General features: G+C 36.1%; 12 protein-coding genes across 21 annotated transcripts in view; 5 read left to right on the forward strand and 7 right to left on the reverse strand.

Moving 5' to 3' along the window:
• Window positions 1-875: 875 nt before the first annotated feature.
• Window positions 876-14,382, forward strand: LOC128681875 (uncharacterized protein). Of its 2 annotated transcripts, none has more exons than XM_053766153.2 (14): window positions 876-1,078; window positions 1,762-1,850; window positions 2,673-2,789; window positions 3,591-3,673; window positions 4,144-4,307; window positions 5,320-5,471; window positions 6,789-6,911; window positions 7,665-7,863; window positions 8,213-8,413; window positions 8,788-8,897; window positions 9,469-9,649; window positions 10,266-10,456; window positions 10,856-10,997; window positions 12,277-14,382. In XM_053766153.2, the coding sequence occupies exons 3-14, from the start codon at window positions 2,752-2,754 to the stop codon at window positions 12,370-12,372; spliced, it is 1,680 nt and encodes a 559-aa protein (XP_053622128.1). In that variant the 5' UTR covers window positions 876-1,078; window positions 1,762-1,850; window positions 2,673-2,751; the 3' UTR covers window positions 12,373-14,382. The 2 variants fall into 2 exon arrangements, with proteins under 2 accessions (XP_053622128.1, XP_053622129.1); XM_053766154.2 differs by having other exon boundaries at window positions 7,665-7,848; window positions 12,277-14,381.
• A 992-nt stretch (window positions 14,383-15,374) lies between these two features.
• LOC128681876 (uncharacterized protein) lies at window positions 15,375-25,524 on the forward strand. Its single transcript, XM_053766155.1, has 8 exons — window positions 15,375-15,505; window positions 15,641-15,812; window positions 16,886-17,017; window positions 17,374-17,455; window positions 18,039-18,162; window positions 19,075-19,238; window positions 19,819-19,948; window positions 20,348-25,524. The coding sequence occupies exons 2-8, from the start codon at window positions 15,647-15,649 to the stop codon at window positions 20,408-20,410; spliced, it is 861 nt and encodes a 286-aa protein (XP_053622130.1). The 5' UTR covers window positions 15,375-15,505; window positions 15,641-15,646; the 3' UTR covers window positions 20,411-25,524.
• A 1,670-nt stretch (window positions 25,525-27,194) lies between these two features.
• On the reverse strand, window positions 27,195-31,753 carry Idh3g (Isocitrate dehydrogenase (NAD(+)) 3 non-catalytic subunit gamma). Its single transcript, XM_053766159.1, has 7 exons — window positions 31,402-31,753; window positions 30,633-30,747; window positions 30,183-30,334; window positions 29,706-29,850; window positions 29,219-29,361; window positions 28,398-28,549; window positions 27,195-28,099 (listed from the first exon to the last, which is right to left on the reverse strand). The coding sequence occupies exons 1-7, from the start codon at window positions 31,632-31,634 to the stop codon at window positions 27,879-27,881; spliced, it is 1,161 nt and encodes a 386-aa protein (XP_053622134.1). The 5' UTR covers window positions 31,635-31,753; the 3' UTR covers window positions 27,195-27,878.
• Window positions 31,754-32,178: 425 nt separating this feature from the next.
• Window positions 32,179-43,909, forward strand: LOC128681877 (transcriptional repressor protein YY1-like). Of its 3 annotated transcripts, none has more exons than XM_053766156.2 (12): window positions 32,179-32,408; window positions 34,306-34,416; window positions 34,932-35,031; window positions 35,279-35,399; window positions 35,873-35,937; window positions 36,471-36,605; window positions 37,053-37,139; window positions 37,751-37,852; window positions 38,650-38,751; window positions 39,261-39,381; window positions 39,897-40,016; window positions 40,273-43,909. In XM_053766156.2, exons 2-12 carry the CDS (start codon window positions 34,330-34,332, stop codon window positions 40,400-40,402), a joined length of 1,170 nt encoding a protein of 389 aa, XP_053622131.1. In that variant the 5' UTR covers window positions 32,179-32,408; window positions 34,306-34,329; the 3' UTR covers window positions 40,403-43,909. The 3 variants fall into 3 exon arrangements, with proteins under 3 accessions (XP_053622131.1, XP_053622133.1, XP_053622132.1); XM_053766158.2 differs by having other exon boundaries at window positions 35,294-35,399; window positions 40,273-40,931; XM_053766157.2 differs by having other exon boundaries at window positions 34,932-35,026; window positions 35,277-35,399; window positions 40,273-40,549.
• Window positions 43,910-44,904: 995 nt separating this feature from the next.
• On the forward strand, window positions 44,905-49,194 carry LOC128681880 (coatomer subunit gamma-like). The gene is made up of 2 exons (XM_053766165.1): window positions 44,905-45,529; window positions 46,499-49,194. The coding sequence occupies exons 1-2, from the start codon at window positions 44,984-44,986 to the stop codon at window positions 48,542-48,544; spliced, it is 2,592 nt and encodes an 863-aa protein (XP_053622140.1). The 5' UTR covers window positions 44,905-44,983; the 3' UTR covers window positions 48,545-49,194.
• Window positions 49,195-50,287: 1,093 nt separating this feature from the next.
• On the reverse strand, window positions 50,288-69,079 carry LOC128681879 (uncharacterized). 4 transcript variants are annotated; one of them, XM_053766163.1, is made up of 15 exons: window positions 68,676-69,079; window positions 67,234-68,188; window positions 66,714-66,814; window positions 65,875-66,001; window positions 65,238-65,378; window positions 64,696-64,796; window positions 63,098-63,916; window positions 62,076-62,232; window positions 61,339-61,418; window positions 60,477-60,624; window positions 59,862-59,950; window positions 58,159-58,925; window positions 52,976-53,095; window positions 52,437-52,535; window positions 50,288-51,610 (listed from the first exon to the last, which is right to left on the reverse strand). In XM_053766163.1, the coding sequence occupies exons 1-15, from the start codon at window positions 68,796-68,798 to the stop codon at window positions 51,475-51,477; spliced, it is 3,963 nt and encodes a 1,320-aa protein (XP_053622138.1). In that variant the 5' UTR covers window positions 68,799-69,079; the 3' UTR covers window positions 50,288-51,474. The 4 variants fall into 4 exon arrangements, with proteins under 4 accessions (XP_053622138.1, XP_053622137.1, XP_053622136.1 ...); XM_053766162.1 differs by having other exon boundaries at window positions 62,076-62,235; XM_053766161.1 differs by having other exon boundaries at window positions 62,076-62,247.
• On the reverse strand, window positions 53,406-56,306 carry LOC128681881 (uncharacterized). The gene has a single exon (XM_053766166.2). The coding sequence runs from the start codon at window positions 56,304-56,306 to the stop codon at window positions 53,514-53,516; it is 2,793 nt and encodes a 930-aa protein (XP_053622141.2). The 3' UTR covers window positions 53,406-53,513.
• Window positions 55,105-57,687, reverse strand: LOC135309689 (uncharacterized). The gene has a single exon (XM_064436891.1). The coding sequence runs from the start codon at window positions 57,623-57,625 to the stop codon at window positions 56,321-56,323; it is 1,305 nt and encodes a 434-aa protein (XP_064292961.1). The 5' UTR covers window positions 57,626-57,687; the 3' UTR covers window positions 55,105-56,320.
• Window positions 69,080-69,297: 218 nt separating the features above from the next.
• Window positions 69,298-116,468, reverse strand: LOC128681882 (scavenger receptor class B member 1-like). The gene is made up of 12 exons (XM_053766167.2): window positions 116,421-116,468; window positions 104,957-105,200; window positions 94,670-94,780; window positions 91,419-91,563; window positions 85,546-85,687; window positions 83,052-83,252; window positions 82,120-82,239; window positions 81,829-81,952; window positions 71,706-71,849; window positions 71,268-71,386; window positions 70,790-70,918; window positions 69,298-70,162 (listed from the first exon to the last, which is right to left on the reverse strand). The coding sequence occupies exons 1-12, from the start codon at window positions 116,424-116,426 to the stop codon at window positions 69,908-69,910; spliced, it is 1,740 nt and encodes a 579-aa protein (XP_053622142.1). The 5' UTR covers window positions 116,427-116,468; the 3' UTR covers window positions 69,298-69,907.
• A 12,450-nt stretch (window positions 116,469-128,918) lies between these two features.
• On the reverse strand, window positions 128,919-135,992 carry LOC128681884 (mitochondrial potassium channel-like). Its single transcript, XM_053766173.2, has 6 exons — window positions 135,634-135,992; window positions 134,138-134,287; window positions 133,183-133,345; window positions 132,195-132,376; window positions 130,480-130,555; window positions 128,919-130,162 (listed from the first exon to the last, which is right to left on the reverse strand). The coding sequence occupies exons 1-6, from the start codon at window positions 135,886-135,888 to the stop codon at window positions 129,891-129,893; spliced, it is 1,098 nt and encodes a 365-aa protein (XP_053622148.1). The 5' UTR covers window positions 135,889-135,992; the 3' UTR covers window positions 128,919-129,890.
• A 142-nt stretch (window positions 135,993-136,134) lies between these two features.
• LOC128681885 (uncharacterized protein) lies at window positions 136,135-141,804 on the forward strand. 2 transcript variants are annotated; one of them, XM_053766174.2, is made up of 8 exons: window positions 136,135-136,306; window positions 136,379-136,637; window positions 137,113-137,261; window positions 137,614-137,735; window positions 138,659-138,761; window positions 139,766-139,863; window positions 140,679-140,822; window positions 141,557-141,804. In XM_053766174.2, the coding sequence occupies exons 1-8, from the start codon at window positions 136,297-136,299 to the stop codon at window positions 141,719-141,721; spliced, it is 1,050 nt and encodes a 349-aa protein (XP_053622149.1). In that variant the 5' UTR covers window positions 136,135-136,296; the 3' UTR covers window positions 141,722-141,804. The 2 variants fall into 2 exon arrangements, with proteins under 2 accessions (XP_053622149.1, XP_053622150.1); XM_053766175.2 differs by having other exon boundaries at window positions 136,144-136,306; window positions 139,778-139,863.
• A 1,762-nt stretch (window positions 141,805-143,566) lies between these two features.
• egg (eggless) overlaps window positions 143,567-144,179 on the reverse strand; it is a 38,817-nt gene continuing 38,204 nt past the window's right edge. For all 3 annotated transcript variants that reach the window (XM_053766171.1, XM_053766172.1, XM_053766170.1), the window contains one exon: window positions 143,567-144,179. This exon is cut by the window's right edge. The gene's annotated coding sequence lies outside the window, so the exon portion shown is untranslated.

The following is a 144,179-nucleotide window of genomic DNA, read 5'->3' on the forward strand; positions in this document are numbered from 1 at the left end:
CAACCGGCGATTAAATTATGTAACTATACCTGCCTAGGTATAGTTACATATTTTAATCGCCGGTAATAATACATACCTATGTATTAAATATATATGTAGATTGAATGAATAGTTCCTTTTACGTACTATATAGAATGTGCTGCTTATTTTCCGTAAAAATTTAGACAAAGGACGCAAAATTTCTGCAAAAAAAAAAACGCAAAGAAAATTTCTGGAAAAAAGCAATTTAAAAAAAAGTTTTTTTTTAAATTAAAAGAGACATATCCACATCTAGAAATTTAAATCTCGAATGCTTCTCTACACACACTTTGACACAACACCCACATAGAAGCTATGACGACAGTCGACCGCGCATGCGCCTTGGAGTACCAGTGGCGAAGGGATGCTGGCTGGAACAGAGGTGCCGAGGAGTAGATTTCTATATTGTTTGATAATTTTATAACATAGTGTGAACACATAAGTGTGAGATCTGTGAATGATGAGTGTTAATGAAGCGAGCGAAGGATCTTAACAGTTGGAAGTCTATCTCTTGAGTACGGGCGCATGCTGATGCGGAATACCATTTAGTAACACACGATTTTAATCCCTGAATTTTGACAATCCCAATAATATCGTATGATTTTTTCATTTAATTGATACTCACACAATCGTTATAATTTATAATTTTGAGAAGTAATTTAAACATTTGATAAAAATTGTATCCGAATGAAAATATCTGGTCGATTCCTTATAAAGCCGCGTTAATACTTAAAAATACTATACTCGCAATATAAAATACTTATATATTTTTAAAACAAAGTTTACATTCATACCACATGAACTCATTGAGCTTTAAAATATCGAATAAACCAACACTACTCGACAGATTTCCCTATCCTTTAGCACAACATCCCCGTCGACTGGGGTGTGATCCGCAGGCAAGGACATCTGCGCCATTAAATTAACAATATAACACGATAGTGCAAAACAAAACCATTAGATAATACACTAAAAATACGACCATCTACATAGTATCAGTAGGAACGAAGCCTCCAAGAAAATCCTACAGGAACCCAGTCTCCCGATGTGCAAGTGTTAGGTGAGTTAACGATTTTTCATCTTATTTTTATCAAGTCTATTTTTAAATCGAGTGCATATATTTTTACAAAATCTATAAAAATACAAGTGCGGAATTTCTATGATTTTATTGTTTCATTTTTATTTTACGGGAAAATTATTAAATGTCACTGGCATACGAGAAAAAATGGATTAGCTATCAGGCAGGGCAGAACAGAACTGATGAGTTCGATTTTCAAAAATAAATTTTGTTTTTTAATATTAAGTACAAAAGAAATATATTACATAATGCCACGTTCGTATATAAGCGTAAGTTTATTTAGCTAAGAGGTTATATTGACCTATTTTCGAAAGATGTCGCGTACCTAGCTAACTGGATGACCTAGGTCACAACTCAAGCGAAGAGGTGGATTCGTGAGGCAACGTTCTGTGAAATTATTTTATGACACACAAAAATAAATTGGTTTTGTTTTCTATGGTACCTATTAGAAATACAATATTAATAAATGATAACCTTATTAATTGTTTCAATTTCTGATTGACTGGTTTCTGATATTTAATGTGTGAAATTATTTTAATGTAAGTAGAGAATATATTTGATTGTGAAATATTAATAATTAAATTAAGTTTTATTACTACTAATTTGAATTTTAAATTTAACGATCATAATTACTAGATACTACACGTTTGAATATTTTTGTTCAGGTGATGGTCTTATAGATGGATCGCAATGAAGACACTATGAGGACGGGTTCCGAGCTGATCTTGTGTCCCCCCGACGCGGCCTGATTCAGGTGACTATACAGATACACCATGCTGATATGCAACGATTGCATTCTCGAGGAGGATCGACGTCAGGCAGGTCGTAAAATTATTGCCACATCAATTATGGGGAGTTCCACGGAATTTCCGATACTCCTTAACTATGCTATTATTATAAAGTGGTAAGCGTTTGTGAGTTTGTATGTTTGAGGCGGGTAATCTCCGAAACTACTTCGGTAGTTTTCAAAAATTCTTTCACCATTTGAAAGGTACATTATCCAAGATTGCTATAGGCTATATTTTATCTCAAAATTCCCACGGAATCGAAGCCTCGGGCAACATCTAGTTCATAATATTTTTACACCAATTAAATTAAGAGGACCCTGAGCTTCGACGCTCATGAAAGAGAGACCTCCAAAGATGTGAGTTTACCTTCAGCATTTCTCCAATTTTCTTACCAAAAATTCCCATTAAAACCCAACTAAGTAATGAAAACAACCAAAAATATTTACGTAGCCGACTTATTGGATAGAAACAAGGAAAATTTAGACAGAAAACTGAAGGATGTTCAATACAAGATCACGGCTTTATTTCTCTTTCTTGTATGAGCGACAAGAAAGTCTATAGTTCTCTGCTGCTTCCATTTGAAACGGTAGTTTAAATCCTATTCGTGCCAATCTGACTCATGTATAGTAGATTTCATAGACCACCACTTGCTTCCGGTGAAGGGAAACATTGTGAGGAAACCTGCACACTGGTTGACAGTTTAGTTTCCTAGTATGTATGCGACTGTTTGTCACTAGTGTTAGCAATAACACTCGATATATTAATGAATGTCTACTATTTGTCCGCAGGGCAGCTGCGCGGTGCGCGAGAGAGCCGGACGCTATGCACCCCCCGCCCAGGTGACGCTGTCGCCTCCACCCGCGGAACATGTCATGGGACTCCCTGGAGTCACGCGACTTCCTCGGGTAAAAAACAGTTTTTTCGAAAATCATGTTGGTTCTAGGTTTGAGCCCTATGGAACTCCCATTCATGATACTCTTGCGAGCTTTGCTCATAGAAAACCCCATTCCATAATCAACTCGATCATTTTGATTATCGTTTTAAAATTGGAACGAACATAACTAACAAGAATTTGATAAGTAGGTACTTGTATCAATAGTACCTACTTACCAAATTATTTCCCCTTTCAAATTCAGAACTCATCATTTGATTTTCAAATATGGAACAGTATCTTCTAGGACATTCATTATCAAAAATAGAACTAAAAATACGAACCGATTGTTCGACAAAAAAGAAAATGTTTTTTGTAGGAAGTTTTGTATTCGTTTCGCGGTCTTTTATTTTTAATCTGAGATTTGTAAAACTTACTTACTCATCCAGCAACTTATCCAAACTTGGAAGGTTATGAATTATGAATTTTTAATTTTAATAATTTTGGATAGCAACCGTCTGTTCAAGCCCAATAATATAATACTGCCCGATAGATGAATAATTTTGCATCTGACATTTTGTTTAATAAATAACTTTTGTTTAATAAACCATACAAATATTCGTAATCAGCAAAGAAAGATTCCAAATATGTGTTGGTGGCAAAATAACACTGGCCACAGTGGCCACACCCACACAGATCACAGTCTGTAACGGCGGTCTGTAATGTGATAACGGTGGGTTCGTTACGGTAAGTTTCTGTGACGTTATTGTAGTTAGTACTAAACTCCGTCGAAGTACTTACTAAATCCATGGTACTAAAACAGCTTTTGTTTCAGCGGGGTGCCGGCGCACCAGCTGTCGGCCACGCGACTGCTCAGCTCCCCTGATACTTCGCGACACCACCTCGATGAACAGCCGGGTATGAACGGTCACTAATTAAACAAGTATTTGCAAATATGTAATTTGTTATTGTCGTCAGAGAGTTAAACGCAACGATACATTAAGAGCGTAATAAAAAGTAATGTCCGCGCAGTGAGTAACCTTTAATGGGAGATGATCCTGGATGCACATTATAATAATGCGTTGTCATGGAATCTGAAGCGACGTGGGAAATTTCGACTTTGTAGGACATGCCGATGATGAAAGATGAAATTTAACTTGCAACACGATTACAGACAGACAAACATCGGGACAGATGAAACTAAACAAATGGTTGTAAAAAGAGTAACTACATACTCGTAATAATAACTTAGAAAATTAAAGAAAAATTGATTAATTTAGAACACCATAATACCGGCCAGATAAAAGATTTGTATAGTTAGTACAGATATACAGACAAGGTGACATGCATGTTTGTCAGATATTGCATTATTCACACTTCCTTTCCAGAGGTGTACCCATTCTCGGAAGACTATAACGGCGGCGACGCCCGCAACGGGGCGCTCCGCTGGGGCTCCCGGTTCGGGCCGGCGCTCCGCCCCCCCACCGCGGGGCTGCTCGACTGCTTCCGCGTGTGCCGCTCCCGGCTGGACCAGTACTTGGCTAGGAGGAAGGTGGGATTTAGGGATAAATAACTACAATGCACGGCACATAAGTTGAAACAAAATGGCGGCCGTCAGCGCAGGTTTAATTAGAAAAATGTTATTTATGGGATTTCTCGTGGTTACCCGCGTAATTCTAATACTTTCATCTCTTATTAAACGTGCGCTGAATAGCTGCACACTGCTGTGCTACCCGCGTACGTAGTTATTTATTTAATTTTAGGAACACTTACAGTGTTTACATATATAATATAAAGTAAATAGTAGTAAGTAAATTGTACTTGCAGTTTAATGCGATACATAAACACCAGTTAACAGCGAGCACAACATTTGACAACAATATAATTAGCTACTGTAGAAAAAAGTTTGAGATACAACAGTTAAAGATATGATTGAACACAAAATTATGTATACGTGAAATTATACAAAATGAAAATTAATGAATTGAAAAAAATACATTTTCAATGATTATAAAAAATAAAAATCAAATCTAAGAATGTTTATCTGAAAGTAAATGAAGTGAACTTATACAAGTTAGTTTAAGTTAGTTTTAGTTATAAAAGAAATACCTACTTATGTTTTTATGCACAATACGTTATCTATCTCTATACATATAGATAATAACACTGTAAGTGGACTATGTCTGTACACCTAGGATATATTAAAGAACAATACTTATGGCGGTCTTTATGGGACTAATGGAAGCAATACAACAAGAGGCCAAAACATTTTTTTAGAATTCTTGTCTGTCTGTATGTTTGTTCGTGTATATCGCGAAAACTACTGTATGAAATTTGATGTGGTTTCCACAGTTGTATAGCGGATGGTCTAACTTAAAATCTGGTATAGGGTTCATCGCGACACGTTGCTTAGAAGCTGAGATATTGACAATAATAATATAATGAGCGGACGCAAGAAACGAACCGCATAATTTCGCGATTCAAAATTTTTCATTCAACGATTGCTCACGTGAGTTTTTCTCAAAACTATAATGGTTGAAGTAGTAACGACAAATTTTGTTCAGATTGAACGCGGCGTCCGCCTCTACGGGCAGAACGAACAGCGACTTGCGGTCAAAGTATGGCTCTCGGCGTTGCGTGGCGTGCGACACCGCACCGACAAGTTCGCGCTGCTGGGACACTTGTATCAAGCTTACATGGATTTTGGAAAATACAGGTACAATAACTACTTAATTATTATAAAGAGCTACCGAAACGATTTCAAAAATTCTTTTAACATTAGAAAGGTTACATTATTCAAGATTGTTATAGGCTACGTTTTATCTTTAAATTCCCAAGGGAGCGAAGCCCCGGGCAATATCTAGTATTGTTATAAAGAGGTAAGCGTTTGTGAGTTTATATGTTTGAGGCGGGTGATCGACGTCAACGAAGCTACCAAGCCGATATCAAAAATTCATTCACCATTTGAATGGTACATTATTTAAGATTGGCTACATTTTATCTCAGGGCAACATCTAGTAAATTACATTAACGGGACTTGGTACGACCCTTGTTTTTATTTAATGTTGCTTGTAGAAAAATGAACACTAAACACAGGTACGTTCCAAAATCCGCTTTTGTACAGTTAACAGCACATCAATCTACGTAATTGCATATTCGCCGCTATTACCGCGCCATACAGGTTCAATGCAAAGTAACATGATGCGCTGTTAACTGTACATAATAATTGCAGATATTTATGGGATTTTTCGTGGTTATCCGTGGTTCCATGGGATCCTGGGCTCCGATGCTCTATAGCTGAATAAACTATCAGGATAACGCTCCATATATGCCAAATGGCGCAGCATACAGCACTATTTTACCACACATTACGCTATGTGAAACCTATGTCTAACGAAATAAATAAATCCCATCAAACACATTTTCATGTAAAAACTGTCAGATCTCATGTAGAGCCAAGATTCTTGATATATGCGCCCTAACTTTACAATATCTAACTTCACATACTCTACATTCTAGTTAAAACGCCCTGGCCGTGTCTGGCCAAAAATGCTTTCAGCCACGTGATACCTCGACCAGCATTTAAGAAATGTAATTAAAAAGCTGATGAGCTGATGGACGCCATGGACCTAGCATTTCCACACCAAAAATTTAGCTATTACATATTTGCACCTTTTGAGGCTTTCTGTTGAAGTTGATGCAGCACCCGCCCTGACTTGAATAAATGACTGATGATTGAATAATATCAAATAACTGAAAAAGCAAAAATTACTTCATAATAATGGTTGGTTCTAAATATAGTCCTTGTAGCACACCATTATGTATGTCATTAGATTCCCAACTGAATTCTTGTAGTAAGTATATATACTATTATGAAATATTATTATCGGGACAAATAATATTATAAATGTAGGTCAAATAAAATATACATTTGCAAAATAATGTTTTTAAGTAGACAGATAGGTGCTGGAATGTGATGAATGCTTAATAAAAATCTCAAATATCGGTTAGCTAACAAAATGATTAATTTCAGGGAATCTCTGGAGTTTGCCAATCGGCAACTGGGCATATCCGAAGAACTGGACTCGGCTCCGATGCGCGCAGAGGCTTATTTGAACTTGGCTCGTGCACATCAGACTTTAGGGGGCCTCGATAGGTATCGGAATTGTAGATAGAGAAAACTATACTTCCTCATATTTTTCATTTCGTTCATATTAGAAAAAGAAAAGCGCGTTAGAAATACACGAGGATAGTCCAATATGTAGTAGTATCCAATTTGGACCAGTTCGTGAATCTAGATTTCTATATTTTATCTATTCTTTTAATTAGTGTCCATCTATTAGTATCATCATCTGTTATAATTACAATCCCTAAAATTTATTATTCCAATTTAATTTAAGTACTTGATGTATACTAATATTCTGAAATAATTGATGATTTTTTGACGCAATAAATGTAATTCAATTAACTACGGATCAAAACAATTGAACTATGTAATTGCTCTCGTTCGCACTTTCTTGTGGGTGCCAGCTGAAAGTCAGCAGTTGCTCGGAAACCGAGTGACATAGTGCTGAGCTGTAGCCCTTTTGTGCTGATGTGGCACACAGATGCATGTTTAGTTTTAGGCAAAGTCTAACATATTTTTTTCTAAATTATGTCACTGTAATGTATATGTGTGGTACAGATGAACAAATAAATATATTTATCATATCATCTATCATCTAATCTATTAGTTTCCCGCAATTTCATCGATCAATTTTCTTTATAGAGCTCTGTCCAGCAGCTCTGTCCTATACACGCATGCTTTGTACAACGACATTCTTGCATTACTGTCTAGATCTTTCTTTCTCCTATTTCTTAGATGTTAAATTATATTTTTCTGAATTTAACCAACGAATTTACCTTCCAGAGCCTTGTCCTATGCCCGCCATGCTCTGTACAATGATTGCGGCGGGGGTTCCACCGCGGGCTGCGTGCACCTCACGGTGGCGGCCGTCAGCCTCGAGTTGGGCGCCTTCTCCAAGGCCATGGACGGTTTCCAGAAGGCCCTGGCTGTTGCGCAGGCGCAGAACGACAACACTCTACTGTTGCAGGTTAATTTTGTCAAGGTCTCTTGTAATTTGTACCTCTAAGATGTTTCCATCCATCTCAGATCCATCTTTCTACCTAGCATTTACCATCATCTAGCTACCCAGAGAAGTTTAGGTTTTAAATTATCGACTGATATCTAGCTACATGATCCGTGCCGTGCATGCGGCAAATGTCGCCAACTCGGGTTCAAGATGGCGAGATGGCCTAGAATAATGTCAGCGTGGTTGGCAACTAACGACCCAAGACTGGAATCTATGGAAGACAAAAGCATAGGTCTTCGCCCAGCAGTGGGACTTACGCGGATTGCATAAGAATGTAGCTCCTTAAAAATGATGCAAAATCCTATATTATCCAATGCATGATCAGGTATACGTGGGTCTATCAGAGTTGTGGCGTCGCCTGCGCGACGCAGAGCGCGCGGTGGCGTGCGCAGCGCGCGCGTGCGACCTCGGGCGCGGCCCGCGCGCCGCGGACCTCAACACGCGCCACCACCGCACCGCGCTGCTGCAGATGGCGGCGGCGCTGCGCGCGCGCGGGGAGCTGGGGGACGCACATGACTATTGTAATGTGAGTGCTGATTCTACCATCAACTTTTACGGAATAATTCAAACGCAACTCAGTTCAATTTAGGAACCTAAAATTAATCGCATTCATACCAAAAATTAAGTCGATGGTACAAATGCGATGCAGATCAGTTTAGGTCCTGAACTAGATCGCATTAAGAGATGATAGACTAGATCGCATGAAGCCCCCTGTTCATACTTTTGTGTTTGATTCTAGTGTGAATTAAGACATAACATAGGTTCACGCGGTTCTATCAGAACCTTACTGCACTGCTGAAGTCAGCGATCGCGTGTTGGATCAGCTGGGAGTTAGTAGATGCTGATCTTTGTTCTGGGGGACGAGTAACATGAAACAAATGTCAACCGTCGTGTTTGCAGGAGGCACTGAGACTGGCAGCAGTGGCTGGAGACCAGGGTTGTTATGCCAGGGCGGTCAGAATTGCCGGAGACGTTTACAGGAGAAAATGTGACGTGGGGAAAGCTCTCAGGTTTGAATTTAAATATTCATTGATGTATAAGAATTTTTTTACCCGACGAACAAGCACTACGATTATTAAAATACCTAATAATAATATTGAAATGGATTTGTTATACATGTCACACGTGCTTTTTAACTTATTTTTGAAAATAATAATGAGATGAGGAATCGAGCGGGAATTGAACCCGCGCCCCGCGTATATCCGGGACAGTGCTCTTCTTCCCGCACGATTCCAGATTTTTTTCATCACATTATTATTTTCAAAAATAATATTGTTGTCATTTTCGCACTCGCATGAAACACATGAAACACAAAGAACATATATACACGTCGACCTCGACAGTAAGGTGTGGTCCGTCGACAGACAACGCAGTAATTATATGAAGTTTCGACGTACGTCAACTTACGTCAGTACATGGTAGTATAGAAAACTACAAAACCGCGACATACTGCGTCGACGCAACGGAGCATGACTGAAGATTTAGGCATTGTTCTTATGTGACATTTCACTTTAGATCCTGTCTAAAATGCTCCGCTATACTATCTTGGTGTAAAATCCAATATTTTATTTTAACTTGCAGGCATTACGAAGTGGCGATGGGCGCGGGGCAAGCGCTCGGCGACCGCCTGGCCCAGATGGAGGCCATGGACGGCGCCGCGCGCTGCCTGGAGGCGCTGCGCCTGCAGGGCCGGATCTGCAACTGTCGCCCGCTGGAGTTCAACACGAGGCTGCTGGAAGTCGCTACTTCTGTCGGGGCTAAGGTATCATAGAACAGAATATTCATCCATCTCAGTGGAGGATTACTTTCCCTTATCTGATGTAACCGGACCTGTTGTACCCTGGAGTTCAACATCAGGCTGTTTCAAGTCGCTACTTTTATCGGGGCTAAGGTATCATAGAATAGAAGTGGTACTGTCCATAACTGCTGTCCCATTGGGTTAAAATGTCCTTTAAAAATTATAGGTTCGGGGCTTTGACAAAGATACGTCACTTCCTAGCGAAACGATGTCAAAGATATGACGAAAACTGTATATAACTGTGTAAAACTATCGACTCAGATATGACGAAAACTGTACCTACCTATACGCTTCTTCTCATATTTGACTATCGGAGTAATAGGTACTTTTCTTTTGCGTGCGAGGAACAGTTTTTACAATGTTGTTGGGGATTTTAGTATCGATATGTTTAACACTAGTGTGTCAGTTATTTAGTATCATGGACTGGGCATGTGAACAAAAAATCCTCTCCGATCAAAAAGTCACCATCAAAAGCTACAAAAACTTTGTAGTATACGTATACATACACACGTTACCGTTTGTAACACCGTTTCACATTTTGTGACCGCTGTGTGAACGTTGGTGAATTGGACGTATGCAGATGCTGGTGCGGCGCGTGCGCTTGCGCCTGGCGGAGATCTACGCGGCGCTGGGGGACGCGGCGGCGGCGGCGCGACAGCGGCGCGCGGCGGCGGCGTGGGCCGCGCCCGCGTGCGCGCGCTGCCGCGAGCCGCTCGCCGACCAGCCCGAGTCGCTCGCCTCGCTGCCCTGCGCCCACATCGTGCACCACGCGTCAGTATACCTACTACCTACTAACTACAATGAAAACGGTTCAGCCGTTTGGACACCATCTGCTCTTCTAGCAGCTATCCGAATGTCGACACCTTAAATTTTTATGTATTAATCAGTTTCAGCAATAACGCAATCTGTACTTACCTACCTATCTTTTGAAAAGATCTTTCCGATAGGTCAATGTCTACGGAACTTCGCAGCAATGTTGTCACAAACATTTCAACCGTGCGTTCAAGTCTTGTCGACCACAGCGCCACCTGCCCGTAGATGAAATCGTTTGTCTTAGTTAGTTAGTCGATATCCGCTTAAATTTCATATTTTTCTCACATCTTATACGGTCGCAATAAATAAGATGTTATGTTTTATATGGAATTAAGATAAGTACTTATTTCCATACAGTTGCATGCCGGAATCCTGGTCGCGCCGCTCGACGCGCAGCCAGAGCGGCGCGGCGGGCGCGGAGTGCGCGGAGTGCGCGTCGCCGCGCGCGCCCCGCGCGCCGCCGCCCGCGCCGCCCGCGCCCCGCACGCTGCCCTCGCAGGTGAGTGACACTCAAATAGGTATTACTATTATCATAGTAATACAAAGCATTTTTATTAGATTACAGAATGATGTACGTGTAAACTTACTGTACAAAAGACGGGCTACGTAACGAGAAATGGGATGGGACACCTAAAGGGAATCGGGACTGGACACGGATCGGAAAACCACGACGCGGGAAACGAAACGGGACACGGTGGAACGGAAAATTCGAAATCACGCGCACTAAACCGCAGGCCAAAGCTAATAAATAAATCTAGTTTATATCATGTAATTAGTAGGTGCTCCGTACAACGAAGCACTAAATCCATGGTTTATGTACATTCTTAATTGGCAACTTTTATCAAATCACACTATAAATTAAAGCACACTACCAAGTGTAATTTCATTCGATTTTCCCATATTTGTTAGCATAACATGAATGACACAATTCATGACATTTATATTTTTCTTTTTATAACATTTCTTCAAACACTCGGTAATCTAAGAGCCAAGTTTGAAAAAAAAAACTTAAATTTTTATTTTCATTATTTTCAATTAATAGGTAACAAAAAACAATATTTTTTTAGAATTACTATTATATTATATTATAGAAAATCAATTATTACCCGTGATAATTAACAAGAGCAATAATTAATTTTCTTTTCTTTCTTTTCTTGCACTGTCAAGCAACTTCGACCCATGTCATAGCATAAAAATCTATCAACATTGCTTGTAATTTTCATTATTATTTTCTTCATCATAGCGCCATCTGAATATGTGTCAAGGTCCACAGCAAACCACAGAAATCGGCTTTGACTCAAAATTATTGTTTGGACCACCGCTGTGACACAACGCCGACGTGAGTGACGATACCCGTGTGATGTGTCTTGTCTACATCCAAAAACCTTCAATCATTGTAACGAAAAATGGGACGCACAACCTCCAAGCATGAATTGAAAGCCCTCAATGAAGTGTTTTCACCAACAATACTTTGTGCCAATGAATTCCTTTTTGGCTAAGTATCTTGACGATACTTATTTTTCTAACATTAAATCCAGAAATTATGCTAACAGAGGTAACCTAGCCTAGAGAGGATAAAACTTGCATTAAACTATTAGATAACTTAGAGACCTACTTACTTATTTTAATTACGCAATCTATACCTACCATGTTCATAACATCTCTAAAATCTTGTTATGATATGAACTGCTGTAAATGGTATGGTACAAAATATTGTCTCATTATATTGTTATCGTTGTTTACAATGCGTGATAAAGGTTTATTTTTTATATTTTCAGGACTTTCCGTTTGGCACCCCGCCCACGATGCGAGATTCTGACTTGAACTCTGTTGTGTCAGACCGCAGCAGCCAGCAAGCGACATCAAGTGTTTAAACAAAATATTTACTTTTATATATATTATGTTGTTAATTTGCTATTAATTTTTTGAGAAACTTCGTAATAATTAATTGTTATTTATAATGTGGACAGACTTAAATTTACATGGCACGATTTGCCCACATGTAGAAAACCTACCAATGATAATAAAACATATTGCTTCTTTACATTTGTGTCAAAAATGTAGATAGATATCGAATGTAATTATATATTTTTCATCACCACTCCTTAAAATGCTATGAGTATCAATTTGAACCTAACTCGTTTCATATTTTACTGAAAATTTAATTAATATTGAGTGGAAAAGGGGCATATAAATTGATCGAAAATATATGATTTTATTTAGAACGTAGGTACTCATTTGTTTAACAAGGGATTATGAAATAAGGTGAACGAAAAGTTTAAATGTACGAAAGAAATATGTGGTAAAGCCGAAGGATCCTAAGGAATTGCTGTAAACGATTGAAAAGGAACGAATTGTCCATATCCTTTTAAATTAATATAATTATCTAACTTTAGGATATGATTCCTTTAACATACGCTTTATTAACCAAAATAAACCTTTGTTTTGTACGAATTATTGATGTGAATTAATTATTATTATATACATTAATAGTATTGACGTATATTACATAATATCATATAATTATACATCACAACATCCTTTAAATAAAGTAGGGTATAATTAATGATTTTTGAAAAATATATACGCTTATAAACTCATTACATTTGTTGCTATGAAGTTTTTATTTATTACTTATGTTTTAGTATTTAATATTCATAGCTATTAGTTAAGAGTAAATATATAATGCTTAAATATCGAAATGTTCCGAATAAACACATTTATAAAATATATAGATCCATAAGAACGATTTCTCAACTGCCAAATAGGTGTGGTCAATTAAGTAAAACAAGACATAAATTAAACTATAAAAAATATTTACTCAAAATTACCTGCACTGGTTTCATAAAATGGCACATCCATAATTAAGGTATTTATCGTAAGATACTCTCGACGACATCATTATAATTTGTCGAATATTTTTACGTGCTTAAATTCAAATTAATATGATGTCTTAAACAAAAAAATATATATGTACATCTGTTGTCATAAAAAGATATGACAAAGAAAAAGTAATAAATTATCACTTATTTGAAACATAAAGTAAATATATATATATATAAAGTTAAAACCATATAACTATTATGATTATCAATTGATCACTTAATAAAATGTCTAAATAGAGTTGTTAAGCAAAAACTGTGAGATACTGACGTTTTAAAAACGTCCTATTATAGATATTACAAATGTTATATTGACATTCTACTGTGTCCTTCAATAATGTACGTACCTGCACTAGAATATAAATAAGTATATCTTCTATCTATGTATTAAATTATTATAAGTATATATATTTCAATATAATTAATTTGATTTACTATACTTCTAGAAAAAAATATTGTTAATTTTATTTTGAGATACTTTATGTTCGTGTGAAAATGTATAACAACTTGTTAAACTAATTTACCAAAGTCTTAATCACACTATAATACTAACTAGCTATCGTAGTGAATGCACAGTATGGTGTTATAATTTATTTTATTATTATATTATTGTGTCGTAGAACTCTTAGTAAGTATTTGTGTTCCAGTGCAATAATATCTATCTATTGTGTGTGTAACGAACGATGTATGTCTAATAAAAGATCGTTAATATACAATTATAAAATTTACTCGTACCTATACTAACTTGGCGCTTGCACAACCGTGCACTCCATCTGTTCTATGAATGAATAAGTAATTAACGGTCTTTTATTTTATATAAGTTATTTAAAGGTATTTAAAAAAATATATTATTAACCACGTCAAAATATATGTCATTCTGAACAAAACAAATTATAAAAATTGTTATTTAAAAAAAAATGAACATGTAGTTGTGAAATTGGCGTTGTGTTAATCGGTCATTTAGATAAAGTTGAAATATGATTGTTCGTTATATTTTAAAATTTTAATTCAATATATTGATTTAAAAATAAATTCATATTGTTTGAATTATAATTGAATGATCATGCCCTTACTATATTTTTTTATCCGTTTATGTCGAAAACACCTTAACATTAAAACCCAAACCGCATTAATCACAATCACTACATAGTAAAATACCCTGAAGATCTTTAAAATGTACACAACGGTTTTGATGCGTTTTTTAAAAATAAATAGCGTTATTCAAGAAGAAGGTAAATCTATAAGAATTTAATACACCTAAACAGGTGTATTAAATTCTTATAGATTTACCTGAGCGCAGCCGGGACGGGCCGCTAGTGTAAGTATAAAGCCCGCTCGAGACATTCAATACTCCTCTAGATTAATTAAATGTTTGTGAATACGACATATTCACTTGAAGTTTGATTTGACATAGTGGATTCGATCCCTGGGGGCTAACCATGGTAGGTCGGTCAAGTCGGAATTAAATTATTTTTATCAGTTTGACACGTGGGCCTGCATCTGACTATTGTATATATTAAAACGCATCGATGGGTGAGTCCCTCAATCTGTGCGTAATTTACATCACGGGCTTTGCGGTCTTCGTTAATACAAAAAAGATAGTGTAGGTAGCATGGACGTATAAAAAAAGATCTTCTGAGAAGAACCTTTTTTATACCTATAAAATATAAACTACCTACCATGGACGTACGTACCTACGTACGTCCATGGTAGGTAGTTTATATTGTTGATCTATGAATTAATGCGTTCAAAACTTCCCGCCTTCAGCGTACAGTCTTGGACGACTTTCCGGTACGTTCCATTTCAAACAATAATATTGTTTAAAACTGTTTTATTATTTAGTAAAATTAAGATATTATTAGACACTTAAAATTTGTGAATTATCTAAATTAATGAAATCTAATGATAATATTATTATATTGTTGCAAATCTCTCTAAATTGTAGAAAAACATAATTAACCGGTAGGCTGTATGGCCTACCGTCGGTGCTCTATCAAAAAACAACAAGAAGTTGTTTATAAAAAAACTTCACTGCATGTATTGATTTTCGTCGCCGTATCCAGAAATTCCTGAGAAAATCCCTGATTTTCATCCAAGTGAACTAATTCGAGCTCCACCAATCCAGGTAATATAAAACTGCTTTAAAACACTTTCTAAACCGCAATATAGCTAACTATTTACGTTGTGAAGCGACCCGTAACGAGAAAAGTGAATTCATTTGAATTAAAAGTGTGGTTCATTGTTATATACCTTGTTTTAGCTGAAAATGAATGCCATAGCGAAACAAGAGTCCTTCGTCAAGAAGAGTTTATTTCAGTTTATTACTCGAAACATCCCATCAGCTAACTTGAACGTAATAGATGACATAGTACTCTCCTATGTAATATCTATTTTGGAGGAGGCTTCCCAGGACCCCTGCTTCGATGTAGAAGGTAAGGAACATTTCATTTTACGACGTCCATTATCCCATTTACTTTTTTCATACTCATGAATAAAAGCAGCAGCATTTTCGTCACATTTTGTGTATAAATTATAGAAACATAAGATGTATTAATTTCAGTAGTTCTCCTTGTAATGACGCGACCTTTTTCATTGTTCACTAAAAGGAACAAGCGGAAATAGGTCATGGAACCCGCTTCTCATGAAATCAACTTGATTTACATCATATTATTCTAATTTCATGTTAAATAGGTAACTGGAGTCCAATGGGACTGTTCGGTAAATAATATTTTATTCATCAACAAAAACTTGAATTTTGTTTGTGAAATAGGTACCCTTTATATTCATAATGATATCATTCAGTAATCAAAATAGGTAATTTCTTTTGTATTTAAAGTGACCTAATTCACAATTTTTTTATGAAAGTGACATACTCATTGTAGTAATCTTAATAATTTATGATTGGAACACAAACAATACTACAATTGTTACTTCTTTTACGGATTTATTTCCACAGGTTGTCTCTCATGTCTGGACAATGTCCTTTTTCTGAAAATTTTGGGTGTGGTCCTGACAATACATGTTCTTGTATTTTATTTACATGTTCTAATTATTGATGATCTTGCTTCACCTGCTATAATGTCCCTGGGGAACAGTTCTTTTTGCAGGAATTAAATATTAGATACATTTAATAACTGTTAACCTTCTCAATAATTCAATTATTATGTTGTCTCAAGGAATTTATTTCTTCAGCAGCCTTTGGGGCTTGCATGGGGTCCCCACCCCATGATCTCACTTGTGCCCACTGTCATTCTAGTCTCATATATATCTTTGGTTTTTGACACATGGAAAAAGTATCAAATTTAACATGATGGCAACTATCCTATTGCCAAGAGATTTCTTCCAAACAACAGATCGAATGTTTACAAATCAATCTTCTGCCTCTGTGGCGTGAGAGTAGCCAACCTTAGCTGTATAACAATTTTAATCGCTGTCTCTTAACCTTATCTTATTAAACCTGGATTTTGTTGCCCCTAAATAAAAGATTTATATTTATTTTACCCAGGGTTGATAGAGATGATGGCTGGGTACATCCCGGAGTTTGGGCGCATCGATCCCGGGCAGGTGCTGTCCTGGGTGCTCCAGCTCGAGTCGGACCTCTCCCGCGGGAACGAGAGTGACTCCTCGTCCAACAATGGTCAGTGGTTTTATTTTATAACACTCGCATCTAAGTTGATATGTATTTGTCCTAAAGCTAATGGGTGTGTTCTTTTTTGTTATTAAAAATTTTAATGTGTTTAACCATAATTTAGCCTAATGGAAAGTATCGATTTGCAAGCTGCAAAAACTGGACTCATGCCCTCATCCTGGCCGCACCATCAGATCATGCTTATCATAATAATTCATTGTCATCCAAACTAAAAGTGTACAAAATATCAGTTCTATCGGTTGAAGATAACTTGGCGGTGACACAGCCATGCCAGGCCAAGATTCCATACATATAGGGACATTACTTGTAAAAATGGCTGTGAATTACAATTTGTATGATTTTAGACGATTCGTCCGCGAGTGACAAGATCAGCCTGACTCTCCAAAGCCTGAGCGACATGCTGCCTTCCATCACTAAAACCAGCCGGTAAGTTCATATTACATACCTAGTTCATTTATTAAATCAATACACTGGTGGGCGCGGCCGCAGCGGTCGAAACGCTCTGAGAACCACCCACGTAGTATAAAACAAAGTCTCATCCCGCTGTCTCTGTGTCTGTCCCTATGTGATCTTTAACTTTTGATGTGGGTTATTATTGATAGTACACAAAACTGATGATAACAATTTTATAATATACTTTAAAGGTTGTTATTTATTATTTTTCTCACTTTTATCTAGTAATAAAATTTCATAAAATCGTGCAGTATGCGAAAATTAAATTAAATATTTATAAAACCACCGTGACATTATCTCGTCTGTATCAAAAGAACTGACGGTTTCCAAATAACAAGAACACTCGCGATTAAATTCTTTTTCAAATAAAACAATAGATCGAAATCGGTTCAACAGTTTGGCTGCTACGTTGCCACGGACAGACACACATACACATCAAACTTTTATAAGTTTAGTAACTTAACTGTAAAAGTTTTAACTGTAGTCAAGCGTTAAAAATATGAATTATGAAGTCAAAGTTTTCCAAATAAATAAAATAACGTCTCCCCCCCCTCAGCTCCCACTCCAACTCTGAGAGCTCTGAGGGCGAAACCCGCCGCCCGGCCGTGGTCGGCGAGACCGACTTGTCTGTGGAGTGCGACATACTCCATGAGATGTTCCCTAACACTTGTGCTATGGAGGTATGTACTTAATTAATATCCAAGGACTGTATGCGTTCCAAGCGTTTTGGTATTTGAGTTAAGGATGTATTCAACTAGTGAAATAGTTGGTCGATCATCTATTATTATAAAGACGTAAGCGTTTGTGACTTTGTGAGTTTGTATGTTTGAGGCGGGTAATCTCCGAAACAACCGAACCGATTTCAAAAATTCTTTCACCATTAGAAAGCTTATCCAAGATATAGGCTATATTTTTTATCTCAAAATTCCCACCGAAGCGAAGACAACGTCTAGTATGGAATAAAAAAAACAATTAACTTTGTTCACATTTATTGGAAAAAAAATCAAAGTTCACACTTACAAAGATCAAATTATTGGGAAACAGACAATGAAAGTTTATTTTTCATTTATTAAGAAAACCAACAGCGTTACAATTCTATAGGTACTTATGTTAAATATAACTAAAAGTAAAGCCAACAATAGGTTCCCATGTACTCGTACATATCAAAAGTACAGTAAAATAAAATATACAATAAAGTATACCTAAATAATCTCAAAGGAGACAAGTGAGTAAATGAGCCAAGACCAACACATATACATTTTTAAACTTTAATAAAAAAATATATTTTTTTTAAAGATAAACAAACTGTGAGGCAATGATTTGCAATGAGTTGCTTAGAGATAATACTTTGGGTGGTAAGTTTAAACTGTTATTGATTTTGATTTTGAAATCAATTAAAATCGCAAAATGCCAATTTCATTAAAAAAAATCTTAAATATCTCGGAAACTAGAATCTGCCCAGATACCCTTTTTGCTTTCAACGTCACACATTGGCATTATTTTTCAGTCCATGATACTGAACAACTTTTCTTATGGGAGCATTCCCATCTGTCGCAATAATGTTAACGACGGTAATAAAATATATTACTCAGATCAAGCATTGCCTCTCGATCGCCTTCGGGGACATAACCCAAGCGGCCGCCATCATACTGCACCGCCGCGAGACTGGCCAGTCTCTGTCCATCGCCGCACTGCATTCCACTGTGAAACAACCCTTGTGCGACGACCACGAGCTGAAGAGCCGCATCATAGCTCGGTGAGTCAGTAGTTAGTATGGTGGGACATTAATGATATGGTTGTGGCGTACAGTCATGTGCGAGGATGGGGCACGTAACCTTGCCATAAATTACTAGTAATTTATGGCAAGGTTACGTGCCCCATATATGCCCTCAATAACCTTACAATAACCATACCTTCACGTGAACACTAGTGTTCACGTGAAGGTAAGGTTATTGAGTGTTATTGAGAAAACTACAGTCAGTGATATTTGTTAGCGCGCTGGGAACTAACTCATGAGCCAACTAAACATTTTATGGCGAGGAAATAAAATTAATAATGGTACATATTACATAGTCCAATCTTCTGACTGAATATGCAATATTGCGATGCACAGTTATATCTTCAATAAAAATATTTAAATACTATCTTTTTGCACATAATCATAAAACGATAAAACGAATATGTGAAACTAAATTCAACTTAAAGCAATAACTTTAATAAAATGTTAATAATCATATTAAAATTGACCCTAAATCGCCGTCGTCGTGCGGTAGAGTTCCCAAAAGGCTGGCGACATTTCCTCTTTGGATCTTCTGACTTAATTTCCCATTTCGCAGTTATTCGTACGTGGACAAAAACTCACTGAGCAAGGAGCATAAGCCACTGGCTCCCAAGATCTCGCCCAAGAAGCTGGTCCGCTACCGCGATAACAAGATCGTTTCGCTCAAGGGGGAGCGTTACACTGAGGTATTTATATCATTCACTCATTCCTTCTATCATTCAGGGATTCGTTGATTCTCTTTAATTTATTCTTTCATTCGATATATCACTCTCATTCATTTAGTACGAAAAAGATTAAGAGTGGTAATTATATTGAATTATCTTTCTATCATTGAAGCGTTATTGTCCAATAAGTAGACCGCTACCTTCTACGTCATCTAAGAGAATATTATATAGAGGTGTAGCGCGCAGACTCATTTCCTTTCGTGTGTGTTCGGAAAGAAACGTAACTAGGATACTGTCTTGTTTATTGTTTTATTTATCATTTTCACCGTTCTAGAATGGAATAACACGCAACAGCGTATTGTAATTTCTCTCATCTGAGTGTTTCAGCCGCTGATAGCTTATTTATTGTTTATAATATAGGTGCCGAAATCCGGAGCCGACGAGGAACATTTAAAGAAGCCCAAAAAACAGCATTGCCCTTAACCATTAAAATCACGTCAGTACGGTGGAAAAGCGGACTTCTCCGCACTCTATGTGTCCTGTACCTTAGTAGTTCTATTAGATGTTGTCTTGAACCCCGCACGCCCCCGTTCCAATCGAGCTAAGTCAGTGACTTCGAATAAGCGAAGCACTTCAATCCACAAACGAAACAATTTTAAAATGTTAAACATAACTACATTGGTCATAATTTTACTTGTTTTCAACCGAAATTCGAACGAAGTCGCCTATAAGCAGCCGACTTCGAATTATAAGCGGAAGACTTCAACTTCTAAGTGGGAGACTTCATTGATCGTCACAACTGTGAATTCATTTTTGGGAATGAATGTAATCGATTTTAATCGAGTGAGTTTCAACAGTTGCAAGTTAACATCGGTGAGGTATAAAAAGAAGGGCGAATTGGTCCGCGACAAAAATGAAATTCGCACGACGAATATGCCGTACGACGAACGTTCGTATCAAAAACGTGTAACGGTTATTTATTTCTGTATTACAAACGTACATTTAATGTTCGTTGCGATCATATCGCCAGAACAAAATATTGCTAGTCAAAAGTACGGACGACCGTACGAATCCTATGTCATGTTGACAAAATCCCTTTACGGCGCTTTGACACTGACATTTAATCCTGTAGCTTACGGGCTCGGGCGTGCGTTAGTATGTGTGTTTAGTGTCATAGATACCGCGCGTGAATCGCATTTTTCTGTAGCGATTTTCATTTCGCCGCTTTTTACCTGTACTGATTTATTTCAATGTGTTCAGTTATGGCGCCCCCAACTTAATATGGACTGTAATTTTAAGTTTACGTATTTAATTCGCGTATTTATTATTATTATTATTAAGCTCACGAGGCAGCTGAAATACAGTATTACGGTATCTGCGGCATCATTCGATGTTTTAGCGTCAGAATGTGTTCAATTTAGTCGGTTTTTAACTATTTGTGAGTCGAATGAGTGGTGGGATGCTGCAGATAGGTACGTGACGTACAGCGCGGCGCTAAGACGGCGCTCTCCGTCGGGATCCGCCGTCAGCAAGCGCCGTTTTAGCCCACGGGCTGTTATATTCGGATTCGCCCTAGTTTTAAGTGAAAAGATCTGTGTGTTACCTGTGATTTTGAATTGTTATTATTATTTTATTATTAACAATGTGATTCCTATTGTAGTTTTATCGTTTTTATACACATCTGTGATTGCGATGCCATTTCATTATATTATAGTTTACTCTTTAAGTGGTTTTTATAATTTTAGTTTAGACTTTTTCTTTTCTAATTCCGAGGACGTTTTGTTGTGATGTATAGTTTTTTTAGTGTGGTGTTCGTGATTCATATCAATTTATACAAGGTATGTAGTGTTCAAATACGAATTTTCGAAATCGCCGTAATTTAATGAAAGTTAACGGCGTTCATATCTTATAAGTTATTTATTCGAGTTTAGCAAAATAAGTATCAATTTCTACATTAGAAATATTTTTAAATAATTTAATTTGTACGCGGCACATCAACTAGTAAGTTTTTATTGAATAATAATAATAATAATAAACCAATTGAAATAGCAAAATTTATTAATGAAATTTTTACTCAATTTGTGATCGATTAAAATACTGACTTTTACAATAACAGTCTTGTAGTCAAAGTGTAAATTATGTGAATCACTGACGCTTATTTCGTATTGCGAAAGTCACATATTATATAACCAAAAAATACCTCCCATCCTAGCTGTCGCTGTCCAAACCTCAAAGAGGTATGATTAAGCAATTTTTATATATATTTTACGATTAATTTTACATGATAGACACACCAAAATAGATACCGTAAACTTTTACCGCACCGCTCCCACTCGACAAAATAACGTTCATTAAAAAATGAACTTTAAAGCGTAGTCTGTAGACATAGTTTACACGATTGATTCTGGTCGTAGCTGTGTCGTATAAGGCCGTCCGCACACTAAACATCGACGTAGTCGTATATATTTACAACGCATAGGACTCGTGTGCGAAGGGGCTATAAAAAGTGGTCAACGGTTTTAATCAATCTCCTCCATTCCTTTAAATTTGAAAATATATCGCGGGCTTCAAGCCACAGTGGCTTATAAGCAATACTCTTGCATATCACGCCCATTGGATATTGGTTGACGACCGCGATATTATAATAGACTTCAAATTTATTAAGTTGCCGACTTTCATTTTTACAGTGACTTTATCTATATTATTATTATAAAGAGGTAAGCGTTTGTGAGTTGGTATATTTGAGGCGGGTAATATCCGAAACTACCGAACCGATTTCAAAAATTATTTTACCGTTAGAAAGATACATTATCCAAGATTGCTATAGGCTACATTTCATCTCAAAATTCCCACAGGAGCCGAAGTCCCGGGCAACATCTAGTTAATATATAAATATAATCTACCTATCACAATCGACTTCACTACTTAATATGTGACTTTTGTAATTTTATTTTAACTCTTTTAATAGACTGACTTTACGCGATCTCATTTGATGAGGATGTTTATCTTCTTAATCTTATATATTTGTACAGTCAGCAGAAAAAGTACATAAATCTTATAGAAATATCATCATAATATCTGAATTTGATATTATTATTATTATGGTAGATAGTTCTAATTGGCTTGGTAACAAAAAAATATTATATAATTTAGTAGTTATGTCGTATTTAATTGCCTCTTTATTTAGCTTTAATAAATAGATAACTATGAATGTGATAACTATTTTTTCTGCTGACCGTGTGTTTACTCGGCTTGGCCGAATATTTCTATCTCTTTCTTTTGAATCTGTCAACGAAACGTGTTGTATTGAAGGGTAGTGTTGTTGTCCTTTTCTCGACATTTTATTTTCGTGTGTAGGAAAAGATTAAAGTTAAATGATGCGGGATGAAAGGTTGATATAAGAATGATAAGAATATTAGATCCAGCGGCCAAAATTGGAAACTTTAATCTCATCAAAGTTTGACAAGAAAATATTAAAGTGACTTCACTTTAATATTTTCTTGTCAAATTTTGATAGCTACGACGCCTCGACCAGACCGAAATAATGTACACAAAACCGTAAAAATTAGTTAAAAAGTACATTAACTGATAAACTAAATGTTAGAAAGAGACGGCAACATTACAAGAAAACGCGCGTTTGTTAATTTGGCATTATATTGGAGCGTGCACACAATGGCCCAAAGTTGTCGAGGGTAGATATTTTTCCATTCCATATCGAAAGATTTCAAAGGAAGATTCGCAGAGCGTTTCGACCGCTGCGGTCGCGCTGTCATTACAATTTTTCATATTTTAACAAAGAAAAGAATGAGTTTTACTATATGACTTTACATTAGTTACTCTGTACTACAGTAATGTCAATTTTATGAATGATTGATTTTGGAAATGATTCCTTCTTCAAGAAAATTGACGGATTGTAATGACCGCGCAGTCGCAGCAGTCGAAACGCTCTGCGAACCACCCCGAAATCAGATTCTGCTAACCAATCACATTGCGGTGTGGTGTCGTCGCGTCAAAACACAATACTAAATTGTGATAGGTTCGTCTGTGTCTCGTTTCGATATCAAAGTCGCACAACTGTGGTAGTAATTTATTTTTAGCTTGATCTGTCCCTGATTTTATATATTATTATATATTTTACATTGCTTAGATATTCAAACTAACTAATGGACTTCCATTTTGGACCAACGTGTACACGCAACTTATTCCTTGTTGATTAGTGTATTGGGCTGTTGCGGTGAACGTGAGAATGATATTGAAAGAAATATCCCCAAATTCCCCCCCAAAAGATCTTAACATGAACTTTTGAAGCGTTGTAATGGGTATTTAAAATAAAAAAAATAATCCTCCTTCGATTTCACATTATCCGTTGTTAGAATTCCACAAAAAAGGAAAAAAAAAAAAAAACATTTTTAAAATTCATTCTCACAACATCCTCTTCGGCCGACACAGCAATTTAGCCAAAATTTTGGTGCTAAATTAAAATAATAAAATTTAAAAAAATAGCCAAACGCGTAAGTAGTTAAAATGTTTTGAAAAAAAAATTGCCAACGGTGAAATTTTGAAATTGTATCTTTGAATATGTATGACGCATTTATTTTTTACTTTTGTTACAATTTTTTAAATAAATTTTGACTAGAAACCTGCTCTTTTTAAATTTTCCAAAATAATTTTCAAAATAATATTTGGCATCTTATAATATCATCAAGTAAAATTACGACGAAAATAGACTGTTTAAGCATTAATCAAACAAAAAATTTAACAAATTGGTAATAAGTATGTTAAAAAAAGCAGGTTTCTTTCTATATTGATAATTTTTTTTAAATATCCCATAGTTAATTCAGACAATTTTCAACATTCGAGTCGAAATTAAATACCTACTTCCTTTTGTAAAATCGTAATATTATATAAAACTTTAAATTTTCGTAATATATCCAGCTGCATTGTTACAGTCTATGAATTATCATAATGATCCTAAATATAACTAATTCATCTAGATTATACATATTTTTTATAAATATCTGACCTTGTCAACTACCCTATTGCGAATATGTAATAGGTAGGCATTTTTTTTTAATGTTTGAATTCAATATCGTCTCGTAATGGTGAAATTGGCATCATGGCCTAGTTCACATGAACTCAATAATTTCAACCAATAATACAATAGCAATTCCGATCAGCTGATCAGTCAATTTGAATGAGAAAGCAAACAATATTGTCATATTTCCCTATAGATTTCTTTATATCGAAAACTGTTCAAAATTTTAAGGTTATAAATGCGTTGCAACATATAACTATATATCAATGTATTATTAAAATTTCAATTGTCATAGTGAAAGAATAAGTTTTCAAAAACACGTCCACGTGAACTAGGCATAAAAATAGGCATCAAAATCACAGATTGTATGAAAATTGTAAAACTTAAATCGTCGCATTTATTTTCTACACTTGTATTATTGGATTACATTTTTTTAAATTATTATTATAATTATAATTGTAAGGACCACATGCGATGAGCGCGCACCTTTGTCATATCTCAAGTCGAGGTCTGATTCTTAATGTATTCATTCAATATATCGAAATATCCCTTGAAAATTGTGGTTTTATTTACAACGACCTTTTTTCCTGTACCTCATCTGTATCCATACTTCCTTACATATTATAAAAGAAAGACCACTAACGCATCAGTCTGTCTGTTCGCGATAAACTCACATCTATACTATTATATTATTATAAAGAGGTAAACGTTTGAGTTTGTATGTTTGAGGCAGGTATTCTCCGAAACTAACGAACCGATTTCTTTCCTCCCGTGGGAATTTTGAGATAAAATATAACCTATAGTAAAAAACTACGGATTTTCCTGCGGTTTTCACCAATAGATAGTGTGATTCCTGAGGAAGGTTTAGGAGTATAATGTATCGCCTACTATAGTATAAATGGGAATGTCTTTCACGTCTAGAACATTGAACTTAATTAAGAACGAATAATTATAGCGAGGACACATAATTTTCAACCCCTTAGGGCATACCACGGGGGTGAATTGGAGTACCTAGCGGACAACTGTATTATAATAAAACGATACAAAAAAATAAACTACTGGAAAAATAATATTTTTTAAGAATTAAACAAGGTATCATAATTAATGCTTTACTAAGTTTTTATTTTGAGCGCAAATTCACTTTCTCAATGTAACAACTGTACAGCGTATTGTATCTATGTAAATCCAGTAGACACTTATGTAAACTTACGAGTGTCAATTTTGCATTAAAAAAAACTATTTACAAAAACTATTTATAGGTATGGAACCTATATATTTGCAAAAGAAGTTCACGGAAGTAAAACTGACGTTATATACGTAACAACTCTACTTTTTAAAACTCACTCTCATAACTTCAAACTAAAGAACACAGGTATTTGCTCGACTATAGAAATATATCTACATTACAATACCCCCTACGATAGGAGGGAGAACAAAGATTTTTCAACAAAAAACATAATAAAAATAGTAACTAAACGCGCTTGTCTCTCACGGGCAAATCCACGCAGTCTGAAAGAAAACATTGATATTACGAAATACCATCCCAAATAATATTATAAATGCGAAAGTAAGGTTGTTACCTCTTCACGCATTGGCTATTGGATCGTTATGGTGTGCGTTACTCCAGCTAAAAAATATCTCCTACAGAAATGAAATTGGTACACGGGTAGAAAATAACCTGGAATAACACATAGGGTACTTTTTATCCCGAAATTCCCATGAGGGCGAAGCCACGGGCCGCAGCTAGTGATATACATTTTGAGGAAGGGATATTTTGGGAAAAGTTTATAATCAACCTGAATGATACGAAGATATCAAGATATGGTAGCTTGTACTGGAATATATAATCTGTGCCTTGGGTAATCCATTAGGCGAAAATTTTTCAAGTCGCGTCGCGTCCACTGTTGTACTCACGAACCGCGGCTTCGCATGTGTATCGCGCGTGAGTGTGGAGGGTTAACGACAAATGTACCTAACCTAGTGTGTTACTGTAGTAGATTGAGTTGCGGGTTGACCTCTAATTTTATTATCGGATTTAAACTTGAAATATACGGTTGGCTTTCGACTCTTTAGCTCATCAGCTGTCTCTCACCCTTTTGTCTCTTCATGTCATGTCTTGTCCTCTTCATCCACGTGAGGATATAGAGTGGTCCTATTTCAGGGCGGGAACATCACGGGGTATAAACTATATTCAAGCTGATTCTACACAATAAAAATGAAACTACAGCGAAATTAACAATACGGCACTTTATTTCGAGGTTTTAACACTAAAAATAATAAATAAAAATTCCTAATACAACACTAATGGTAACTAAATTACAAAATTGTACACAAAAATGCTTTTGAAGCTAATGTTCATACGTAAAAAGATCTCTTTATTACATACGATAAATACAAAATGTGAATACTGTGTTCTATGGTCTATTATACAATGATCAATAAAAAATTCTATAATGCCGTTGTCCAGTCAACAAATAAAGGCAGATTTTGCCGACAGGAGGAACACATTAAGAATTATTTTTCTTTTTGCCGACTGTACAAAGTATAAAGTAAATAATAATTTATAAATATTGAATAATGTGTTGTGTTTATACAGAAACTTGGGCTAAATTGGCTAAACTACTAGCGCCAATGATGTTGTTCTTAAAAATATTTATGCATATTTCTAATTTCATACATTATTTCTTACAATTCGAATGTACCATCTTGAATGGACGTCCTTGAAATATAACGTTTCATTTCAATTCAAATTCTCATTCCGATTTTGAATCAGTTTATTTTTCAGAACTGTTTCAGAATTTATTTTTACCATAGATTCATTCTTATTTCAAATTCATCGAAATCCTAAACATTTTTCTTAATTATTTTGTGGCAGTAGCAAATTAGAAATACGCATAACTAACCTCACTACCTAATTTATTCATGTCCAATGTTACCTATAATGGCGTTGACGACGTCAGTAGAACTAGCGGTGCCGCCGACGTCGGGCGTCAGTATACGGTCGACGTTGATAGTCTTGTTGACAGCGTTACGGATCAGGCCCGCGTGGAAATGATGGCCCAGATGTTCCAGCATGTCGATCGAGGCGTTGATCATCGCGATAGGGTTCGCTACGTTTTTGCCTGCGATTGCGGTGCCTGGGAATCGTAGAAAATAAAATTAACCCAGATAATCAAGAAAAGAATCTTGCGTTTGTCTCTTGCGCGGTGCCTCTTTTTTAATCCAAAATTATCAGAGTAATCCCCTACATACCTTAATCATAATAAGCTGTAATAATATTTTCATTCTGTATCTGTGTTTCTGGTAAGTAGATAGATTTTCTAATACGAAATTAATCAAGCGATCCCTGGTAATTTTGATCTGTATTTTGGAACATGAGCTACAAACCTTTATCACAGGCTACACATATTATTTTTATTACGTCTCTATATATACCTGTGTTCCTGGTGCCTGGTTCGAAGACAGCGTAGTGGTCTCCGTAGTTCCTGCCCGAGAGGAGCCCCGCGCCGCCCAGGATGCCGCAGACCACGTTTGAGACGATGGAGCCGTAGAGGTTCGTCATTAGCATCACATCAAATTGGTGGGGTCTAAGGAGATGAGAGAATTACATTCAAATCTCGTTGAGTATTTCACGCCATACATTGGTTAGGTAAAGTTTTTGATGATTAAAGAGATATATATATAAATAACGCGAATCGAAAAGAAAACGGCAACAGTATAAGATTTTGAAAATGGAATTTTCAGATCCTTCAGATCGATCATGGCGGATTTTTTAACAAAACTGTTAGGGGATCCTGAGCTCAACGGCTGAGGAAGAAACCGGAAAGACGTCATATTTTCCATTTCGCAAATAAAAAACACATGAGATGATACGAGCGAGAGAGAGCGCTGACATCTGTTGTAAGAAATTAGAGAAGTTGTATATAGAAATCTACTATCTATTCCATTACACTCGTCCGTCATCTACACAGTTTTGTTGGTCTTTAGATAAATTGATTTTATATATATTTGACGACCTCGGTGGCGCAGTGGTAAAGTGCTTGCCTCTGAACCGAGAGGTCCCGGGTTCGATCCCCGGTTGGGTCATGATGGAAAATTTTCTGATTGGCCTGGGTCTTGAATGTTTATCTATATATGTATATGTTATAAAATATAGTATCGTTGAGTTAGTATCCCATAACACAAGTTACTTTGGGGCTAGCTCAATCTCTATGTAATTTGTCCTAATATATTTATTTAAGTCAAAAGCTACTCACTTGGCCACCAGTTGCATACAGCAGTTGTCTATGATCATGTCGTTGTGCTCAATGTCCGGGTACTCCTTGGCCATGCGTCGAGACGTCTCCAGAAAGAGACCGTCAGATATCTTCATTATGTTCGCTTTGTGTACCGTTGTGACCTGGAAATACAAAAATATATATATTTTTTTACAAAAATGTCACATCTGCCACCAGCTTTTATTGTTATCAGAAAGATGTTGCATTCAACGCGTGACATAAGACCCACGTCCGTGCAGTAAACCGTTGAGGAGTTCCCTCGTCGGGACTAGATCCCGAGCGCCATCAGGTTATGCTTATCATATACTAGTGACGCAAAGGGGCGGAGCCATGGCGGTCGCTTACTCCACTCGTCTGCCTCAGCCTTGCGTATCACACAACTTTATTTACAGAAATGGCAAAACGTGGCAAAGCAAATCTTTGCTTCAAACTACACAAATCTTTTCCTCCCTTATCCCTTACCCACCTTCTTCCTGCCGTTCCTTTTGGCGAATTCGAACGCGAACCTTGCGACCCGTTCGGAGTTGCTCGCGGTGACCACCTTCATCGACTCTATGACTCCGCGAACTGATTCGTGTTCCAACATCGCATATTCACCTTCGGTGTTTTGTCTGCAATGTGTTTCATTTATTTTATTGGGGTAGACAGACAGGGAATTGCAATAAATACGTTTAATTTGGATAAAATAAATTTACGACTAGCTTTTGTCCGTGGCATTGCCCGCGTGAGTTTCTCTGCGAAAGTGGAGCGAACATGTTTTCATACAAACTTTCACCCCAAATAATAATCATTTGGGGGGTTGATTCAATAAAAAGTTGCCTATGTTTGACATGCATACCAAATTTAATCAGTCAGTCCAGCAGTTGAGCCTGAAAGTGGAACAAAAAGACACTACAGGCTTTCAATATAATAAGTTTTTTTTTATAATTTAATGGACTCTCACCTGATAATAACCACATCAATATCCTTATGCCTAGAGACAATTCCGGGATACGACTTGCAGTTGAGGATGTAAGCATACATGTCCAGCTCGTTGCGGAGCGCGACGTTGCGTGATGTGACGTAAGCTGCTTCGCTCTTGGTCTCAATGTTACCCTTTAAAATAATATCAATCATGAGTTATTATTATTTCTCTGCACAAGCACACGTCCTCCCATTCTTTGACTTAAGTTAGCTGGTAACCCTATGTTATGATAATTAAAAATTGTTAATGTATTGACTTTGAATTGTAATGCTTATCTATCACATTGGTTTATCTGTAATGATAAGATCTAATTTAACATTTAAATAAAACAAAAAAAATACCTGTACTGTAATTTTCTCTCTCATCTGAGCATCTTTCTTTGTTGCATTCAAAATCAATCTCTTCTAGTAGATATGTGAGACAAAATACCTTGATGCCAACACCATTCCTCTTGATAGTGGTGATGGCGTACTGTACGTCGTCATCATTGTCCATTGTAGGATCAATGTCCACAATCTCAAAGTCAACTGGTGCTCCGATATATCTAAACAACACCATTTGTTAATGTTACTACATTTAATTCTTAGGTGAGTTGATTTGAAGTGAGACACAGAGAACCAATCACAGTACGCCTTTGTGATGCAACAACAACCACACCGCAATGTCACTGTTTCACTGCATCTCACTTCAAATAATGGATGATGAGATGCAATGAATGGCATGACCGATAATCTATCTGGTGCTTGTGCTAGTGTCCCAAACCAGGAAATTAATAAGAAACAGATTAGAGTCCAGCAGTAAGGGTTAATAGGCATTCCTAAAGAGGCAAGTGGCTGGTCATAAAATTACATCCAATTCATCAGATGTCAAGTTTTAAATCATCTTGGCAGGCAAAGAAACCAGAAAGACAAAGAATGAGAGAGTAAACTTCTTGGAGCTAACTTTTAACAGCAGCTCAGCTCTAGAGCTCAGGGTCAAGTGCAGTTCATATTTGAAGTCTTACACAATCTGTACTGATTAGTGCGAGTCCCAAGCATTTCTACCATACAGATCAACAAAAAAGTAAATATTAATCTGCACTAAACTCGCACATACACTAATCAAAATGCGAGAAGAGCTTTTTGCTAATAATGTTCTGTTTGTATTAAAATCAAATGGTCACAAGGTGTCATGTTGCAGAGAGCTAAATAACACTTACTTGAAAATTTCCCTGACATAGCCCATACATTCCTGGCCAATGCCACCACCAGGGAGCATTGTTACGGCATGTCGTCCACCGTATTGCGCCTTCGGAATGAGCTTCTGTTTCCTGATCACTGGAGTTTTGTGCTGCAAGTCGAAATCCGAAAGGGCAGGAGCAGCCGCACTGGAATAGGTTACCCCTTTAATCTCAGGGAGGACCCTCAATTTGGAAAATAATCTTACTGCCATGCTGTTGTTTTATTCAATAAAATCCAGGAAAATTTACAACTTCAGCTGACAGTTGTTAAATAATCACAGGAAAAGGAAAGACGAAAATCGCCTTTCCGTGTTCACTCGGTAGATGGCGCGTTACAACAAAGTTATCACATTAAATGACAAAATATAGAACTACTAATTCAAAACCATATTGTTTTAACTGTTTTACAAAGAATATAGCGCCACTACAAAATGAACAAAGAATTTTGCGAAAAACTGGATGGCGCTGTATTTAGTATATTGACATTGACATTAGGCTTTGCACACATGAATACTCGCCGATAAACAAAATGAGAAACTTTGGAAAGATTTTAGCACGCTTGAAAATTATATCTGTACTAGTTTTTTCATAATTATTCTTCATTTTCTCTAAATGGATGGTCTAAAATTAAAAAATAATATAAACTATTCAAGTATGGCAACATTGACAATTGTATTTTTTTCTCAATTTGACGTGTATAGTTGCCCTATCTTTCTTGCAGAGTTCTTGAGGGCGAGCGGGCGTCCATTTTGCTTCGCCATATTGAATTTGGTCGGACATCTTGGGACGCCATGTTTAGGCAGACATATTTTATAAACATTTTCGCGTAATTTTCAAATATTTTTCAGCCTAAATAGCGAACTTTTTTTCACTGAAGTCTGTGGCATTTATCGCGGTAAATATTGTGTGAAAATATTCTGTGCCTACGCAGCAGTCCATATATGTCTCCAGGGGGCCGTGCAGCTTTTGTTACAAGATAAATAGAGGTAAATAATTTCCACCAAAAACATCGTACTTTTTGACATATCATAACAAGTGTTTCGTATTTTCTATGAATTTACGCTTCTCATCAGGATTTCCTAGGGGAATAAATGAAGGTCATAATGTGAGGGCTTTGTCTGAGTAATGTGTGGCGTGGTTGTTTTATATTTATCTAGAAAATCTTTAGGAGCGGCTCTGCTCCGGCCGGTCCGGTTAGTTGAGTCGCACCTGCTGTGAGCTGCGGTGGTTTTACATAGTAACTGCAGTTAATGCAGTAAAATGTTTCGTAATCTCCGCAGAAGGAAACAAAAGGATTGATGCATATCATTAGAACGCTGTAATATGATATCCGCGTATCATCAAACCGAATGATTGCTATGAAAGCGCAATTGTACATAATTAAACACATTAGCCACTGTTTATGCTCAACTGAGTATTTAAATTACCGTATTTGTGTAATTCAACAGCATTACAGTCCGAAAATAACTTTAGATAAGGAGTAAACTGCGTCTCAGGAGTTATTTACATCAAATAATTTGACCTATTGTTATCAAAATACTTGTTTGGTAACTTTTTTTTTTACTGTAGACAATGAAATTTTGACATGTACAGCCAATATAACTTGTAAAAAGTCATGTGAAGCATGGTTTTTCAGTAATGATGTTATATTCAGGAAAATTATAGTATGGTGACCTAGTTCACAGGTAAATTTACTGAATAAATTATTGGTCACTGATTTCAATTGAACTTATTGTTGAATAGCTTAGTCACTGTATTGTGTAAATGAAATTGTTTATTTATGAAAGGAAACTACCTGTTTCTGTTTTTTTAGTTTTAAGTTTTCGTAAAAACAACTCTTTAGAGTAAAATTATGATGTCACCCTTAAAACAAGTATACCTTATAACTATGAGTTTTGATAATGTCTTAGATTTCATGCTACTGAGTAATCAAACAAATGTGTGGGTCACCTGATGATAACTGGCTACCACAGCCTAATTCCTGCAAAATTACTTTAAATTTTCCAAAAAAACCCTATTTATCAATACAGAAGGCATTTGTTCTTCTAGGGAATTTTCAAGGTTTTTTAAGAATGTAATTGATGGCTGAGGATAGACACGGAACTGACTCCACTAAAAAGAACAATGTTCTTAAATTAATTGATTAGTTAAATGTATTGCCAACTTCCAACTTGTGAATAAAACATACTTCAAACCAAATTGAAAAAACAAATTTCACCACCGTCTTGAACTGAAAATATGAAGAATCCATAGTAATAGAAAGATTTCTGATAGTAAGAATTTTTAATTTTTTAAAATTTAATTTGCTATACTCAAACTATAGTCAAATCAGATACTTTTTTCTAATGTCAAAAACATGTTTTAAATGGAGCTTGTACAACAGTGATGTATTGGGATGTCACAGATTTTGGAGTCAAAAAGCATTTATTTATTACTGGGATATATAATGAAATTGAAAAAATTGTAAATTTTGTAATTAATAAAACTGATCAATTAAAATAATAATAAATGACACAGATTGAGCTAGCCCCAAAGTAAGTTTGAGATTTGTGTCATGGGATACTAACTCAACGATACTATATTTTATAACAAATACATATATAGATAAACATCCAAGACCCCCGGGTCTTCATGAAAACGGAAAAAGATCATTTTCCATCATGACCCGACCGGGAATCGAACCTGAGACCTCACGGTTCAGTGGCAAGAACTTTACCACTACGCCACCGAGGTCGACGAAAATACCATTAAATTGTTGTGTTTGATTATTTAAATACCTGTTATACATACATGTTATTTTTTTACCTAGTTGAATAGTTTAATGTTATAATAAAATAAAAATTTTGTTGAAAGAATTACTTACATATGCTATTTTTGTTACAGTTGTAAGGCGCGGTCTTCTTCAAGATGATGAACCAGGAGATCATGTGTGAGGTGGAGATTGGAACCCATGGCGGCATGGAGATGGATGGCGAGGATCAGGTCGGAGTCAAGGTACTATATCAGATTAAGGCCAAAATGACCTTGTTAGTATAGCTATACTAACCCAGATTTGAGTTTTATCCTATCACTGATCATACATACTAAAAATTCGATTCTATACTAAAATGGAGAAAAATAAATTCTCTAATAGAGCCATTATTGCGCGTCATTTCAACCTAAAAAAAATTGGTGGTTTTTATTAAAATGATTTAGAATAGAGATCTGTGCTCTCTATTCTAAATTGTATTGTTTTGTAAAATATTGGATGTTACTGTAACAAATGCTTGACCTGGGTGTGGCATTTGACATGCTTGACCATATATTGGCCTGATGAAAATAATATTGTGTACACTGTGTATTAAAGGCAAATCTTAGAAATTTTAAAACACATTCTAAGTAATTGACAATTATTTGTAAATATAAGATATGAAAGTAAATAAAACCCTAGGTGTTTGAACGAAACAATAGGTGTTCCTCAGGGCTCAATTTTAGGTCCCACATAACTTATTATTTAATATTTTTTTCAGTATGAAGAAATAGAGGCTGGCCAGTATGAGGAGTATATAACAGATGACCAATATGAAGAGGTGGAGGAGCAGGTCATAGGCATGCAGCATCTAGAAGAAGGTATGAGGATATCTTTTACTCACATTTTATGTGGGGTGTAACAATCACTATTATCATCAACTGAGCATAAGCCCACTGTTGGATATGTCCTATTGACATTTAGTTCCAGTTTTAAAAAGACCACTTAATCTCTATAATGTGCATGGTTGTCATGGAAGCCCAATTACGATTTGACTTGACAAACATTTCTGTGTCTATCACAAATTGCCATCAAATTCACACAACAAATGTCGGCTACCGCTGACAGACTATAAAATTTCAGTTGGCAGCGAGGAAGTGATCCTCCCTGGCATCTCCGGGGAGGAGGTGCTTCATTCTGCTAGTGATAATGTCTATGACTCCGTCTACCAGCCTCCCTCTACGAGCAGGTGTGTGAAAATTATCCTACTCTATCTCTTTACAAGGTTTTGTGTGACATAGGCTATGTGACGTCATTCAATATGGCGGATTTATCAAAATCAAATAATTTATTCGGAAATTAGGCCTTCACAGGCACTTTTTCACGTCATATTCTAAATTAAATTATATTTACCTAAGCTACAAACTACTGGCATTTCGGAACGACCACTGCTGAGAAGAAATGCCGAAAGAAACTCATTTGCACAGTGTTGGTATCATGCCAGATCGGCTTACTATTTTTTTAATATAAATCCTAATATTATGAATGAAAAGTAAAAAATTTGTTTGTTACCTCTTTACGCACAATCTACGCGACCAATCTTCTTGAAAGTTTGAATACCCAGTAATCGCAATGGAACCTTACTACGCCATGGACGTCATATGTGTATAAAACTCGAAGTCGACTTTAAATTTTTATAAAATCTGTTATTATATTTTTCAGAGGTCGCGGGCGGCCCCGGGTCGGAACGGCTAACAACACAAACATGACACATTTGATGCCTATTGGTGAGTACCGTACGTTTTTCATCACCTGACTATAATAATTAGCCTTCTGTTACTGAGCTTAGATCAAGTTTCGATTGAAAAAAGAAATCCTATACAATATCTCCGAGCTCAGTGTGCCTTTTGGCAAAGCCTTCATCCAACTACCTCCACTGGTCTCGGTTTTTCAACACCTGACTATGGACATTATTAAAAAGTTGTAATTTTGTTGAACTAGTCAGTTTGGTAATGCATTCTCCACATTATAAATAAATAACGGACAAATAACACAGATTGAGTTAGCCCAAAGTAAGTTCGAAACTTGTGTTATGGGATATTAACTCGACAATACTATATTCCATAACATATATAGATGAACATCCAAGACCCAGGTTAATAAGAAAAAGAATTTCCCATGTTGATCTGACCGGAGATCGAACCCGGGACCTCTTTTTAACTATATTTTGGATCTAACCTAATTCATCTGATTTGTCCCTATATATATATATATATATAATATATATATATATATATATATATATATTTTAATGTTCCAGGCGAGGTGCCGATGGGCATAATGGAGACGGGCGGCGGCCGCGGGGCAACTCGCCGATGGGAACAGAAGCAAGTGCAGATCAAAACCATGGAGGGGGAGTTTAGTGTTACCATGTGGGCCACAGGGGAGGATGACGGTTGGTACCAAACCTACTTATATTATACACTAGCTGCGCCCCGCGGCTTCGCTCCCGTGGGAATTTCGGGATAAAAGTATATTTAGTTAATCCAGGTTATATTCTACCCGTGTACCAAATTTCATAACAACCAGTCCAGTAAATTTTGCGTGAAATATTAACAAACATACATCCTCACAAACTTTCACATTTATAATATTAGCAGGATAGGACGCGAAAGTGTTGTTATCATTCCGGCTAGATCAGAGGATAGGAGTACAAGCCGAAGCAAGCAGGCTACACCTAGTGGAACACCAATTTAGACCGTCTGCACCTACCATTCGACCGTCTGCGCAATTCTGAGTTTAGCTGTAACATGTATACGCCAAATCATGTTATTTAATTTTCGTGCGTCAGTGTGTAAAAATCGCACTTGACCGCTTTTTTCAAAACTGTTTATTTTCTCAGATGACGGATCAAATCCGGAACCGGACCCCGACTACACAGAGTACATGACCGGCAAGAAGAATATACTGGGCGGGGAGCCTATGCCAGGTACTTGTAACTTGACACTTTATGTATAGATTTTCTAGATTTTCCTGACGACATCGGTGGCGAAGTGGTAAAGTGCTTGCCTCTAAACCGAGATGTCCCGAGTTCGATCCCCAGGGTCATCAGGGTGGAAAATTATATTTTTCTCATTGGGCCGAGTCTTGGATGTTTATTTATATGTATATACACCATAAATTTAACTTACTGACACTTACGCCATTATTGCCGTTGTTTTGTATTGGAACAACGGCAATAAAGACCAAGTGCCAGCCGCCATAAGGTCCCTTTTGATTTGGACGGCCATATTTAATAAAATCCTTTATCTATTATAACATTCCCTCCTGTATTCTATTTTTAAAATTTTCATTTTTAAATGTAATGCTAGTGTTACACCCTCTTATGTTTATTAAAAGCTTTTATGTAACTTGCAATGTATGTATGTATGTTTATGATCATATAAATTGTGTATAATGAGGTTATAAGTTGAAATTTTAAAGGAAAATTTTATTTTCTTCTTTTTGGAGTATTTAAATAAAAGCTTCTTTTTTTAGTTTATGTAATTTTTTTTTTTCAATTGATTATAAAAAACTAATATGATCAATTAATGTTTTTAGGTTTAGATCTATCGGATCCCAAACAGTTAGCAGAGTTCGCGAGGCCCGGACACAAGATCAGGTTAAAGAAACCTTCTCCTGAATCATCAGACAGGACTATAGGTAATATTAACAACTTGCTTTTGCCTGCGGCTTCGCCCGCGTAGTTTTCCAATAGGAACAGTTATTTTTCTGCCAAAAGTTATTTATGTGCTTGCACAGCTTGTGCACTTTCGTTAATGGTGGCGTTAAAATAACAATAGTGTCACTACAAGACGATATTTCGGTATGCGTTATTGCAGTTAGAAAGTATCTCTTACAGAAATATGAATAGAACCTCTAATTAGTGCCTAATAAGTGCCCGGAATAAAACATTTGTGTCTGTGTGAATATTCGGAGAGAGAAATATTGTTCATGGTCAGGTAGCTTATGTGTTTTGAAGTATGTGCGGTGAAAATATATTTGTAGGTTATGCGATACTGAGTTTTTTGCTGGAGTAACATTTGCAAAATCGTGTTTCTCTTAAACTATTACAAGTACGCATGTAGACTGAATATACACAAGTAGCTCTTGATTTGTGTTCATGGCATATAGAATTAAATATAAATAAATATATAAGGACAAATTAGACAGATTGTGCTAGCCTCAAATCAAGGGCCAATCAAAAAAAGATAATTTTCCATCAAGATCCGACCGGGAATCGAACCCGGGACTTCTCGGTTCAGAGGCAAGCATTTTACCACTGCGCCACCGAGGTCGTTAGATTAATTTAATTTGTGAGAAATAAAAAAAAAATTAAAGTGACCAGCTATGGAATTCGCATTCAACCAGCAACAAATCTAAATTCAAATATGGAATATGATCGTTGGTGTTGTATAGAAAGTGTAACCGATGTCGTGTTGTGTTGTGTTGTGTCGCAGCGTGCCCGCACAAGGGCTGCAGCAAGATGTTCCGCGACAACTCCGCCATGCGCAAGCATCTGCACACCCACGGCCCGCGCGTGCACGTCTGCGCCGAGTGCGGTGAGGCCTCTCGTTATACTTTATTACTAGCTGTGTTATTCTAGGTCATATTCTCACATGTCTACCAAATTTCATAAGTATCGCTCCTGTAGATAATGCGTGAAGAGGTAACAAACAAACTTACTTTCGCATTTATAATATTAGTTGGGATTACTACTGCGCTCCGGGGATTCGCTCCCGTGGGAATTTCTGGACAAAAAGCTCCCTATGTGTTATTCCAGGTTATATTCTACATGTGTGTCAAATTTCACAACAATCGGTCCATTAGGTTTTGTGTGAAAGAGTAACAAATAACATATATCCTCACAAACTTTACATAGCTTTACTAGCTGCTGCCAGCGGCTTTACCCGCGGTAATTTTTCACGGGAACAGTTTTTTTCCGGGTTGAACCCTATGTCTTTCTCCATACTTCAAACTACATGTATGCAAAATTTCCAAAAAATCGGTTGATTAGATAGAGCGTGAAGAACCGTGTTTCTCAACTAAAGCTCACTTATCTATGTTACAGGCAAAGCATTTGTGGAAAGTTCGAAGCTGAAAAGACACCAGTTAGTCCATACCGGGGAAAAACCCTTTCAGTGTACTTTTGAAGGGTGCGGAAAGAGATTTTCGCTGGACTTCAACCTCAGGTAACTCTAAGGACTTTGCTGCAGAAATACTAGATCCATATCATTGGACATTTTAATGTGGAAACATTAACATGGCTACGGCACTACACTCTCGAATCAATATTTTGGGTGAAAATCTGGCTTTAATTTTTTGCAAAAAAATTCTTCCTTTTCAAGTCAATTTCTGATACCTTCATATGAATTATAATTTTTATTCAAGTCGCCTAAAGGTATCAGAGATGACTTTTACGGCTACCTACCGTGACTAGTAATTTGGACTAAATATATATATAATATATATATTATATATATATATATATATATATATATATATATATATATATATATATATATATATATATATATATATAAAAAATCGTAATAAATTACACACTTAAACCTCCCTTAGGTATTACATTATCTATCATGAATATAATATATGTATTTTTTTAATTCATCGCGTTCACACCAACAGACACAGGCAGACATACAGGGGGACTCCTAAATATGTAAGGATATTGTTTGTAATGTTACAGAACGCACGTCCGCATCCACACGGGCGACCGGCCGTACGTGTGTCCGTTCGACAGCTGCAACAAGAAGTTCGCGCAGAGCACCAACCTCAAATCGCACATACTCACGCACGCCAAAGCTAAGTAAGTATAAACCGATTTTTACCCTACTGCAAGGGAAGGGTTTCGTGTTTCGCGCGTGTCGTGTCGCGTAGCTTCCAAATGTCTGGATGGATTTCCATATATATATATTTTTTTATTCACACGTGGCTATGTATGAATTCGAATTCACATATACAATTGTGACATGTAAGGTACTGAGAGATTACTCTGAACTGAGAGAATACTTATGAATGATTTGAATAAATATTTTTACATTAACTAATAAATTTATTTTCAGATCAAGAAACTCATTGTCCCGCAATGGAGGCAACTCATACGAGTCAGCTCGCACCACACCGCAGTTCGTCCAACTGGAGATGTCCCCTGACGACTCTAACCACCAGCTGATATTCTACACGCACGAATGAAGCCCGGCCTCCAGCGGGGACGAAGGCCCATAACCGCACGTAGTCGAGGGTCCGTAACCGCAGGAGACCCATATTGTTCACGAAATCCTTTCCTCGATCAGTGAATTGTGTTTCATGTGTTGACAAAGTTGATAATTACTTGAGTGACAAAGTGAATCTTGTGTAAACTGACCCATAACCACACAGGATTGGGGAGGCCATTTTGTTCCTGAAATATAAGTTTCTTCGGATCAGTGACAAAATGAATCTGTGTTTCATGACATTGTAGATAAAAGTGGATTAAAAGTCTGTGATTACATAGGCTAAATAATGTGAAAGTGTACACTTTAAAGAGTTACACAAACTTTTAGTGTCACTAAGTCTATAATGGATTATGACAATGGTGATTTTGTTGTGGTGATACCTGTGTTCCACTTTGAAACATGAGCAGCGCCCTAATTGCGTTAATAATTATCACTGGATCGCAATTGAACCTGACTAAAAAATGGAAGAACTATCTGTTTTATTAAAGAAAGAAGAAAACATAAAACCAGATGCGAAAATCTGAAACAGACTTTTGTATCAACACAGAACTGTAAAACTGAAAACGTGCAGCAAAGAGAAACTTGTAATTAAAAATGTCAGAATGTAGGAGATACAAGAGGTACAATTGTAATGCAGTTAGTTATTGCTAAGGTGGCAGATTAGCTGAAATTTAAGTTATGCCAATGGTTTTTAATGCATAATTTATATCATGTTGAAAAAAAAAGACTATTGACTACTGGTTAGAAAAATATAGTGAGAAGTGTACAGACATTTTTATAGATGAATTAAGAAGTAAATGTTCTATTGAATGAGATGTGAAGTGGCAACTAGAATTCCTAAGGAGAACTTGGCCAAGAATATAGATTAAAAAAAATTGTATAGCAATATTGACAGACTGTTTTTAATTGATTGTCGGTTAAGGCAGGTGCAGACCTAACGCGTAAGATACTAGTGACGTTGATTGTATGCATGCATACAAACCCTACACAGTCAGTGTGGCATGTCTAATATAGTTTCATACAAACTCACAGGGACTTGAATGCTTGTGTCCTGTATTTTAGGTCTGAATCTGCCTTTCAGTGTGAATAGAAAATGCTATTTAAAATTATTTTTATTTATGCTATTTCACTGTTGCCTAAAAATTGCTATACCCTCTTATTTCATAAAAAAGTTAAAGCATTTTTATTTTAAGCTAAAATATGTTTTGTCTCACTCTGTCAATGTTTAAAGTTTAAGTAGCTTTGTAACTTTTTTATAAATAAGGGTAAAACCCTTTTTCTATATCTAAATTAACAACAGCGGTGCTACAGTCACTGACAACAATAACATGGCAATCAGTTATTCATAATTCCACATATTGCAGCAGGCTTCTTTTGTAGCTTAGTCTCCTGCTTCTGTTGTAGTAGTCAATGGAAATCAATAAAATATTTGAGTAAAATTGAGCGTTGGAAGATAATTTAAAAAGAAATTATAATAAAAAGCATTGTAATTATAATCAAATGCAACTGTCGTTTATCAAAATTTGAACACATTTTTACAAAATGAAATTAAATCTTCACAAAGTCGTGTATCCAATACAGGATTACAAGTTTTGACTATTTTATGAAGTTGTTCCTCTCTTTTAACACTGGTGGACACAATACTGCTATAGCAGTATATATGTTGTATTTCGTCGAGTGTCCACTAAAGTGATTGGTCAGTGGGATTGGTTTAATTCCAATAATGCCAAGATTTATTTGTATTATATTTTCAATACTTGTATCGGATAATGGTGCATAAGAATGGTTCAGTTATATCATTCACCAACTTAACAATAGTTAAGGCTGATTCTGACTGCATGCGAATTTTTTGTGTGCAATTGTTGGCTGCGTAGGCGCGTTCGTTACAATTCCATATGAAAAAATGCATGCATATGCGTGACACAGTCATTGTATTCTCAATCATAATGCCAAACTAACGGTAAAGACATAGAAAACTGTAGACAACCTATCATAACCAAATGAGATCAAGAGATTATTTCCGTACTACTTCACAGCCCATCTCATAGAAAGCAGCAATGAAGGTGTTGTAAAATCCCGGCACATGAAGGGACAAAAAGTATCTGCGCTGTCCTGTTTCGTCTTGTGTATTTCTAATATGCATTTCTCTTATATGAGCGAAAGAAAAGATATGACCATGTTTATAGCTTTCTCTGTCTGTGTACTAAACTATGTTGAACAGTTTCCATGATTTTGGCTACATCAATTGTAAACCAGACATTGTCCACAAATGCATAATTAAATTAGCTACTAGAATCTTGTATAAATTGATGCATTGCTATGTAGTAGGAAGTTTATGTTAAAATATTAAGAGCAACATAGTAAAGCATCAATGATAGGGAAAATTACCAGATTGATTTTTGGGTCATAAAAATCTTTTTTTTTTTGGAAGAGGAAAATTTACTTACAAAACTGATTTAGTTGAGATTTTTCACTTGATTTTGTGAATAAATTGCACAAAGTGTAAATAATAAATTGATAGTAAAAAATAAGTTTTTCCGTTTGTATGTTTTCTTCTTTCGAAAGTGTATTACGCTTGAATAACTTGTATATTTGTACTATATCATAGATATGCCAAAAATAACTTTTTGTAATATAGATTTTATGATTTTTGAAGGAGAATGCATATGGCGTTTTGTATGTAATTTTGCGTTAAAATGATCTTATTAAAGTTTAATTTAGTTAATTGAGCAAAGTTATGTACAAAGGCATAATTTTTATTAGAATTAAATTAACATATCCTCTATATATGGCCAGGTCTCAGAAGTCTAATACTACTTTGAATTCTAATGCTAAGGCATTGAAGTTCAAAGTAGCATTAACTGTGACTTGACTGCTTTTAAAGATTCTTCACAAAACGTAACGCCGGCTACACTAGCACTCGGGTAGATGCCGACGCGAATGCACAATATATAGCATAGCTATGAGAGCTTTTATTTATGAAAAACCAGCAGTGTGTGCCGAATTCGCCAAAGTTTTGGTGAACTGTTTGCCAATAGTGTATAAACATTGTATAAATTAATATTCAATGTCGTAACGACTAACAATTTATATTTATTTGATGTTTCTTGGTTGTTTGTTCTCGTATTATAAATGTCCAAAATTGTATGCGTTCTCCTTGATTTGAAACAAAATCACGAAATCCATCCGGAAGACGACATCTCCATCATAATTCTATAATTATTTACTCTCCCAACTCGCTCTAGAGGCTATGATTCTAATTTTCATTGTTTCCAGTGCTTATTTTGAAATATTAAATTTATTTTTTCCTGAGAACTGGAACAGAGAAGTGTAAATTACTATATATGTCATTATTTTTATTTAAAAAATTCTAAATGTTTCTTAAATAGGTAAATGATGTCTGTTTTGTTGATTTATGTAACAAATTAAACTTGTGACATTAAATAAACGTCTGAATCTGTCTCCTCGAGAGTCAGTAGTCCGATGAATGTGATTTTGTTTCATATACATTTTGTAATCTAAGTAATAATTTGGCGATAGTCACACTAGAATAAGTTTTTGTAACGACTGATGTATATATTTTATGTTTCTTTTTCGTTAAATTTCACAGCCATATTGAACTTGTTTCCATAAAGCTGTAACAAAAAATAATAATAGACTATTCCTGTGTAGACTCAATTTCGGTGAATATGTTAATATGGCTGTAGAATTTAGTTTGGATGCAAGGTGAGAAGCGAAATAAAATGTAAATATTTATATAAATTGGGTTTTATTTTCATAAGTGCCATGAAAGTATTGTCAGCTGGCAGCTGTTGACTGAATGTAGGCGGGAAGGTGTGTAATATCTTCACAAATCTCTCTCGCCAAGGGCGTGAAGGGCAATGGATCACACACCAACCCAATAAATATAGGTTGTGTGATGAGTTTTTGTGACTATCTCTTGAAGCCAAAAGCTACTTTTTACTAGATTTTTCGAAACTTCATAGCCGCGGAAAAAGCAGTTCTACAGTGTGTCGTAGAGACGAAAATGCAGGAAAGCGGACTCTAGGCTCCGACGTTCAATGGCTGCGGAAGAACCAGGGAATATGCTCATATGAGAGTCTGTCAAAAAAGTGGAGATTAAAAAAGGGCGTCTCGACTTAATAATTCCATGACCAATACTAATCTTGACTATTCTATTTCTATTCATAGATATAGGACCTGATTCAGACTCATTGTCCCACTATTTCTATTGCTGTCGGCCTGCATTATACCTCTTATGACGGCGTGCATATTTATTTACTTCCTCTTTAGATAAAACCTCTCGTAGGCATGTAATCAAAAATCTGTTTTCTGAACTTCTCTTTCTTATGACTGGAATATTCGCTGATCCACGGTCGGTATGAAAAAATCTTGCCGGTGGATTGCGAAAAGCCACAGATGGAGCGAAATGAATAACAAAACGCAAAAGTCCTCATGACAGGCACCTGACATTGACATGCCTATCTAATAAGTGACGTGTAAAGTGTATTCGTCGGCGCCCCACAATTTCATAATTTCCCAAAAGAAAAAGCTCAAAATGAGCTCTTTCAAGAGAGATAAGAAAGAAGAGGAAGACGGCGGCGGTAACCCTTACCTGAACCTTGACAAGACGATCGTGTTACAAGAAGCGAGGTACTTCAACCAGACTCCAGTGAATCCTCGAAAATGCTGTTTGATTTTGTCGAAAGTCTTGTATTTATTGAATCAAGGAGAGAAATTGACGACCCAGGAGGCTACCGAAGCCTTTTTTGCCACTACTAAGCTATTTCAATCCAAGGATGTGATGCTACGTCGTATGGTTTACTTGTGTATCAAGGAGCTGAGTACGTTGGCTCAAGATGTCATCATAGTGACTTCTTCGCTGACGAAAGACATGACTGGGAAGGAGGATTTGTACCGGGCTGCGGCTATAAGGGCTCTGTGCAGTATAACTGATAGTACGATGTTGCAAGCCATCGAAAGGTACATGAAACAGGCGATTGTTGATAAGAATCCAGCTGTGAGTTCTGCGGCATTGGTTTCCGCTCTTCATTTGTCGGCGACCGCGCCCGATCTAGTGCGGCGGTGGTCGAATGAAGCTCAGGTTTGTATTTAAATACTTACTATAGGTAAGCAAGAAAATTAAATCATTGCTCATTGCTAATTATTTTATAAATCAAATGACATAATTATTGTCAATATATACTAATATGATAAAGAGAAAAGGGCCGATCTTGATGAAATTGGGCACACAGATAGACTAAACCTTCAGTAGTAATATATACTACTTTATTACGATTTTACAGGCCTCCAGGCCGCTAGTGTGTTAATGTATTGATTTGTATCATTATATTTTAATTAAAAAAATACAAATGTCAAGATTGTGTACCAACTTGTAAGCACCTAAACAAACACTTTTTAAATACACTCTGTTTTGATTGCCAACATAACTCAATACTTTTATTAATAAATATATGCTATTTTATTTTAACAGAGCAAAAATAGCTACAGTTAATATCATATATATAAATGTAGTTAACCGAGGTCACGCAGAATCGAGACACAGTAGATAAACTTTGTTGTTGAATGTTTGACCGGTGAATTTGCACCAGATCTTAAGGTAGACACTAGGGTAGATACTAACAAAAGGACTAACTAAATATCACAAAAAGTGCAAAATAAACACTAATGAAGACAGAAAATACACAATTTTTGAGTTATGATTACTAGATGGAGATATAAATGTATTTTTGGAGTTTCAAACAAGTTTTGACAAGATTCCTGCCAGTATGAATTCTTTCATCTTTGCTATGAAAACTATGAATGTGTGGACACACGTCGACACTTTGGCTCTCTTGGGCTAACCTTTTGCTGGCTCCACACTGTCGAACAGTATGCCAAACTTTGGCAGATTCTTCATTACAGCAAATAAAAGCACTCATACTAACTATGCAATGTTCACATCTTTGTGTTGGCATGTGTCTGTGACAGTGTGGAGCTGGCATAACAATTGTTTAAACAAATGCAGTGTCTTGGTTAAACAAGTGCAGATGTCTTTTTGAATTTGTTACAGGAAGCAATCTCAAACAATGCCATGGTGTCTTACCACGCCCTCGGTGTCGTCGCCAGCACCAGACGGAACGACAAATTATCCACTGTCAAACTTGTCTCTGGACTCATACATTCCGTAATCAAGTCTCCATACACTCTGTGCCTTCTCATCCGTTTGGCAGCCCAGCTGGTGGAAGATGATGAGTCCGAAGCGTCACAACCTTACATCACGTTCATAGAATGCTGCCTTCGCCACAAATCTGAAATGGTCATCTACGAAGCAGCTCACGCTATCGTGAACCTAAGGAAAACCGCCAGAGATTTGGCACCGGCAGTTTCTGTACTTCAACTATTCTGTGGCTCTTCAAAAGCGTCTCTGAGACTAGCTGGAGCGAGGACGCTCGCTCGTTTGACGGCGAAACATCCTACGGCAGTCGCGGCGTGCGCTGTCGATTTGGAAAACTTGATATCTGACCCAAACAGATCCGTGGCCACGTTGGCTGTTACCACGTTATTAGCTACAGGTGCAGAGAGCTCGGTCGACAGATTGATGAAGCAAATATCAAGTTTCGTATCGGAAATTTCCGATGAGTTCAAAATCGTCGTCGTTAGAGCTATAAGGCGTCTTTGTACTAAATTCCCGAGGAAGCATCAGTCGTTGGCTGCGTTTTTGGCTGGAATGCTTCGCGACGAAGGCGGCTTGGAATATAAGGCGGCCATTGCTGACGCGATCATTGCGTTGGTCGAAGAAAACCCTGACGCGAAAGAAACAGGGCTCGCGCACCTGTGCGAATTCATTGAAGATTGCGAACACACAGCCTTGGCTGTTCGTATTCTGCATCTATTGGGCCGCGAAGGACCAAAATCCCGTCAACCATCTAGATACATCAGATTTATTTACAACAGAGTGATTCTCGAATCGGGGCCGGTGAGAGCGGCCGCAGTGTCTGCTGTCGCACAATTCGGTGCTCAAAGACCTGAATTGCTGCCTAATATAAGCGTTCTACTGCAGAGATGTCAGATGGATGACGAAGACGAAGTGAGAGACAGAGCTATTTACTACAGCGCCATTTTGGAGACAGGAGATCCACAACTGATAAATGATTACATCGTAAACGTCAACAAACCTAACGCAGTTTTGCTCGAAAAGGCTTTGAGAGACCATTTGGCGACCCATCCTGATGATCCGTTCGACATGAATACGGTGCCAACTGAAGAAGAACCCAAGGAGAATAAGGAAGCGATAGTAGAAATTGAAGTGAAGAAACCTATGCAAATGTCCTTGGAAGAGATTTACGCAGAACAACTGTCGAAGATCGTGGGCATAGAGAGACTTGGGCCAGTCTTTAAGACCAACCAACCATTAGATTTGACTGAAGCGGAGACGGAATATAGAGTTCGCTTACTGAAGCATATATATGGGCGGCACGTGATACTGCAATTCGAGTGTGTTAACACTCTAAGCGATCAGTTGTTAGAAGACGTCCAGGTCAGACTGGAATGTCCGCCAGAATACGAAGTCAAATCGGTGACCCCATGCCCGAAGTTGGTCTACGACAAGCCTGGCAACGTCTTCGTCATTGTCGAGTTTCCTAGCGCATTTCTGGACAGTCTCGGCACATTTGGGGCGACCCTGGAGTTTATTGTTCGGGATTGTGACCCGACAACGGGACAGCCGGATCCCGGTGAAGGTTACGCTGATTCCTACCCACTGGAGGAGTTTGAAATGGGCTGCTCCGATCAGATCAGGGCTCGGGCGGCCGCAGACGACTGGGACCAGACGTGGGACAGGGCTTCCAACGCACCAGAAGCGTCAGACACTTTTGTATTATCACAGAACGATATAAACGATGCAGCAAAGGCGGTTTGTGAGCATCTCGGTCTGCCGAAGTCTGCGATAGTGGGGGAGGCGGTGAAGGAGATTAGGGGAGGAGGCATATTTAGGGGCGGAGCCCCCGTGCTGGTCAGGGCTCGTCTGGCGGCCAGCAGCAGCGGAGTGACCATGAAGTTGGCATCAAGGTCTCCGAGGGAGGACATTGCACAACTGCTTCTGGCTGCAGTCGGTTAATTATTAATGTTAAGTTCGTATTGCATTTGACGCCTGTTCGTCGATTTTTTTATACAAAATATTCAAGCAATATATATGTTCAGTATACTCTGTTTATATAATAATTATTTTTGTTAAAATTGGATTAATATTATAAACAATGTAATTTTTTTTTCTGGAATATTCATGACGCAACTGGCGAAAAAGCATTCCGAATCTGTAGTATTAAGTTTGTAATTATTTCATATACAATATTATAGATTGCTTAAACGGGGTTATGGCTATATCACCAGTAAATCCACACGACTAGATAGCTAACATCGTACTTTTGTTCTATAAAATTTCGTAATTCGTTAAATTTTAGTTCCATACGAAAATATGCCAAAACGTGATATGTCAGAACAGAAAATTAAAAAATCTTTTGTCTGGAGTGGTCTAAAAATCGTAGAACAAATGTTGTTTATGAAGTCAGTTTTTTAGTCAGAAGTTTCTGGCGTTTCCAACTAACCCTAATAAGAAAATGTTTTAAGCTAACGTATTGAATATTGCAATATTATTGTCAAATTGTAAATCAAATTTTATTGAGAAGCCATTTTTTTGTTAGCATAAGATTTAATAAAACTGGAACGTATGTATGTGTGGATACGCAATAAAAACACATTAAGATTAAAGAGAATCATTTATTTCAATCAACTAATATCTGAAAACGTTCTTCGTCAAAAAATATATGGAAACAAAAACAGTTATAGACTTCAAAAAATTCAAAATTGTGCACTTATATCTAATTTTTAACAGCGAATCACAAAAAAATAGGTACTAAAGAAACTAAATTAAGCAATAGGCTATTTTACACTAAAAGTCAAATCAGATATTTTTTTCTCAATATCGAAAACTATATATAATTTAGCTGCAAAGTGAAGCTTTTTAGCTGGAAAAGATCGCAAGGCATGCCAGCCAAGATTCGATAGTCTGTCGAACTGTCTGTCTTCGATAGCGGATGGCAACAACTGGCGAGGAATAGAAGTGGTTGGAAACAGAAAGGGGAGGCTTTTGCCCAGCAGTGGGATCTGATATTTACATAAAAAAAATGAAACTTGTATGAGAAAAATGTCGGAATGACGTTACTAATTGACTAATTCGAAACTATAAATCGAATTATAGAGGTAGAATCTGACACTATATTCTAGTGATAAAAAAATATTATATGGAGCTTGTATTGATGTCTCAGCCATCTGATTAAATCAGCCAGCAGGCCAGGCCATGTTTATTAAACGTCGGCATTCAATTGAACGCCTAGGACTGAAATTGTATGATATTATCATCAATGAGCCAGAAGGTTGATTGATCAATCAACGTTCAACTAGTTGGCTCAATCTAGCTCTTTGAAGACGGCCGACGAAAATCAGGTAGGCAGGTATTTAAATTTAGTTCACAGGATGTTCGATGGCTGCGACATTGACAATGAGACGTCACATTTCTGGGAGTCAAAAAGCATTAAAAAAAACGAACTGAGAACAAAAAAAATAGTAAATCACGTGATCGATAAACTGATCAAAGTGACATTTATTGTATTGGTTATGTTACCTTTACATTCCTAATACACTTTGAGAACTATACATTATTTTAACCATTCTATTAAAATTGATCACTTCGAGTGACTTCAAATTTTATTTTTATGGTGTGAAAAATACCCTATTGCTAAAATAACACTTATAAGACTAAAAATAAATCTATAGGTCTATCAATATTCAATCTTTATTTATAAAAAGCTTCTGCCCACTAAAGTAACTCCTCGTATTTTTTTAATGGCATTTTTTTGACAGCTCGTAGCTAATTTCCGAGCCGTTATCTTAAGGCTATATAGCGAAATGTCATTTTTATGAATAGGCTTATCATAATAACAATAACAACTCATTTCAATTTAAAAAATTGTCTCTCACTTCACATTGAAACCAAGAAACAAAACAATTTTTTAACTAAAATAGATTTTTTATGAGGGTAAGTAGTTAGTTTTGTTTAGTATTCAGTCTCAAAATATAGGAACATTATTTTCTTATCGTACAGATAAAATAAATATATATGTATATATATTATACGACTTTTATTGACTAATAAAAATGTCGAACTGTGTTAACATTAATGTGTTAAATTATTATTATTAAATTAGCCAATAAGTTTTATATCTAATAATTTAAGGTACATGTATCTTAGTTAAGATATGTGTATCTTATTTACGTGTATCTTAAAATGCAATCAATTGATTTATGATTTTAATCACTTATCACTTAAAACTAATACCATTTTATCATAAACTTTTGGATGTTAGGGTAATTTTTTAAATCAATTTGTGAAGTTCATCAAAAAAATACCGTGTACAAGAGCACGTTGACTGATTGGACGTATGCCATTTTGGGCACCGAAAAAAAAATCACCTAACGGGCACCTAAGAATGTTTTTTCATACAAAAATATTAATGACATATCACCACTTTCTGATAAAATATCATATTATTAACTGACAGTTAAACTATTAGAATATCTGCCTGAAGTTATTTGAAACTTTTCAAACAAAATATTTGACGCTCCAAATGTATAAGTTCTCTGTTTCGCCTGAGTGTTTTCCCGGTTTTTTCCTTAGCTGTTGAGCGTCGGAGCCCAGGGTCCGCTTTCCTACTTTTCCGTCTCCACTTCGCACGGTCGTTGTCACGCATATCATCTTTGAAGACATTCATCAATACTATTAGAAACTTCCGAACCGATTTCAAAAATTCTTTCGTCATTAGAAATGTACATTATCCAAGATTGCTATAGGCTATATTTTATCTCAAAATTCCCACGGGAGCGAAGCCCCGGGCAACATCTAGTGTAGTTATCAGATACTTTGTCAGCAAGCGGTGAAGCAATCCCTTAAAAAAATATATGTATATATATATATTCATTTAATATACGTCTCTATTCGAATATATTCAAAAATGTCTGTCTGTCTGTACAGTACGCGACGTCATAATTCCCTTCAGTTATTGCTAGAAGTATTTTGAGGGCAGCTTCTAACAATTGCGCTTGTTCCAGACACTTCATAACAACTTGCCTGAAAAGAAATTCAAAGAATAATAAACTCTGATTGTTCAACTAATATTATAAATGCAAAGGTAAGTATGTCTGTTATCTCTTCACGCTCTATCTACTCAATCAATACATACACGTATGCAAATTTCAAGGAGATTGGTTGTATGAAGTGTGGTGAAGGACATAGGGTACCTTTCATTCCGGAAAATTAATGCGGGTGAAGCCGCGGACAAGAGCCAGTATATGATATGGTTGAGATCGGAATTTGCTTTTATTTATTTATTTTTCTCTCTCTCTCTCTTATCTGTGCGTGTTCCCGGTTACTTCCTCAGCCGTTGACCGTCGGAGCCCAAGGATCGACTTCCTATTTTTTGACGGCTTTTGTTTATTTATATAAGTTTTATTACACAAAAATACTATATATAAATAGAATAGGCAATTAGATCATCACAGACACTTTTTCTCATCATAGTATTATAATTTTAATTTATTAAATTTATTGATCAAATGATTATATTTTATACCGATTTCTCAATAATATTCTTCTCCATTGTCATTTCCCATCTAAATATCGTCACGTGTTGAGTAAATTATTTATTTTTCTTTGGAAAATCTACTGTGAGATTTGAGGGGCGGGGAGGAGATTCGAGCGAATCCCACCAAAGGTCAGAAAAATACCAAATGACTCATCCAATTTATGGACACCAAAATATGAAAATTTGTTTGTTTGTATATCTTTCACGTCGGAACGAAGCGTTGGATTGAGGTGATTTATGGTGTGGATATAGCTGCAGAGTGTCATGGGCTATTACACAACGCGGACAACATCTAGTATCAAATGAAATTACCTGTATTTCATCAGCCGTATGTCCCCAAGTACCATCATGTCAGCTTTCAATAAAATCTCTTTTAGAGGAGTCACCTCATCGGATTCCCTTTGGACGATGCTGTAAAATTTCAATCGATGTCTATAAATAAATATTGACGACCTCGGTGGTAGGTAAGTGGCAAAGTGTTCGCCTCTGAAGCGAGAGGTCCCGGGTTCGATCCCCGGTCGGGCCATGATGGAAAATGATCTTTTTCTGATTGGCCCGGGTCTTGGATGTTTATCTATATATGTATTTGTTATAAAATATAGTATCGTTGAGTTTAGTATCCCATAACACAACTCTAGAACTTACTTTGGAGCTGGCTCAATCTGTGTAATTTGTCCTTATATATATTTATATAAATATATATATATATATATATATAAAAGCGAAAAACACTCATCGCTAAATCTCAAAAAGTACAAATAAGCCAATAAAGATGAAATTTGGCAGTTAGCTAAGAAGGGGCAGAAATAGGGGTTGCTTTCTTGAAAAGGAAATTCACGTGGTTGTCTCACCATTTCAGCTTATAAATGATCCCAGACAAATGTAAGTGAGATACGGACGCCTTATCGAATATTGATCTCTTTTTGTCACTCTCTATTTCCTTCTTTCGAAACTCCGCCATACTGTCGTCTCTAAAAATAATCAGTTTGGTACATTATATATCGTCGTGTTCCCTCTATCCTTCAGTTATATTCTACCCGTGTACCAAATTTCGTAACAATTTGTCGAGTAGATTACGCGCGAAAGAGTAACAAACATGTGTATGTTTGTTACTCTTTCGCGCGTAATCAATTAGTATAACGTGATCAAGTTGTCGGGCGATACTTTCAGTGTCATAGATTTTGTATTGTCTATGGTCAATAGATATAAATTGCGGCCAAAGGTGCGCACGATTTTTTTGTCGTTTTGTGTTATCACCTGAAATTGTTAACGTTTTAATAATAATAATAATAATTCATTTATTTCTTGACCAACTTTTAGATCATTTATTGTTAGTAACACAGAAAACTTAAAACCTAATGTTAGTAAAATACAAAACAGGACATTACATTACACTTGTACATTTTTCAGCATGTGAATCATCGAGCAATGATTCACATACTGAAAATCGACACGTGTCGCGAACAAGTTCAGGATACTGTTGGAGCTGGCCCGAAGTCTGTTAGCCAGGGATGTGCACCGTTTGCGCATAGTGGTGTAGAAACAATCCACTCGTGCCTCGGCGAACATCCCCGACGCACTACAACGTCGGGACAACCCCAAAAGCACCCTGAAGGCATCATTATATTGGACACGTAGGGCACTAAATTGCTTCTTTGTATATTGCACCCATAAGCTGCTCGTGTAGAAGGATGTGCAGTAGGCTCTAAAGAGAGTTATTTTTACTTGTCTAGAACAACGAGCAAACCTACGGGCTATCATATTAGCACGCATAGATAGCGCCCTACGCTCCCTTTCAATGTCTGTATTGTCTTTCAAGTCAGAGGTCAACCAGTGTCCAAGGTATTTAAATTTATAAACCCATTGTAAGGGCGTCTTATTTAATACTATTGGTGGAATAGTGTCCGGATTTTTCCCTCCAGCTTGAAAGACCATACATACACTCTTCTTCTCATTATATAATAAACCATGACTGGTGGCGTATCGCTTGCACACACTCAACAACCGGTCGAGGCCGCACGGAGAGGCACTCAGCAGAGCCATGTCGTCCGCATAACTAATATTGTTAAGACATATGTCATCAATATGGCAGCCGACATGTAAGCTGCTGAGCTCCTCAATCAGTGCGTTCACGTATAGGTTGAATAGCTTAGGCGAGGACAGCCCTCCCTGCCTTACTCCGCACTCCAACCTGTATGGCTCTGAGAAAGCATTCGACCACTTCACGACATTGATTTGATTGAGATACCAGTACTTAAATAGATTACACAGGTCAGGTGGCACTTTCATTTCTTCTAGTTTTTGCCACAGTATATCGTAAGAGACTAGGTCGAAAGCCTTCGACAGATCCAGAAAGCAGCCATATACTGGTGTATTTCGCTCTGTATAGTACTTGACAGTCTGCTTCAAACACAGGATTGCTGACTCAGTGGATAGACCAGGTCTGAAACCAAACTGGTTGTCATGCAGAGAAAGATATTTATCCAGTTGTTGATTAAGCAGACTGTCAAGCACCTTTGCCACTACTGTGGCAAGAGAGATGGGCCTATAGTTGGTCCGGTCGCTAGTATCGCCCGTTCTGTTCTTTACTATAGGGACCACTACAGTTTTCATCATTTCCGAGGGCAAGTAAGAATGGGACATGCACAGTGAAAAAAGCATATTGAGAACTCTCGGCAGGTGCAGCCCTGCATGTTGTAGGTGTTCAATACTCAGCCCATCGTGGCCAGGAGACTTGCCTCTACACATACACTTAATAATTTTATCTATATCATCTGCAGTAAACCGAGTATAAATCTCCTGACCACACAGGCCAGTACTACACTTTGACTGTGGTGGTCCCAATGGAGATTTAACAGAAAACTGCTCTCTAAACATGTCTGCTATACTTGAGTGCTCACACAAGCCGTCGACACTCACAGGGAGTTTAGGCTTAGAACCAAGTTTATTTGTTGCTTTCCAAAAGCCCTTGAAGTCATGCTTTCTGTGGTGTGAAGCAATTATGTCCATTTTTAACTGCTCTTCATGGTTTTGACACCACTTCAAACGAGACTTAAAAATTTTACGGCTTTCCACCATTTCATTATAAACACTACCACTGTTAGGTTTATTATACAAGAGCCATATCTGATGTTTACACCTAGCCTCCCTGTGAGCCTCGCTTACGTGCCTGTTCCACCCCACAACTGGCTTTCTTTTAGGTTTCAGATAACATTGCTTGCAGGTGGCAGATGCGGCCTCACTTAATACACATATTATGTCATTGTAAAGTTCTTTCAAGACAGTTTTATGATTATCATTATCACATAAAACTTTACTACAACACACTAGTTCGTCAGGGCAACAGATTAGGTTAAGTTTTTCATTACATATTTTTGTATACATCTCAATTTGATCTAAGTTTCTATCACCCCATAAGATTTTATTTTTAGCAGTTTTTTGTGGAATTGTTAAATTATTATGACATAAGTTAATTTTTAAATTTAAATTACACTCCACCACTAAAGGGCTATGGTCTGACCAACATACATCATTCATAACATAAATATTACAAACTGATTGTAAAACTGAGGCCGAAACCACACAGTGGTCTAGCCAAGTTCGTGATCCATTTGAGTCACTCACAAAGGTATATGTACCTGATGATAGGCCTAGTTTTTGAACGTCTACGCATGTCCAGTGTTCCTCACTACAGAAAGCTGACAGTTCTGCATAAAAAGTTTTAGTGGGATGGGCATTAAAATCCCCTAGTATATACACTTCTTCGGCACTTTCATTATTGATAATGGCACTCACCAGACTCAGCGTGTCCGTGAACTCTGACTGGTTGCCAGGGTTCTCAAAAGGCATGTACACATTAAACACAAACACTGACCTCGCTTCCAAAGCTATTTTGATGGCACACACGCGAGGGTTATCACACTGCACTATCGACACATTTCGGAACACCTGCTTGTTCCACAGCAAGGCGATACCTCCGTAGGGTCGCCCACGCAGCATGCCCGCTCCCGTATCCATCGACGACATCCCGGTACATCCGAAATCATCATGGATATTGTCCAAGAAAGCAATATCTGATGGCAACAGCCACGTTTCTTGCAATGCAATTATTGCCGATGTTTTACATAATTGTCTTACATAGTCAACAGAACGTTTAATGTTCTTGCAATTAAAAGTGACCATATTAATTGTGTCTATCATTTAATTTCAGTATTGCGGCCGTCAGCGTTTCTATATTTATAATGCACAAAGCGACGAAAAACAATTCCCTGTGGCCAAAGCTCGTCATTCAAGAACATTGGAAGTTTGATTTCAGAAACAAAGAATTTGTAGGCATTATAATTCTTCTCTTTCTTAGACGCAATTTTCTCGAGTTTCACAGTTTCCCGAGTTTTGGTCCGTATATACTCCATGATGTCTTGTTCCGTGGTTTCCTTATGTACTCTCGTAATAAACATCGGTACTTTAGCCTCGGCAGCTCTGAATTTACCTTTGTTCTCAGTACAGGCGCCAGTTTTGCCCATATATCTATAGTTTGCTTTGCGTTTTTTACGTTGTACATCCCAAATCTCCTCTGGGTCTGACTCTGATCTCGCTATTTCAGTTTCAGCCAATGTTGTTGTTTGTGTTTGCTGACCTGAGATGTCATAGTTGACTTTGACAGCTGACGATCGACTGCTATTTTGACATTCCGCCGCGACAGTGACAGCACTGACGGCTGGGCGCAGCTCCTTCGGCGATTCCCGCTCCTCACACCCCTCGCACGGCGGCTTCGTCATCGGCGTCGTATGACTCACAATATTCGAATACGAAATACTATCGCAACGGATATTTGACTTTGGGGTATCAAAAAGTACTTCCTTATGTGGAGAACTGTCTCTCTGTTTGGATGACGATAGTGGGCTCGTAGAAATGTTGCTATTGTTTGCAATAGTCGTTTCGAAGTGCGAAAATCCCATTGGGCCGCTGTCCATGTTGTATGTGGATGCACCTCTTTTATTAAGGTTTACATTCATATCGCGATATTTCGGAGATGATTGACCCGACTTTGATTTTAGGGCTTGAACTTCCCTCTTTACTTCATCTAGCTGCTCAACTGAGACAAAACTGTTTTCTACAGCGCTTAATTTTGTTTTAACCAGCACTAGATCCTTAAGAAGTTTTGTGACGTCTAGGTGGTCAAAGGTCACTGGTGGAAGCTTTTCAAGGTCGCGGGCCACAAACACGGGCATTAATTCCATGCTCACACTTTTATAAAGGGCTATGATGTCTTCTAAATCACGATTTTCCTTTCCTTTCCTCGTTCTATTTATTTTGCGTCGATCCGAAGGTAGTGAGTCAAAAAGTAACGATTTGGACCGCTTAATTTGGTCACTATCGAATGAAGAAACACATATTTTGACAAGGGTGTCCTCATCAATCACTGAGATTTTGTTTTGCACAAATGCTAACAGCTCGTCAATCACAATATTGCAAGTATTGCACTTCACAATCGTAGCCATTTCGCTCGCGTCGAAAACAGCTGTCACGATCGACGACGCACACACAAACCGACCGACACCGCCAGATGCGCGCGTTTTATTTTAATCATATTCTATAGAAATACTAGTATATAATTTTACTTAGTTCATATACACATATGCACCCTCAAATAATAGCTGCGCCCCCTGGGAGTTTTGGGGTAAAATGTATTAGGTTAGGTTATATGTGGTCGCCCAAATCAAAAGGGACCTTATGGCGGCTGGCGCTTAGGTCTTTATTGCCGTGGTTCCAATACAAAACAACGGCAATAATGGCGTAAGTTCCGGGTGCCATAAGTGCCACATATTCTACTCGTGTACCAAATTTCGTGATAATCGGTCCAGTAGATTTCGCGTGTAAGAGTAAGTAAACATACACACATATTCGCAAACTTTCGCATTTATAATCTTAGTAGGATTATTAGCGGGGAATCGCAATATTACTGGCGAATTTCAAATATATCGGCACATCCACAATCAAAACATAAAAATGGATAATACAAATATCAACTAACATAAAACCATAAATCGACTTCATAGAACCGCTGAGTTCACTCAAGAATGTTTGTACTAATGTATACGTGTTGTTCTCATTCACAAACCCACTGTCACTGGTCGAGCTATCATTAGGTTTGTCTATGTCATTATTCTGATCTCTATACTCCTTATTGTCATTAAGTGATAGCGAATTAAATGAGTTTCTGTCATTAATTGAATCGCGTCTTATCTCCATAGAATTATTTAGTTCACAATTTTCGTCATCATTAAACGCTTTTTTAACATCGTCAATTGTGTGATATTTTTCATTAATTCTATCAACGCTTGTACACAATGATATATCAGATAATGATAAATCACAAGCATTAATATTGAAATCAATTTCATCATTTTTAGATTGTAATTTATTTTCGAATTCTTCAATGGGGTTCATGTTTCTGACAACTTTCGGTCCGTCTGTTTCTTTTATATCGTCAAAAGTGTTGCCATGCTTTGGAGTCATGCTTATGTCTATGGCATGAGAATTTTTCTTGGCCAACGGCATGTTCGTATCGAAAAGCCTTATTATTTTCGGTTCATTAAGTTTGATCGTACTCTGTGAATGGATTTGTGTGTTCTCTGATAAGTTTACTTCTGAAGATTGTCTAGATAATTTTGTTTCTTTTACTTCGCCAGCGTTGTCGGGCGATTCTTTCAGTGTCATAGATTTTGTATTGTCTATGGTCAATAGATTTAAATTGCGGCCAAAGGTGCGCACGATTTTTTTGTCGTTTTGTGTTATCACCTGAAATTGTTAACGTTTTATTTTAATTATATTCTATAGAAATACTAGTATATAATATTATTAGCGACCCGTCCCGGCTTCGCACGTGTAAAATCATAATAAATTATACACCAAGACCTTCCTCAGGAATCACACTATGTATTGGTGAAAACCGCATGCATGAAAATCCATGCCTCAATTGAGTTTATCGCGGACAGACAGACGCGGCAGTGGACTTTGTTTTATAATATGTGAGGATAAGGATAAAGGTAAAACCTCATATATATTTTTCTTTGGGTGAAATTATGTTTCAATAGACGACAACAGATATTGACGACCGCCGTGGCCTAATGGTCATCACGCCGGACTGCTACACTGGAGGTCCCGGGTTCGAATCCCGGTTACATCAACATGAAAAATGATATTTTTCAGATTGGCCCGGGTCTTGGATGTTTATCTATATATGTATATGTTATAGAATATAGTATCGTTAAGTTAGTATCCCATAACACAAGTCTCGAACTTACTTTGGGGCTAGCTCAATCTGTGTCATTTGTCCATATATATTTATTATTTATATTTAATAGAAACCTATGTAAACACTGTCTTAATCTTAATAAAAATATAACAAACAATTTTTAAATATTCACACTTTGAATATTATTTTACATTTTTATATTCTCTTTGACTATGACCATCATGTGAGGCGAGGAAGCGTGTGGTTCCGCCCTAGAATAGGACCACTCCATAGGCTCGCGTGGATAAGGAATAAATAGCCTTGAGCTAGCTAATAAGCAATAATAATATTCACAAAGAGTTGATATCCGGCAGGAGGCCGGTTGTAAAAACACAGCCTAATCTTCAAATTCTGTAGGTTTTTTTTTCTAGGCTGAACCAGGGCTTAGCGGCGTCACAGCCCCGGATGTAGCTGGGAATACGCAAAGGTAAGAGACTTACTTCATCATGTGTAGAAGACTCCACATAACTTTGCCACGCCGGAAAGTGATTCTTTAAATATTGGATTATGTCAATTTTTTTCTTCGGAACTGAAAATTAACAATACGCTGTTAAAAGTTTATTTTTTATTAAATCTTTGTCATTTAACTTAAATTTTTGCATGAAATATATAACATCAGTTATATCATTTATATTAGATACCATTAGAAGCGATGATTCGAAGTTAAAATATTTTTTCTCATTAATTCAAATCATAATATGCAGTGGTCCCAATACACTACCTTGGGGACCCCCAGTTTTATAATAGTAGTAAATATCAGCAACCCGTGGATTAGCTTCCAAATTTTGGAAAAAAGATATGTTACTTAGGTATCACGATCATACGATATTTGTACAATGATCTACCACTGCCAAAAGACTCTTTACAATTAATCTAGGACAGTTAATGCGCTTGTAAAGGCTGCGGTGAAGTTTGTTGCGCCGCTTCATCACCTGTCCTTTGGAAGTCGACATTAAAATTATTTTTAAGTATATTTTTGACGTCACTAACTAATGTTACACAAAGTTGAATAAAAAATCTGTAATTTGAATTATACAAACATATAAAAATCTTACAATTATGTCTGTTAGGCTCGTCTCCGTATTCTCTGCGTAGTACTGGTGTACGAATCAGGTCAACCTCTTCAGAGCCGTGTTGTATTCTGTGTAACATATCGTATAGCAGCTGTTGGGTGTCCGATAGCGCTTGCGAAGTGACTGTCGACTGGAAATATGAATGACTGTATGAATGACGACCTCGGTGGCTATCTATCTATTTCTTTATCAGTGGTAAAGCGCTTGCCTCTGAACCGGGAGGTCCCGGGTTCGATCCCCGGTCGGGTCATGTTGGAAAATGATCTTTTTCTGATTGGCCCGGGTCTTGGACGTTTATCTATATATGTATTTGTTATAAAATATTGTATAGTTGAGTTAGTATCGTGTGTGAAATGGAGAAGGCAATGGCAAACCACTGCATTAATAGTGCCAAGAAAGTTGTTGTGTGTTTCATTTCACGTAATGACCACGACCCTCAGCCATGAGGAAATAAGACTATGTAGAGAAGTCAGTTTCACACCACTTTCTGTTAAAATATCATATTGTAACTAATTTTAGACTATCGCGTTTCGTTATTAATTATTTACAACAGATATTAAACGCGCACGTACCTTTTATAGTTCGTACGTCTCCAGTAACCAACCGCTCGGTGATCACGGGTCGTTGTAACATAGGCCTAAACGTCCAAGGTACAAAAGGTACGTGTGCGATTGAATACTTGTTTAAGCAATTAATACATAATATTGTAATCTAACAAATTTAACAGCTAGTTAATTTGTTAATATCCCTTAGTCGCCTCGTACGACATCGGCACGGGAGGAAATGGAATGGTCCTAATCTAGGGCGGAACCGCACGCCACATAAATGAGTTTGAGAAATATACCTGCAACAGTTCAACCAGTAAGACGCCACAGCCAAAGACACACATTAACTTTTCTGGCTTGATATCCTTTTTAAGTTCACCTATAGACAATACAAACCATCAATATCGGCTTGGTTAACAGAACAACTCTCTGGTAATATTATTATGATTATTTTTTTCGGTATAATGTACATAGTTAAAATTTTCAGTTCTCTCGGAAACGGGGAAGTGGATCAAATTTTACTTGCTATGTTTTATTACAGACAGACAGACAGACAACGGGACGGGTGAAAGTAAATAAAAGCTTGTAAAAATAGAGCGAAGAGTGAACTAACAAATTTGGCGCCCAACGTGGGACGATTTATAATAATACTGTACGCTGTTAGAAGTAAATGTGTATGTTCATTTATTTATAATAATGCTACTATTATCATAAACGCGAAAGTATCGATTTGGGGGTGCTTTTTACTCAATCAAGGAAATTCTCCTGGAAGAATATCTATTAAATGAATAGGGTACATGGTTAGTATTCAAATTGAAATAACACAGTGTAGTTTTTATCCCGAAATTCCCGCGGGAGCTAAATTGCGCAACTGGTATATGATATTTGGAGTAAGTAATATAGTACTATAATAAAACATTAAAAGAAATTAAGTCCCACGTTATAGGCTAGTAACATCAATCTTATAAAGTCACAAATTTGGCGCCCAACGTGGAACGATTAATAATAATGATATAACTAATCAACACATAATCACCTCGTTTGCAGCAGTTATTGAGCAGCAACAGTGACAACTCATCAGCTACAACGGTGACTTTCCACACGCCACGAGCATCAACCACTTTTCTGACGCACGTCACTGCTTCATGCAGCGTCCAGGGCGGGAGAAGACAGAGGGGGATTTCAGAGGAATTCTTCTGTAAGGAACTCTAGAGGAAGTACTTTTAAATAGGAAATATAATAACTAGTTGTTCGCCGCGAACTTAACCTCGCGAACATAATAAATTTTTGACGAGTTTTTAAAAAAATGAGAATATTTCAAAAACGACTTAACCGATTTTGATGCCCCACGAGCTTCAAAATTCTTTTGACAGATCTTACATACATTTTAAATTTCGTTAAAATCAGACCAACGGTTCGAAAGTTATCGCGTTACAAAAAAGAAAGAAAGAAACAAACAAACATACATACATACAAAAAATGTGTTAGTGCAAGTCTTTAAAAAAGTAAAGGTACGCCAGCCACACTGGCCAGTAAGAGTGCAAAAAAAAATGGGATAAAAAAGAGCATGAATCAAAAAAAAATAGAAAAAATGATGCAATAAATATATCAGCACAATTATAACAATTTAGATCAAATCAAATATTGTTAAATGTTTTAGGTTACTTTGCACCTGAGTTAATTTTAAGATGTTCAGTGAAACTAATACCCTTGTAAGTTAATTTCTTCCTACTTCCCATTTTATATAATTTTCTCAAAGAAAGAAACTATTAGTTCACACAAATGTATTTTTGCACCAAATTGATTTGTAGGTCTCTCTCGCATCGCTCGATTGGTCAACTAACAAAGAATAATTTACACTAAATCTATAATTAATAACATAGTGTTACTTTATTGTGGTGCACAATAATATTAGTAATATTATTCAATATGCTTAATAGATTTTTTGGGACAAATTGAGAAACAGGTTAACAATGACAACAGTTAAAAATAATAACTATTTAAAACAGGTTTAAAATAATGACCGAATGGCTTACACCATCGGTCACCTGTACTTACCTGTAAATATGAAGATAAGCCATATTCCATTATCTGCCGAAAAGTACAAATCCATTCATCGATATTAGACCTTATGTTGTCCACCATAAACTTGCTTTTCACTTGAAACCTTTGCTTAACCTTATCCCCTATTGACTTTTTAAACTTTTCCTTCAAATTATCGGTTCGAATACTTTGAATTTCATTCTGGCCAGATACCTTCTGATTTTGAATTAGGAACAAATTCTGTTTCGGTGCGCTGAAAACGGATTCTTTTTTCGAATTTTGTAAGTGGCCACTTTTCTGCTCATTTTGAGGATTCTTATTTTTTATTTGAAATGTAAACAATTTTTTTCTATCATCTAATTTAACAATGTCATTAGAATTTTTATTAAGGAAATTACTATTTTTATCTTTTATTATAAGTTTTTCCATAGTTTTACTTATAACTGTCGCATCGGAATCGCTGTCGTAGTTAAAATTAAGATAATCCCGCGACTTTTCCTTCTTTTTAACTATCGTTTCTTCAAAATTTATCGGAGATGTGTTAGCATCAGTCGTAACTTTAATATGTGTTTGAACGTCACAGTTTTTTTTTACTGCATCATCATCGAATATTGTTTTCTTGTAACCGTCAATTGGAATTTTCGAGTTAGTATTAGAATAAAAACTAGATTCTTTTGGCAAAAACAAATTTTGTGTTGATTCATTTTTCAACGTGATTTTAAGCGATTGCTGATCGCTTTTATCGACGCCATCTTTGACGTCTTTGAGTTTGAAGCAGTGTATTTTTAGGGTTTTCGCTTTTTCATATAATATTGTGTCTTCAGTTATTAATACCTGAAAACAAAGGATAAAATTAAAAATGCGAAAGTGAAACCTCTTGAAACCTCTTCACGATTTGAAGCAATCTTCTGCACACATCTGGTAGTAAATAAATAAATTTGTTTCAGTTAACTAGATACGACTCCTGACTTTGCTCCCATAGACATTTCGGGATAAAAAGTACCCTATGTCACTGAGGAATAACGTAGCTTCCTACTGGTGAAAGGATTCTTGAAATCGTTAGAGTAGTTCCTAAGATTACTATAAGACATAAACTTACAAATGTTTCTTCGATTACTGTAGACTTGTATAGATAGCGTAGTTTAGTGTGCGCGTAGTGTACATTAATGTGGATAGTGTAATTATAAAATAAATATATCAGGACAAATTACACAGATTGAGCTAGCCCCAAAGTAAGTTCGAGACTTGTGTTATGGGATACTAACTCAACGATACTATATTTAATAACATATACATATATAGATAAATATCCAAGACCCGGGCCAATCAGAAAAGATCATTTTCCATCATGACCCGACCGGGGATCGAACCCGGGACCTCTCGGTTCAGAGGCGAACACTTTACCACTGCGCCACCGAGGTCGACGTTTTTAATTGTAATTTTAGTGTGCATAGTGTACTTTAGTATACGTTGTGAATATTAGTATATTATTAGTAGTTAGTGCAGGCTAATGTTGATAGTGTACAAAGCATAGACTAGTGCAGACGAATTTAGATAGTGTGCATAATGTACTTTAGTGTACATAGTGTAAATATAATAAAAATTATACATACCACATGATCATTACGTTTCATTGATTCTTTACAACAATTCAATATTCGGACTATAGTCGACATATTCGTGTAAATTTTATCTTCATCCTCTGCCGGTTGAACTGAAACGACAATCGACGCATATCATTTTGTAACCCCCGACGCAAAAAGAGGAATGTTACAAGTTTAACGTGTCCGTCTGTGGCATCGTAGCTCCGAAACGGATGAACCGATTTATCTAGGGAGGCATAATTAGTCCGAGACAGATTTTTAGAATTTGCCTCTGTTTAAAAAATATTATTGTGGCGCTAGTGCGGGCGCACACTACACCCTTAATACATTGGCAAATATTTTGTCTACACGCTCAGTCCAAGATTTTGAACAACTTTTATTATGGGAGTAACACCGAAATCGCGAAAAAATATCAGCTGTTCTATATAAAATTTTTTTCGCGATCAAGGTTGCTTCCATACGAAAAGTTGTTCAGTACCATCGACTGAGCATGTATTATAAAATAATGCCAATGTTTAAGAAATCACCAGAATGTAGTGATAACAACTCACCAACAACATGTTGCAGTGTCGCCAGCTTCCTCGTCAGCTGTCGCGCGACAATGACTCGCTGTTGCCCGCGACAGTCGCCGAAACTGTACTCTTCTATTTCCGACCTCACCGCGTACGGGACGAACAGACGACATTCTTTATCTGGAAACGAAATTGGGATCATTTCATAGATCACTACATAGTATAAAACAAAGTCCGTTTGCGTCTGTCTGTTCGTGATAAACTCAAAAAGAACTGCACATATTTTCATGCGGTTTCCACCAATAGATAGTGTGATTTCTGAGGAAGGTGTATGATTTATTATGTTTATCCCGAGCGAAGTCGGGATGGACCTGCTAGTATACTATAAAGAAAAAGGTCCAGCAGTTCTAGAGATTAGCGGATTTATCCCGAAATTCCCACGGGAGCGAAGCCCCGGGGCGCAGCTAGTATGATTTGCGTAGTTAGTGTGAGTGCTCTTACCGCAATGAAAAACCAGCAATGTATACCGAATTCGCCAAAGTATGGCGAACCGTTCGACGACAGTGTGGAGCCGGCACTAAAGATCCAAGCGTAGGGGCAAATAGACAGCGTGAAGTGGCTTTGTAATTATAATAATTACAACTCATGTATTGAATTTAAGTTCTGTGTAACTTACCCAACTTGACAAATTTGTCAATAAAATCATAGTTGTCAAGTAAGACGCCGGAGTCTACAACTATGTACCAATATCCATTGTAACGTTCAGCTAGATCACGCATGGTGTCAATTGTTATTGGTGGCAACTGAAATAAAAGAAAATTGTATCAATGAATAATCTATACTATTATTATCAAGAGGAAAGCATTTGTGAGTTTGTATGTTTGAGGTAATCTCCGAGACTACTGAACCGATTTCAAAAATTCTTTCACCATTAGAGAGATACATTCAAGATTGCTATAGGCTATATTTTATCTCAAAAAATATAGTTCTTACTAGAGCGGGGGCGCAGCTGGTATTATGAATGTGAAAGTCTGTCTGTTCCGCTTTCACGACTAAACTGCTGGACCGATTTTGATGAAATTTGATATACATGTAGTTAAAGACTAGAAACTTTGTATGAAAATTATGTTAAAAAGTCGAATAAAGACGGCTTAATTGGCTATCACACAAAAAATATTGGTCCTAGGAAATAGTAATCTAACACGGCTAAACACAAAAAACGTAATTAAGCTGTCAGAGCGCGGGTAAACAGCTAATATAAACTAATAGTATATGAAATTGATTAATCAATAATGTCTAATTCTCGCGTTAGCTTTTGGGCCTGTTTCACCACTTGCTGATAAAGTATCTGATAGTCTACATGTAACATATTGAACACCACAAATTGTGTTACAGAAGTGTTGGATAGTGCTAACTGGCCAATCCATCAGGCAGATGTATCTAGCAGCTACTTTATCGGTCTGATTACAATATGTCTTTACAATATTGTCTTTATTAAAATAAAGTATCACATACATTTTCACTGGAGTCTTGGTCTTTTGAGCTTCCTTCGGCGGAGTCCAAGTCAAACATCACTCGTTTCTTCACAGGAGTTTGTAAGGTCATATACTGATTTTCTGAAATTGACAACATTTTCACTAAGATAAATAGTGTATTGCTTATCATCACTAAAAAACACGAAGGAACACAACCATACCGCACAGCGCATGAGCCGAGACCGAGTCATTATAACGCTCGCGCGTTCGTTTCATAGGCGGGGTGACAACACACATTTATGAGTCACTTTGCCAACATGTATTTATTAATAAGGATTGTTTTACCGACGATACAGTAGCTAAAATGACAATTTAACACTGTATCATGTTCACCCTCTTAATGTTGCACTGAATTCCATGTAGTTCTTAATATATTTAATAACCTGAAGTTCTCGAAATATTTACCTGTCTGTGCTAGTATACACCAGTACTTCCATATTAATTTCAAAAACAAAAGATCAAAATCAAGAGATATTGTTATAAATAAAAAAATTACACACCATCAACATGATTTGTTCTTCCTAAACAAATGGATATTCTTCTCTTTCTCACCAAAGTATGTCTCAAATCATTTTTATCAAGATTTCCCAAAAAGTCACCTTTATTGTTCTCAATCTGATCATATTTCTCCAAATTACTCACAAAAGGATCTTTTTCATTAATTTCTGTGTGGCCATTGTTTATAGTTTCAGATGTATTGGGATATAAAAGTGATTTTCGCATAACAAAGTTACTTCTTGGTTGGATTATGTCTGAAGATTCAATATTTTGTTTATAAATTTTGAGACTTTGATTAAAAGCTGATTTAGACTCATCATACTTTTCAAAAATTACACTGTCGTCTGACAATGTCCTTTGCCTTCCAACTTTCTTTAATGGTTCAATATTGTCATAGAAAGTTGTTCTATTAGATTCAGACTGAGTTCTTTGACGGCCTTTTTTTATTGGATCAAAAGTATTTTTAATATTAACCCCAAATATTTGGGACTCAGTGGTAATGTTACTAGAAGTTTTTAGAGGCTGTTCATTTTGACTAGATTGACCAAAAAATTGAGGACATCTTGCAGCCTGTTGAAACATGTTTGTTTTTGGTTCTTCATAATTAGTAAATCTTTTTGATAGCGGAATATTGCAAGTCTCAACTAATACTTCTCTGGATTCCCAAGATGGTGTCCGTTGGTCCTGCCACGGTTTGGGAAACATTGGCAACATTGGGGCCCATATAATATTTTGCATGTAAGGATTGACATTTGAAATGTATGTAGGGAATGTTGCTTGGCCAAATACGGGTGTAGTTTGTGGAAAGTCATTTCTTCGGATAATAATTGGGGCTTGTTTCTGCATGTTCAATTCTATATTAGTGGAGGGTGACTCTGCTGGTGGACCCGAAGGTTCAGGGAATGTGTGAGTCTTGTCGGCTTTCTGCAGAATGTTGTCTTTGCGAATTGCCTTTTGCTGTTGAGAATAGATTCAAATTCAAAATTCTTTATTCAATTTAGGATGATATACAGCAACTATTGACGTCAAAAAATTACTTAAACTAAGTCTACAGCCGACTTCCAAAGTGCAGGTGAAGAAGAAGCGGCGAATAGCAATAGATTGTTGGTAATTTTATAATTAATACATAGAAAATTATCACAAAAAACTTTTTTATTTTTCTTATTGGATATTTTTGGCCAGGTAGAACCTTTATATCCTAAGTTCCTCGAGAGAAGTATGTAACCACATAGGGTACTTGTATCCCGCAATTATTACGGACGCAGAGCTTCGGGGAGCAGCTAGTACAAGTATAAGTGAGCTGGGTAGCTAGCATGTCAACTACAAAAGTAACCTTGGATTCCGTATCATTTAGTTCTAACACAAACTAGAAAACTAGCTATGTACCTCACATAGCTATTACTTTGACTATAACATTTATAATAAGTTATATTATGGTACTTACATCCGTATCGTTCAAACTCCAAGCAGTCGCGCCATTCAAGACATTGAAATAGTAAAATTTGCCCGGAAAGCTTTTAGATGGACACAGAATCCAACCACTGTTATCTTTCTTGTTTGGATTCATGGTAAAGATACTTATTATTCTGTTTACATAGTTATACAGGTGAAAGCAAGCATTTATGCAAAGGTATATCAATTTCAGGTAACTATGTAGAAATGCTGAGCACGACTCCTAATTAGCCAAAAGTTAACATGAACTTCAATTTATAACTTTTCGCTGACACCCGCGAAAGCTACGAGATTTTTTTTTTATTTAACTTGTTTTTTTTAAGCGTTTTGTTTCTGAATCGTTATACATTTTCCTGATCCTTCTTTTTTGTAACAGTTCTATTTGTCTTATTTTTATATCTAATAATAATAATAAATCTTTATTGACAGTTTCATAACAAGGTTAAAATACAAGGATAATAATCTGTGATTTGTATAATCAAGGATATTAAGTAGTAAATAGCAAAAAATATTTAAAGAGTTGCAAAACTTGGAAACGTCAATCTGAGCAGATTCGCTCTCAAACCAGCATGGAAAGACTAGCTAACAAAACAAAGTGAGTGAAAAACAATGGGTAATAATAGAACATTTTATTTATTTCTTTAAAAACTTACATGCTAATGTGAGCAATTAACAACAATAATTTTAGGAACAATCACAGCTACAAACTACTACCCCACATTGTTTACCTTAACGTTAAAGTTAATAATTTTCTAAGAATTGTCTAAATATTTACAATATTCTATAATAGGTAATTAAAATATACTTCCCTTGTTAGATAAGATCGCGATCGAAGTAAAATAAGATTTAACTAAAATATGATTGAAATCACAGACTGTTTAATTTTTTAGGTGATCAACATAAACGAATACACTTATTGTTATTTTACTTGTCTGTTAGGTATTTGTAGTGTATATTTTGAGTGTTTGCCACGAAAGTTACAAAGAAACAAAAATTTAAGGGTACATACATTTTTAACAATCTTTTTGTAGAAGAAATTGTACTATTTTTTAGCTGGCAACAAACAAGCTGTGACAAAAAATTGGCGGCAATTTTGACTTTTGTTCGTATTGATTGTAATTTTTTTTTTCTGCCTGTATGTCAAGCCAAAACAGTGTACTAAACGTACTATATAATTCAGTCTTCGTTGGAATATTCTAAAAAAATATAATTGCTTGTGTTATGTTAACTAGGTATTTTCAAAAAGGCCTCCTTTTCAACAATAAACAAGTTTTTATTCGCTATATCGCTGTTTTTACTTTTATATTGTAATATGGAGTTTATTGTCTCACTCTTCAAGTGATATTTGTATATGTTTCTTGCTAACAAATAACTGCCTAAAAGGAGTGTTAAAGCTAGTATTACATATGAGAGAGGAGGTAGGATCACTGCCATAAAGTAAATAGTGTTTCGTATGTGTGATGGTAGTCCCTCTTGGTTCTGGAACAAAAATGATAAATTTAAGTAAATTGGTAGGTAACAGAGAAAAAAAAGACTTTTTTTGAAATTATGAGTGGCTTATTTCTACCTCTATGTGTTACGAGGCTCTGCATCGATTTTAGAATTAAATTTTCTCTCTCTTTCTCTCTCTCTCGTCTGACCGTATTCCTCAACTAACAGGTAACTTCGTCAGCGCCGGGTCCGCTTTCCTACTCTTCAGAAAACAGAATTAGATTTTCTATGTATGAATTATATTTTACACGGTAAGTACTGTTTAAGAGGAGACGCGTTCATAGCGAATTCTTCAAATTTACTGCGCAAACATTCACTCTAGCGCATGTTAACACTTTTATAGAGAAAATACTAATTTGATTAAAGAAGTCTAAAATAATGATCAATGCATTAGTTTAAGAAATGTATATAGTCCCGTAGCCATTACGATCACTAACAGATCGGCTACGTTGTTGTCAGCGATTGTAGCTTGTTTCGTGGCGCGCGGGCCGACCTGCACACTGGCGCCACGTATTTTAATCAATAGCGAAAATTAAACACCACGGGAGATTACATTGCGTGGTTTGTGTGTAACTTCTTTCATCACTCCAATTAGAAAACAGTAAAAAAACTTACGTATTCAGCCCAAAATAACGGGAGCACGAGATTGGAGAACTTGTTGTAGGGGGGGCCGAAGCGGGTGAGGTCGTGGATGCGCAGGTTGCTCTGCATCCGCGCCACGGATCTGAACGGGGTGCCTGTCAGCTGCAATCAAGAGGATTTTTTTATACCACTTGTCGGTGAAATTCCGAAAATAATGTTACTTAAATAAAATGATTTACACGTCTCATGCTCGTAAATTTTGACATAATGATCGGATGTAAGCTAGCCAAAATTAGACTTTAAGGTATAGAGTAAAATGTTCGTCTATAAATATGTAAATAATAATTATATATATATATATTGTTTGGTTGGTTGTGTAGGTGCGAAACTGATGTAACAAACATACATACTTTCGCATTTTTATTATTAGTTGGAATGTCTATAAAAATATGTAAAATTAAGACGAAAATTAAATTGACAAATAATAATAATAAAGGTACAAACTACTTACTGGTTCGACAACAATGTAGGAATTGTGTTTAGTTCTGTCCGGCTCGAGGCCCGTCACGTACGTGTCTCGGGCCGGCTGCCCGTTGTAGAAGTGGGGGTAGGACACCACCATGGGGAAGTCTGGAATTACGTATAGACATGGTTAGTGTGGTTACACTATATATAATATAATTATATCTCACGTTGTTAAGTGAGATTAATTACTCGTATCAGGACACTTGCGCGAAATCATTTGTGCGAAAGACACATGCGCGAAAGACATTTGCGCTCAAAGACATTTGCGCGCCAATACACTTGCGCGCAAAGACACATGCGCGAAAGGCAAAAGAGTGGTTAAGGAATGACTTTCTACAGATAGAGATAGAAGAGAAATAAAAAGATTTAATTTAAAGGAATTTTAATTTATATATACATTTAGATCTACAAAATCAACACTCACTATAGTAACACTTGGAGCCGTCGCTCAACCCCTCTGGCAGCCCAGGAGTGGTGTCATAGCAGTCGCTGCCGTTGGTGACTCTACTGAACACGCTCTCCGACAGATTGTATCTGTATACTGGCACGTTGTCCACCACTAGCTTCCCTGAAACGACCATGTTTGACCACAACAATATGAATGTGGGATTGTTTGGCAAAATAAACAATGATATCTTAAAAAAAAATACTTTTATTTTTAGACCACACAACGGTCGCAGTAAAAACAAAATCGCCATAAGTGTTTTTTCTCGCTCTCTTTCATGTTTCCCTTTCTTACATCCGCTGCGTTCCGTTTTATACCAATTTCTATCCCACAAATCAAATCAAATCAAATCAAATCATTTATTCAGAAATTAGGCCTTCACAGGCACTTTTTCACGTCATAATCTAAATTAAATGATGTTTACCAAAGCTACAAACTACTAGCATTTCGGAACGACCACTGCTGAGAAGAAATGCCGAAAGAAACTCATTCAAACAGTGTTGGTCCCTATTATGCCAGAAGGGCTTACCATTTTTTATATATAAATTTATGTATAATTTTTTATCAGTAATATAACATGTAAGTACATAATAAAGTACATGGTCAAAAGGTATACTGAAACATATTATGATTGTGATCAAGTGCTGATGAAAGGAAAATATATATACTTATATATATATATATATATATATATATATATATATATATATATGTATAATTAACCAAACAAAAAAAAAACTTTTAATAAAAGATCGAGCTGACCAGTTCCCCCGGCAGCACCCGTTCACGAGTTGACGCGTGAGTCAGCCATCGCGAAGCTCAACCACAATAGAGGGAACCTCCCGACCCGATCCACGATGCCGCTACCGGTTTGACCATTTGAATGTGCATGACATACTCGATCTCCATAATCTAACATAATAGATACCTATGTTACTTTCAGACACTTGGAGATCACAAATCACGTATATGTTTTACAAGTAAATGTCAAAATATATGTAATAAACATGTCAAGAAAATATATAAATAATAATAAAAAAAATTAAAATCAAGTGTGAGAGGTGGAAGTTTTAGGAAGGGTCCAAGGTTTTTTATCATTTAAATAGTCGCTAATCGTGTAATAAGCATTAGCCATTAAAGCATTTTTAATATATGATTTAAATTTTGGCATTGGCAAGTTAATAGCCTCTACAGGGAGTTTATTGAACAATTTAACACTTTGACCCACGAAAGACCGCCTAACCTTTTTAAGTCGGAATATGTTCATACAAAGTTTATGCCTATTACGAATGACTACACTGTTAACATCGCTCAATGTTTTATACAGGTGTAAGTTAGATTTAACAAAAATAAGTACGTCGAAGATGTACTGAGATGCAACAGTCATAATATTTATCGATTTGAATAATTCTCGCAAGGAATCCCGTGGCTTAAGCCCATAAATAAAACGAATTGCTCGTTTCTGTAAAACAAAAATTTTTCCTATGTCAGCCGCATTACCCCATAACAATAATCCGTAGGACATTATGCTATGAAAGTAGCTGTAATACACGAGCCTAGCTGTTTCGATGTTTGTACACTGTCTGATCCTTCTCACTGCAAAAGCTGCCGAACTAAGTTTTTTGGCCGTGATTTCAATATGTTTATCCCACTTAAACTTACTATCCACAGTAATGCCCAAGAACTTGGCACTGTGTACCCATTCTAATACTTTACCATTAACTACTAAAGGAATATCAAGTTGGGGTGCGTTTGAAAGAGAGAACTTAATACACTTGGTCTTGTCTGTGTTTAAAGCCAGGTTATTAGTTGTAAACCATTCAAGCACAAGTGACATAATGTTGCTTACATTGTTATAATTTCTACTTTTTCTATCAACTTTAAACAGTAGTGACGTGTCGTCAGCAAATAAAAAAACATCACACAATTGTTGGGCAAGACAAGGAAGATCATTTATATAAACTAGAAATAGAAAAGGACCAATAATGGAGCCTTGAGGCACGCCCATGTGCACAGGAGCGCTGTTAGAGGCTGCTCTATTAATTTCTACTTTCTGAGTTCTATTGTCTAAGTAAGAAGATAGTACATCAAGGGCCGCTCCAGTGACACCATAGAATTTAAGCTTATTTTTCAGTATGTTGTGGTCGACACAGTCAAAAGCTTTTGAAAGGTCACAAAATACACCTATAACATCCTGTCCGGCTTCCCAAGCATCATTGATAATTCCAACTAGAGTGGCTGCTGCATCAGTAGTGGAACGACCTTTAGTGAAACCGAATTGACTATTGTGTAATATTTTGTTTATGTTAAAATAAGAAACTAATTGAGTTAAAATTAGCTTTTCAAAAATTTTACTTAATGCAGGTAGAATAGAAATGGGTCTGTAATTAGTGGGATCGTTTTTAGCGCCCTGTTTGAAAAGAGGTATAATTTTGCTGATTTTCATGAGGTCAGGGAAAACTCCATCTGAGATGCAATTATTGAATATAATAGTTAAGTGGGGAGCAATCAGATCAATAATAGTGCTAAGCACTGAGACAGATATACCCCACAGATCCTCTGTATTTTTCATGTTGAGTGCTTTGTAAGCAGATAATAATTCTTCAGGAGAAATATGTCTAAATCGGAAGGTAGATTTAGGATCTGAGGCATTTCTTTTTAATAAATCATCTGCAGCACTGGGACAAGACGAAAGGGAGCCCGTAATATTTTTAGAAATATTGGCAAAGAAGTTATTGAATTCGTTGGCCACTTCGTCATTTGAATTAATGGTTTTATCACCAATTTTTAAAGAAATATTGTTGTCGCGTGGGTTAAACTTGCCGGTTTCTTTATTAATGATTGACCAAGCTGTTTTGATTTTGTCATTAGAATTTTTTATTTTATAAGTTAAATATAAAGATTTTGCTGTTGAACATACCTTTTTAAAAGTTTTAGAGTAACGTTTAACATATGATATAAATTCCGCATTAAAATTATACTGTTTTTGACCATAAAGTTCATACAACTTGTTTCTGCTAATATAAATACCATTTGTAGCCCAATCGCAAAATTTAAGTTTCACTTTATTATTAAAGGTCTTAAGAGGAAAAGTTTTTTTGAATTCTGTTTCCACTGTATTAAAAATCTTATTATAATGTTCATTAGGATTTTTAGTTAAATCTAATTCAGGCAATTTCTTATTTATGGTTTCGCGAAAACGCATTTTGCGGTACTTAGTTAACGGCCTACGGATTACAGGAGCGGAGATAAGGTTAGACTCTTCGTTACGAATAAGTGACACTTGTTGGCCCAGGTGGTCAGACCCCAGACAGGCGAACAGCTTTCCTTCAGAAACAGTACAATCACAGAAAATATTATCTATACATTTGGCTGAGGTCGAGGTTATCCTAGTGGGTTCAAAGAATGTGTGCTTTAAATTAAATGAATCGAGCAAATTTTTAAAGCCATTGCTTTCAGAACATGAAATCAAAATGTCTATATTAAAATCACCACATAAAACTATGTGCTTATGGCTGGAGGTAACTCGCCTGAGGGCTTCCTCTAAAACATCTAAAAGAGTTTCATAACAGGCTGTAGGAGGTCTGTAAGCACAAATAATAATGTATTTATCCAACTCTACACAGGAAAGTTCTATTTTGCATTCAACTGACAACCGTACTATGTCTTTCCTTTCTTTATGCTTATAATTTCTATTAATTAAAATTAAGGACCCTCCGTGTTCAGAACTTTGTCTTAGGAATGTACTTCCTACTATATATTTATTTGGAAAAGCTAATTTAATTTCATTTTTTAAAAAATGTTCAGTAACACAAAAAATATCAACCTCTCTATGTTCCAAGAATAAACAAATTTCATTATATTTGCTAGTGAAACCCTGTATATTTTGATGAACAAGGTTTATAAAAGAAGGTTTCACCTCTGTCTTATTACCTAGTTTAAAACTAAATTATTAGTACTAGTACTAATATCTGGTGACTTCGTTATATTTGATATAACGGGTCTATAAATATTGTATGCTAAAAGTTTAGCAATAGTCGACTTATGTCTATGGGGCAGGTACACAGTGTTGTATAGTGAATGGCTCACATCAAATGACAGTCATGAATGTATAGTTTTATGTTTTTGACAATAAGTGCAACACTGCAAGTGTCACTTTATTATTACCGGACTTCCTGTGTTCCTTTTTCTACTTCCTTGACCACCATGCAATGCAATGGTTGCTATTGCTAGTTTATAATAATAATTCAATATATATATAATTAAATTGTTATGTACTAATAGTGAAGTTCCACTTGATTGTTAACCACAATAAACGTGAGGACTTTCATGCATCTGCTGTTTCAATCTCTGCTGGAGTGTACAGACCCCACTGGCGATTTACGCGTACCTCCTAACAGGTTGTGGACCCAGAATTAAGGAGCTAAATCTATTGACATCCGAGGTCTGTATATTTATTTCTGCGAGGTTTGAGACGAGGAGCAATCAGCGAATATGCCCGAGGTCAGTGGAACTGATATTCCGACGACACCGGCGATGTTTGGTGGTGCGGCTGCCATGGAGAAATTGGAGGGCCCCGCCAACTATCATAGCTGGAAATTTGCGTCCAAGATGTTATTGAAACTCGATGGTTTGTGGGACTTGATTGACAGACAAGGTGATGCTGAACTCATGGGCTCAGATGCTGCGCGCGACCAACGTGCGCTGGCTCGCCTGTGTCTTACTGTCAAGCCTTCTCTTTATCAGTATGTGCGCAATGCTACAACGGCGCGAGAAGCTTGGATGAAACTGGCGGAAGTATTTGAAGATCGTGGTTTGTTTAGGCGAGTGCTACTGTTGAGACAACTTCATCGTATTGAATACAAGGATTTTAACAATATGACAGATTATATTGAAAAAGTTATGTCTCTTGTGCACCAGTTGTCTGATATTGGTAAATCAATTGATGATGAAGAGATAGCTGAGATCCTGCTCTCTGGTCTACCGCAGGAATATGATTCTTTAGTGTCTAATCTGGAAACTTTGTGTATATCTTCGAAGCTGCAGAGTGAGCTTGTGCGTACAAGGCTTTTACAAGAAGCTCAGAGAAAAAATGGCAATTCTTCAAATGACAGTGCAGCTTTTATTGCGAAGAAACAAATTATTTGCAAGTATTGTGGCAAGTCCGGCCACATAAAGCCTAAGTGTTTCAAGTTTAAAAGGGAAAAGCTGCAGAAGCAGAAGAATAATGAGAACAATCATACTGCATTTTTCTCTCCCATATACATTGATAGTGGGTCATCAAATCATATGTGTAATAATAAAGACATGTTAACCAGTATTAAGGACACTAGTGCTCAGTTTATAAGTGTAGCCAATGACCAGCAAATGACAAGCACCTGTATGGGAGATTTAAACATTTTAATGAATAACAAACAGGTGAGAATCTTCAATAATGTTATGTATGTCCCCAGTCTCTCAGCAAATCTTTTATCTGTCTCTAAATTATGTCAAGATGGTTATACTGTTCACTTTAGTAAAAATGGCTGTTTTTTATATGACAAAGAATGTGAAACTTCTGGCAATTATTTATGTCAAGCGACTTGCACTAATGGCATTTATAAATTGGATGGTTATATGTGTGTAGGTAACTCGCTCAATATGATGCACTCTTTGCTTCTGCATGATAGGCAAAAGTCACCGAGTGCTGCTGTCGCTGTTTCTGGAACATCCAACATGGATATATGGCATCAACGTCTTGGACATTTAAATATGTCAGGTATGTGTAGGTTAAGAAAGCATGCATGTGGTGTATTGTTTCAGAATGAAAATGCTGAATACAAATGTGAGTCTTGCATTAAGGGGAAGCTAACGGCCGAGCCTTACCTTGTTGCAAGTACAAGCAAAACAACACAGCCCTTGCAGCTGATACACAGTGACATGTGTGGACCGATGCCAGAGACAAGCTGGGGTGGAGCAAGTTACCTGGTCACCTTCACCGATGACTTCTCTAGAAAGAGCTTCGGATACCTTATGAAAAACAAATCGCAGGTATTTGATTTTTTTAAACAATTTAAAGCCTTAGTTGAAAAACAGCTCAATTTGCCTATTAAGTGCCTACGTACTGATAATGGTGGTGAATATTGCAATTCCTCTTTCAATCTTTATTTAAAACAGGAAGGAATTATTCACCAAACTACTGTTCCTTATTCACCTGCACAAAATGGAGTTTCTGAACGACTGAACAGAACTCTCTTTGAGAAAGTGCGTTGCATGTTGCAGCATTCTGGCCTCTGTAAGCGTTTTTGGGGTGAAGCTGTAATGACAGCATTATATTTGAAAAATAGGTCACCCACAAGTGCTTTATCAGGGCAAATTCCAGAGGAAGTTTGGTCTGGATCCAAGGTTGATCTCAGCCACCTAAGGGTTTTTGGTTGCACTGCTTTTTCTCTCGTTCCTGGAGATAAACGCACTAAGTTAGATGCTAAGGGGAAGGAATTTATTTTTGTAGGTTATAGTGAAAGACGAAGGGTTATCGGTTGGCTGATCCCTCATGTCCTACAAAAATTACTATTTCACGTAGTGTGGCATTTATAGAAAATAAATTTCATAATTCTGTTGTCAAATCAGCCAATAGCAACCAGGAAGTGAAAATAAATTATTATAATTTTGACTGTGATACTAATTTAATACCAAACTGTGATAGTAATAATGAATTAAGTCAAAATAATGAAATTAATGACAATAATTTGAATTGCAATGATTTTAATATAATTAATGAAGAAATTAATCGTGAGAATTTATCTAATAGTGGTTCAATGTATTTTTCAGATGAGGACAACTCGACGGGATGTGAGCAAGAGTCCAACTCGACTGGGTTGTCTGCAGGCGACTTGGACGATGAGTCCTTGAGTCCGCCGTGCGAGACTACAGTTCGAGAGGTGACCGCGACTAGTCCTGTGACCGTCGCTTCACACTCTGGGCGTCCTGTACGCTCTACCCGTAATGTAAAGCCTAAATGGTTTTTGGATTATGACATGGATCCCAACTGTGACGTAAGTCTTTTAGTATATGAGAATCCTTTTGCTGATGAACCACGTTCTTACGAGGAGGCGATAAATTCTGCATTTAGTAAGCAGTGGCGAGACGCTATGCAAAGTGAGTACGACGCACTTGTTGCTAACAATGTATGGGAGTTAGTAGATAGACCCGAGAATATAAATGTTGTTAAGTGCAAGTGGGTTTTTAAAGTTAAATATGATGCGTCAGGTAAATTTGATCGTTTTAAAGCGCGATTAGTTGCTAGAGGTTTTACGCAACGTGAAGGCGTAGATTATAATGATACCTTTTCACCTGTGGTGCGCCACTCTACAATGCGAATACTATTTTCTATAGCTAATCAATTTAATTTAAATATAGATCATCTAGATGTCGCCACAGCATTTTTAAATGGCGATCTAAATGAAACTATTTATATGGAACAGCCAGTAGGTATTTGTGATAAATATCCTAATAAAGTTTGTTTGTTAAAGAAAAGCATTTATGGCCTTAAACAGGCAAGTCGAATGTGGAACTGTAAAATACATATGCTGTTGTGTAATCATAATTTCATACAGTCAAAATGTGAACCATGTGTTTATGTAAAAAGTACTGGTAATGATATTGTTATAATTGCTTTGTATGTTGATGATTTTTATGTATTTTACAGCCAAAGCAGCTCCATTAAGCAAGATTTGATTTCAGTTCTTGAAAAAGAATTTAATGTAAAGAACTTAGGTACATTGCAGAGCTGTCTAGGTATAAATGTCACTAGGGATAGAGTTAAAGGTATTTTAAAACTTGACCAAAGTGAGTACATTCGTAAATTGCTAATTAAATTTGGAATGCAAACTTGTAAGACTGTTTCTACACCCATGGAGGTTAACTGTAAACTGTTGAAATCTGAGAATAATGTTAGTTTACAGGATGATGTTTACAACTATCGTCAGCTGCTTGGTTGCTTGATGTATCTGTCTGTTTGTACACGTCCAGATATATCATATGCATGTAGTCAGCTTAGTCAGTTTAATAACTGTTTCGATAGGACACATTGGTTAGCAGCTAAACGTATTCTGCGTTATTTGGCAGGTACAATTCATTACTGTTTATGTTTTCATAAAAGTAGGAATTGGTGTTTGAGAGCCTATACTGATGCAGACTGGGCCAATGATGTAACTGATAGAAAATCGTATACTGGCTTTGTTATCAAACTGGGAAATGATACAGTTAACTGGGAGTCTAGAAAGCAAAGATGTGTAGCGTTATCTAGCACCGAAGCGGAGTATTTAGCTATTAGTGATGTGTGTAAAGACATTTCATTTATTAAAAATTTGCTTTCAGAGATCTTACCTAGACAGAATAAAGAAATTAATTGTGTTATTTATAATGATAGCCAAAGTGCGCAAAAGTTATTAGAAACTAAAGAATATTGTCATAAGCGCACGAAACATATAGACCTAAGATATCATTATGTAAAGGATCTTATCAATAAAGATGTAATATGTGTAAAATATTTACCTACTGAGCATATGCTTGCTGATGTGTTGACAAAACCTTTAAGTAAATGCAAGCATGAGAAATTTATAAAGGCTTTAAGTGTTAATTAGATATTTTGTTTGACATTATAAATGTTTTTGTTATATGCATGTGACTAATTGTTCTTTATTGTGTATATCAATGTGGTTTTGAGTGTAGTGTTCAAGCAAAATGTATGTAGAGCATGAAAATATTGTTATGTGTAGAGCCTTAAATGTTAAAATGTTGAGTCAAAGTAGAGTTTCTTTTTATCGTTCTCTTATTTTAACATTTGATATGATCCAAGGGGAAGTGTTGTATAGTGAATGGCTCACATCAAATGACAGTCATGAATGTATAGTTTTATGTTTTTGACAATAAGTGCAACACTGCAAGTGTCACTTTATTATTACCGGACTTCCTGTGTTCCTTTTTCTACTTCCTTGACCACCATGCAATGCAATGGTTGCTATTGCTAGTTTATAATAATAATTCAATATATATATAATTAAATTGTTATGTACTAATAGTGAAGTTCCACTTGATTGTTAACCACAATAAACGTGAGGACTTTCATGCATCTGCTGTTTCAATCTCTGCTGGAGTGTACAGACCCCACTGGCGATTTACGCGTATCTCCTAACACACAGTACCATTGTTGTAAAAGCAGTTATTAATATATTTATTTAAATCTAAAATATAAATATTTTTTAAATCCCAAGTGAGGTTATATAAACATGTATTCAATGTATGGATATACTTGTTGTTAGAATAATTTTTAATATATGGGAAGAGAACTAAAATTATTTGGCCAACACCCGATTTTTCAATTTCTGCCAGAACATTTTTACAGTTTAATAAATCTCCACGAGAGACATTCTTACTATTGCCTATGGCTACTATAAGAGTAGTGTTGTGATCATATTTCTCATTCTTTATCTTGGACATTATTTGTGAAATGTGTAATCCTGGCATACAAATATTGCATGTGTTCTGTGTAGTATAATTCGAAAGCAAGGGACCCAGGTTAGCACCCAATTCATCAGAGTAGATTACAGTTCTTTGGGTCTCACAGTCAGTAGAGCCTGACCTAACCAAAGTACTAGTGGTGCTGTTGATTGTCGAAGAATTCAGTTGTGAAGTCCCCGGAGATACCTGTAAAGGGGGCAAAGTCTCCAGGGGCAACACAACCTTTGTCAAGGCTGTAGCCGCTGCACAAGCAGCATTGTCAGGGGAGAATGCCACCATGTTTTGGATTTCCTCGCCTGAACTACAACTACACATTTTTTTTTCCTCATTTAGCTTTTTAAGTGCTTGAGTAAATTCACACATGAATAATCATAATTTAAATTTATTTAAAAAGCACCAACTAAACTACTAGTTAGATGACACTAGATGACATTGGCACAGGACAGTTTAAAGTGGCGCGAAAAAGTGACGCCTGTGGGTTTTTTTTTAAGTGTCATGGCTCCATCGTTCGCCAAAACGATGATTTTGCCAACGTCAAGGTAGATATTGACACGGATTATAATATGATGTAGTCTGAAAATGATGACGACTACACACGTACTGTCAAAATACAGCGGCATCAGCTTGCAAACAGTCTTCCTCCAGTAGAGCAGCACGTCGCTCGTGGAGAGTCTCTGGTGGTACATCACGCCTTCCGACGAGCCGGCGATGCGGTCTGGACACACCTGCAGACGCAAAAGATACGTCGATTTATTCGACAAATTTGCTAATATATATATTTTTAATAATAATGATTATTGGTGAAATAAGTTTACAATAAATGATGTTGTTGTGTGAATCTCCTTTTAAGAAGGATGTGCTTGTACCAGGAGATATGCTTCATAATACTCACGTTAGGATCATAACCAGGTAACTGCGGTTCGCCCCGGAACCTGTCAATCTGGAAGAACTCCTCGTGACCCCACTGCGCGCCCACCTTCACTGTCACCTCGTCTGTGAAGTCTGCGTAGATCTGTAGAGAATAATTACTTTTCAATAACCTGTTTTATGTGTCCCTCCGCTGGATAAAGACCTTGGAAGGATGATAATAATATAGCGAGTTAGAGGCTTTTGACTCCCTTGGGTATTTGCTATTTTATTACGACGGCCCTCAAGCCAGTCCCTAAAATACTAACCAATTTTTTTTGGTACTACTGGTACTAGCCCAGTAGCAAGTTATCAGGAAGACATGAATTGGACATTTATATTTTTTATTAAATGAGAACAAATTCAAAAAATAAGCATTAAAAAAATATATATTTATTTAACTGGTTGGCTCATAATGAGATGGATGAGCTTACTTTCCTGAGCAGTTTCTGAAAACGGGGCTCCAGTTTAGTAATTTCGCCATTCTTATTTCTTTCTCCTGGGACCCCTGGGATAACGCCGCGACGCGCCAGGGCGCTGCAACGCACAGATAGGGTAGCCCGAAGCTATGTATATATTGCATGTATTTTTCTTTTCAATAATTCAGTACTTTATGTGCATGGCAAAAAAGACAAGACGTGCAAGATGACCGCAAGCAACTATATGTTAGCTAATGAAAACTACTCATGCGGCACTAGTAGGATTTGAACTTGGAACCTTTCGATCTCAGGCGGGAGTCATACCATTGCATCACAACCGCTTCTTATGCCGGCTGCACATCGCCAACTCAGATAGATGTCTACGCGAATGCACGAACATTACGTAGTTCGTAGCTTTTATTTACCACTACGAATGAAAAATCACATGGCGAATCCGCCAAAGTTTGGCGAAATTAGCATTATGATGACAGATAGATACCCTGGCCAGCATGCCCATATTGTTTACAGGCACCAATCCAGGGGCGAGGTTCTTCGAAGTGTCCAGGATGCTCTCCCGGTACTCCCACAGGTACTGGTAGACTGTCTTCTTGGTGAACACCTCGCTTTGATGAGAGGACGCCAGCAGACGGAACCCAGTTAGAACGAAGTAATTGGCTGAGTGGAGATACGAGGATATACCCTGTATTGAAAAGTTTTGAATGTATGTAATTATTGCTCTAGCTATTTTACTAGCGCAAAAGCATATGCGTATATATATGCTGCCAGGCAACTGTCTGACCCTTGAATTATTTAAACTGAAAATCCATGCATAGTGCTGGCGATTAAACTTAATCCCCAGCACTATGCATGGATTTTCAGTTTAAATGATAATTAAATATTAATTTATTTCACCGTGTAGTCAACGTCGCTCAGACAAGCTACTCCTAGTACAGTAAGCTGCAAAAGTCCATATAGAATGAACAAAAAGTATCGTATGCAGCGGTCACGTTCGGTCGCGTTCACTCACACATCTACACAAGTAAACAAATAAACTAAAAGTTGATATTTTAATTAACCAAGTAACATATAATAAACAAAACAGCAGCCTGACAACCGTCTCCATATTTTGTAGAAATATATTGAGCTTGCTTGAGCTATGCTTGAGCCTTATGTCTTCTGTGTTAAGATTGATATTCATTTGTTCTAGTTTATGTCGAAGTTGCGCTCACGCCAGTGCACGCCAATTAAGCTATGTATGGACTTTTGCAGCTTACTGTACATACAAATACTACATTTCTACACAACAAATTGTCTAAAAATATACGAAGTGCTAATAGTGTTAATACTTTTGCTCCAATTTCTTATTGACAAAGCATATTATTCGATCAATTAATACCTTAATGACAAGACTAAGTAATTAATTAATTTACTAATAGAAAATTTTATTTCCATAATTGATATTTATATTATACTTGTAATATTATTATTATTATATATTGTTTTATATAACGTAATAAATGTAATGACACAAAGCTATTTGATAAATGTTGTATGCCTTATGGCGGAACATAAAGAAAATCGTTCTTGTATTTATATCGTTCAAGAAATAAATGAATTTGAAATACCTAACACTTTTAAAATAATTAACCCCTATCCACACTATGGGTAGTATGTAAGATATCTTTACTTTGTTTTAAGTTATTGCAACGCGTGCACGTGTATAACTAAAACAGATCGTAAAAAATAATGTTTCATTATTAAATATAACATCTTGTGTGTTACATATACACATTAATACAATGTACATACGAATAAATTTTTATGGTTGGAATTATGAAGATCGCAGCCTTTTTGACACCAATCTTACCTATAATAAAGCTTTAAGTGGTCTGTGTCTGTCTGTATATAGGAGATATTAACGAAAAAAAAATGGGGGCTTTGTGGGACCAATATAGAAGCCAAAATAATTTTTTAAAGCACTATTTGTGTCTGTCTGTATGTTTGTTCGCGAATCACTCAAAAACTACTTGATGAAATTTGATGCGGTTTCATCGCGACACGTTGTTTGGAACCCGAAATATCGATAGTAATAAGTTACGAGCGGACTCGAATTAAACGCGGGCGAAGTTGAGAGTAAAAGCTAGTAAAAAACAAATAGTAAAATGGTAATTATTAAAGTATACAAAAGTAATTTTCTTAACCCTGACACTTCTTGCGATCTTAAGTACTTCGGCAATTAAATAACAGCTATGGAGTCCGTGTTTTACTAAATTATTATGCATTTAGCCTCTTTTCGATCATAATAATTAAGGTATTTATAAGCAAAATAATAATATTTAAATAAACTCAATTATCGTAAAAACCTACAATTTTGAAACAAACAAATTTTATTACGAAGTCATCAGCGTAAACGCAATATTTCAGGCAGCTGTCGAACAAACACCGCTTTTTTCGCCAAGATATTACTCAATCGTGACGTCACGTTGGAGTATCATTTACGAGTAGTATGGAGCGTTTGGACAAGTCCAAAAATGTGTGATTTTATTTTTGTCATATCTTTGAAAGCATTGTCATTATCACAGTGTTTTTTCACCAGTATTTCTAATAATATAAGGGCCTTTGAATCATCAAAATAATCTACCGTATTATTGAAAAAAGAAATTGATTAATTATTCTTAATTATTCTAGTCTTGGTCATTTGAATATAGAATTTTTCATTCGTAACTATAACTATCACTATCACTACATAGTATAAAACAAAGTTGCTTCCCGCTGTCTGTCCTTATGTATGCTTAGATCTTTAAAAATACGCAACGGATTTTGATCTTTTAAATAGATAGAGTGATTCGAGAGGAAGGTTTATGTGTATAACTTATTACGGTTTTACCCGAGCAAAGCCGGGACGGACAAGTTCATAAGTGATAAAAATGTGGTGTGGTGTAAACAGAGAGTTTTAAAATTACATAAAGCGATAAATTTTAGTCAGAACATACCAACAGAGCGAGGTTGGGCACCACGAGCGTCGAGTTTAGGTCTATGCTGTTCTGGTCTGGAAGGTAGATGGGGTATCGCTTCGCTGTGTACGTCATTGTACTGTTCTCGTTAAACTGTATGTTTGAATGGAGCAACTTTTCTCTGGAACAAATAGAATAGAATATTTATATTTGCTTTCAAGCGGTGGTGGTGGTTAAGATCGTCCGCCTGTGATCGAAAGGTCGTAGGTTCGAATCCTACTCGTACCACATGAGTTACCAATCTGACTCATATATAGCAGTTTTCATAGACCACCACTTGCTCCCAGTGAAAGAAAGCACCCTGAGGAAACCTGCGTACAGGTTGATTATTAACTTATGTGTGAAATGGAGAAGGCAATGGCAAAATACTCCATTAATAGTGCCAAGAAAGTTGTTGTGTGTGTTTCATTCCACGTAATGATCACGACCATCAGCCATGAGGATATACGACTATGAAGAAGAATAAGTATATAAACAAAACATAACAATTAACTAAAACATAAGTATGGAACACTTCCTCAAACAAAAAAATTCTCACGTGTTTTATGAGGCAAAACATACAGGCGCAATTCTTTAGCCGCACATAAACGCCTTCTCAATCCACATCTTTATCAATTTCTTTTATATCTTAGTGAAAAATAAAAAAATATCTTGACAGATTATCACATTATAGACTAATAGGTAAAGAATTTTTGTAGAAAGTATTTTTTTCTACTAGCTTTTACACGCGGCTCCGCCAGCGTCATTTCCCACGAGAAGATTTATTTTTACGCGATGAAACCCTATGGATTTATTTTTACGCGATGGTACCCTATGTTCTTCTCCATACTTCAAACTATATGTGTGCAAATTTCAAGAAGACTGGTTAAGCAGGTAAAGCGTGAAGAGGTAACAAACAAACTTACTTTCGATTTTATAATATTAGGATAAGTATAAAACAATATATAACAACGTAGTACAGTTTTCGATTTACATAACTGTGACTACATTGTATAATGGAAAACTATAATAATTTCAAATAAAATTCAAAATAATATCTTGACAAATTAAAATTTATCAAGATATTTTTTTTTTACTTTTTCACTAAAAAACTGATGAAAATATGATTGTGTAGATAGTGGCTAACAACAACGTGGCCGGACTGTTATGTTAGTTCCATATACTCGTATTGGAAGGGATGTCTGTCATACCGAAGGCTTTATATCGGTTATATACTATCGGCAAACAGTTCGCCAAATTTTGGAGGTTTCGTACATTGCTGGTTTTCCTATGCGATAAAATGCTCACGTACAAACTAGCTACTCAATGTTCTTGGGGTTCAGAAGGTGGTAGGCCACGAAACATACAAACACGTAGTACGTTACTAACGTCCACATGCTGTCTCTTTTTTCCGTGTACACATCGTGTAAAAAGAGAGAACGTGCGGACGCAATGACGTGCTGCGTGTTTTATGATTCATGGTAGCCCCCCGGAATTACATAATAACGTCAACTAACGAGCGAATTCGACACGCTTCATAGCTTTTTATTGAGCTTTTTGTATCATTCTACACGATCCGTTAGGTATGCTAATTAAATTACATTGTTTTTCCTTATGAATGAGTTGTCTTTAGCAACACAATTTTAATTTGTGTAAGAAAAATAATTTAACAGATATAAAATATCGTGACAAATTGAGCAATTCCTTCTTTTTTTTGAAGTAAAAAATAAATAAAGCTATCTTAACCTTAACCTTCGCTCGCCTGTGGATCGAAAGGTCCCAAGATCGAACGGTTCGAATCCTACTCGTGCCACATGAGTTTGTATACCAATCTGACTCATGTATAGTTGTTTTCATCGACCATCACTTGCTTCCGGTGAAGGAAAACCTCGTGAGGAAACCTGCGCACTGATTGATTATTAACTTACGTGTGAAATGGAGAAGGCAATGGCAAACCACTCCATTACTAATGCCAAGAAAGTTGTTGTGTGTATATAATTCCACGATCCTCAGCCATGAGGAATACGGCTATGAAGAAGATCTTAACCTTATACAAAAATGAATAAGTCGAACTCAGGACTCAGACACATGCCGACGCGAATGTATGAAGATTGCGTAGTTTGAATGAAAGCTTTTATTTACCGCAATAAAAAAGCAGCAATGTATATATTAATCCAACAAAGTTTGGCGAACTGTTTGCCGATAGCACGTATATACTTCCAGTACCGATAGTGTATATCGGGTGTGCATTGCGTTGTCAACAACGAAGTTTGTTGTTATCGTTGAAAATTATTATAAAAAACCTAAAATTGCTTTGGTAATAGTGCGATTCCTCTCATTCTTTCACGAATTGAGGAGAATCGTATGAAAAACCCATAATGTACCACTGCGAATCGACTCGATGAAATAGCAAAGTCGCACATACATACGGACAAATCACACAGATTGAGTTAGCTCCAAAGTAAGTTCGAAACCTGTGCTATGGAATATAAACATCTAAGACCCGGGACAATCAGAAAAAGATAATTTTCCATCATGACCCGACCGGGGTCGAACCCGGGACCACTAGGTTCAGAGGCAAGCACTTTACCACTGCGCCACCGAGGTCGTCAAACAGGACTATCGATGGAGGTGATTCCTGAGCGTTTCGAACCGCTGCGGCCGCACGGTCATTGAGCTGGTCATTGTGGAGTGAATGATTTTGTGTAAGTGCACGCACTTAAATAATTATATAATTGTCTACGTACTTGTTTCCCTGTTACCAGTTTTAATTCGCATTATTTTAGTCTAGCTTTTGTCCGCGGTTACGCCCGCTTAAATTTCCCACGGGAACAGTTATTTTTCCGGGATGGAAGGTTTATCTTCCTTCGGTTTATCCTTCTCCATACTTCCAACTACATGTATACAAAATTTCAAGAAGATTGGTAGAGTATATAGAGCGTGAAGAGGTAACAAACAAACTTACTTTTGCATGTAGGATTAAGATATTAAAGATGGGTACGCTAGGTACCTCGTACGTGCACTAAGTACCTAATAAAATCATTATTTTATTTTGTACATGTTTGAACAATTCAGTTTTTAAATGTACTTCCCCAGTTTTTGTCTGCAAACTTTTTGTATAGCATCTATTATTAATTTTATGAGCTTCGTGTCATTATATACTATCTCGCGACAAAAGCCTGAGATACACAGAGCGAAACCATACGATATTGTAATATATTTTTGAGAATATCTTCCCCGCGCAGTTCGTTGAGTTTACGCTGATAGTCAGACTAGGCTAAACTACGCGAAAATACTTCACGCTGGACAACCATCTTTACACTTCACAATAGATACTATATATACATATATATATATATATATGGGGACCATACCTTGACAGTCACGATTCCGATGGTCCTCAACCCGAGGTCGTGTAGATTATTATGATTAAAAATAATAGTGACATCTACTTGAGAAGAAAAATCAAAACAATACTTGAAGTAAGTTGTTTTTTCTTCGTTAACAATTTAAAAGCACAATAATTATATTATGCCTACCCTTATCCCACTTTATGTGGAGTCGACATGGCATCTTATTGATATTATAAATGCGATAGTTTGTGAACATGTATGTTTGTTACTCTTTCACGCAAAATCTACTGCACGGATTGTTATGAAATTTGGTACACGGGTAGAACAATATAACCAGGAATACCCACGGGAGCGACGCGCCGCGCCGTTTAGTTCCTGCCCCGGGCAGATATCTTGTATAAAATGGTCCTTGCTAAGACAACGCCTACTATTTTATTGAGCTGAATAAAAAGATTGAAATCACTATCATGTCTCGACCTAATTTCCGTCATAACTAGACGTCAATTTGCTAAAAGTATTGTTTTAGGGTTCCGTACACAAAGGGTCCCTATTACGCTGCCCGTCTCTCTGTTACCAGGTAAAAAAAATCTCAGATGACGTATTTTTGTTGCTATTATATTAAACACCTCATATAATAAGTATAGGTACTATAAAACATAATAAAATAAATATTTCAGGGAGTTTCCATATAACGGATGTGAGTCATTTTCTGTTTTATATACAACTAGCTTTTGTACGCGACTTCGCCTGAGTATGTTTCACACGGGAACAGATATTTTTCCGGGATGAGAGGTACCCTATGTCCTTGTCCGTACTTAAAACTATATTTACGTAAGATTTAAAGAAGATTGGTTGGGCAGATAAAGCGTGAAATTCAAATTCAAAATTAAAAGTCAAATCATTTATTCAGAAATCAGACCTTCACAGGCACTTTTCACGTCAATTTTTATATTAAACAGTTATTTGTCACAAGCTACGAACTACTGGCATTTCGGAGAAAACTGGAAGAAATGCCGAAAGAAACTCATTTGAAAAGTGTTGGTCCCTATATATATATAATATAGGTAAAACTAACTTACTTTCACATTTATAATACTAGCTGCGCCGCGGGGCTTCGCTCCCGCGGGAATTTCGGAATATGTTAATCGCGGGAATATGTTATTCCAGGTTATATTCTATCCGTGCAGTAGCAAATTATAATTATATTTATAATCCGTCCTGTAGATATGGCTTGAAAGAATAACAAATATACACACATCCTTACAAACTATTGTAAATAGGGTGGTACGGAAACCTACCTGCGCGAGGACAGCGCGCACTTGGCCTGTTTTGTTTTTCACTCGGACTTTTAGGAAGCTAAAAATATAGTTACTTCACTTCCTCATTTTTTATAATTAAATATATAAACAGACTCGACACAACCCGTTATTACATTACTATGTACATAAATATGCGTGTTTTTTTCATGCGAATGTTTTGTGATTTTGCCACTCTGGCTGGTCTGACGTTAAAATCTAAAAATTCTCGATGACTCGTTAACGCATATAAATATGTTATTGTTATGACTGATTAAAAAAAAAAACAAGTGTTATATTTTTAACTGACATCTAAGAATAACTACTTCAAAGCTATTTGACTACTTCAAAGTAATAATGATGTAAATTCCTCCTAATTTTTTGTATATGTATAAGACCTACCTATATTTGTTAATTGACGTCCTTGGAGAAAATGCTGCGGTGAAGTTTGTTGCGCCGCTTCTTCTTCACCTGCGCTTTGGAAGCCGGCAGTAGACTTAGTTTAAGTAATTTTTGACGTCAATAAGTGATGTATATCATCCCAAATTGAATAAAGAATTTTGAATTTGAATTTGATTACTGTTAGTTATATAAAAAGAAAAAAAATATTTTGCCTAACATACATATAAAATCATACATATTTCATGTATTTTTTTTTAATTTAAGTTTTTCATACATTATCTATATCTAAAGCTTAAGCATGTTTTGTCACAATCACAGTTTACAAAATTTGTTATTGACAAAACGAGATAAAATTATTTTAGTACCTACCTATAAAGCTTAGGTATCTTTTCTATGAATAACAACCAACTCCCTTAACTCAACTTATATCGTCGGAGCTATTTCCTATATTCTTCCTCAGCCGCCATATGTCTGAGCCCAGAAGGAAAACAAATAAACACGTTACAAATGTCCATATGCTATCTCTTTTTCTCATATCGTGAATCATGTAAAATATTTATTATTATAAAGAGATAAGCGTCTGTGAGTTTGTACGTTTGAGGCGGGTCATCGATAAAAGAAAAATATATTTTATCTATTAGGCAGGTAATATCCGAAACTACCGAACCAATTTCAAAAATTATTTTATCATTAGAAAGGTATTGATCATCCAAGATTGCTATAGGCTATATTTTATCTCAAATCTCCCACGGGAGCGAAGCCCCATGCAACAACTAGTCATCAACAACTTTGCCGATGAACCAGAACCAAGATAGATACTCACAAATAGACTATAGGCCCAATTTCTTCGACGTTGATCTTGTTGTCAAGTCCAGCCATGAACCGGTCGTGGTTGGTGACGTTGAATACGTACACGCGCAGGCGAACCTCGTCGGGGGGGTCGGCCCACCACTCGTAGGGGGGGAAACCTGGAGGAGAATCACAGAATTAGGTTTAGCCGTGAAAGCGAAATAGACAGGCAACTTTCGCATTTATAATATTAGTGTTTAATGATGAAAATTATAATATATTTAACTAGCTTCGCTGGAGTAAAATCATTATCAATCAATATATATAAAATTCTTCCTTTACTGAGTGACTTGACTGACTGAACGACAGACAACGTACAGCCGAAACTTCTGGGCGTAGGAAGCTGAAATTTGGCATTAGGTTCCCTGGGGCATATAGGGAAGCACTAAGAAGGAATTTCCTGAAATTCCAACGGGAATGGGATTTTTACTCACATTTTTTCTCACGAAGTTGTGTGCAAAAGCTAGTAATAATTATATAAATTAAACTTCCTCAGGAATTACACTATCTATTAAAAAAACCTAGTTTTAAAGATCAAAGCGTACAGGGACAGACAGCAAGAGTAGGCGACATTTTTTATACTATGATATTTCATGATAAACGTAATATGGTGTTCCTTCTATCAGCAATATCTGTATGCTCGCGAGGTCTTCAGTTCGCAGAGCCACTAGTGCTAGTATGGAATACACATTGACACTGTCATGTCAAAGTTTTTAATTTAAACATAACCTTATAGTGATTATCATAAATCAGTTAATTTGTATGAATGCAGCGCTTAACTCCTAATCTCATGGCCGACGTTTAAAGACACATAATAAAAGTCGTTACGAAGTCATAGTCACATCATTGTTAGGCTTAGGGTGCGTTCACACCATTGCGCATCTATACATTCGCATTCATATCATCACTTTTTCATTGTTATTGAGACATTTTATTCAAATCTCACTATGGAGTCGATTCACAGGGAGACGCAGCTAACCAATCACATTGCGGTTTGGTTGTCGTCGCGTCACAATGGCGAATTGTGACGTTCTCTGTGCCTCATTGCGAATCGATTCGATAGTGAGAAGTGAAAAGTCACCACACTTCGCCCTCAGAGTGCTTAGTGCGACTTTGCTATTGGCATCTCACCATGGAATCGATTCGCAGTGAGACACAGCTAACCAATCGCCATTGTGACGCAACAGCTACACTGTAATATGATTGGTTCGCTTCGTCTCACTGCGAATCGACTCGATAGTGAGATGTAAATAGCAAAACCATATAAAACCAAGCATATAATTACAATATGGTCGACACCTCACTGTAGACACGGTGCATATACTAAACCTTGACACAGTGTCGCTTCCGGTCACTTGAACTTGGTAAACTTATCTGTTTGACAGTTACGTGGATTTTACGTAACTAACGGCCGGTGGCCTTTCCATTCCATAGATTTTTGACAGTATGAGAACGGATTGATTACGATACTGAATATAGTTTAATGAAGAGCGCGTTATATATTTATTTACTTATTATATTTATTTGTTATCAAATTGCACAGGCCCTAATTCGACTACGCTACACAAGATATGTATTTAATATTGTAATTTACTGACTTATAATTTGATATTCTTAATTTTAATCTAATTTGTATTATAAATTGCAATGCCCGACGGGATTTACATTGTGCCTAGATTGTAATGACTGAGGTTACTAAGTTACTGAATTACCTTACTGTACATTGTAAAAAGCAATAAATAATTTGAATTGAATTGAATGAGGTATATATTACAATAGATAATATGATTACTGAGGTAGGTTTATAAATATAATATATAGTATTCATTTATTACGGTTTTACCCCAGCGAAGCCGAATGGGGCTGGTGGTTACTTTTCATAACAAAATAATTTTTAATATCAGAATACTCATTGTTGGTTTTCCTTGCGGAAATAAAAATAAACACTAGATTTTAAATAGATAAACGAGAAAAAACAATCCGGAAAAAAATACTTTTCAGCCGTAAGGCTTCAGAACCAAGAGGGGCTACCATGAAACATAAAACACGTAACACGTCATTGCGTCCACACGTTCTCAAATTTTCTACTCGTTTCGTACCAACACTATGGGTTTTTACCCCAATTTAATTTAGCATAACGAGTTAAGCATAATTTTTTTGACATAATAATATTTTGACATACTTGTTTTTTGGCATACCTTTTCAATAAGCATAATTATAGTTTAGGCTTAATGTATTTGACCATAATTTTGATTTGTATAAAGCTATAGTATAGCAGTAGGTCAGGGTGCGGCGGGGTGGCCCTGGGGCCACCCATAAGCTGCCAATATGCTTTAGAATATTATGCTTAAAAATTGTTATTCTTATTGTAGGTGTGCGTAAAAAAAATGTGCCTAAATCATTATGCCAAATTAATATTGTGTCTAACTATTATTATGATAAGTAAAAGTATGCCATGTTAAATTATGACATAAAATTGTATGCATAAAAATGGGGAACCCAACACGATATACTTACTACTTATACCTATGTACTATTATTACGTTTAGATAATATAATCAAGAGGCGGGGCCTGATGACTTGTAATACAGGTGTATTCCTAGTACAGGCGTCAGCTCCCACAAATTCAAGTTGTTAATTTTGGTACTTTAATTTAATATTAAGATTTCTTGTTTTGTGGAGAGAAATAAACACTTATTATTTGTATGCTTGTGGCGAGCTGTTGGGGAGTAGCGACCCCACGGACCTAAGTGCTCCCAGGGGAGGCCCCTGTTCCTCACCTCCGCCTTCCTTCCCCAAGGTCGGAGTGGAAACCGAGAGGAAACAGGACCCCTACCTCTGGCTTGCCTTCAAACACTTATTATTATTTTTTTTTGTTTCTTTTTCTCAGCATGAGCTGGTATTATCATATCATTTACGGGCGTAAACCAAGTAAATGATAAGATTTTATCTATTTTATGTTCCTGATAGGTCAGTCTGTCCGTTTTCGTCAATTTGGAGAAACTTTCGGACAATACGACATGTATTTAAGATGGCGGCTTTTTGCATAGGTATGTAAGTAGAGGGTCTCAGATCAAGAAGTTGGAGGCTATGGTGTAATTATTATTATTATTATTAGGTACCTAAGGGAAAAAGAGACAGCATTTGTATGTATCAAGATGTATGATATGTAGATATGTAGACCTTAGGTAGCCATAGTGTATAACTAGCATACAAAAGTGTTACCAGGCCTCATGTTGAGTTTCTCCCGCAACATGACGTCCAGCGGCGTGTACACGAACCCGCTCACCGACAGGAACATCAGCATTAGTCCCCACACACACTGCGCCACCGTGTCTAAAAAAAAACAACGTATAATTTGATTATATATATATATATATATATATATATATATATATATATATATATATATTGCCCGCTTAGCTTTTGCCCGCGGCTTCGCCCGCGTGAATTTCAGGATAAAATCTCGGTCATTCCTTAAGAAAAATGATGAAGAGTATGTTTATCAATTATCTGCATTTTATCTTAAAAATTGTATTAAGTCCCATACAATCTTTCACCTCTATTTTGAAGGGGTTGAGGGTTAATTTTCAGAAAAACTTGAAACACGTGATCCTTTAATTTGTTGTAAGCAACTAAAAAAAAAAAACAAATTTTCAAGTCACTAACTTTAACGGTGTAGAACTTTCACATGAAGGGTTTTCACTCCTTTCGGAGTGGAATTTTCAAAAATCCAAAAAGGTGAAACCAAAACAAAATAGACAAAAGAAATATTGGGTGAAACTAAATAAAAGCTTGTAACAGTCTAACAGTTATGAAGTAGCTAGATATTTATAATTAAAGGTTAAAGCCGCGGTTTCCTAGATTCATTTATTTACTTAGTTGCACCAAGGTAAATTAGTTAACTTTATATTGGTACTAATTATATATCAATCATAATGTAGCTCATTGTCTTGTTCATTGAAATATAAATTAAAAATGTCGTTAAAACGAATTATTACCTTTTTAACCTTGGCGATTATAGTTTTCCACAAAGATAAGTCTAATATGATACAGGGTCATTTTTGCGCTATATGACCACAAAGAACTGACAAGAAAGAGAAAGAATGACAAGAAATATTCTAGATTTACAAACGGCGCGCGGTTCCTAGAATGATAAATAGGTTTTTTTATTGTGAAATTCTCCAAGACGTGTAGCTCTGAATAGCAGTAAGAGCCAGGCCACATTGCTACGTTGCGCTTGTTGCAAGCACGATGCTTCGTCGAGCTCCGTTGTTTTCTATTGATTTTGACGTCAATGTGACGAAGAATAACGGAGCGAAACGTAGACAGGGAAGCAATAGACACGAGATGAAACGAGACAGTTAATATGTTGTCCCTTATAGTGTAGCCGGACTTATAACGACCAATCTGCCACATGTGACGGCCCGGGAAATTGTCATTTCCCAACGCTAGCTCTTTTTCAAATTTCTTTATTAATCAATAATTTGCTTAAAACTATAGGTACCAAATGTGGGTAATAATAGTATAAATAGAATATAATACTGACTGAGTTAAGAATATGATTTGGACATTGAATATAAAATTGAGACTCACTATTTCATCTGGTGTCAAAAATGTTGTAACAGCTTATATAAAGAGCTCAACATTAGGTCAGTGACCTTGTCAACATGTAGTATTAATATGCATCGTAAGGTCTTCGTTTAATAAACGGCTTTGTGAATTACATAATTATCACATTATGTGACTATAAAAGAAGTGTCATGTACAAATAGGGTTGCGCTGAAATGATATTGCAATAGAGAAAACTTTAGATCAGTCCTGAAAGATCGTAAGCCCCAGGGTTGGACGGAATAGTTTTTGCGAATAAGTTTATTCAGTTTGAGACCCTTGTCGAGTGAAACATTCCTCCATGTATAGATTTAGACCGGCTACACACGCTCCGATTTAAAGGACTACAGAAAGAGATGCAGGTATTGAATAGAAAAGGAAGGTCGTCCTACATCTCTTTCTTTTAAATACCCCTTTTTAATGTCCCTTAAATTGGAGCGTGTGTCTTGTAATAGTATGACAACCCTATATTTCACGACAAGAGGACTGGAAGTCTTATACGAAAACTTCATAATTACAAACACGTATGGTTTGTTTCACTATAGTATCTACGCGATATGTCTATCTACATTTTAAATTGTATATTATTACAAGCTTTAATTTAACTTGTGCAATATTTTAAAGTATTTATGTTCGGAGTAATATAGTTTTACAACTACACTTTCTTTTTATTATTGCTAATAGTCTGAACTGTTAGTTTGTGTGTACGTGTGGACAAATGGACCTCAGTCGTCAACCGACAACCGTCGCGAGTAATATACTTCTTGGTATATTTCTGTTATGTATTAACAATTAAATAATACAGTTTTCAAGTACATTTTCTTTTTATTATTGCTAATAGTCACCCATTGTTATGAAATTTGGTATACGGGTACAATATAACCTGGAATAACACATAAGGTATATTTATCCCGAAATTCCCACGGGATCGATGCCCCGGGGTGCAGTACATCATACAAAATTAAAAACACTCTTCCTTGTCCCTCAGACTGTATGTTTATATGTTATCAGTCGTCACTTTAACTTATGTTCACACTTCAATTAGTGGTTTAGTTAGCGTCATGTTATAAACAGAGGTCAATCAAATGTTTGCAGAGTCTATTTGACGTTTGCCTTTATAAACTACTTTTAATTGTTATCTAAAATTTATTATCGGTAACAATAGGTACATTAACTAGACAGGCGTGTAGATAATTTATAACTTTTTATTTTTTATTTGTATTCTTTTAAAAACTTAACTGTTGTTATTTTTAGTTTAATTTAACATAATTTGATGGTAAATATAGTGATTATGAAATATTAATTGAGAGTTTGACAGATCTTGGTTATCTTAATGAATACATTATGGGACTAAACGCAACATTTAAATAAAATCAATTTGTTTGTCAAGGTTTGATTGTCGACTTGATTAGTAAAAAATAATATAGGAAAAAACAAGTAGGTACACATTAAATAAACAAGATTTTTTCTCGAAAATTTCTTATTAATAAAAAATATGGAAAACATATAATACTTATATTGTGTATTATTTTTTTATGTGTGCTTTTTTTCTATATTATTTTTTACTAATCCAGTCGACAATGAAAGAAAGACTCTGTGACTTGGCCATCAAAATCATTTAGTCATTTTGAAATATCACATTTGTATTATAGTTAGACAGCTCCAAGGTTACTAGATATAGATTACATAGGGATAGATTTAAGCGTAAGTACAATACTAAGTTTTATACTATGTATTTATACTATATTCTACTATATTTTGTCTTCTTCATAGTCGTATTCCTCATTGGCTGAGGGTCGTGGTTATTACGTGGAATGAAACACACACACCAACTTTCTTGGCGTGTTGCCATTGCCTTCTCCATTTCACACACAAGTTAATAAGAATCAAGCAGTGTGCAGGTTTCACGATGTTTTCCTTCACCGGAAGCAAGTGGTGGTCGATGAAAACTACTATACATGAGTCAGATTGGTATACAAACTCGTGTGACACGAGTAGGATTCGAATCTGGGACCTTCGGATCCGTAGGTTAAGACGCTCGTCTTAACCATAACACCACCACCGCTACATTTCGTACCAATACAAAAATTTGGTATTTACAATGTATTATATTGGTCGTATAATAAGGCATTGCAATATTATTGCTATTAAGTTTAAAATAATTGGCATATAAAATCATAGTTATGGGTCGTAACGCAATATTAAGTATTTTATAAGTAATTTATACTGCCTGCCCGAAATTATTAAACATCGAAAATATGATCAACAAAGCTAATACTAGGTGCGCACCGGCGCCTCGCTCCCTCGGGAATTTGGGGATAAAAAGTACCCTATGTGTGATTCCAGGTTATAATCTACACTACACGTGTACCAAATTTCCTTACAATCAGTCCATTAGATTTTGCGTGAAAGAGTAACAAACATGAACACATACATTCTCACAAACGTTCGCATTTATTATATTAGTAGAATTTTACCAATATCTTTCTTAATGACAGAGTCCCATTTTTCTAAAAAAAAGTTTCTCCTGTTGGTAGTTCACGCAAGCGAAGCCGCGGATAAAAGCTAGTATTATAAACGCAAAAAAGTTTGTTTGTCACCTGTTCACATTGTATCTGCTCAACCAATATTCTTGAAATTTTGAATACATATGTTTTAAAGTACGGAGAAGGACATAGTGTACCTTATGTCCTGGAAAAATAACTGTTCCCGTGGGAAATTCACGCGGGCGGAGGGCGGCATAAAGCAAGTTGCTTATATGTGTGTACATTATGTACTTTTATATATTATTAGAAAAAAACATAGTAAGAAACAATAATGGTAAGCCCTTCTGGCATGATAGGGATCGACACTGTTCAAATGATTGATGGCATTTCATATCAGCAGTGGTCGTTCCGAAATGCCAGTAATTTGTAGATTGTGAGAAATAACTATTTAATACAAAAATTTACGAGAAAAAGTGCCTGTGAAGGTCTAATTTCTGAATAAATGATTTGAATTTGAATACCTAATAGAAATATAATTAAAACAATTTCATATACATCTAAATTTCTTTCCGTAAACCTCCACGATGCATTAACATATAATAAATATGTGCTTAGATGTTCGTCGACATCCTAAATATTTCAAAATGTGCAATTTTGTCGTAAATATGATAATTTCAACGTACTCTGGCAACATGTTATGTTGTACCGGTTCACGGTTATAAATATATCGGCCAAGGATTTAAATAAACTGTACATTTTATATTGCACTAGCAGCATAACCGAGACTCAGTCCGCGGAATATAGTAGCCTATGTCACCACAGAACAATATTACTCCTATCGTAGTATCTCACTCTCCGACTATGTCTGCACTACGCCAGTAATATATTCTTATCTATGGACTGCAGCACGAATACATACTATATCCGCGCTATACCCGTGCTATATCCGTGCTATATCCGTGCTATATCCGTGCTATACCCGTGCTATATCCGTGCTCCGTGGTCTATACCAAAAATAACATCAGTATATTCCTCAGTCTAGACCATACTTGCAAGATTTGTACTTAACATACAAGTCAAGTTAAATAAAAGCTTTTAAAAATACTGTCACATTTAAAATACAATTAACAGCACATCAACCTACCCAAATTCATTGCAAACTTGCCGGTATACCGCACCATATAGGTTCATATAGGGTATCTTGGTGTGCTGTTGACTGTACTACGTTTTGTTTGTAGTTGAGCTTCTGCGATGCCTGACCCATGCGTCAACGGGACTCGTGAACGGGAGCTGCCGGGGAAACTGGTCCGCTCGATTTTCGTATATTTTGTTTGGTTAATCGTATTTTACATCTATGTTTTTTTTCTATCAGCAATCACAATCGTAACATGTTTTGTTTTGTATACTTTTTGACCATGTACTTTGTTATACATTAGAGAGAAAAAACGTGTTAGAAACAATAATGGTAAGCCCTTCTGGCATGATGGGGACCAACACTGTTCAAATGAGTTTCTTACGACATTTCTTCTCAGCAGTGGTCGTTCCGAAATGCACAAGTTTGTAGCTTTTTGAGAAACCACTTAATAGGTATATTATAATATAAAACTTGTCATGAAAAAGTGCCTGTGAAGGTCTAATTTCTGATTTGATTTTGATTTGCATTGAATGAACCCGGGAAACTAATAATTATTAAAAAAAAAATATACCAAATCAATCCCCGAAATGATTCAAAATTGTCTTTTTGCGTTTAGTTTCTCGATGTTTCTCTTTTACAATGAAATATAATAATGTGTTTATTTGTGCAACTTCCTTGCTTCTTGATGGAGTTTCGAGTCTCATGACCTCATTGTGTGTATGTAGACACAATCTTGATATAATAGAATATACACTGGTGTATCGGATGTGAGAATGTTGTATGGGAATTTTCATACAAAGCGTCGCTTCGTCATTTATATTTTCATGCAATAACAGATAATAGATTTAAATTATATATTTCTTCTTCCTTAGATAATATAATTGTAAAAAATAACACAGAGGCTGTGAATGTTACTGCTTGATGTAATTTTAAGTAACATCTATTATAGATACACTAGCTTTTGCCTGCGGTTTCACTCGCGTGAATTGCCCACGGGATCCTTCAATTTCCGGCATAAAAGGTACCCTATGTTATTAACCGTACTTCGAATGACATGTATGCAAAACTTCACGAATATTGGTTAAGTAAATTAATCGTGAAGAGGTCACAAATAATCAATCTTACTTTCGCATTTATAATATTAGTTAGGATCAGGATTGGATCCGCTTGTGATCGAATGGTCCCAAGTTCTAATCCTACTCATGCCACATGAATTTGTATACATCTTAAAATATCCCTCAATTTTTACTTTCCATTAAGTATATGTATATAGTTAGGGAGTTTGAAAACTAAGGATGCCGAGGACCTTGCGAAGTGGAGGAGAAAACTTAGAAAGGCGGACCCTGGGCTCCGAAGCTCAATGGCGGCGGAATAAACGCTAAGATGAGAAAGAGGTAAAAAAAGTGGTAAAAAAGAAGCAAAAGCCCTGCAGTTTTTCCGTTAATCGCATTGCACGACAAGAAAAACGGGAAGATGCTACCCGTGTCTATGGCATCAGGATCGATAACCTTAAGAACAATAGACTACATCAAAATTCTTCATAGACAATGATTTGGATGTGACATAATACGTTTGCATACATACATTATAAGTTATGCTTGTCTTCCATCAAATATAGTACAGTCAACAGCACATCAGCGCAAATTCATTGCAATCTCGCCACTATTACCGCGCCACAGAGGTTCATGCAGGGTAACTCGATGGTATAGGTAGGTAAGGTAAAAGGAATATTACAGAATAAAAATTATAGGTACCTGGTACTGTAAATCTAAGGAATAGTCAACTTATATTTCTGAACGTGCCTTCTGAAGCACGTAGGTATTAAGCTAATACATGACACATACTTGGAATTAATCTCAATAGGACAAAAATACCTACGAAAAATAGGACAACGCTATATTATCCCGTGGGTGTCATACGGGGCAACAATAGTATTCCCTAAAGGACAGACGCTGGTCGAAAAATGATGATAACTTATGATAGGTAGGTACTTCATAAAGATTAATTTTTTTATGGAATCTGGGCTTCGGGACGTCAGAAATCACTGCGAATAGAACACATAAATAAATGATTTTACACATAAATAAATGACTTATTTGTCATTGGTCGTTTTTGGCTGTAGTGAGTGTCAAATTATTCCTCGTGACTTCGCATAGTGTTCGTAAAAGGCTTCGTTGGTGGGTTGGTGGCCATTTAAGGGCATAAATGGCTGAAGTATCCTTTTTCCCCTAAATGTTCTAGTGCAGTGAAGACATCTTAGGATAAGAAACCTCAGAAAAATCATACTTAAGATAACAGGTATTAGAAATCTCTTCATAAAGTCTTGGAATAAATTAGGCCAGTTATGGACAACAAGCCTTACGCGAGGAGTAGGAATCACCTATGCCGATGGCAATTGTAATTCTCGGTGCAGTGCGTTCGGCCTCGATTTTATAGGCTCGGATGCTGGGAGGCATATTTTAATTTATTGTTGTGATGGCGACGTAACAGACGTATGAAATAATAATTATTACCCGACTGTGGTGAGAACAAAGGATTATGAGAACATATGCTTTCGGCAAAAATTTCGAATTTAATAAATAAATATTCTATTTTAGGACTGAACTAATAATGAATGAATAAATTTATGTCGAAACCTTCAATGTATATCCGAGGATTAGAGGTGCATAGCTCTTAAGTAAGAAGAAGAAGAAATTGGTTAAGCAGGTAAAGCGTGAAGCGACGAGGTAACAAACAAACCTACTTTCGCATATTTATAATATTAGTCAGGAGTTAGCATTAACATTACAATACAAACTCATCAGTCCGCATTTGGACCGTGATGCAATAATGCCCACAGATTTTCAAGAGAAATTCCCGCGCATTGGAAACACGGGAGCAATCAGAAGAAAATTCTGGAGGATTACCGATAATAGTTCCTGATCGTTTTCGTGCATTTAAAAAAACTATCGAGAATTACACATAGTTGGATAAACAAAAAACAAAAAAGAATTGATTGAGTACCATCTTATAGGAAGGCAAACGGTATCCCAGATCGTCAAATGGCTGATAATGAAGCATTACATAACCTAACTTTGCACTCAATAATCTCAACACAAAATCGACAAAGCTTCCGAGGTACACTCATCTAAAACAAATTAAAATGCAATGAGCAAAATAAAAAAAAACACACGCACTCAATAAGGAAACGTCCAATACAAATGTATGGAGGCGCTGACGTTTTTCGCGCTAGTGTGACGTAATACATACATAACAGTACATCTTTACATATTATAAAAATAACTCCACCTATGCCGCGTCTGTCTGTATGATCGCGATAAACTCAAAAACTACCGGACGGATTTTTTACGGTTTTCACAAATAGATAAGAGTGATTCCTGGAGAACGTTTGGGTTTGGGTTTATAATTTAATATGGTTTACCCGAGTGAAGTCGCAACGAGCCGCTAGTTATAATTATAAATAGTGTGGAATTGGAAACGCCCTGAGGATCACACAATTTTTTTTGATGCTTTTCCCAATTGGTATCGCAATATGGATTTTTTTTCGTAATCTGCCCCTCTCTCTTCCCGAACATAAGCCAGCATGTGCAGATGTGTGCAGATTTTCCTTCACCAGAAGCAAGAGTTGGTCTATGAAAATTATACAGAGTTAGATTGGTATACAAACTCATGTAGCACTTTTAGATTTGATCCTTGGACCTTATGAGCACAGGTGAGCGGCTAAACCATTCGGCCACTAGTCACCGATGCGTAAAATCAAGGCGGGTGCGCGTGCGCGTCTATTTGACGCTCTGTAAAGTTTTTAATACTGACAATGTGGTTACATTGTAGTTATATATCAGCGGTTCTCAATGTGGAGCCAATAGGATTCACAATGTTGGGGCCCATTCCATTTCACATACAAGTTAATAATTCAACTTAATCAATCAGTGTGCAGGTCTCCTTACGACGTTTTCCTTCACGGGAAGCAAGCTATGAAAACTACTATATATAAGTTACATTGGTATACAAACTCATTCGGTACGAGTAGGATTTGAACCTGAGACCTTTTGATTCACAGGCGCCTTAACCATTTCAACTTCATTGGAACTTGGAATACAGCATTTAAATAAATTTCTTACAGGTTTAACAGTCTAATAAAAAACATCGCTGCAATAATAATAAAATTCAATCATTATCTTTCAGATTATTGGTTAAATATATGTATTACATTGTTAGTAAAGTTTGAGAGCCGCTGCCATAGACCGTAGACAATTAGTCCACGTGTTAGCATTCAGAGCTCGTAAGATCTTATAATGGAAGCTAGGCTAGGTCAAGCTTTGTGGATCCGATGGCGCATGCCTTTGTCACGAACCAGATTCACTTGCGATTACTACAAATAGGTTAATTACAGAAAAAATATAAAAAGTGCATGTTTAGGATAGATATCGTAAAAAGGAAACAGGAAATAACATACAGACTGAGCTAGCCCCAAAGTGAGTTCGAGACTTGTGGATACTAACTCAACGATACTATATTTTATAACAAATACATATATAGATAAACATCCAAGACCCGGGCCAATCAGAAAAAGATCATTTTCCATTATGGTTCGACCGGGGCTCGAACCCAGGACCTCCCTTACAGAGGCAAGCATTTTACCACTGCGCCGCTACGATAAGTATTCATAAAAATAAAGTGTTGATTTCATCATGACACAATGTGGAGAGAACCCAGCCGAGCTCAAGGTTTTAAAAAATATTTTGAATTGTTATACAATTTATTTGTTTAATAACACTTAATTAATTTAATAACACTTGATATAATTTGTTACCAACCAAAAATCAGTATCTGAAAATTTAATACGTAAATATTAAGTCTCTACTTATAGTCGTATTAAGTGGAATGAAATTAAACACACACAACGATTTTCCTTCCATAAATTACGTTACATAATTTTCACTACATTTTAACCTCGGGTCTCTAGGCAGTTGTTCATAAAATTAGAGCCAAATCATCAAAATTTAAAAGTTTATCTTTACTTGCGATCTTTTGTCGCCACAGCCGTCAATGCAACCAGGAATAAACGAAGATAAGAGAGAGAATATTAACCTATTTTTTACGTCTTCACGCTCTATCTACTCAACCAATCTGCTTGAAACTTTGCATACAATTAGTTTGAAGTACGGAGAAGAACATATGGTACGTTTCATCTCGGATAAATAACTGCTTCCGTGGGAAATCACGAGGGAAAAGCCGCGGACTAAAGCTAGTTTATTATAAAATATTATATATACTTACTGCAGCATATGCTCTTCCTCCCTTTATCCTTTGAGCTTGAATCTTCACAAGTGACGGGACATTGCTCAGCCAGAGAGCACTTGACATCCATGCAGTTGTCTATGCAATCGTCTATGCTCTTCTCCCTGTCTATCAGACTGTTCAGGGAGTCTGTGGCGTCGCTAGCGGCGGTGGAGTCGGTATTCTCATCGGAGTCCATCGTCATCGTGGCGAAGGATTCTGAAGATACTCTGGTGTCTTTGGTCTGGGGACAATGAGAAATTATTTTAATTGTGCAGTTGAAAACTGAACTAAAAGGGTCCATGGCTCCATCAATAAAATATCTTTAAAATCTGTCTTATTATTTCAAAACTAGCGATCTGGCCCGTCATCGCACCGTGTCTTTTATGTATGTTTAAACCTTCGAGAATAAATTATCTAAATAGTAAAAACTGCATCAAAATCCATATAAAGGAGGGAAAGAAACAAACAGACTCAGACAGTGATTTTGATTTAAAAATTATTATCACGTGAAAGAGCTGAAAAGTTCAACTTTCTTACAACTATTAATGGAGTGGTTTGCCTTCTCCATTTCACACACAAATTAATAATCAACCATTGTGCAGGTTTCCTCACGATGTTTTCCATCGCCGGAAGTAAGTGCTGGTCGATGAAAACTACCATAATAATAGCACGAGGATTCGAACCTAGGTCCTTTCGATCCAAAGGCTTAACGTCTTAAGATAAGTTTTAAAATATATTAAGCGAGGGCAAATAAATACACTGATTCTTAAGTGTTTGTTTTGGTCCTGACAACTGTTATATGCAGTATGATATCAATAAACTCAAAATGATCTAAATAAAACAGGAAATTGAAAATCGATCAATAACTATAAGGAACAATTCAACAGACAGCCATCAAATAGATGAAAGTGGGGCAAATCAATCTATTTGTCGATGCGTTGATTTAGGTCTGTCAGCTTGAACAATATCTATGGTCGTAATAAATGAAACTCTTGTGTAGTGACAATTAAAATGTAAATATATATTGGAAACCAAAAATACAACTCAACTATCGGCGGCAATTTTCTTGACAATGAAAACATATTTGAAATTAGAATAACGTTGTCAACTTATTTCTCTAATACAATTTTGGTGGTCAGCTGCTGGACACAGCTCGTGACCAAGACAATTGAGAGTTATGTGTTATGTATTTATTTATAATTAAATATCGTAATAAAATACTTCCGTAACTGGGGGCGTACCATGAAACGTAAAATACGCCATTGCGTCGACACGTTCTCTTTTAAACGAAACTAAAAAAGCCGGGAGTAAATAGCTGATTTTTTTTTTGGTATGATGTAGGTTCCTTGGATGTAGGGAAATAAAAAAAGAATTTCCCGAAATTCCCATGAAGAACGACAAACACAATGATATTTCTATGCTTTAGATTGATATTACATAGCCTATTAGACAGATTGATATTGCATAGCCTATTAGATAGATTGATATTACATAGCTTATTAGACAGATTGATATTACATAGCTTATTAGACAGATTGATATTGCATAGCCTATTAGACAGATTGATATTACATAGCCTATTAGATAGATTGATATTGCATAGCCTATTAGATAGATTGATATTACATAGCCTATTAGACAGATTGATATTACATAGCTTATTAGACAGATTGATATTGCATAGCCTATTAGACAGATTGATATTACATAGCTTATTAGACAGATTGACATTGCATAGCCTATTAGACAGATTGATATTGCATAGCCTATTAGACAGATTAATATTACATAGCCTATTAGATAGATTGATATTGCATAGCCTATTAGATAGATTGATATTACATAGCTTATTAGACAGATTGATATTGCATAGCCTATTAGACAGATTGATATTACATAGCTTATTAGACAGATTGATATTGCATAGCCTATTAGACAGATTGATATTGCATAGCCTATTAGACAGATTGATATTACATAGCCTATTAGATAGATTGATATTACATAGCCTATTAGATAGATTGATATTACATAGCCTATTAGATAGATTGATATTACATAGCCTATTAGATAGATTGATATTGCATAGCCTATTAGACAGATTGATATTGCATAGCCTATTAGACAGATTGATATTGCATAGCCTATTAGACAGATTGATATTGCATAGCCTATTAGACAGATTGATATTGCATAGCCTATTAGACAGATTGATATTGCATAGCCTATTAGACAGATTGATAGTGCATAGCCTATTAGACAAATTGATATTGCATAGCCTATTAGACAGATTGATATTGCAAAGGTAGCCCATTAGGTAAATGACAATTAAAATTCTTTGTACTTATAGCTTTCACGTCTTGTTTCGTACATTTTTTTTTGTCTTGAAATCCTTTTTTTTATAATTTAGATCAAAAGAGAAAAAAGGAAAAAATGTTTTTTTTTTGACGTCAACGTCTGTTTAAGCGCAACGCTTTTACCGCAAGCGATTATGAACAAGGTATAATAGGACACTTCAATACATGCAAAGGAAACATAAACTTAAAGCTTAGACAACAGCTAACAATATTATAGCATTTCCAATGGGAGTTGACGTCAGAAGTATACAAAACATTGTGGTTAGTTTATATTTTACGCTGACACCTGGTTTCGTAGCGTCACAGCCTCGAACAGACGAGAGAGAGTATTGTTTTTATACGCTAATAGTACCTATAATTGAATAGATAACACTCAACGGCCCACACTAAGCAAAGCTTGTATCGCGGACACAATTCGATGGATACAATCACGGAAACTGGCACAACACACCCAGAACCGTAGGCAAATATTTGTGATCACATGTACAAATATTCTTCCCCGCGCTACGAATCGAATCCAGGACCTCCAGATAGCGGGCAGGGGAGTGGTGACACGCCACGGAGGTCGCCAAATTCGATGTTTTGTATCTAGTTATATTCAGATCTGAAATTGTTTTTCTGTCTTTTAAATTTATGCATAGATAAAGTAGCCTGACAAGTTTAATAAATAACTACAAGGAAGTATTACTATTCATAAAAATTATTTTGCGCAAAAAACATACACCCATGCTATCAAAAATGGTTTCTGTTTGCGGATTCCCAATATAAGTTTATATTCAGGTCAGTAAATCGATTTGAATACGATACCGTATAAAATTAAATTTATAATTGCATTACACTGGTGTCAGATTTTATTCGGAGCGCCTAAAGGCACCTGACATGACATTGACATTTTACGACTATCGACATCTAGGTAGTGGCAAGTAGTCGAATGCAGACTACTGAAATAAACTGTCAACCGGTGCGCAGGTTTCCTCACGATGTTTTCCTTCACCGGAAGCATGTGGTGGTTGATAATAACTATACACGAGTCAGATTGGTATACAAACTCATGTGGCACGAGTAGGATTCGAACCTGGGACCTTTTGATTATCGTGTCTCATTATCACATAATGGAAAGTGAACTATCAATGCGGCATCGAGCACCTGAGGATAACAGATAAAATAAATAAATAATTTAGGACAAATCACACAGATTCAGATCTAGCCCCAAAATAAGTTATGAGATACTAAATAAACGACACTATATTTTTTAACAAATACATATATAGATAAACATCCAACACCCGGGCCAATCAGAAAAATATCACTTTCCATCATGACCCGACCGGGGATCGAACCCGAGAGAGACCTCTCGGTTCAGAGGCAGGCACTTTACCACTGCGCCACCGAGGACGTCAGTCATAGTCAGCTTATATTAGACTCATGGTACGTGGTAAGTACCTACTATTTCCATGATTAGATTCGAGGTCCGTCACTTCCATAATAAAAAAGCCTATATTACTCCTGAAGGTTTTGTCCGTTTTTTTTTGCCAAATTTCAATAATATCGGAACAAAATTACAAATCTTTTCTCTCATTACTCCACCAAAATCATTGATGTAACAGGTGATCAAAATTATGGCATATATCTCAACCAGAGAATAAGCATTGCCGTTCAACGTGGCAATGCTGTCAGCCTTTTGGGCACACTATCTCAAGGTCACGAACTGCACGGACTGGCATTTTTGTAAATAAATGTATATTTTGTTATCCTTTTTTTTATGGTTTGTTATTTTTAATTAGTTTTATTTATTTTTTCATTTGGTTGTAGTTTAATATAAAAAAATATATATTAAGATTGTTGTGTATATCAATACTATTATTATAAAGAGGTAAGCGTTTGTGAGTTTGTATGTTTGAGGCGGGTAATCTCCGAAACTACCGAACCGATTTCAAAAATTCTTTCACTATTAGAAAGGTACATTATCCAAGATTGCTATAGGCTATATTTATCTCAAAATTTCCACGCCAACGAAGCCCCGGGCAACATCTAGTAAATAAATAAATTCAAAATTTCTCTATATAATATTAGAATGGATTTTGAATGTTATTGGTTGTGTTGTCGATACAGTCCGCGTAGTGAGAGGAGACCTTGGCCGTTTAGTCTTTTCGACCGCAAAAGGTTAGGCGCTATAGATAAACACACATACATACATACATCCTATACTATTAACGAGCAGCTCTCGTACTTTGTATGTGTGTGATTGGTTTTGTTTAGATTTTGGTGCACCTCCAAAACCGTTCGAAATCATTATTTCCAAATCAGTATTGAACTAGACTAAAGACGATACGAATTTAATTCAAATAAGCAGTACACGCGATAAAGATAGATATTTTACTTCGATTATTTACTTGGAAGGGATATTCACGCGGGCGAAGCCGTGAGCAAAAATCTAGCCTTACTAAGATTTTAAATGCGAAAGCTTGTATGTATGTTTGTTACTCTTTCACGCAAAATCTACGGGATGGATTGTTATGAAATTTGGTACACGGGTAGAATACAACCTGGAATAATATATAACGTACCTTTTATCCCGAAATTCCGACGGGAGCGAAGCCCCGGGGCGCAGCTAGTACATATTAACAATACAAAAAAAAATTAAGTCGCGTTGATGTCTTATTTTTGAAAAAAAAAAGAAGAGGCAATAGACATCAACGCGCAACCTTTTTTCATAGAAAAACGTGTTCTTTTTATTTCTGCTTGCAATTTTATATTACAGTTTCATTATAACGCCAGAGAAGTCTACTCGCGGCTTCATCCGCGGTTAATAACATGTAGGCGGTGCAACTTCCAAGTCTACTATATCTCTGTGCCAAATTTCATCCGACTTGGTCCAGTAGTTTTTGACTTTATTGATAACAAACAAAAATACTTACTATATACCGCCGTACTTCACAACCTCCATGGCGCAGTGACCACGCCCGCTATATAAAGATCCTGAGTTCGATTCCCAGCGCGGGAAAATATCACCTGTGTTCACAAATATTTGCCTGCGGTTCTGGGTGTGTTGTGCCAGTTTCTTTTGAGTCCACGGTACATGTTTGTGATGAATGTGGGCCGTTGAGTGTTGAGAGTCCATTTGTAAATAGTCATTGTGAAGAAAATTTTTTGAGTTTTCGTTGAGTTCACGGCCATTGCTTCCGCGACCTTGACTGTCCGACAGCTGCACTTAGGGTTGTCACCCATACTTTATATCAACTTATCCTAAAATCTTTACTAATATTATAAATGCGTAAGTAAGTTTGTTACATCTGTTACGCTCTACCCGCTCAAACAATCTTCTTGAAATTTTGCATACATATAGTTAGATGTACGGAGGACCTTTTATCCCGAAAAATTACAGCGCTCGAAGCCCTGGGCAAAATGATCAGCGGCTCAGACTCCGCACACAGAAAGGGCCCAGACAAGAGGCCTAAATGCGGAAGCAGTCCTCGAGGGAAGAAGAAGCCCCGGGCAAAAGTTAGAACAATATTAGATTTATGTTATAAATAGATATTATAGTATTAGGACGTCATTTCGAGTAATCGTACACTATACTAAATTGAAGTATGCAAATAATACTTTTTCTTTCTCCTCATATAAGCAATAAAGATATATTTATTTTCAAAACAAAAGTCATACTGAATACGTAAAGTGCAACATTTGTAACAAGTGATGTAATGTGTATTTTAGTTTAATTTTAAATGTGGTGGCGGTAAAACAATTGCCTTCACGAAGACAGTGGTCTAAATGCTTCTGTATTTCATTAGCAGTGTTAATAATGTACAACTTGCGAAAAGCAATAAAAATATATTAAATATAAAAATATATTAAATATAAAAATATATTAAATATAAAAATATATTAAATATAAAAATATATTAAATATAAAAATATATTAAATATAAAAATATATTAAATATAAAAATATATTAAATATAAAAATATATTAAAACACAACAAGAAGTGTAAGAAAAATAAATTGTTTTTTATTTTGAGATTTTTTATTTCCTTCTTTTACTCCCGTGGGAATTTCGGGATAAAAAGTACGTGGCCTATGTGTTATACCAGGTTGTATTCAACCAGTGTACCAAATTTCATAACAATCTGTCCAGTAGATTTTGCGTGAAAGAGTAACAAACAAACATACATATGTCCTTACAAACTTTCGCATTTATAATATCAGTAGGATAACCAATGTACAAGTACTTTCATTGAGACAAAAAGGTGACAACCCTATTACGCTCGGACGCGTAAATGAAAATTGTTTTACTTGCAAGAAAAATGTTATTAAGAAAAATAAATTCATGAAAATTCATGAAGTGCCTTACTCAGGTAAGTGTGTCGTCTATGTACCTACTCAGAAAATTTCGTAACTTTTCAGAGGTCTAAAGGTCTGTTTATAATGAGACAAATTATGGATACAGTGTTGTAAGTCCTAATGTATTTTCATACAAAACTTTCGGGTGCGAAAAATCTGGTTAAAAACGAACCTAATGCCCATTCGCGATTCCATTTTGTGTCGCTGTGAATAATTTATGAAATTAACCTACTGTCCCCGAAAATCCGCTAAAGCGAACTGAACTTTGACTACTGAAAACGCTCTCCGCTTCATGTTTTTTATCCCCCGACACAAAAAGAGGGGTGTAATAAGTTTGACCGCTGAGTGTATCTGTCTGTCTGTGTACGTGGCACCGTAGCTCATCACCGGGTGAACCGATTTGGATGCGGTGTATTTATTTATTTGATAGCTAATTTTTATGCGGTGGTTCTTAGATATGTTTGATTAAAATCGGTTCAGCAGTTCAATTGTTTTAGCGAAATGAATATTTAAAGTTGTTGTTTTTTAATTTGTCTAACAAATATCTTGTTGACCATGTACTTTATGTACTTTGTTATACTATTAGAAAAAAAATATGACAAGATTCGAATTGACTGCAAGAGATTGCATTAGCGATAAGGCCGTCTATTGTATATCTTTCTAGTTCTCTCTTTCATTGAGCGTTTTCTCGGTTCCTCAGCCGTTGAGCGGCGACGCCCAGGGTTCGCTTTCCTACTTTTTCCTTTATGTACAGATTTCTAATTGTCTTGTTCAAATTGTATATTATTTTCGGTGCAATAAAATGTTTTAATTTTTTAGTTTTTTGAGAAACTAACAAACCGATTTAAAAAGTTCTTGTTTATTATATAATTTTTTTAAATCCCCACGGAAGCGAAGCCCTGGGCAACATCTAGTAGCAGATAATTTGACAATTAAGATTGTCTCATAAATAAATATGCATCGCAACTACGACGCTTGAATCCTGTTGCACTGATGAAGAAATATTATCTGTTAATAGTGTCTCAACATCTCAACTGAACTCACTAAATGCATTCCGCAGTGCGCCATAAAAACGTGTAATTAATTCTAAAATAAAGAGTGGTTTTTTATCTAAAAACGGTACCTTTGTTTCGTTGTCCGTCTGTCATAACGTTTTTTCAAGAACGCGTATTGGCATCATCTATACTCCCATACTAATATTATAAAGTGAAAAGATTCATATTTTTGTTCATTTCTTTGTTTGTAATGGATAAACTCAAAAAACTACTAGTCCGATTTTGATGAAGTTTGGCACAGAGATAGGCGAAACCTTCAGAGGTGACATAGGCCATTTTTATTATGGTTTTACCCGAACGAAGCCGGGGCGAGCCGCTAGTGTTGAATAAAAAAAATTATATGAATTGAATGGGTCTTAATTTTTTTTTACTGTGAAAAAAACTGTGTTTAATAGAAGAAAGATTAGAAACATATATAAAAGACAGATTCGGTGGATGAGTATGTTTTATACTATGTAATGATTAATGTGAATAGCATGTGCTAGTTATGCACGTGGTTTTCGATGTGATCTGTGATAATAATGTCATCTCCGTATTATCGGTTCAACTTTCAAGTATGTGTCAAAGGTTCTCATTACTTCTAATACGGAAATGAAATTAATTGACGCACTTCCATTAACGTTTATCAATACATCTATACTATTACAATAAACATGGTAAGAGTTTGTATGTTTGAGGCGGGTAATCACCGAAACTACCGATCGATTTCAATAATTCTTTCACCATTAGAAAGGTACATTATCCAAGATTGCTATAGGCTATATTTTATCTCGAAATTCACACGGGAGCGAAGCCCCGGGCAAGATCTGGTATATAATTAGTCGAGTATGTAATCAGTAGTAGATTAGGTGTATATCGAGATCGACGTAAATCGATGCATTTTGATCAAATATTTACTTAAGTACCTTTTGACTGCAGGGATGGAATGTACAAAAAAAACTCTTCTTAGGTCATGTCTCTTAATTACAATCACAACTACCTTCATTGTGATGTCCATTCTACTTGCTAAATACTACTAAAATTATAAATGTGAAAGTTTGTAAGGATGTATGTGTTTGTTACTCTGAAAGAGTAACAAACACACACACAAACACGCAAAATCTGCTGGTCGCTTTGTTACGAAATTTGGTACATGGGTAGAATATAACCTGGAATAACATATAGGGTATTTTTCCTGAAATTCCCACGGGAACAAAGCACCGGGGCGCAGCTAGTGATAATATATATAAAATGTGTGGTACCGCTCTAGAATAAGATCACTCTATCTATATCCTCATGGATGTTGTACGAGGCAAGTAAGGGATACATAATCCTAGACAGCTGATACGTAACAATATCTTTCTTAAGGACAGTTGACGTTAAAAATGTCAAAATCATAGGCGAAACTTCAAAATTTTAAGGTTTTTTTTGTTATTATATTATTCGTCATTTTACGTTGGCTCCGGGCTTCGCGGCGTCGTAGCCCCGAACGCAAAGGACTATGAGGAGGTGACTTAGAGATGTTCATGACAATATAAAACAGCAAACGTGACCCAATTTCGCGGTCAGAAACATGTATTTAATTAGTTGCGTGCTTGTTAGTTGACATTCACAATTAGTAGGTAATGGTTCTTCTTGTGGCACCTTGAATCGATTAAGTAATATACTTATGTATAAGTCACATTAGGTACATACCAAAAACCTAATTAACTAAAACAAAGCCAATTGTCAAAGTTAAAGCTTTTATTTAGAAACTAGCTGATGACCGTGACTACGTTCGCGTGGCCGAACAATTTTTGGTAAGGAGTCAAAATTGTTAGAGAAATTTAACGGTACAGACAAAGCGTAACGATAACTATACAGAAGATGCTCATACGACTGAAATATATATTTCCTATAGTTTAGCTGGACCATTATGACTCTTCTTCAGGTGTTCCAGATCTTCGATTTTTATACATCAGCAGGAAATGCTCATCAGACTGAACAACTTTTGTTAAGACGTCATTTCCATATTTCCTATAGTTTCGCTGGACCATCATGGGTCTGTATAAAGTATTCCAGATATTAGATTTTTTATCTTAACAGAAAATACTCATCAGATTGATGAGTATTAAAAAAGCAAATATATAGGGTATAAAAAATTTTGAAAACTGCAACACCTGATGGAGAACAACGATGGTACAGCTAAACTATAGGAAATATAGAAATGACGCCCTGACAATGCCCCAAATGATGTACAGATACAACATTTGTTTTGCCCAGGCTTAATAGCTATATAACAAAAAAGTTTCATTAAAATCCGTCCAGTAGTTCCGAAGATTAGCGTCTACAAACAGACAAACAGACATATAGTTTTTTTTTTCTTTTTTTCTCTGTTACTAGACTCTATCGCCTAATTTTGTTTTTATGTAAATATATTCAAATTACAAGATTTTCTACTGTTTTATTATATGTAATGGATTGATTAAACCTTCCCAGACACTTTTTCACATCATTCTTTAATATATTATTTATTTCGGAACGAACACTGCTGTGAATAAATGCTGAAAGAAACTCATTTAAACAGTGTTGGTACCTATTCTAAAAAAATAACAGTATATTTTAATAGATACCCAGACGATATGGCAGCTGTCTCAGAATCAGAATAGTGAACAGTTAGAAATAATACTTACAAGATGAATGATTAATTTGAAGAAATATGTTTAAAAATAAATACCAAGGAAGCGAAAATTACGTAACAAGACTCACACGAAACCCTTAAGCAGAAAAAATTAAACTCGTCATTGAAGAACAGGTTAACAAATTTAAATATCTAGGCAATATTATTAGCAATGACTCCAGATGTGCATCTTATTATATACTTAGAATATATGTGGCTAAAAGAGCATGAATGAAAAAAAGTTTTCAAAAATGTCACTTTTGCCACAAGCATTTATTGTCGGCAGAGAGGTCTTGTGGCATTTAACGCCTGACAAAAACCCATGTCCGTGCTGGTAAACCGTTGTAGATTTCCCCCGTCGGGAGCCGATTATGGCATGGATTCAGAGCCATGTATTTAGCACCTGATTGAAGATGAAAACAAAGAAATGAAGACAAAAAATATTGTAATATGACTCAATTAAATTATTCCATTATAGTGACATTTCATTATCGTGTTCTCTTACACGTGGAATAGAATAGATTATTTTAATACTTTATGGTGTCATATAACCTGTTATTAAAAAAAGCTTGCATACGAAAGTTTAATAGATAGTTTTTTTTTATTAGCATAAAAAAATGTGTCCCAATATATAGGGGTTATAATTTTAATTTTGAAAATAAAAAATATAATTTTTATGTCAAAAATACTTCAATAAAAATAAATGTTTAATATTAATTTTGATTATGTATTGTTTATGTTTAATTTTAATTTTATTTGTTTTAATATTTTACCTGTGCTATGCTCACATAAAATGCCCAAAATTATTAGTATCTTTTTATATTACAATTCTAAGTATATAATTCAAAATATTCATTTTTTTTATATCACATCATATTTTTAAAATACCAGATAGCACTTTTATTTAATGATCTTATCGTAATAATGAAACGAGTTATAGCATTCCATCAAATAATAATATAATGGCAGACAATCGATTTATGATGTAAACTATGTAACAAGCCGCAATAATAGCCACTATACATAAACGATTTTACCCACAGGCACAGAGTATAAATTAAAATATTACCTTCATCTATATGCAGGTCGTTGCACTGAAGTACAACACTTAGACTTTTTTTTTTTTAAAACATCACCAAATATTAACTGTCTAAATAAAATCGAAAAAATATATGGCAAAATGTTCACATTCCACACACGTAAAGAAATTTTAAAGGATTATAAATAATTTAAAAAAAGAACAAAAGAACAGCACTTAAAGTTTTCGGAATCGTTCGAGTTTTGAAAAGCGCGCGAACGGCTATTTGTCCGATGCAGCGCGCGAGACGTTGCGAAATGATGGCAAGCGATCTAACTGTGATTCAGCCTTACTGAGCATTCATCTTTACTTTAGCTGCACGGTAATTATCTATGACATTCCTTGACCATAGGCCCTTAGTTAATTTATTCAAATTTTCTGATCGTTGCGTTACGTCATTCGTCCGTATAAACACGAATTTGTATTGTTTAGGGCTATGGGATACGCACGATCTGTTACGCCATTGCCATTAAATTTAATACACACATGTGTTCAATTAACTATTTTTTGTTAGTGTTTTGCCTATTAGCTTTTATTTTTAACGTGTTGTCAGGAGTTCCTCATTTTGCTTCTCATTCTTTTGATATTGTATACATTTTCGAATAAAGAAATGTTTTTTATTGTTTTATTTTTTGATTGAAATCCTAATAGTACCTACATCGATATTTTTAACTTTCAAACATTTCTTCATTGATAATCAAATAGTATTGATACAAAACTAAGTACTTACTGGTAATAGATAGAATTTGATCAAATTCATTCTATCTAGTAATTTTTGCGTGATGCCTGAACAAACAAGCAGACATACAGGCAAAAAAAAAGTTTTTACTTCTATTAGTTCGATAGGCCCACCATAATTATATTTCTTCATTACTCCTATGTACAGACAGACATAGCCCACTTACAGTTTTATTACAAATATTTACATGTTTGTATTGCGGTATTAACAAATTTATATTTAACTAACCTATAAGTATTATCTCCTGGCTATTTAAATTGATATAATTAGAAATTTATCACGAAATTAACGAAGTTTGATTTATTATAATTAATCATTCATTTGTCTGATAACCATATCAATTTGCTTTCCTTATTATATTGTTATCAGTTGAGTGTACTCACGTGTATGGTCATGTGGTTGAGGTCCATATTCTCCCTTCCCCAAAATGACGAGTAAATCCTTACATATTATATAACGAAGTCTTCTGCCACGTCTGTCTGTGTGTTCGCAAAACTCAACGACTACTGCACGAATTTTTATGCAGTTTTCATCAACAGATAGCCAGATTCCTGAGGAAGATTTAGGTATATAATTCATGTTTTTACCCGAGTGATGTTGGAACGGGCCGCAAGTTAAATAATAATTTAATAATTGTACAAATATTTCAACGTAACAATATATCGACGTTTCAAAATACAGAATATATACATATATCCCTACTTTCAAAATTGGGACCTAATTGGCACCTGATCGCATTACAAATTAATAAACATGCCTTCGTCATTGGTCACTTGCGCAACATATTAATATTAGTAGAGATTTATGTCTCACAGCTAAATACTTATAGGTACATATTCAAAAGTAATTTGAAACAAAAACGATCTTAAGTAATAACACTCGAGATTTTAAAAAATGGTATAATTTGTGCTCAGCAGCTTAGTTTTCGTGTGATATGAAAATTTATTTCTGTGTCCCTTTTGTCTGAACGTTTTCTTGGTTGTTTTCTCAGCCATTAAGAGTCCAGGGTCCGTTTGCCAACATAACTGCGCACGGTCGTCGGCATCCCTCGACCCACAGAACTTCATCGAGATAAAGTTCGGTGGTCAATCCATTGTCACGCATATCTTCCTTGACGACATCAAGCCAGCACTTCTTGGGTTTGCCCCATCGGCCAGAATCGAGCGGAAACATACATTTGTTTCTTTATATTCATATCAAATCACACAGATTGAGCTAGCCCCAAAGTAAGTTTGTGTTTTGGGATACTAACTCAACGATACTATATTTTATAACAAATAAATATATAGATAAACATCCAAGACCCGGGCCAATCAGAAAAATATTTTTTTTCCATCATGACCCGATCGGAGATCGAACCCGGGACCTCTCGGTTCAGAGGCAAGCACTTTACCACTGCGCCACCGAGGTCGTCGAGGTGATTTTTTAACCAATAGGTACGTGATTAGAAAAACAGTTTCGTATTATTAATACGTAACTGTCTTTCTGAATATTTATCTAATCACTCTTTCACGGCTAAACCGCTGGACTGATTTAGAAATTAAGCCTATAGCAATCTTGGATAATGTAACTTTCGAATGGTGAAAGAATTTTTGAAATCGGTTCGGTAGTTCCGGAATTTACCCGCCTCAATCACACAAACTCACAAACGCTTACCTCTTTATATAGTATAAATGGAATAAAATGAATAGCCGTTTATTCAACTAACCAATACAATTCTCATGTTGTCAAATTTTCATAAACATAAGATATACTTATAGATTATAGAATACATGTAGATAATTAGTCAAATAGGATACTGCGAATGCAAATCGACACAATAGCTGGCAGTATAAATAAATATGTGAATAATAGTTATAAACTAAACCTAGTATTTGTTTGAGGATAATTATAATGCAAGTATGCTTGACATTATTAATTGATATCACCACACTAGGCCAGTGAGGATATGTTGAGGAAAACCAACTGACAAAATAATAGCAACTACATATCCCAACTGCCCCACGTCCTGCACTATGGAGGACTTAAACAAGGCCGACGACAGAGCGGTCAGCGTGACCACAAACTGGTCGAACAACGTCTGACATTCCCACTAGACAAAACTCTTGAAGCAGTGGTGGTGTAATGATTAAGACGCCCGCCTATGGATCTAAAGGTCTCAGGTTCGTATCCTACTCATGCAATATGACTCATATATAGTTTTCATAGACTACCATTGCTTCCGGTAAAAGAAAACATCGTGAGGAAACATTGAGGAAACCTGCTCACTGGTTGACAGTTTAGTTCCCTAGTGTGTATACGACTACCTGCCACTAGATAGCGGTATGTACTCGTAAATAGCATGTCAGATGCCTTTAGGCGATTTGAATAAAATCTGACACCAGTGTTAGCAAGTGGTTAGCAATAACACACTCGATATGATGACTAGACAAGAAGAATATAGCTGAATTTATGTCGACTACACAATCGCCAAACTCAGACAGACGCCGACGCGTATGCACTACCATTACGAGCTTTTATTTACCGCAATAAAAAAAAACAGCAATACACACCGAATCCACCAAAGTTGGGAAAACTATATAGCGATAATGTAGCCACGCTATTAAGACCGCGCCACGAAAGAAATGTCACAGATGGCATTACAATCGCTGACGACAACAAAGTTGCCGATATGTTATTGATGCAGGTACAATATCACGTTTATCCTTTCCGGAGTCGACAGAGCCAAGAGTTGCGAAACACGAAGGCCACCGTTTTGCTGTCAATCAATAAATTTAAGGTTCTTGTCAACGGAGTATTTTCCATTCTACACTGTTCCGTGACATAGATTTTACCTCCTTATTTAGAATAGAATAGAATTTATTGCATACAAAAAACATTTACAACCAGAAAATTTTAACATAGAACATTGGAGTGTGCGTGCAGTAGGTGACGGCTCAGTGTTACGCTCAAAATGCTCAGCACCATAGATAAAAGAAATAAATTTGGAGACATCGGTACTCATACTAAACTCGTAAGATACCACATGTCTTATAATTTTATCTACGCCCAGCACCGATTTTCAGCTCTCACCTTCTGCGACACGGACATAATACAAATAGCCCTTAAAAACACATATCATAATGATGAAATGAAAATGAAAGACAATATTGATGCGGCTTAAAGAAAAAAAGAGGAAAGAATATATAATATTTTAAATATGTTATTTGAGACCAGAAATATTTGTCTGCGGTTCTAGGTGTGCCCGTTACCGTGTTTGTGTATATCGGACCACCTATACAAGCTATATAAGCACTTTTTGTCCTCCTTACACATTAATTCCCGCACAAAATCTCAGGGACAGCGTTATGTCTCCAACAAATTATCTTTGGTGATAACAGAAGCTGAGACATTCCTTTGTCACCTTGCTATTACAAAATTTATCTCTAAAACTAAAATAAATATTATACCTGTATATAACGTTAAGTATTGTAATACTAAGTGTGACAATAAAGTGATTTTTATTTATTTATTCACTAAGCTTAGTGTGGGTTGTCCAGTGTTATTTACTATTTACCACGGGGATTTTTCGAGGCGTGGACTCTAATACATTCACTGTCCTTCACAGTCTATGGCCAGTTTACCTTGACACTGAACACAGGTCATACTTTCAGATTGGGTATATATTATCCTATACTGCTATCTATTATATAATATGTGGTATATCTATAAATAAAGTTCGTTTTACAAAGTGTAGATACAAGTGGGGATACATGCGCGGATGAAAGAGATCCTGCTAGATGAAAGAAGCACTGATTTCATTTACAAGTATATGTGTATGTTAAACAAAGCCATATTGTATAATTAGTAGTGTTCTTTATATCGACACTGAACACGTGTAAGAAATCGTTAACTAAACTAATAACATTTAAACAAATCACTGCAAATGAGAAGCTGCTTAAAACTAATAACTGTATAAATTTATCATGGATTACCGACTAATTAAGTATCTACGTAATAACTTATCCGAAACCACATTGGGAGTCTTTCTTCCTTTACTGTGTTAATTTCTAACACAGGTGTCAGATTTTATAGGAGGAGGAATGAATCTGAAATTACTTTAACGACTACCTACCGTGTTTAGTGTCAAGTACTCACATACATACAGTGAACTTAAACTGTCAACCAGTCTTTTATATACATAGGTATAATAGATAGGCCACCCTGGGCTCCGACGCTCAGCGGCTGAGGAAGGAACACACGTTTAGATGAAAGAGAATGATATAATCTTTCTCTCTCTCTCTCTGTCATCCAAACGTTCCAAGGGGGCTACCACTAAAAACACACTTAGAAAAGATAAAAATAAAAGATATTTTATTTGCAAACACAAGTGTAAATTGATGCATATAATCTTAAACACTTAGACTCAACATGCCTTACCATAGAATTAACGACCTCGGTGGCGAAGTGGTAAAGTACTTGCCTCTGAACCGAGAGGTCCCGTATTCGTACCCCTGGTCGGGTCATGATGGAAAATGACCTTTTTCTGATTGGCCCGGGTATTAGATGTTTATCTAGATTGTTATAAAATATAGTATCGTTGAGTTAGTATCCCATAACACAAGTCTAGAACTTACTTTAGGGCTAGCTCAATCTGTGTGAATTGTCCTAATATATTTATTTATAGAATGGTGTGCAAATATAATTACAGTCGCTGCTATATATCTTAAGTATAGGCAAAAACAATTTAAATACGATAAACACGAATGCTTCTGAATTTATATGTCCATAAGATTACACTTTATCCGTAAAAAATCATTAATATTATAGTTACACTTGCCAATTAAAAAAACGTTATTGATAGTATTTCCAATGTGAAATACGAGTACCTACACTATCGATAGTTTTGCACAATCGATAGTGACAAGTAATATTGAAAAGCAATACTTTGGATAGTATCGATACTTCGATAGTCTATCGTCATCACAGATCGACTATGATATGCAAAGCTATCGATAGCTATCGATCCTATTGCTTTACTTAACTATCGATAGTTGACCATCGAGAGGCAACACTAGCGAAACAGAAACCTAGGAATTCAATACATAAATATGAAACTGGATCGGTACAGTTATCTACTTACTCTCGTAAGTAATTTTGTATTTAAGAAAAAATTGTGGTTTGAGGTAAATGCACCTGTAATGGTATAAATCATTACCTTAGAAAGGAGTACTTAAACGCATATTAATTTATCGTGTAACTACTTTGATCTATACTATCATTATAAAGAAGGTAAGCGTTTGTGAGTTTGTATGTTTGAGGCGGGTAATCTCCGAAACTACCAAACCGATTTCAAAAATTTTTTCACCATTAGAAAGGTACATTATCCAAGATTGCTATAGGCTATATTTTATCTCAAAATTTCCACGGGAGCGAAGCCTCGGGCAACATCTTAGTACTTAATAAATTGCACTTACTTTAATTTAAACAAATTACATTTTACAAAAAAAATAATTTTTGCCACAAGCTTTTATTGTCGTCAGAGAGATCTTGCGGCATTAAACGCCTGACAAAAACCCATGTCCGTGCCGTAAACCGTTGAGGAAATCCCTCGTCGGACACCGATCCTAGGTGCACCATCTGCTTATCATAATAATTCATTGTCATGGAAACTAAAGAAACGTAATTTCAAACGGGTCCTTGGCTTTGAGGCGATACAGTCCCGTATATAACCGAGAACACGCTCAGATAGAAATAAATATATACGGACAAATCAAGTCAGCCCCAAAGTAAGTTCGAAACTTGTATTATGGGTTACTAACTCAACAATACCATATTTCATAACATATACATATATAATACATAGGTACTATAAATAGATAAAAATCCAAAACCCAGACTAATTTAAAAAGATTGTAGCGTGCTGTGTGGCTACTCTGAATGTGGAGCTAAGGCTCGTGTGTGAGTGTAGGGATTCCTCAAATATTATCCTATTTATATACCTCCAATCATTGTTTCAATACACTTGTACGTTAGTCTCTTATCTAGTCATAATGTTTGCTGTTGTTTGTTTCTGTTTCCGTACAACTTGTTTATTTTACCACCATACCTACTTTTGTACTTGGTTCCAGCTGAAAATCAGCGCCTTGGCTCGATACCACGGCACCATGCTGAGCTGGTCGCCATTTCGGCTTACATATTGTATTCGATCTATATTCGTTACTCTTTTGTACTTTACCTTTAAGTGTCTTACTAATATTTGGATTTTATGTGTTTGCCGAATAAATGATTTCTTTCTATATTGTGCACTCGGTACAAGATCACTTTCTGTTTTGACCTGACCGGGGATCGAACCTGAGACCTCTAATGTAGCACACAGTGGCCACAGAGGTCATCCAGATCAAATGAGACAGGCAGAATCTGTCTCATTTTAATTTCGTATAAAAATATAAATATAACGGTTATATAAAATAACATGCGACATTAAACTTGCAGGGTCAAGCACCTAATATCTAGACCACTTGTCCGATGGGTTATGTGGCCTTAGGAATACTAATCTTGGCCACACGAAGTTAATTAAATACAGTTTCAAAGGCTTAAGACGATAAAAGCGTGGCTATATAGCTACCTACGCAAAACCTCCTAAAGACTACTTGGGTACATCAAAACAATCAACTTTTATTGTACGACTTTTCGTGATTCGTATTTTTTTTCATATAAAAAAAAAATACAATCTAATTTGCGCTTCTACACATATTAACTCTATGTAATAGCCAAGCAACACGAGACAGTACAGTAGTGTTATGTAGCGGAATCGAACATAGAGTTAACGTTTTTTAGAAACGACATTAAAACTAAAAAAAAGGAAAAAAATTGTATTTATCACGTTTAGACAAAAATCGTAGAACAAAAGATGTTAGTCTCTATGTACCTTATGCGCCTTTGGAAGGTAAACAGCCACCTGATTATGAGCTACGGCTCCGCTCGCGGCAAAAAGTAACACTCTCTAGCTCTCCTATCTCCACACCAAAAATCACCTCAATCCATGCACGTAGTTTTGACGTGAAAGACGAACAAACACACACTTCCACATTTAATTAGTATGAATTTAAACCGACAAATTACGTAGGGAACAAATGTCTGGCTATGCCGCTCCCGCCCGGCGCAGGCAGAAGGCAAACCCAAGAAGTGCTGGCTTGATGTCATCAAGGATGATATGCGTGACAATGGTCTGATAACTAGTGATGCCGACGACCGTGCGAAGTGGAGACTAAAACGTAGAACTGAAAGCGGACACTGGGCTTCGGCGCTTAACGGCTGGAAAGAAACCGGGAAAACACTCATACCTACCTATGGGAGATACTTTACTTTAATATATAACTTGTAAAGTTTCCTATATAAGTGTATGTTTTTGCTAACACTGGTGTCAGATTATATTCAAGTCATAAAAGCATCTAATATGATAGAAGGTACAATAGATGTCTAATGAAAGGCAACATAACTCTCCTATTTTTGGGCACTCGTGTAATTACACTAACTCAGATGCGTTCTTAAGCAATGCACATCAACTATAATCAAATACTTCGATTAGATGCAATGTCAGTAGAATAAGTTATTTTTGGACGGTGGTAAAAGTACAAGGTTATAAAATAGTTAAATTATGATTGAAGTGCATGCGCTTTTAGAACCATATCTAACTACTAATGCATTGGGTAATTTTTCGAAGCTTTTATTTAACTGGATGTATGAATGTCACTATGTTTGATCTTGCAACTCAATTTAGAAGTATATTATCTTCAATAGTCGAGCTAAAAATGTGTATGCTCGTTTAGAAGGCCTACCAGTTCAATTTCGGAACCTAAAATGAACCGCATTCACACTAAAAATTAACTCGATGGTATGAATTTGCGATGCAGATCAGTTTAGGTCGTAAAGTGGATCGCGTTACGAGATGATAGTAAGCCCCCAGTTTAGATGAAAAATTATATCGTAATAATGCATTATCATCATCTGAGATGCATGATTCGATGTTCCACCCAGGGTCGACTCCCGACGAGGGACCTTCATAACTGTTTTTATGAAACCCCAGAAACGACAGTAAAGGCTTGTGTCCAAAATGATACTTTTGTACTTTTGTATGGAATTCATTGCGACGTGTGTTTCCCGCCCTAGAATTGGACCAATCCATATCCTCCCGTGGATGTCGTACGAGGCGATTAGGGATGGGAAGTATTGATAGCTTATAGGCTACAAGCGCATTCTCAAAGAGGAACTTCCAAAGGCATTCATAAACTTTGTATGGGATATGTCCGCTGTTTTACATATGTCTTTCTTGTATTAATTTTGATTAATGGATTCATGTAATTATTTTCGTACAATAAAGTTATTACAAACAAACAAACTTTGTGACGCGGCGTCGGTAGACTAATTGAAAGTTCAAATCTTACTCGTGCCACATGAGTTTGTATACCAATATGACTCATGTAGGTATAGTCGCTTTGTCTGGATCATATATTGGGCTAGGGCCTAAAACCACTTGCCTCCAGTGAAGGAAAACATCGTGAGGAAACCTGCACACTAGTTGACTACCTATTTACGTCGCTAGTGTGTATTTTCTGCCGCTAGATGGCAGTAATCGTAAATATGTAATTATTATTTACACTATTAGAGTCATGACCCTTTGTTTCGTTGCGGCTGCGTTGTGTTCCTTCATTTTTAATTGGGCTTGACACTAACATACTGTGTGATTTGTCCTAATATTTTTTTGGGCACTCGTGTAATTACACTAACTCAGATGCGTTCTTAAGCAATGCACATCAACTATAATCAAATACTTCGATTAGATGCAATGTCATTTATTTATTTATGAGTGCCAACTGACGTGCATTGACGCACGTCGAATCTCCATACAATTTCAGCTTTCTCAGTCGACACCTCGACGGACGTCAAAACGACGGAGCGCGACTGAGCAATGATACGTGGCTCTTAGGATTGCTATATGATATATTACCTTTTTACACAGATTCACTGACACACGTACCATCCAGCTCCACAATACTTATAGATATATTAATTATCGAAAGTTCTATAACATTGATTCGTCCTATCTTACGTCGTCATATACTTAGTTATCTAAATGTATGTATGATGTGTGAACGTGAGCATACAAAGTTGCAGAGACACAAATAGATTTATCGCGCCGATACAACTTACGATTTAGGCTTAGACTGTTTTACTCTCCCCACCTGCTTCTACTCTCATCTTCACGTTAAAAATCATTAAAATTTTGTAACGCCCTCTCTCTGTACCCTCTTGAGCTCTCTGTTCTTAGTTTAATCATTTTTATATCTATAAAAGCATGTCCCAATTACTCAGTCGCACTGCGTCAGTTCCGTCGATGTATCAACGCAGATAAACGTATAAATTGCATAGGTTTAGAAGGGCCACAAACACAGAAACTGGGTTGTGCCCATAACCGCTGATAAATATCTGTCTGATCACAAATACAAATATTTGCCCGCGTTGGGAACTGAACCCGGCACCTCCAGATAGCGGAAGGGGTGACCACTACGCCACGGAGGTCGACAGGAGGTCTGATTCTAGCTAGACCCATTTACATTGCTAGTAATAAGCAACTGACATTAACAAATTAACGTTTTTGCCACAATATAAACAAGATTAAGTACGCAGTTATGCAAAAACTTAAACAGTTACTTGGCAACCAAGCGCAAAAACCCAAATATGTATGTTAATGTAGAAAGTTATTAACACAGATATGTTCAGGAAGATAAATATTGAGTCAAATTTCTTAATATACCCATCGATGTGAGTAACTTGATTTAAGTATTTGCTGATGGCTTGATGTCGTCAAGGATGCTATGCGTGCCAATGTTCTGACAACCAAGAAATGGAGGAGAAAAAGTATATAGATCCAACAAAGAACCTTCAATATATGTTCTTCTTAGAATATTTCTGGATAGATATAAGCTACAGTATTATATGTGTAGATGTAATATAATTAAGTGCCGTTTATATACGATTAAACCCAGAAGTGTGGCTATACGTAGGCTTAGTCGGCTAAATCTAGGTGCTTCGGGGTTCAGCCGTAACATAACTACCAATATCACCTACATCTTAGATTGATATATACATATATTATTCTATGCTTTAAATTTGCTGTCTGTTTTAACTTGTCAAATGATTTATTTAGCTTCTATAATGATTTAAGCTGCACACGATCTTTAGTACGCCTGTATAATTCTAAACAGCATGTCGATACCTTATTTATTTATATAACCTTTATAAGGAGCGTGATGTTCCCGCCAAATAGTGATGGTCGTCAGAGTGGTTGGTTTTTATGGAAACATTCTTCGTTCTCTACAATACAAAACCCCTTAATTGTAGATCATAAAACATAGTTACAATTACGAAACTTAAATTATATGCGCAATAGGCGGTCTTATTGCTATAAGCAATTTCCAGGCAACCTTTTGGGGAATAACAAGAAGTTTAGCGGGTTGAATTGCGAAATAAATATACCTACTATACGTCAACTTGTCATTTCTTCAAATGTCTGACAAAATTAAAAGCAATAATAAATTGGTAATTACCAATGAATGTTAATAATTTGCTTTGAATAACTCTAGCAATTATAACACAGATACTGCTTGAAGAAGCTATAGTGCAGTTACTTCGAACAGGTCAAGGTGTCGAGAATCAATTGCCCTTCCGATGAACCAGGCGACTTCATACAAATATGTAATTATATTATCTCTCTCAAGTCGGGGCTGTGACTTTGTATCAAAAAATTAAGATTTAATAATCTACCAATATCAAGATATGGCAAGTTTGCAAGGATGGCCGGCTGGGAATTTAATCAAAGATTACCGTGCCAGAAAGGGTGATACATCATACAACCTGAAATACTTACAATATCATTAACTAGCTAATGCCCGCGGCTTCGTCCGCGTGATTTGCCCATCAGTGAAATATTTAGACACTTTAACTAATCTGGTTTCCCCGTAAAAACTTTAATCCCCATTTTTACCCCCTTAGAGGATGAATTTTGAAAAATCCTTTCTTAGTGCACCTCTAGACCGCATTAGGAAGCTACGTGCTAAATTTGAAGTTTCTAGACCCAGTGGTTAGGCTGTGCGTTGATATATCAGTCATTCAGTGTCTTCTTTTATGTGTATAGATTTATCTCAGTGTGATATCTCGATAGATACTTAGATATGTACTGTTACATTAGTACATTATATCTCGACGATACCGTCTATTAGTTTAATGTTAAGGTCAAGAGAGAACCAATATTTACATTCCGCTCGCTTATCACTTAATTTGTGCTCATTAATTTATATTTATTAATTTAAACATCAGCTGATGAATTTGTATTTTTTTATATTACCACACAAGCAAACAGGCATGCGACCCAATTGCAAACCCATTAAGTGGTCACCACAGCCTATCAACGCCAATATTTGCCTCACACGCGATTTGCCTACTCCGTGTCCTAGATCTTTTGCCACAGTGCCCTGTAATCACACCGTCTCTCTCGCCCTTCAGACCAGAACACAACAATGCAAGCACTGATATTTGGCGGCAGAAATAGATGAGAGCGAGGTACTCATGCAGACAACCTCATACTGTACATGGTAATCATGTACACGGGTAAAATATAATCTGGAATAACACAGGGTACTTTTTATCCCGAAATTTCCACGGGAGCGAAGCCATGGGGCGCAACTAGTTTACAATAAAACCACCAAATGTAACATCTATTTATTTATTTATTTATATGTTACACACTTCTTTGTCCACGTTACTGGAAATATTATATAATCTGTATCCTCGTAAATACAGAGTGGAATCGGAAGTAGCTGTGCGGAGGCAACATGCCACAGTACAAATAATTTGTTAGTAAATTAATCTCCAATAATAAATTCGATATTTCGATTTGATCCCAAAAATTAATTATGCCAAACTAAGTTAACGAAAACAAATTTTATGTTAAAATCTATTTTAATGTATTAACAGGACTAGATTGCTTTATTTGGATAAATAAAAGTGAGAAATTATGTATATAACGTATCGCCAAAGTTAAGTACTCGTAAATTTTAGCTCTAAACGGTAATTGAAGTAAAAATGGTAAATCTACTTGTGCATGGAATTGTATGACAAACTTATCGTAAATATTCGTACTCATACATTTTACCGCCATTGATATGAAGGCGTAAACGCCAAATAACTGAATATAGGTACTTCAATAATTTTATATAAAACATTGTATATACTCTGAATAGGCACTCTTATATATTTAGAAATGTTACTAAAACTATATGTCTCATAAAAATCCAACAGACTCAAAATCCGTGTGATAGTGTGGCAAGAACGGAATAAATAAAAGTACATACAATAATCTTTAAAATAAATAAATGTCTTAAATATCCAAACGTGTACTATAAATATTTTTCTTAAATTAAAAAAAAAACAGCTAAAATAAAACAGATTCGTAATATTTATGCATTTGAAGTTATTGAAATATTTTTTTTACACAGGCAAAGTATTTCGTATTTTTGGCACGGCATAATATTTGAAACCCGTTCACCCTTTGCCCACTGCAAAAATTAAAAAGTTGTTAAAGAAATATTATCACCATTCGTCACTGTTGCAACTATACAGATTACATTTTAACCGATTTACAAAAAAAGATCAACGATCGCTGTGATTTTTACGGATTTAAATCAACTGACCCGGCCTATGATATTACCGAAAATGACCGCTGCGCAGACCATGATACCTATACCTGTTATGATTTGATTTGGTTCTAATGCTATTTTGTTTTTTCCTTCTTCTTCTCGCTCTTTTTCTACTTCGTCCAGCTCGTGGTGAACCACAGACAAGGCCTTAGCTAGTTCCGCGTCAGATTTGGCGCTATTTTGAGACGCAACGACGACGATTTTCTTCAGGTCCCTCATGTGTTTGTCTATCATTTCGTCTTGTTGATGAAGATGTTCTGTAATAAAATATATTGTTTTCACTTCTCATGCTCGCAAAGTTTGACGTTATGTTAGATGTAAGCCGGCTAAAATTAGATTTTAAGTTCTAGAGCATAAAGTAAAATCTTCTATGAATTACGAGTGTAAAATGACATCTCATACAAAACTAAAGTGCTCTAGAGCAAAATCTTTTCTTCTGATATCTCACTATTAGATGCGCGCGACTTTGGTCTTAACTTGAATAAAACCAAACGAATATGTTACATGTTAGCGTGGACTTGAATAACACTTTTAAGAAAAATTGACAATAGACGAGGCAGAAATATAAACCTACCAATCAAAGAGGTCTGTTTGCTGACTAGATCGCCAATGTTCTCCCGCATCTCTCTCAAGTTTGCCGCGAGTTGGTCCTGCAAATTAACATTTTCAATTTAATATTTTCTCTCAATTTAAACATTTTATACACAACCAGCGATGCGTTCCGGCGTCGCTCGGGTAAAACAATATAAACCACACTATCCATTTCTATGAAAATAATGTCTGTTCCGGTTACGCTGAGATATTCACGCGAGCGAAGTCGCGGGCTACGTAAAGTTAACATGGAATTACGACAGCATTTTTACAATGATATGTCAAAAACCTTTTAACCATTTCAGCGAGATAGAATAACAACTATACATACAATATACAAATTATTAAAGGTAAAATCTCTTTATACTTAGTAGTAGTGCCCGCGGCGTCACCCGCGTGAATTTCCCACGCGAACAATTATTTTCTAATTACTTTAACAATTTTTTTAAAGTCCTTCTCCATACTTTAAACTACATGTTTGCAAAATTTCCAAAAGATTGGTTGAGTAGATAGAGCGTGAAGAGGTAACAAACTTACTTTCGCATTTATAATATTAGTTAGGATTCATCTCCGTATTATTAAAACATACATGCCAAATTTCTACCAAACAACTTTTTTCACTATACAGGGTTACTGGTATTCCAAAGGCGCATAAGGTACATAGAGACTAACATCTTTTGATCTACGACTTTTGTCTAAACGTAATAAATAAATAAAAAATATTCTTTTAGTTTTAATGTCGTTTCCATAAAACGTTAACTCTATGTTCGATTCCGTTACATAACGCTACTGTACTGTCTCGTGTTGCTCGGCTATTACGTACAGTTAAGATGTGTAGAATCGCAATTTTTTTTTAATATTAAAAAAGAAACTACGAATCACGAAAAGTCGTAGAATAAAAGTTGCTTGTTTTGATGTACCCGAGTAGTCTTTAGAAGGTTTTGCGTTTGATAACAGTAACCCTGTTTATGGGTGTTTTTAGTAACATGGGATACATATTTTTATCTACTCACTTGATCGTAGAATTTTGGCATGTTCTGTAAAGATAAATAGTATTGTTTTACAAAATGTCGGCAGTTATAAATGTCGCTTTTTTAATACCTACTTATATGCGAACTCTGCATCATGTGGGTGGTCAATCGACCTTTGTACCCTAGTAGTAAAGTGGTATTTTCATCGCATGTAAACAGTACAAGAGTAAAATCTGGATCAATACCTCACCTTAAACGAACTCCATCTTCATAGCATAAAATGAGCGGCTGGTCAATCGACCTTCGTACCTTAGTAGTGGAGTTTTCTTAGTTAGAAGTAGTGGCGTGTGGTCCCGCCCTAGATTAGAAACATTCTAAATCCTCCCGCAGACGTACGAGGCGAGAAGCCTTAATAAGCAGCAATAACATTCCCGAGTAGGGTTGACGTCTAGCAGGGTCAATCGACCATTGTAACCTAGTAGTTTTTGACCTGGAACGCGAACTCTGCCTTTATAGAATCATATGGGCAGCAAGGTCAATCGACCATAGCCTAGTGGTTCCCGGTCAATCGACCATTACCTAGTGGTTCCTCACCTGGTACGCGAACTCTACCATCACAGCGTTATATGGGCAGCAGGTTCAATCGACCATAGCCTAGAGGTTCCTGGTCAATCGACCATAGCCTAGAGGTTCTTGGTCAATCTACCGTAACCCAGTGGTTCCTTACCTGGTACGCGAACTCTGCCTTCATGGCATCAGCTATATCGGCCCTCTCAGCAGTTCCCGCCCCACCGGCTATAGTGTAGAGTACGCTGGCGCTACGAGCCATTTGTTGTTCCATCATGTCTCTGAACTCTGACATCTTCATGTGGTTGTTTATGGTCGACCCCGCTATGCCTAGGACTGTGCCTGAAAGATAGGACAAATTGTAAAATTACAAGTTTATTTGTTAGACAAATTAAAATTCTTTCAATATTAATTTCGCTACAACTTTTGAACGGCTGAACCGATTTTGATCAAACATATCTAACAACCACCGCATAAAAATTAGCTATCAAATAAAAAAACCGCATCCAAATCAGTACACGGACAGACAGACTTAAGCCGTCAAACTTATAACACCCCCGTTTTGCGTCGGGGGTTTAAAACATTTCGATTTTTTATTTAACTCCTAAGCACAAATTATAATAAACATTATCTTTATAGTTCTCCGTGTAGGTATGTCACAAGATTTATCACTATCATATACATATATGTCACGTACAATTCCTATATAGATAAGCGGAGAAAGTTATGTAATATATATTGCTTTTTTTTTTTAACTAAAGTTAGTTTTACTCGCGTTTTCCCTCGTTTACATTACCCATGGTAAAGATACTTTCTCCCGGAATGAAAAGTAGCGTATGTCCTTCTCTATACTCTTAATTAACTACTATTTTAAGGCAATTTGTACCCACTAGCGCTACCATCAAATTTTTATCAATTTCTTTAAATTCTTAGCGAAAAATATTTTAATAGATTATGCCACATTAGATAAATATTTTTATTAGAAAGTATTATATTTTTCCATTACATAATATAGTCATCATCATTAATTTAAAAACAGTGTTCATATCGGTGGAGCAGCCATCATTTATATCTATCTGCCAATAATGTAATCACAGGCGACTAAATCAACTAGTTCAACAATCAATAGTTACAACACGGACACTCACCGAATATAGAAGCGACGATGTACCAATACTTGTTGCGCTCGGCGTGCGCGCGCTCGCGCTCGTGGCCGAGCTTCACGGCCGCGCTCATGCTCGCGAACAGCTCGCGCTCCTCGCGCTCCGCCTCGCCGAACATCGCGCGCAGCGAACGCGCTTGAATTATCAGCTGTTGAAAGTTATTTATTACACGATTGCCCAAAAAGTAAGTGTTGTTTTTTTCAGGATTGATGTTACTTAGAAACTTACATATGTATGTGATTAAGTTTCTTCATCACTATCATTGCATCAGTATAAAACATAGACCAACAACGAAGAAAAAAAAGTTCATTTGTTAGACAAATTGAAAAAACCCCGACTTTCAATATTCATTCAACTTTTGAACGGCTCAACAGATTTTTATGAAACATGGCCAAGAACACTATAAGCAGGATAAAAGCAATAACGAGACTTATATACTACATAAATAGCAAGCTGGAAAATATAATTTTTAACCCTAAAATTTGAGCTGGATATCAAAATTAAGTGTGAACTGTACTCCCATTCTGGGATCATTTAACCCACATTTTACCCATGTCCTCATGTCATGACATGTACTCCATGTCCGTTTTTGGGGTGAGAGTTAAATATATAAATATATTAGGACAAATCACACAGATTGAGTTAGTCCCAAAGTAAGTTCGAGACTTGTGTTATGGGATACTAACTCAACAATACTATATTTTATAACAAATACATATATAGATTAACATCCAAGACCCAGGCCAATAAGAAAAAGATCATTTTCAATCATGATACTATGGGGGATCGAACCCAGGACCTCTCGGTTCAGATGCAAGCACTTTACAACTGCACCACCGAGGTTGTCATGGATAACTACCATTAAATGTACCTGTGTCTTGCAGAATAAAATGTAGATAATAACAATTTCTTTAACTGTCCACAAAACAATTTAAATCACCTTATGTTCCTCAGTGCACAGATGCAAGTACTTGTCATCTCCCTTCATGGTGTTCTGCATTTCCGAATGAAGCTCCTTCAGACGAGCCTCTATATCGGCCAGTTGTCTGCCCAGCTCGCGCCGCCTTTCCTGTGCTGTTATGAATTTGTCCTGCAATAATGTTTATAGTATCGTAACATGAAGAATAAATTAAATGCTTGTATAATATTTACTGTTTAAGAGATTTTAAAGTATCAGTAGGTATTGAAAGGTTATTATTATATTTCTCTGTAAATAATACTTAAAAATGAGTATGTGGAAGCTACCTAATTCAAATGAAATTTAGTAGATCCTTGGCAGGAGAGGTACTTAGTGGCAGACTGGCATGTGCATAAAATAATTAAAAATAATAGGTACATATACAAAATATATAATGCATAAAAATGACATAAAAAGGGAGTGGAGGGCGCTGGTGTTGAGGGCCAATATGACAGCTCAAAGATTTGCATGTTGCTCAAAGGAAGTGAAAGTTACACTCTTTCGAGCATATTGCACATCATTTGACACATGTAGCCTATGGACTACATACATGCAAAAATCATACAGCGCTCTCCGCGTCCAATATAATAATGCATTCAGGGTGCTGATGGGGTTTGCCTAGATTCTGTAGTGCATCAGGGATGTTTGCAGAAGCGAAAGTAGATTTCTTCTATGCTACTATGCAGAAGCGGTGTGCATCCCTGGTGCGCAGGATGTGGGCCAGCACCAACAGCATCCTGAGTATGGTGGCCAGCAGACTGGACTGTGTGTACATCAGTCGCTGTTACACAGTCTCACACGGAACTGGGCAGCAGTGACTGATGGATGTTTTGTGTGTTTTATTTTGTATTTGTATTTACTAACAATAGGTTAAGGTTTTAGTGTTACTAAAAAATTTACTTATGGTCTGAATAAAGAAATTTTATTATTATAAATAAAATATAAATGTGTAAATGAAAATAAAATGCACTAAGTATAATATGTGTGGAAGAGAGTTGGGGCAAGACCAAGAAATGCTCCCTCAATGTTATCAGACTATATATTTGTCAATGATCTGATAAATAAGGTTGCTAAAGACTGTTTGTTCGTAGTCATTTCAACACTACTGCAGTAAATAATAAATTCTTGAAGTGAGACTATTGTTTACTACCTCCTGCTTTTTATATGATATTTAACTAATGTGAACTTTAATTTTAGCAGAAAGTCCCTGTATCAAGGGACGAAGTCCTTATGATAGAAACTGATTATCTTAACTTGTTGCGCTTATAATATTAGGATATAGATGATCTAATGTCTTCACCATAAGAAAAAACATGATATTGTACTATATGTACACTAATAAGTGCATGTACTTAAATTTATAGAGATGTGTAACAATATAAATATAACTGCCAACAAAGGAAGAACAAGAAACACATTCCAAGCCGACAAAACATAAATATCTTAACCTTGAACTCTTGGTAAGCCAAAAATCTTACCTGTGCTTCGTTGACAGTGTTTTGAAGCGCCATTATCTCCTCCACTCCAGTAAATTTCTCATACTTTGTTACCAACTCTCTTACTTTTTTTGCTATTGTCTCATGTCTGAATTTTTCAGCCATTTCCGCGACCCGAGTTGTAGTCCCATACTTGCTTATAAGTTGGTCGACTTTTACTTTACCTGTGGTGGTCATATGTGATAAATGGACTTTGTCTTTAAGACGCTGGGCAATTTGACGAAGGCGGTCTGCCATTTTTGCATATTATTACTATTTTGGACTATTTAATTGCATTTTTTCTATGGGAATGATATCATCCCGGTTCGGTAGGTTTTCACTTGACGTTTTTTGATTGATTTGACATGAACAAATTCTGCGATTGTCATTTTGAAAATAATATTGCTGTGGCTTTATTATTTTTTATTTCAGGTTGTCCAAAACATCTGAAATACCTTCTAATTTTGGCAGTATGCATTTGAGTTTATTTTTGTTTCTTTGTCAGAACTGCATCGATGAGCAAAATATCTATTGTCAATGTCAAAAACAGACGCGTTCTGGCTGGAGAAGGCACTTTATTTTGCGTATTAGCAAATAATAATTCAGGTGCACAAATTATATCCCATATAGGTCGTATATTAATCTAAATAAACTAACGGATCCAACATGCAAGACGGTAAGTATCCTATTGGTGAAATCAACTTCTTATTTTAAGTACACACCTACTATTTTCCCTCCAAATTTTCAGATTTGGAAGTCACGGGGATTTCGAGAAGCGGTCGAGTCAGAAAGAAAAGCTCTAAACTGATGGATTTTGAGTCTCCAGATGACATTGAAGCTAAATATCGGAGGCAAACGCCTGTTAAATCCTTTATAGGGTTCCGCCAGGAGGAGACTCCCCCAGAATTTCAACAGGAGCCTCCGAGGCCTATGGAGGACGCTGGCGCTGGTACCGCGTCCGGCAGTGAATCGGACTATTATGAGAATAATGGAGAAAATGCTGAAAGGTAAATGTATAGAAATTATTACATTCTCCCAAATTCTTCTTTAATTTAGTACTATTAATTACTGCACCCTCTCGGTCTTCTTTCTCTTTCAACTCAAAGGTTGACTGTGAGAAATTGCTTTTGCGTAGTAAGATAAATTAATAAATCCACATTTGCACTCATTTATGTTTGCTTTGTTATTTGTTTCTTATGTGTAAATGCTTTAGAGAGTTCTGTCTATCCATCTGCTTTATCTATTGGAAGCCTATTCTACTGTGGATGTTGTATGAGGTGACTAAGGGTCCTACAGACTTGGCAGCTGACAGGCAACATTAGCATTCCCAAAACGAGTTGACAGCAGGTTGCAGAAGCACAGCTGAATCTTAAAAATTGTAACATAAATGTTTATGCTGACCCTTGTTTTCATGGCATCACAGACCCGAATGCGACAAAGATGTGAAAGTGAGAGCAAGTTTAATAAATATTTTTATTACAGCATGGAGTCTGACAGTTCAGCTTCAGATGAAGGCAACCCACGTACTCCGGCCAACTCTCTCTACATGATGGAGAAGAGCAGCAAGAAGAAGTTGATAGTAAAGGACGGAAGAGTTGTAGGGCGCGCCAAAGCCCAGAGAAAGGACAAAGGTTATTATTGTTAGAGATTGTTAATGCACATTGCTGGTTAGATGTACTTACATTGCTGGTTTTCCTTGCATTGCATGCAAAATGTATGTTCATTTGTGGCACATGTGTGTCAATAGTTTATAGTTGATATTTTTTTTGTGTGTGTTTTATATTTCTGAAGATCTATAGTTTTTGAGCAGCATATTCCAGAAACATGCATAACTCAAAATGGACCATATAGTTACCTTTACCAGTGGATGTTCTATATTGTTGAAGTATTTGTTAAACTCACAATTTTTACTCCAAAAAGTTCAAAGAGGTTCAATTCCAGCTGAAGGTATTAGCAGATTTGACAACAAACTCGTTTTTCCAGGTAAAACCCGTATAACGGCATACATGCTATGGGCCAAGGAAGCCCGTAACGAACTGCTCAGGAAGCACCCTGACATGGACTTCTCTGCTATATCCAAGAGGTTGGGAGAAATGTGGGCTAATGTAAGTGTTATTATTATTTTATTTGGGAATACATACAATCGCCTTACACATATAAATAACAATAATACAATAACACACACATCAGTAAAGTTTCCACAATTTATAAACTCAAATGTACTATTCATTAAAATATAGATTTATTTAATAGTTCCCTCTCATCTGAGCTTTGCCCAGTTTCTTCCGTCTGAGCTTTGCCCAGTTCCTTCACTGTGTTCAGCCTTCGGGCGTCGGAACACAGTGTCCCGTTTTCCTACTTATTCGTCTCCACTTCGCACGGTCGTCGACATCCCTAGTTGTCAGACCATTGTCACGCATATCATCCTCGACACGACATCAAGCTAGCACTTCTTGGACTTGACTCTTCTGAACGAGGGCTATTTATTTACAAGTTCACACGTTAGTTACATGTATAACACACAAAACACAGGTTAATTGTTCATGTTCATGGATCTGTACATCGATGCAACTTGTTGACTTTTACGCGGTAGATGAATTAACTTGATGACACAAATTTCATAGATACTTAGACTTAAAGGTTAAATATGACTTTATTTATAAGTGATAAATTTTTAATTTAAATTGTATTATGTAAGTGAATGTGAACAGAATATGGTATCACTAAATTGTAATTTATTATTTAATTATTATGTTTTATGTGCTACTTATGTGCTAATGTTAATTCCGACACAATGTATTATTGTTAAATGGAATAAATGGAAATGGATACAGACGGAATGTTGATGAAAAGTTCTACAATGTAAAATAATAGGGTATGTTTGCTATTTTGAAGAAAGGTTTGTTGCGCGGCTTCACCTACGCTTTGGAAGTCGGCGGTAGACTTTTTTAGAAATACATTTTTGACGTCAATAAGTTAGGTATATCATCCTATCTTGAATAAAAAAAATTTAATATGAATTTGACAGGTGAACTATAACGAGCGATACTCGTGGCGCCGCAAAGCGAAGCGGTACGCGATACAGAAGGAGCAGCAGACCAGCCAGCTCAGCAAGATCATATCCAACCCCAGTAAGTTGCTTGCTTTTCATATATAAATAAATATACATATAGGGTCAAAACACAGATTGAGCTAGCCCCAAAGTAAGTTCAAGACTTGTGTTATGGGATACTAACTCAACGATACTATATTCTATAACATATACATATATAGATAAACATCCAAGATCCGGGCCAATCAGAAAAAGATAATTTTCCATCATAACCTGACCAGGGATCGAAACCGGGACCTCTAGGTTCAGAGGCAAGCACTTTACCACTGCGCCACCGAGGTCGTCGTATATACTTTTAGCTACTTGAAGTGGTTAAACCCGCATTAAAATGCGGACTTTTAAAATGGATACTGATTTCTGAGGAAGGTTTAGTTTATTATGGTTTAACCCGAGCGAAACCGCTAGTATTGAATAATGCTTTATCTGATAATAAATACTAATAATGCTTAATGTGAGAGGAAGTCTCAAGGTAGCACCAATCATAGGAACATTGAAAAGTAATAGGCTTCTATGATATGATCACGTTATGAGAAGGGAGGAAAATAATATTGTAAGAAAGGTTATGGATTTTAAATTGAATGGGAAAAGTAGGGGCAGGCTGAAGAAGAGATGGATTGAGTGCGTCAGGCAGGATATGGTTAGGAAGGATGTAACAGATTGGTTAACAACAGACAGGGAGAAGTGGAGGAGACTGACATGCTGTACCGACTACACATAGAGTGGGATAAAGGTGATGATGATTGCCCAGCATTTATATAACAATAAATTAACTGCACTGGCCACTAAAATTGTACTAGAGAAATAAGTTGAAAATGTTATTCTTATTTTAAATATTTTTCTCTGTCAAGAAAATTACTGCTGATAGTTGGGTGAATTGTTGTATTTTTTGGTTTCCAATATACCTATATATACATTTTAAATGCCACTACGCAAGAGTTTTATTTATTATGACCATAGAATTTGATCCTTCGAGCCGGATAAAGCTAGAAGTAATAATAATAATGCTTATTAGTAACTTGTAAGTTGTGTGCGCAGACGTGCGTGGGCCGCACGCGGGCCCAGGCCGGCCCGCGCGGCCCCGCCTCAGTCCGCCCGCGCCCGCCGCCGCCCAGCCTCTAGTCGTGAGTTACTCTTCTATATTTACACTCATCTACATGCACAATATAAATCAATAAAATAAATATGTATAGATGTGTAGACAAATCACACAGATTGAGCTGGCCCCAAAGTAAGTTCGAGACTTGTGTTATGGGATACTAACTCAACGATACAATATTCTATAACATATACATATATAAATAAACATCCAAGACCCAAGTCAATCTGAAAAATATCATTTTCCATGTTGAGCTGACCGGGGATCGGACCCGGGACCTCCGGTGTAGCAATCCAGCGTGATGACCATTAGGCCACGGAGTTCAATCAAGTTATATATACTAATCTGCATACACTGACGCTATATCTAAACTTTAGTGTAAAGTACTTTTCCACATCTAAACTGATCTACGTTTTCACTCGTCTAGAATTTCATTTTCATACTAACCTACATCTACTCCTACACTAACATATGTCTATAACAATCTACATTGTACACTTCTGCATTAATCTTTATGTACTCGTACATTATTAAAATACACATTGTTTATTTAAATGCAGTGTACAATTTGATGTTAGCATACATATTATGCATGGTGATATGTCCCATAAAAATTCTCCGAAGGACCTCTATATATTAAATCTGATCAATGATTGCGGCATCAATTATGAATAAATATAACATATTTTTTCATGTACACAACATAACAAAGTAGATAGCATACTAAGCGCAAAGGTAATATATCTATAGAGAAAAAAATGTTTTTTTTTCTATAGATTCTATACATTTTTTTTCCAGTACACCGGCGAAAATGTGTTTACCTAACTATAAATTTTTCAGCCGGTATCGTCAGCGAACTCCGCGGGGGCGGGCAACGCTGGCATGTACCGCGTGGCGGGCTGCGGGGCGGTGGACGTCGCGGCGCATCTGCGGCTGCTGGGGGAGAGCCTGGCTATCATAGGGGAGAGGCTCAAGGAGCACGAGGTCAGTGTGCCTTGCGGGGCGGACAGGGTCATGTGCGGGGCATGTGGATCACGTGGCTGCTTTGGGAAAGTCTGACTATCATAGGACTTATTAAGTAATGTCGGAGATAGCGAAGGAAAATACCAAAACAAAACAACGACCATGCTGGTCTGTCAGGAAATTCAACAATAATCAAACTTTATAACAAGTCCGGTCGTTCCTCATATATTGTGATTAATTGTGTTTTACATCTATATATTTTCTTTATCAGCATCGGATCACAATCATAACATGTTTTTGTATACTTTTTGACTATGTACTTTGTTATACTATTAGTAAAAAATATGTAAGAAACAAAATAGTAAGCCCTTCTGGCATGATAGGGATCGACACTGTTCAAATGAGTTTCTTTCGGCATTTCTTCTCAGCAGTGGTCGTTCCGAAATGCCAGTAGTTTGTAGCTTGTGAGAAATTACTATCCTACTAATATTATAAATGCGAAAGTGTATGTGTATGTAATGTATGTTTGTTACTCTTTCACGCAAAATCTACTGGACCGATTGATATGAAATTTGGCACACGGATAGAAAATAACCTGGAATAAAACATAGGATACTTTTTATCCCGAAATTCCCACGGGAGCGAAGCCCCGGGGCGCAGCTAGTATAATACAAAATTTGACGTGAAAAAGTGCCTGTGAAGGTCTGATTACTGAATAATTTGATTTAATTAGAACGAGAATGAATTGTCCTCAGGGTCAAATAGCAGTGTCGGGGTCGGTGTCAGTGCTGCTGGACACGCTGCTGTGTTCGCTGGCGCCGCTGCTGTGTGTGTCCCGCGCGCTGCCGCGCATTGCTCCGTGCGCGCGGCTGCTGCAGGACACTCTGCACAACATCGCCTACATCATGCCCGGCTTGTAATTGTGTGTCGTCTCCGTTTTATTGCAAAATTAAACGATAATAAGTGTTGTAACATTGTCTCAATAAATGATTATATATGATAAGCTGTTTTATTTAGAAGTCCTAGTTTTATCTGTACCTAATGAAATGGATGTAGGGAACATTAAGTCACATATTTTATTATTATTTTTTTATTTCGCTCACGATTATATACAGCTTCAAGACGTCTTATAACTAAATTGAATCTTAGATAAATACAAAACAGTATATTCGAATGCTTACAATTGAGATTTAACATTTTGGTACATACAGACTGTCAAGAAAGTGAAGATTGACCATTATATTTGGCTAAAAAATTTGTTAACCGATTCATTGCGATGCCTAATTTTGCAAACTTTTACTAATGGCGTTCAACAAAAACTATGTGACACGGCTGCCGGGTCAAGCGCCATACGATTACATGACACGCCTCCTGTGTCTTCAGCCATGTGGAAAAGAATACAGTATTTCAACCAGTTTTTACATGTTTTAGGCTTACATACTTTTAGTTGACATTCGAAATCTAACGCGAACATACAGAAACGTTGTTTCAAGTGATTATAAGTGGCATAACAAGTGTATTTTTGAAAATGGAAGGTAAGTGACATTTCTAATGAAGGTGTGCAAAACCTTTTGAACTTATTTTTAAGTCCTAATGGTTTGAATAGTTTTATAGGAATGTGGGCTTGACTAAATGAGGTTTTAAGTTAGTTCTGTAATTATTGTTTTGGTTTTGCTCACAAGAAATTTCAACTTATTTACACTACGTAATGATAAACTGTCAAGTTTGATTTAGTACTTAATAGGTATATATTTATTAAAAATACTAGCTTTTTTCCCGCAATTCGCCCGCGTTCAAATTAATACATTGTCTAAGCTTAAGTTGATTGTACTATTCTCGTTCAGAATTTCATCCAAATCAGTTCAGCCGTTTCAGCGTGATTGAGAACAAACATCCAAATTCACAAAATTACAAGCATGATAACTTCCGCATTTATAATACTACTAATATGGTTGTCATATGATACATTAAGTCATTAAGACGACTAGTGCAGCGAAACTAGCGCCACTCGTCTATAAATTCCGTATCATATTTTAAAAATCTAATCCCATAGTGTCATAGTAAATAACACATAGTATTTTTCGCAGTTTCATATTTTTTCCTTTCAAAACCGCCGAGGGAAATTGATTACCGCCAAAAGTGGCCACTTTCGGCGGTAATCAATTTTTCTCTGAATTTACCAAAGGAAAAATTATCAAACTTATATGTAAGTACCAAAAATACTATGAGTCGTTTACTAGGGCACTATGGAATAAGATTTTTACATTTTAAGAAAAAGAGTAAATAGACGGGTGCCTTCAATCTCAGTCATTCAAAATCCTAATTTGCTTAATATTGCCATTATACTCTAATTACCTATTGCCTATTATTGTTTAAGAATTACGGCGAAAAAGAAAGTACATTCCCGAGACAGAAACTGAAACTCAGTGCGAATCTGATGACGAAATTTTCGAGCCAAATTCGCAAAAGTATTTACTACACAGGGACAACTTCGAATTTACACAAAATATAAAAACAAAGGATATTTTTATGTGCCCAGAAAAAAATATGAAGAAGAATCGTCCATATTAGTTTATCTGCAAAAATAAATATTTGAATGAAATTTATGTACTTAAGGGTCATATTTCTAATATTAGTAAGAAATATAAAGTAGGACTTAAGACTTAAAGTTTTAATCCAAATCATTCTGTTTTAATCCAATAAAAAAAAAAAAATAATATTAAGTATATAACATATAACATTTAAGTTTTTACCTATGTTAATAAGAAGAATGTGATAAGTTAAAGTGATTTAGTTTATTTAGTTTATTTATGTTCGCGGCTAAGGGGTGGCCCAAGGGCCGCCGCACCTTAACCTATACTAGTGTTTTTAAGTAATTTAAAGTGAAAATACTTATTGAAATGTTAATGTCTTACATTTTCAGGTTCAGGAAACCATCAACAAAATTCTCTCGTTTTCTCGTTAGAAAATCTTATGAAAAAACTTATTCAAATTTTAGCCACTTATAAGGGTTTAAAATAGAGTTAGAATAGAATTTATGAACTAAATAAATTATAATAAACTATGATTATGACTATAACTGTTATGACAAACCCATTATGATATACTATTTTACAGCAAAACTCATTATTATAAACTAACATTATGCCTACACAAGCATTATAGCAATAAACTTTATGTGAATCAATTATTATGTTAGAAAAATTATGAGAAAGGCCTTATGACAAACCATATTATGATAAATTTAATCATGAGAACAAACAGGATCCCTCCATTGGATACATAGATAGGTACTCTTTTGAACAAAGTTTACTCTGTTCAAAAGAGTACCTACCTTATAGTGTGCTCTTATAGGAGTTCAAAAGAGTACCAATAAGA

Source organism: Plodia interpunctella, chromosome 28 (genome assembly GCF_027563975.2).
Source record: "Plodia interpunctella isolate USDA-ARS_2022_Savannah chromosome 28, ilPloInte3.2, whole genome shotgun sequence".
NCBI lineage: Eukaryota > Metazoa > Arthropoda > Insecta > Lepidoptera > Pyralidae > Plodia > Plodia interpunctella.

Coding starts and splice junctions, on each gene's coding strand:
- LOC128681884 (XM_053766173.2), bottom strand. CDS start 135,888: ATGGCAGACCGCCTTCGTCAAATTGCCCAGCGTCTTAAAGACAAAGTC. Junction 132,377..133,182: donor CATCGTCGCTTCTATATTCG/GTGAGTGTCCGT, acceptor CCTATCTTTCAG/GCACAGTCCTAGGCATAGCG. Junction 130,163..130,479: donor CAAACAGACCTCTTTGATTG/GTAGGTTTATAT, acceptor ATTTTATTACAG/AACATCTTCATCAACAAGAC.
- LOC128681882 (XM_053766167.2), bottom strand. Junction 91,564..94,669: donor GAAACTCAACATGAGGCCTG/GTAACACTTTTG, acceptor ATTCTCCTCCAG/GTTTCCCCCCCTACGAGTGG. Junction 71,850..81,828: donor GATGCCGCTGTATTTTGACA/GTACGTGTGTAG, acceptor TGGTCGTTTCAG/GGAAGCTAGTGGTGGACAAC.
- LOC128681879 (XM_053766161.1), bottom strand. CDS start 68,798: ATGAATCCAAACAAGAAAGATAACAGTGGTTGGATTCTGTGTCCATCT. Junction 68,189..68,675: donor GGAGTTTGAACGATACGGAT/GTAAGTACCATA, acceptor TATTCTCAACAG/CAAAAGGCAATTCGCAAAGA. Junction 63,917..64,695: donor TGAAACGTAATGATCATGTG/GTATGTATAATT, acceptor CTTTGTTTTCAG/GTATTAATAACTGAAGACAC.
- LOC128681885 (XM_053766174.2), top strand. Junction 137,736..138,658: donor TGGGAGAAATGTGGGCTAAT/GTAAGTGTTATT, acceptor TGAATTTGACAG/GTGAACTATAACGAGCGATA. Junction 138,762..139,765: donor CAAGATCATATCCAACCCCA/GTAAGTTGCTTG, acceptor GTAACTTGTAAG/TTGTGTGCGCAGACGTGCGT.
- LOC135309689 (XM_064436891.1), bottom strand. CDS start 57,625: ATGGCTACGATTGTGAAGTGCAATACTTGCAATATTGTGATTGACGAG.
- Idh3g (XM_053766159.1), bottom strand. CDS start 31,634: ATGGCAGTAAGATTATTTTCCAAATTGAGGGTCCTCCCTGAGATTAAA. Junction 30,335..30,632: donor GGAATGGTGTTGGCATCAAG/GTATTTTGTCTC, acceptor ATTATTTTAAAG/GGTAACATTGAGACCAAGAG. Junction 29,362..29,705: donor AAAGGAACGGCAGGAAGAAG/GTGGGTAAGGGA, acceptor TTGTATTTCCAG/GTCACAACGGTACACAAAGC.
- LOC128681881 (XM_053766166.2), bottom strand. CDS start 56,306: ATGGTCACTTTTAATTGCAAGAACATTAAACGTTCTGTTGACTATGTA.
- LOC128681877 (XM_053766156.2), top strand. CDS start 34,330: ATGATGAACCAGGAGATCATGTGTGAGGTGGAGATTGGAACCCATGGC. Junction 37,140..37,750: donor GGGCGGGGAGCCTATGCCAG/GTACTTGTAACT, acceptor TAATGTTTTTAG/GTTTAGATCTATCGGATCCC. Junction 39,382..39,896: donor TCGCTGGACTTCAACCTCAG/GTAACTCTAAGG, acceptor GTAATGTTACAG/AACGCACGTCCGCATCCACA.
- LOC128681875 (XM_053766153.2), top strand. CDS start 2,752: ATGTCATGGGACTCCCTGGAGTCACGCGACTTCCTCGG. Junction 2,790..3,590: donor GAGTCACGCGACTTCCTCGG/GTAAAAAACAGT, acceptor CTTTTGTTTCAG/CGGGGTGCCGGCGCACCAGC. Junction 8,898..9,468: donor GACGTGGGGAAAGCTCTCAG/GTTTGAATTTAA, acceptor TTTAACTTGCAG/GCATTACGAAGTGGCGATGG.
- LOC128681880 (XM_053766165.1), top strand. CDS start 44,984: ATGAGCTCTTTCAAGAGAGATAAGAAAGAAGAGGAAGACGGCGGCGGT. Junction 45,530..46,498: donor GGTGGTCGAATGAAGCTCAG/GTTTGTATTTAA, acceptor AATTTGTTACAG/GAAGCAATCTCAAACAATGC.
- LOC128681876 (XM_053766155.1), top strand. CDS start 15,647: ATGAATGCCATAGCGAAACAAGAGTCCTTCGTCAAGAAGAGTTTATTT. Junction 17,018..17,373: donor TGACTCCTCGTCCAACAATG/GTCAGTGGTTTT, acceptor GTATGATTTTAG/ACGATTCGTCCGCGAGTGAC. Junction 19,949..20,347: donor AGGGGGAGCGTTACACTGAG/GTATTTATATCA, acceptor TTTATAATATAG/GTGCCGAAATCCGGAGCCGA.